This window comes from Leptosomus discolor, chromosome 8, assembly GCF_034619465.1.
Source record: "Leptosomus discolor isolate bLepDis1 chromosome 8, bLepDis1.hap2, whole genome shotgun sequence".
NCBI lineage: Eukaryota > Metazoa > Chordata > Aves > Leptosomiformes > Leptosomidae > Leptosomus > Leptosomus discolor.
The window spans coordinates 54,475,146-54,619,324 of NC_141398.1; the positions used below are offsets into that span (position 1 = coordinate 54,475,146).

The 144,179-nt window shown below is 38.9% G+C and overlaps 1 protein-coding gene across 1 annotated transcript; it reads right to left on the minus strand.

The window, feature by feature from the left end:
• Positions 1-41,644: 41,644 nt before the first annotated feature.
• On the minus strand, positions 41,645-118,483 carry ADAMTS18 (ADAM metallopeptidase with thrombospondin type 1 motif 18). Its single transcript, XM_086469110.1, has 23 exons — positions 118,382-118,483; positions 118,147-118,225; positions 115,943-116,259; positions 88,924-89,206; positions 84,997-85,196; positions 84,052-84,135; positions 83,028-83,187; positions 82,298-82,403; positions 80,210-80,347; positions 78,598-78,751; positions 77,475-77,570; positions 76,387-76,535; positions 70,655-70,827; positions 68,566-68,696; positions 68,304-68,427; positions 66,844-67,088; positions 56,406-56,547; positions 54,854-54,980; positions 50,145-50,349; positions 47,594-47,785; positions 47,013-47,225; positions 45,444-45,591; positions 41,645-41,760 (listed from the first exon to the last, which is right to left on the minus strand). The coding sequence occupies exons 1-23, from the start codon at positions 118,481-118,483 to the stop codon at positions 41,645-41,647; spliced, it is 3,684 nt and encodes a 1,227-aa protein (XP_086325236.1).
• Between the last annotated feature and the right edge of the window lie 25,696 nt (positions 118,484-144,179).

Genomic DNA, 144,179 nt, shown 5'->3' on the forward strand with positions numbered 1-144,179 from the left:
AAATACAATATTATGGCTTGTTTCTTTCAGCAAGACATCAATTATTGTCTTGCTACATGTGTAGAATTTTCCAGTTCAAATACTTGCAGTATCATAACGATTATAACACATTTCTCAAAGCATTTTATTTTTAAGTGGTGACTTTGCATTCTTTAAAGATAATGAAAAGGCATGATCCTCATACAACCTGTAAATGTGAAAAATTTTCTGTGTAAAATTTATCTTGTGGCATTACCTACCTAAGAAAACTTGCATATTTAGCTATTATATATGTTTACATGCAAGCTACTAGGACCATCTTGCTCTGATTGACAGTAAGGAATGACTGTGTTGGCAATTTTCAGACTTTGTCCACCTCCTACAGTGCTCTGGTTTAAATTAAAGGTCTGACATTAGGCAAACGGTGGAAGTATGTATTAATAGGGGCACATGTGTATAGAAGAAAGTCATATTGAGGTGATCAACATGTTCTTTCATGTCCAGAAGACATAAAGAAAAATCTGTGTGAGTATTGAAAATACACAGCTAATATTGACCTCAAACCAAATTGTTTCTCTTGGCCTTTGTTTATTACACTGAGGTGACAGGAAGAGAACAGAGGAAGTCTACCTGAAGGAAGATGACCCCTCAAGCCAGCTTGCCTTCAGGCCCTGTGACAAATGTGCTCTGTAGTGGAGTGCGAGGGTCTTACAAACAGACCAGTGTCTCCTCCTGCTTACTGCAGTACGTCAGCAGTGGTGCCCTGGCTGCTCTGTCCTCTTTGCTCTAGAGGTTCCACTGTGGATCTCCTCATGCAAGAAGACACTTCCATGTTTGCCCAGGCATTCAGTTGCTGAGAACAGCTGGATAGAAGAGATTAAACCAGCTTTCCTAGCTGTACAAACTGTATCTTGATAGCTTCGTATTGCTGAGAGTGATAAGAAAAGGCATACCAGAGCCCTTGTAAAATGGGTAGAGCAGGAGGAGGTGAGAGATGTCTTAAAAGCAAACAATTCTCCCGGCTGCTGTTTAGGAATGGCTGTTAGCTTTCAGCCCAAGTATTCTCTATGAACACTTGCTCCCACAGCTAATTTTTCAGATTACTCAAAAAGCCTCCGGGTCAGCGGAGTTCCTCTGCTAGTCATGCTCTGTACTCTTGAACAAATGCTTGGTTGACCATCCCAGTCGACCATCCTCATTTTAGAATAAAGTCAGTTAATTCGATCTGAAGGTAAAAAATCCACTTGTGTCCTAACTTCCTGCTTCTGTGAATACCCTAAGAATTTGTTTCTTATCCTTCAGAGATAACTGCATTTGAATAAATCACTGAACAGGAATAAAACTTGCTTATGATGCAGTTCCAGGGGATTTTCTTAACCCACTGCTGACTGGGCGTTCTGCTTCCTTGGAAATGTGCAAGTATTATAACAACTGAGAGAAGATCTTCTATTACAAAGAAAGAGAATGTCATCATAATATTTTCAATAGGTGATTGGCATGTCTTGGAAAGTGAAGGTGGTTTTGTTTGTATTAACCCAATGGTGGTGTTACTGAACAGGGTTTTGACTACTGCCCAAGTTCAAAAACTGGTGAAGCTCAGCTGAAAACAAGGCAGAGAGACAGAGACAGCACGAGCTGCGATGCTATCTGTGGCTGGGGCACAGTGAGGAGCTATTGCTACTCCTGAAATAAAATCTAACCAAGAAAATTTGGCTATTCCTGTTTTTAAGAATATGATTTGTTTTCAGGTTTTGTTTTGATCTTGAGATCTCTCCTGTTCTGTTGCATTTATAGTTTTTGTTCTTTTTCTGCAGTTCTAGAATTTGTTCAGAAGTGTTCTGAGGTGGTTAATGGTATATGGACAAAAAGTCAAGTAGCATTTCCAAACCAGGTATCTGCTAATCTGCCATATGACTCAATCACTCCATCCTTCTGCCATTCCATGCTTTTAAACGTACTATTTTTAGCAAATGAACAAATAATTGCAGAGCAGAAATGTTTCGGAGAAGAATGCATCCAGGGCCTTTTCCTTTTCCTCTGTCAGATGCTTCTGGTGGGTTAATAACTCCATCTACAGTTCATCACTGAAATAGTTCCAGAAGTATTGGAAAAATGAGCCTGAACCAGGTCACTGGTAAAACCCAGATTCTGTTCAGATTTTAAACAATGGATTAAGTGAAGAGGATATGGTAGTGTAAGTGTAAAAGCGCAAAATTTTTACGTGTTTTTTCTGTGGAATGGAGTAGAAGGAGCCTTGGAACACAGTTGAAGCTGTTCTGCAGTGGGTGTTGGCCAGTTACTGTTTTGGCATTGGAGACTTCAGGGCCTGTGGGCAAATGTCAGTGGGAAAGGTGCTAATGGGCTTAGTGGTATTGTAAGTCCCTGAGACCACATTCAGAATGGGCATAAATTAGCAGGTCTGATCCCAAAGTCCAAGGGCAAAATTGGAAGGAAGAAAGTGAAAAAAGCTATGATTAGATGCAGACAGATACACATCTGCTTTCTGCATGCTTGGAGCTGGCCAGACAAGCTAGTTCCTTTCTGGTCCGTTTTCAGCTGGCAGTTAGCTGGCCTGGCCACATGGCTCCCGGGCTAGACCTTTGCAGCCAGCCAGCTCAGGGCGTGCAGAAGAGACTTGTCTGAACTTGATGTGCTGATACAGCTCCAGGCGCTGTGGTCTAGAAGATGAACAACAGAGTTTCTGATAAGGGTCAGGTATATTCCCATCTTGCACAGAAATCAATTTTCACTGATTATTCTTCTACTTTTATCAGTTACTTGCGGCAGTAGGCCTGGGTAGCGCTAAACAAACACACAGTCCTTGTACATGAACTACAAAGACAGTCTGTGTTGGGTATTTTTATGTAAGTGTGCTCATCTGTTTGTCACCTGTTTTGCTATGTCCAAAACAGGCACATATTAAAAATTACCATTATGTATTAGTGTAAAATAAAGAGGCAGTGGTAATGAACTCCAAAAAGAATTTTCACTACTAATCAATTATTATGACTGAGGTTATAAAATTTGTGGGCATTGGTTTTCACGTGTATGTCCACGTGTAGGCAGATGTATTGAAACAGCTCTGCTTTCAGAGAAGCTTAATCTTTGCAGCTTTCACCGCCTTCTTTGGAAGCTGCGGGAACTCTGTGCTTCTGAGATCATTATTTTGTAGGAATCTAAATAGGCATTCTGATGTATTAATTACTTCAGGTTCCTACATAATTCTTTTTTTAAAAATTATCAGTCAAACCAGCTGTAAATTTATTAACAACAGACTTACAAAGTAAATGAGCTGCTTAAAAAAAAACCAAAAAACACTGTTAACAAATTAAGGAGGACAGAAATACAGAAATGATTTTCTAAGCTCCAAAAGCAAATAGGAAATAGAGCCAGGATATCATGGTACTCATATGGTATTTTTTAGCATGTTACAAATATAAATACAAATATAAATTCTGCCACAGTAGGATTGAGATATGTACCATATTATATTACCACTGTAAAAACCATAACCCAATGCCTTTCATCTTTGTGGCCAGTGAATTCTCACTGTTGCACCATCTTCTTGTGTAGTCGTCATTCAACACGGTTTGCTGGCAACTTTGGCAAAATCTTATGACAAAATAACTCTGAAAACAGTATTTGAACTAGCCATTTAAGAAAATAATGTAGTTTATTCTCAGTGATCATGATAGCTAAATATTTCCTTGTGAATCAATTTTTTCCTAGTGTTATTTGCTCTTGAAAGCTTTGGGAATTATATTCTAGTGACATCTGTTAACACTGCTGCACTTAACATGTAATTAGGAAGGGGAAGAAAAGAAAACAGAAAACAAAAGCCCATGCCAATCTAAATGTGCTTGAAAGGTGCCAGATTGATAACTCTAGAGAGTTGAGTCCTCTGTTTATCCTCTGAATTAGTTCAGCAAAATCAATGGCAGCATAAACTTGCTCATGTCACCCTGAAATGTCTTGTGCTCACTCAGCTGTGAGGGTAGCCTGGGCTTCGTTTCACTGCAGTCCTTAGGATCCCAGTAGGAATGATATGAAGGAAGCTGTCTGTGGTGGAAGGACTGTACTGAGAACACTAAACTCATTTCAAATAAATTTCTGACCATCCATCTGAGGTCAAACTTTTCGTTGTACTTTGCAGTTCCAGCACAGATTACAAATGGTGATTTTGAATTAAAAGGCTTTATAGTGCATTTCCAATCTCTTAACTATCTAATCCCCTGGTGTGTTTTATTTAATGCATAAACTTCCATTGACATGACAGAGCCAGAGACATTACAATCTATCATGTCAAAACTTCATACATTAACAGTTCTTGTTAGCACGCACTGGCACAATACACTGTAATAGTTCTGAATTATGCTAATGATCCATGGATAATGGGTCGCAAGGAGATTTTTGAACCGTACCTTTAAACCAATGCCACAGTGCTTTTAGGATGTGTCAAAGTGCACAGAGGCTTGGCACTATAACACGCTTTAATGCATCTTCAGAGCACCTTATCTTGTATGCTCTGCTTTAATTGAGATTAAATGGCTTTGAAGGACCTAACGCAATTTCAAGGACAATGCAATATCTCATATTCTCAGTGAAAGGATTTTAATGTATTTCCTTAAAACCAAGATAAATATTCCATACAAACACATTACACAAAACTGATGTTAAAGGTCTATCTCAAACTTAGAGAAGCCAATACAATTTAAATTAAAAGCATGACATAGTATTCCTGAGGCTATGACTAGGATGGGCTGAGAGAATTGCATAGGATCTTGGGTTCACAGAGTAGCAATGGAAGCAACACTTTTTTTAGAGGAAAGTAGAAGTGTCTAGATCTTGTGGAAATTCAGACTGAATTTGTGCCAGGGAATGCTTGTGAGAGTATTCTTCTGGGTGTACTTGTTCCAAATTCTTTGCACGATGTCAAGGCAGGAGCAAAGCCATCCCGAAAGTTCGGTGTAGTTTGTCCTCCGGTCTTTACTACGTTGCTGTAATAATGGTTTAAGAAGTTTAAATAGATGTCATATGAAAAGAGAAATGACAAAAAAGAGACTCAGCCCCCCTCCTCTTCTCTTGTAACTTCAGTTCAATACCTAGCACTTTATTTAGTTGCAAACTTGTCCTTTCCCCCTTGCTTCAGTAATGATAAGTAATGATATAAAGGTGCTGCAGTATCTTGGAAGATGTTGTATTCCAATAATGATGACTGTGTAGTTTCATGACCCTCCTGAGCTTACATTTGAGGACTCATCGGAAAAAATGCCATCATATCACAAGGATGTGAAGTGTAATACTGCCAATTTCTTGAATTATTCATTAGTCGGAAAAAAGAAGCAACAAAGACACAAGCTGTTTCTTTTTATTTATGGTTTTGCTACTTTTCATGTGTTTTAAGTGAAGGGAATACAGTTCTTCCATCTTTTCCACAACAACAACTCAAAAGGAGAAGAAAATGTGTATGCTTGAAAAGTTGGGATTTCTGGGAATACATTTTCCTCTTTTAGCTTGCATTTTAACATAAGGTAAAACATTTTTTTGACAAGGTAAGGAGAGTACACAAAGATCAGTGAGAAAGCAGAAATTATTGAAGTACTGGAAAAACTGCTGCAGGCTACTTTTTCACACTTTGCTGCTCAAGTCAGGATTATGCTATGACAGTTCTAACTCTCCTGCTGACATCCTTATAGACTCTATTACATTATTTACTTCTTGTAAAATAACATTCTATTACAGCTCCTTCATGTCCCGCTGCTATTCTAAGTTCAAGGGGAAGAAATTCTGCTCAGCCATAATTCCTCGCTTCCAGCTCGTTAACACAGCTCCGAGGAGATCATTATTAAAAGGACTGATCTGCAGCCTCTATTTCATGCCCCATTTTCCGTTGCAGTAACAACTGTATTTCTAGGGTGTTGGTCTTCACTTAAATCAACAGCACTGCATAAGATGCATAAGCCTGTGTCTTGAAGCATGCCCCACCCTGCGCTGAAGAGGTAATGTCATTTTTGTGTCCATAAAGGGGAAAGCTTCAGATATTTCTCTTGCTTTTTCATTGCAGGGAAAAGTGAAGCCAGGCATGCAATCTTATCTGATTTCAAAAGAAAAAGAATTTATTCCTAGTAGACTAGACTTGCCAGCAACATCTGTGGATAAAGCAGGGTTAACAGCAGACAGGTTACTTGAACACTCTCTGAAAATTGGCTTAGGTTTCTTTTTCAATGTCAGGAGATAATCAAACACATATCACTAAGTCCCACATAAGGAGTCTGTTGAAACTTGTTTTCTGGGAAGACACCCTCATTAGGACCCAGAAAATGAATTTGCTTGCTGTCTCTGAATTCTCACTGTAAGTCCAGTTAGCAACTAGGTGTACCACTAGCAAAATATTCCCACAGTGTGGTAGAACGTTCCCAAAGCACCAGCCTTTGAAAAGTAGTACTTTCATGAGTGCCTGAAATCACCCTGGCAAGTCAATCATCAGCCCTGCTGCTTGCAGTGTGAATCTTGAAAGCAGCACTTGACACTTGAATAACTGGCATCAAACCAAACAGCAGTGACCACATGCTTTGAGATGGTCAGAGGACAGGGAACCCCTGGCACTACACGCACAGTTCTGAGCAGTGCACTTCATCAGCTTTCAAAACCTATTTGGACCATCCCTAATGATATTTAGGTAGCGTTTCATCAGTAATAATACAGACAACATGATAATTATCTTATTATCCAGTCCTTGGGAAGAGATACTTAAGAAACTTCCCAGCGAAAAGTGAATCATATGTGCTCTTTCTTCAAGGCAAACTGAAACAGCTGGAAAATCAGCAGCGGCTGCAGTAGCATTTCATTATGTATGTGGTGGGTCCTGATAAAGAGCAGTGCAGAGCATTTGGCTGTTGATCTCTGAAGTTTGGCAGGGACCATGTGGGAATTAAGGATGACTTTTGCCACTTGTCTCTACCCGAACCAGGACTTCAGTCACTGTCTCTATCATTTTCACAGTTTGCTGTGCAGCTTAGAGTTATGACACTGACGTTGGGGATATGTTACATATGTGAGTGTGCTCTGTGAAAAGCTGGTGATTTTTAACTCTGTCTTCGTGATAATGGATGTGGCTAATATATCATTCATCATGAGAAGATCCTCTGGTGATCCTTCACAGAGGCAAGAATGAGGGTAGCAGGAGGTCCAGTTTAAACAGTGTGATTACTAATTTTACTTGAATAATCAAACAGAATAGATACTTTCTGTTTCTTTTTGATATGGGGCTATTGGTCATTCTGAAATAATTATTTTGATTCCCTGTACCCTTGGATTTCGAGGGAGTTTGGAACAGATTCCCATTATTGTGCTTCACAACCTTCTTGGTGGGTTAGTCTATGGAGTTCCTGGATGGGTCACACAGGCACGAGTATGTGCTACATATTTATTATGGGCAAAGAAAAAAGCAGGTTGTTCGCTAGTGCTGTAAATTTTCATTTCCCTCAGGGGTGAAAGATGATCCTCTTCTTCACCCCTTTACTTCTCTATCTTCCCAGTCTGACCTGCTTTTTTTGTAAGAAGGGTTGATTCTTCTTTGGGAAACACATTTTGAAAAAATTTCAGTTAAATCACCATGAATATCTGACCAGCTGTTAAAGTCATTTAGTTCAAATGCCTGTGGAATGTTTTTAAGATCCAGTGTCCTAGCTCAGTTTGTGCTGGTAATCCAGTCTGTGAACTGGGGATTCATTATATTTATCTGTTTGGGTTTTATATACCACCAATTACTGTTATCAAAAATATGTTAAATTGACTGTGTTCTAGGAAAGCAGATAATTTCATTCCAGACTGGTAAATATCTGATTATAAATGAAGCTACCTTTTATTTATTGCAAAGGCTAGCACATTCATCAGCATGCCTAATTAAAATTTAACAATTAATAAGCAGTGGCAAACCCTGTACAAAGGTCAGTAGCAACCTAAGCAAACTTATCAAAAATGCAAAGGGGTTTAGAGTTTTTAAAAAGTTCATTCTGTCCTTAATTAACAGATCTAATTACAGCTCTGTCATTGCAAAATGCAAAATGATCTCTTCAAAAGACAAGAAGTCAGAGGTTTAATAGTGCAGATAACCTTCTTCTTCAATACATAACTAACCCAAGTGTAGAAGGGAGTTTTACCAAGCAGTCAACAGAGTGGATTGGATGTCTTTGACAGAAATTAAAGCTAAGCAATACATAGAAATCCCCAAACAACAAAGGAATTGAGAGGGAATAAAAACTCTCTCGTGTCTTGGGATTTGAAATAACACCAAGTCAAGACTTTGGATAATCTCCTTTCTTAGCAAGTTGTCAATGTATTTATTCTGTGACCTTTGCTGGTTAGTTTTGAATAACACTTTCTCTTCTATAGACTGCATGTGTTTAATTATCACCTCATTCAACAAAAACGGACAGTGCAAAACCCAAGGATAATCTGGCATAGTAGACCTAAACACAATAGAGCAAAACACTTAAAATTCCTCCAGTTAATAGTCAGCATTTAAGAGCTGAAGGGCGATTTTCCAAGTTTCACTGAAGAGTTTATTTACGCATTACTTCTTCCAGAAGACTAAGCAAAAACTGAGGGTTATGTTCAAAGTTTTGCAGGAAGAGGCTGGAAATGAACAGAACTGGGTTCATCAGTATGGGAATTAAATCTTCCTGGCTGATTTATGTGGGCAAGGGTCATTACATGTGGGTAATATAAAGCGGCTGAAAGAAAAACTAGACTGCTTAAAATTAATAATATATAGCTGAAATGAATTTTTACTATTCATCTTTACGTTTGGATTAGCAGAAAGAACACCAGTACGAGAGGCAAGATCTCTCCAGGGAAACCTGACCTATGTGAATAACTTTATCGTTCCCTTTCATACCCTGCCAATGACAAGGTGAATATAGACCAATGGAACATAGGTACATAAAGTAGAAACAATTGAATCTCAATAATTATCTTGGAGAGGCTCAAAAACACAGGAGCCATATTCATCTTATACTGGAAATGAAGTGCATCATAACAAATTTTTCAACCAAAAGGCTCATTAAACGCAACATGAAAACAGAGAATCTGTTCTCAGCAATCTTCATGAATTGTCCTCTAGCTTTACAGCTCCACTATCGTGATCTGAATTAATTTCATATGGCATGATAATTTTCTATTGGCTGTGGGAGGAAAAAAAAATGAAGCCTACTCAGACTGATGAACATTTTAAAACTTTTCTTTAATTCCTTTTCTTAAAAAGAACATAATCTTCTGTTTTTAAACTGCCTGGCTTGAACCAATAAGTAGCATCAACCATTAATAGCATGCCATACTCATGCAGCCTCATGCTAGTCCTGTGCTATATATTTGAAAGTAGAAATGGTGAGGCTTTTAAATGTAACAAACATATACTTTTCTACTCAATGGAGCCAGACATTGTGGCTGTGGCCATGGCATGATCCCCACCTCACCTTTAAGGAAATTATAGTGATCTGTCTAAAATGCGGATGCTTAAAACCAGTTTTATCTATTATTTGGTCCTTCTCCACATCCTGCCTTAGCAGAGGAGACAAAACTGGTCCTGCTATGTTGCTTAAAAACACAGATAGTAGAAAACGCATACCACATGATCACATTCCTTTCTTTGATAACACTTGCTTTGAGATAAGGAATGAACATAATTACTTGAGTTCTGCTGATGGGAAGTGAAATATAAGAGGTTGGCATTCTTACTGTTACTGTTGTTATTGAAGTAGCAGGAAGTGCAGTGCTATAAAAACTCTTCTAAGCAGTCACTCCGCCTTACAGACCATTAAAGGTTCACTTCACACTTATATCTCTTTCTTCCAGACTCAATCCTGAATCATTAATTTTGCACTTGACATTCCTAAAAGAAAGCTTTTTTGAAGCAAAACCTTCTCTTGATATCTGAATACACCCTAAAGGTGTTAATCACCAGAGCCATAAATTCAAGACAAAAAGCCATCCAGGTGTCTTGAATTTATTGAGACTTGAAAGCAGTAAGATGCAAAGATTTTTGTTTTCTTTTCCAGCACCGTAAAATGTCCAAGCTTTAGACAATATCCTTTACTAATAGCAATCTAGGTAAGCAAAGCTGTTAAAAATAATATATGGCCCAAGACACTATATGAAAGGGTGATAAATTACATTGAAGAGCAAAGAGAATCAAACCAAACCCTTTCTTCCGTCTCTTGCCAAACTCAGTTTACAGATGAACTAGCTTTAAAGATAAAACTTACAGAGAGACTTGACAGTAAGGGTAAGTATAATCTTTGGGCTGCGCAGGTAAGATACCTCTAATGAAGAGATAACTGGGTTTTTTTTAATTCTACCTACCTCTATAAACTTTTTTCTTGTCTCTTCCCCCTTTCTTTTCCCTTTTTCCTTCTGTTTTTCCTTCTGTTTACTCTTTTCCTGCTTCTCTCCTTTCCAAAAGCTTTTTCTCTTTCAGAGCTTCACCAAAATACAAAATTAATTCAGGGACCTTAAACTGTCCTTTAATATTTTGTTCGGAAGATGCAGATATCTTTCCCAAAAGAGTTTCTCACATTGTTTTAAGAATATTAAAGCAATGTGAAAGAAAGCAAGTGATTTTTTATTTCTAGTCTTCCATGAAGTTTTTTCTTCCTCCTTTCCTACCCCAGCACATGTCCTTTCCAAATTAAAGCAAACACTTGAAGTGAATTATGAATTTTGCTTACCTGTTAACAAATGAAGACCACCCATCTCAAATATTCTCAGGCTCAGAAATTCTGAATATCTCATGCATTATTGCCCTCTAGTGTTACTTCAGAGTGTATGTAGAAGATTCTATTTGTAGAATTGAACAACAAATGCATGTTTCAGAGAGACAGGGCCAGATCTGAACCTGAGAAGAAGTAACCGTACATGTGTGAAAAGAGGCATTTTGCAATCCTTCTATTTCAGCTGGGTCAGTTATCTAAGGTCTTTATTAAGAACCAGTGCTTTGAATATTCATTTCCACACAAAGGGTGTGGGAGGACCACAGAAATATTTACTTTGCTCTCCACATCTCTGTTCGTACTCCAAAGAGTATGCCACTGGTGCCATACGGGCATTTTGATCTAGTCCCAGTTTTCCTGTGGCTGAAAGTTTCTCAGGGAGTTTAAAATGCTTGGTTTAGCAATGGGCTGATATAAATGAATCATAGAATCATAGTACAGTTTCAGTTGGAAGAGACCATCAAGTCCAAATAAACATGGCAGTATAAGCTTGGAACAGCATTGTTATAGAATTGCATGAACAAATTGGAGTGTGACCTGTTATCACAACCTGTTCATGAGACTTAGCTGTGCATCAAAGAATGGTAAAAAAATAAATAATTATAAATATCTATGGCATTATTCCAAGGCTTTCCAATTTCCAGGGAGATTTACAAGTTGAAATGGGAAGAAAATTACTAAGTCCCAGTTCTTTCCTTATATATAAAACAATTTCTTGATGCAAGCAGTCGTAGACAGTGAGGGAGTGTGGACCTAGATCTGCCCTCTCCATGAAAGTAGGGACAAAATAACTACTGTCCCCCTGCCAGAGAAAAATTATGTATTAGTAGACAGGCTACTAGCAGTTTGCTAGAGTGGGTGCTGAAAATTATGACCCTGTATCACTATTTAGGTAACTCATTAAACCTGATGTAATAGTGGCTAATTGCAATTTTAAGTAAAAGTAAGCAACAGGAATATTCAGTTTCTTTGAAAATGAGACCTTTAAAATCGTGTTTTGGTGGGTATGTAAATGGTGTTCAGTGTTATTATCAGACAGGTGTAAAATACGGCATATTTCCTCATTTGATGGAGGTCTGCTGGGAAGTATGTCATGTGGCTTAGTGGATAAAGTTAGCACCTGCGGAATGCTAAGCGTTCAAATTCTGGATTTCCTGCATCATATTGTTTTCATGTGCTTCTTTTTTCCCATCTAGAAAATAGGATGATGAAATAATTCTCTTACGTAAATTCTTTCTGTAGATGAAAATGGTCCCTCAGAGCTGGGGTTTTACTAGGTAATATCCAGACTCCCTCTGAAAGCTCTAAACATAATAAGATAAATTACTACATTTCTTTTTAATTCTCTCCAAACTCTCAACAGTTTTCCAGAAAAGTTCTCTAACCTTTCTGAAAGTTTCAAATGGAGATCAGCAGGTAAGTGCACTTTCCTAAAACCTTGCATCATATTCATTTTGCTGCCATTTAGGGGGTAGTTTGAAGGAAAAATCCAGAGGACTGAAGTCAAGAGTCCCAAAGTGATCCATGGAAAATACATCTTCCAGTTCTCTCACAGGTGCTTTCATCCTGTGCTCGCACAGGAGCTCACTTGCACCACTGGAAAAGATTGTGCTGGGAACATGCTGAAGAACTCCAGCAAAGAACTCTGTTCGTTTCTTATTTGAAATCTTGAAATCCCTAATACAAGATGAATCATGACATCCTAGCTTTTTACAAACAAGAAGTGGTTTTTTTTGTGTTGAGTGTGATTTTTATCTCATACTGATTTTACAGCTGTATACTACAGTCAGCTTCAATGACATAGCATGACCTGCCCTGATAAAAGGAACAGAATCAGAACAATGTTAAATATCATTACATTACATTTACATCTATTTATTTGTTGCTTTAAATGTGTAAGGGACCTGTCCTATATGTTCTTTTGCCGGCCATTTAAAGGCACTGATGGATAGACTTTTAAAGTCATTTGGGCACTTGGCATGCTTAGTACCTCCTGGAATTTTCCAAACAGCTGAGATTCTTTCAGATTTAAAGGATTTTGATGAGGGTGAGATACTAAAAATCTTCAAAACTGTCAATAGGCATTTATCTATGTCTTTAGAAATGAAATGTCTTTCAAAATGTGACCTTAAACCCTTTCTAAGAGTAGACCATGACATCCCAGTACTAGGTGTGTTACATGACACTTATTATAATACACTTAGCCAATATTTTCACGTGTCTCCTTGACCTGCCTGCAAGAAGTTAGCATTCAGACAACTTGGAGAGGATGATTTAAAATCTGATCTTGAACAAGACACTATTTTTCTAAAAGATTGCAAACGTCTCTAACATTTCATGCTCTGAAGCTCATTTGTTTAACGATGCTCATAACTAGATTTTTATGGTGAATCTTTATGATTCAGAGAAATCAAATCTCAGAGTGATTTGTGTCCCTCCTTAGCTATGGTTATGGCTTTATAGTAATCTTAGGATGTGCACTAGTTGGTTTTTTTTATATTCAAGGCCTGTTAAAGGATTTATATCTGAAGCTAAATGGGTAAATGTACTGCAGGCTGCACAGTTTCCTAGTACATCATGAGGCCAATTGCCTTCATGTATGTGGCTGAAGTGAGAAGTTTTCCAGAGAGGAACTGCAGTAGAGTCAGGGAAGACTTCAGAGCAGCAGCAAAAATGTCTGAAGATTTCCTTCATAGCCCATGACAACTGCAGCCATCACAGTTGTAAACACTTGTCTCCATGAAGGAGTCTGTCAGGGTAAGCACAGCATAGAGGCACCTGGCATAGCTCTTCATATGTGTTAAACACAACCCAACAAAATACATAAACTGTGCGGAAATAAGCTCTGGCTATCACTTTCTGTTCTGAGCAGCACAGCTGTACTGGCTGATACTAAGGAAACTGCCAGTTCTGATCTCTGAGCAAAGCAACTGGATGTGGTGCACAAGCTGCCTTCACCCGCTGGCTCTGGGACACAGCTGCCTTTGGGCCATGGCTGAACTTGTTGCTGTCTAGATGTACTACTGAGTAGTAGTATATGTAAGGAAGATCGCACCTTTACCTCTGATTTGAACTGGACACATATGGGATATTTTTCTTGGTCAGAATGGAAGGGTTGTTTAACTTTGGGGGGATGTATTCCTTACTTTTTGCATAAGCAACCTAGACTGGAAGGTGGGCTGCTGAAGAATGTGAGAAAATCTGCTTGAGTTTAGAAAACCTACAGGTCGTTGCTTTCACCTTCCTGTCCCTGTATTCCTTCTCTCCTTCTGGTCAAAAATGGAGCTGTGTATAGTGTTCCCTTCAGACTCATTAGATCTGTTCCCCACGTGCCTTTTTCCTTTCATATGGCAAAAAAAAAAAATTTCCAGGGTCTTTTTATTTTTGTTAGTCCTGTAGAATCAACAGAGTGGTAAGGAAGGATATTTTTTCCCTCTTACATTAACAACAAAGTTTTAACTAAGACACCACTTCAGAAGAGCAGTAATGAAATGCACAAGTCAAGGAGAACACAGCTGTGACTTTCAGTGTTTGTGGGGCTGTCAGCAAGAGAAAATGTATCTCTACCTGTAAAGCAGGGAAATTTATTCTGTAAGATTTGAGAGAAAATAAATTTGGAACTTCACAATGCTATTTATTCAGAGTCACTTTTCTGCATATAACCACTTCTTAGAGTTCTCATAATAGTCAGTAGGAATCTCATAAGCATCTCAATGCACCTTACATTCTTACCTCTGTCAAGAGTCAGCAACCAAGTTGATAACAAGACCTATCTTCTTTTATTTTGCTGGAGAGACTCTTTTAATCAGTTCACAGTTGCCTGGTATGTGTCTAATTTTATGCAGCAAGAAAAAGATGAGCATATCCATACTCACTTAGCAAGTTCAGAGATATTTTGCTTTGAAATTTACAAACAGATAGGATCCATGACTGGAATTACAAACGTAGATAAGCATAACACACTTAGAATTGCATCTCGTTTCTTCTAAATTGTTTCTCTGCAGCTTGTCATTGCTTGTGTAAAATATCAGCAGACTCAGGACAGGCACAGTAACACAAATGTCATTGGGCCACATTCAGAGTAGGATGCAAACAAGTTTCATATATGCAAATATGTATTTTAAGATTGTTCACATTTTAAAAGAAAGCTGAACGTGATATATATGGGAGAATAACAAGAAACAAGAAAAGTTCAGCTTTAAATGCATTCCTACCACTATGTCTGGAAAATCTCCACTGCATTCTGTAGAGTTTAAATCTGCACTGAGAAGAAACTTTGGCCCTGGCAATAGCACAGACTACATTATGCAGGTCTAGCCAGAAGCATGCTGAGCTAGAAGGAGAATTGGGTCTATGTGGTTTAAGACCATAGTATGTGCCTTGAGGCTTATAAAACAGAATGACAGAGAAAAGCCTATTTTAAGAGTTATTCTTTAGCTTAGGAGCTAATGTCTTAAGGATGTTGGTATTTTGTATACCTCCAAACTACTTAGCACCTAATGCATTTTAATGAAAAAAATTGATTCCAGGCTTTAAATGTTGATAGCTCGTACAGGGTTTTGAAGATCCAAGTAGCTTAAACCTTACTGTGTTTGATACCTGGAGTCATGTTTTTCTTCATGCACTTGGAGTCATATTTATTCTTCCTTGCTGTAAGGTCTGAGCACAACTGTGAACCGGTCTCCATGTGCCTGGATTTCTCCTAACTGGAGAGAAGGTTGAACATGTAGGGCTCTACCTCTTATAGTAGAGTTTGGGTTCAGATCCTCTGAGGTACATGGCTTTCAGCTGGCATGAGATGCAATAGATAGTAGGTGCATTAACTTATTTAGGATCTGGACTTCAAATGTTGGCACTAATTAGCTCCTTAAATCACTGCTGAATGGAAGTGCAGAATGAAAAAGCTTTTTGCCCTCAATATAGTCCCTTCCAAATTAGGATGAGATGTTTGCTGAGGATAAAAAATATCTTGAACATACTGTACTTGCAGTATACCTGTTCTGTAGCTACGCACTGAACTCGCACTTCTGGCTTCTCTCCCAGACTCTGCAGTATGTTCACTTTCAGTTTCAACCAGTTTAGTAGTAAAAGATCCTTCCTTGGCAGTGGCTACAAATACCAGAATTCCACTGTGAGGAAAAGTTTGAATATTCGGAAATTCCTCTTCAAAGCATAAGTTGAAAATCACTATATGAAAATATGCTTTTGCCTTTGTCTTTCTATCTTGTGAAGAAAAGCAAAACCATAAAATCTTAAGAAACAAAATCTGTCTTTGACCTTACCCTTGCCTGGATTGGGCATACGAATATATGGAACTAGAATCTTGTTAGTCAGCAACTGAATGTGTTTGCAAGTTTAATGATACAGTGTCCAACCTGTTCAGTTACAATACTAGAGCTTAATAACAAGCTCTTAGAGATCTGGAAACCATATTCTGCTACTTTTCTTTTTACCTGTTACAGTGCACTTGGGCATCTGCTAGTTTTGGCAAATTCAAGTTGACATTGTCTTAGAGAGGCAAGAGAAGACCACAGCTGCATGCCCTAACTGTAATTCCCAGAGAACCTGAACTGGGCCGGCCTTGGAGAATGAAGTAATTCTCTCAGTCCAGTATAGAAAAGATCTGGTAAGTGCTGTTCTGGTTGACTGTTTTTATGATGGAGGGGAGACCTTTAGGGAAAAGCCTTTAGGGAAAAACACTATTAGAAAAAGTTTTTCAGAAATTTTCAAGCTATATGTTGTGATTCTCAATTACATTTCTTTAGGGGTCAGACTGAAGAGGATTGTCCCTTTGCACTTAAGCTCTGAGTTCAGAATATAGGAAATATACTTGTCTTTCTAACAGGTTGTAACTGTAAGCTTTGAAACTGTAATTGACTTGATATGTTCTTGGCTTGCTGACTTTGCTTTATCCTCTTAACAGAATAAATGATCTCATGTAATAACAAACCTGACAGATCTTCGTAATTGATCACTATTCCTGACATATGAAGGGCACAGGATGCAAACAGAATGAAGCAGTATGAGTATTGTGCAATGTAAGTATTGATTCTTTTAATAGCTGTACTGCTTTTCCCTGTAAGTGCCCACCTCAGCAATAAGAAATTATGGGGAAAAATAGAAGTGGGAAGTAAAATTAGACTTAAATGAAAAAAACATGTAACTGATATCTCAATGAGAGCCTGCCAAGTAGTTTCTCATTGCCTAAGGGTTCAGTTTTACATAAAGCCCTTAACTGTATCAATAGATTCCTTTTGGACTACTGAAGGCTAAAAGAAGTATGAGTGGGGGAGGAGTAATAAATCCACTTTGCTTGTACTAGACCCAAGTTAGTAGTGTTCAAAATCCCTTTATACAATTAGAATGAATTACAGATGAGTGATTGGCATAGGCTGAGCGGTGTTGTAGGTAATGGGTAGAGTGGTGTGGGGAGGGCTGCTCACACCTCTTACAGCAAAATTATAAGCTAGCAAATTGTGCTTTCAAAGCCTGATGTCCTTGATAAACAAGGAATGGCAAGACTTATTAAAGTGTAGTCCAATCATTGTTATACCCTGATACTGGAAGAGATAGGTGTCAGGTTCTGTTACTGCTGAAGTTTTCACAGCATCCAAATGATCTCTTTTGAGGTGTGTGAGAAGGCACATTGGCACATAATATGTGCACACCTATTCCCAAACCTGCAAAACCACTGCAGGAACCCTTTAACCTGTTCTTTCATCTTCTCTTATACATCACCGTTGTCTCACAATCTGCTCCCACTGAGCATGCTGCAGTTGTCTAACGAATTTCACATTCAGGTGGTTGACTCACATTGCACTCCACAGGGTCATATAAATGTTCTGAAACTGACAGTTGTGATTACAAGTTAGTTGGGTAAGAAGAGGACCCCTGGGCACAAATCTCTGATGTACCTGAAAATTTTTTTGGCAGCAGTGACTAAATCTATCCCAAGCCTACAAGGTCAATTTGCAGCTCAGTTGCCATCCATATTTATCTGCCTCACACATTGAAATTTTACTGTGACAGTGATAGCATCTCTAGGAAATACCTCAAGTAGATTGTTTCCATGGATAGCCTGTAATCCTCATTCTCTTGAAACAATTTTCCAGGATGTCATTCTCCTGATGATGCCATCTTATGTTGAGGGTTTTTTTTTAAAAAAAATGGTACACAAAACAAAGTATGTTCTTATAGTAATAGAATCCACCTTGATTTCAAATCTCAATGGCTTGTAACTTGTAAGCCTTGGTCGCAGCACTGTCACCAAGTGTGGGCATTGTTCTGCTAAACAATAAATGGAAAGGGTCGGCTGCTACAAAGGACAAAGAATAGTGTAAGGTCATTAAGTAACTTAAATTTCTTGTGTTAGTTGTGACATATTATGGAGGCACTTATAAACAGAAAAAATATGGAAGACAAGGAAAACCCTGTTTACATATACAGCCTTTTTTCTCCTAAGCACTTTGAGTTTCTGATGATTTGTCAGTAGGAGTTCCTGCTGAGAACTAATGTATTTAATCACAGTAATAGTATGACAAAACACCAGCTAACTACAGTTACAAAAAGAATCATTCCTACATGTATCATGCAGATCTTAGAAGCAATAGCAATCTCAGAAGCAAGTGGTGGTGCTGGGAAAATCAGACTGTTGAAACTGTTTTTACAATATTTAGCATTTAGCAAGTTTAAAAGTATTTAGCATGAGGTGATATGAGAGGTTTTCAGCCAAGTGTCTTGAGAGAACCTCTTCTTTTGGTCCTTGATGGCCTTGTGTGATATAGGAACATGCTTGCAATGGAAGAAGGTTTTAACTAGGATTTTGTGATTCACTAAATGAAATGCCTGATTCTTTTCAGCTCTCAACACAATCCACTTCCAAAGTGCTAAATATTAGAAAAAATTAGACAGTCATTATTCTGAAGTACTGTTTAATATTGAGACAATGCAGCTGATATTTTTGTCTGATTTTTTTTTCCAAGAATAAAAGCATGTAAAAGCAAGCAAGGTTGTTCAGTGGCTTGGAGAAACTGATATTTTTTGTGGTATACTGTAAAATGAGCACTGAAAGGGAAGGAAAATAACTTTCTCTAGCTCTGTCTTATATGTGTTCCTTAAGTTCTGAAATATCCATGTAGCATGAGGATCCAAGAACTTCAGCATTCAACCACTGTCACGGCAACTAACTGCACCAAGGGCCTAATATAATGCATGCTGAAGTCAACAGGAGTCTTTCCATCAGTGGAATGGATGTTGGATCAGGTTCAACACAACACAGAAATGCAAACTCTGCAGCCCTTGCTCTCAGAGGAGCTCTCCACTATGTCAGCTGAAGTAAACTCTCCATTAGCTGAGTTGGTATTGTCATCTGCGATACTGAACACACAAGCAATTCTGCAAAATAAGCCGTATGCTAGAACGTAGTGATAGGCCTATATGCAGGTTCGTACATACCTGCTGAAGCGCCATCTCTGTGCTGCATACGTGATATGATGTGCATTATGCAAAGTTTCTGCTCAGCAGAATTAGTCTTTCCCATACTCTGATATTTAACAAAAAGACTATGTTATAGTTACTCCACAAAGAGTGTTCCCTAAGATAGGGAACTAACATGCAGGGAGATGGAAATGCAGAAGGTTTTTCTGAACCTATACACGGATCTCCCTTGTGACCCAAGGCAAAGTTGCTGTAGCTTCCTCCATCATTATTCAATTGCTAAAATAGCAATAACACATAACTAGGGGCCAGAAAATGCTACCAGTGTTCTATTGTGAATGTGCCCTCTTGCCATTCGCTACCTGGAATCCTAGTCCTGCAAAATTTTGCTTTTTATTTACAGCCCTCTAAGTACATTTCTAGAGCTAGAGAATACAGTCTTTGTCAGAGGTACAAGCAATAAACTATTACTATATAGCTGCATCTCTGAAGCTGGAATACAACCCATCAAACTGACACAACTGATAAAATTCAGTGCTGCAACTCCTGCAGAGTTTTTGCAGCACTCTGAAATGCTTGGCTATAGAATGGTCCTGAAATCAGTATGGTTTTGCCATAAAAACAAAAATATTCATGCCAGGGAATAGTGTCCTTTGTTGCACTGATTTAGTGCTCCACGGCAACCCCATTCTCATTTGGAGTTGATCACCAGGGACAATTCAAAAGTGTTGTGCTGCTTTAAGTAAGAAATTGAAATTAGTGGAAGCTTCAAGTGGAGGTGTATGTTTTCTTTTGCTACCAGAAATCCATCTGTCCTCTGAATCAATAAAACCAAGTAACTCTATACTTGCTAATCCTGTTGAAAATGGTTTTATCATACTCTCCCTGAGTCTAGTAAATGGATGTGGACAGTGATAGTTTCAGTAGATGTAGTATGGTGTAGATGGTGAGTAAGAACTCCTAAAGCCCAGCATGTTGAGGTTGTTTTGATTTGTTTGAAGAAGTAATCCAGGGCAACATTATAAATGTACCTTCAGCCCTAAGTACGCTTTGTTTATCACTTACTTCTTGAAGAACTAACTTTATATTAGGTAGCAAATATTTCTTCCTATGGAGAAGAGAAAATTTTGGTCTCATACTATCACTGCACATTGGATGACAGCAGACATTGTTAACAATATATATATATTTGAAGTATCTGTGGTGATATGGTACACAGCATCGCAGGCACCAATCCTCCTATATAAAACCCTTTAAAGAATTTCACTCACTCTTGTGGTTTATTGAGCCTGGAAACTTGTCCTTCTTTCTGCCCCACAGGAGCAATGTAAATTTCAATGAAAGATGATTTACAGTGTTTTGAAATAACATGGTATATGTTAACTTGTAAGTGTCAAATATCATTAGACCTGATGGGAAGGATGGAAAAGACTACTCTGTGCCATGCAGAAGTGTGCTCGTGTTTGTGACACAAGCTTGCAGCAAAACTCCCACCCCAGCATGTTTCCTACTGCTTTTCCATATTGCTGCAGGTGATACTAGAGAACTAGACGAAAAGAAACAGATCTTACTATTTCAAAGCTGCATCTCATTTCTTCTCTGCTTATCTCTCGCTGTTGTTCAGACCCCCCTCTAGGAGGAAGATTAAAGAACAATATGGAAAAACAAAGGAAATAACAAGAATGTTTTATTTAAAGAAACCTTTCTCAAGAGTTTCTGCTCTCAAATGCTTACCTTCAGATTTTAATTTTGTTGTTTGTTTTGTGTGTTTAAACACGTTGCACTCTGTCATAAACAGCCCTTGTGCCTTTTCCAGTGTCAGGAAGGGAAATCTGGGGCTTGAATTGATTGTGTAAAGGTACAGTTACAAGGAGAAGCAGATGGAAGATAAAATGTTGGGTGAAGTTTTCTGTCTGTCTAGCCACCCGTTCATTTATTGTTCGTTTCCATCTGTCTTTGCCTGGCTTCCAAGACTGCATTGTGTATTTCTCTAAGTGCTGTTAAGTGCCAGAGATTTAACGGAGTGCCGCACTCGTGCTACATTAACTTACTTCAAGAAGAAATAGTTTTCAGTTATACTGAACTGGGTTTGTGCTCAGCATTTTTTATAGGATTTTTTTTTTTTTTAAATATAGTTGTTCATGGACCTGCAGAAGGCCTTTATGACAGGTTTATTGTGTAGCCCATCTTAACCGAAGATACATTACCAATGATGTAGGACATGTGGTTCAGTTGTCGTTTTTTTTTTTTTTCTTCAGTGCTCGTATCTTTATTTGCCTTGCAAGTTTTTAATCCTGGTTCTCATTTTTCAGCTGGCTTGTCTCTTGATACTTGATATTACCTTCTTCAAGATTTATTCAGCAAAATACTTTTAGGTTTTGTTAGCATGAGAAAGGAAAGTATTCAGTAAGGTAGGTGGGATTGTATACAATTCTTTTAAGGTGGTTTTCCTGAATTCTAATCCTAATGGTAGGTGTTACTTTAGAAGGGACAGAAGCTTCTTATGTCTCTCTCCCCAGCTGGACCACGGAGGTGCTAATGCTACTCTCTCAACTGCAAATGGCTGGTTGAGAAGGATAGTTAAACACTATTTAACTGTTGACTGTTCTATATACCATGCTGATAGTGTTAAAGTGCTGCAGCCTCAGAAAGACTCACAAAACCTGATGTTTTTAAGCTCGTTTGACATTTTGTTCAGATAAACACCAGTATTTTCCATGTAATGTAAAAATCTCTGTGTGTGTATATGTCAGAATGCAAAGCCTGTTGTTTGGATTACTAGCAGCTTTAGGTTAGAGGACTGAAATGACCCAAAACAAAAGCACTAAAATGTCATAGAATCCTGCTTAGAACAATTATGTAAATGTCCAGTGGACTGAATGATGCCATGCTAACAATTCCTGAGTATGGAAAACGAGATATGGCTACTGTAAAGTTAGACAGCCAGAGCTAATGACCAGGTGCTGATGTCAGGAGCTTTTAGGGAGAGGCTATGAGAAATGACCCAGGTCAGAGCTGCCACTGAGATGGGATGTATGTTTTGAAGAAAAGATCAGGAGATGGAGGTAAGGGTACTTATCTTCAGGTCATCAGAGCAAGATAGTAACTTAAAATACAAATTCTGACATCTTTCAACACCTAGATGTGGTTACTGCTTTGTTCTCAGTGTGATTCTTTTTTAACTTTCATTCATCCTTTCTCTGATTTCTTGTCTTGAAATAACAATTGTGTGAATTGGCTGAAAAAAATTCACAAAGTTACATAAGGTTTTAGCAGATTCTCAGCCTCAGGAGAGAAAAAAAAAAAAAAGAAGTCTTTCTTCCTCTCTATTTCCAGGATCCTTGTCCTCTCTCCTCTTGAGGATAGGTGCACTCATTTACTCTGTTAGCTTGCTTTGTGACATAGTTAAATGCTGCTAGGCATTGAGTATCAGTGCAGAATCAGCTCACCTGTGATCCGCCCCACAACCCTATCAGCAATTGCTATGCTGCTGTGAAAAAAAAATTCATATGCAAGTTATTTCGCAAGTTTGTCTCAAGACAAACATCTCATTTACTGTCTATTTCTTTGTGAAGCTTAAATATGTTACTATTTTTTTCATTATTATTTTTCACTCACTTGAGAATGCTTCTTTATGCAGTGAACTTCAGTGAAAGCCATTTAGGTAAGAATTATAGGATTAAGAAATGTAGGATTAGAAACTTTCTTCATAAAAAAAAAAAATGTTGTTTTCTCTCTAAGCAATTATTTTATTGGAGTAAAACTGGAAGTTCCTCAAAACTTCATGCCTGAATTTCTGAAAATAGTAATCTCATCATGATTATTTCCATATGTTTTGTAAAAAGAAATAGCTGTCTGTACTAAATTTGCTTCAACAATATGCATTAAAATATTTTGTGTTTACTTATAGTGGACAGATACAACATGTATCTTCACGTCTTATAAATAAATGGTTTTCCTGCTTGCTGGCCAATTTCATGCTACAAGCCTATCTGAGATACCATCCCGTTGAAATCTTAGCTGACATGTTTTGCTTCCTCCCTTTTTGTAATATTTCAGTGGTTTGGGACCTGACTTATTACACATTCCTCAATCTGATTTATTTTGTTATATATTTTTTTATTTATTTTGTTATATAAAGTTGCATGGTCACTGCAGTGCTGCTAAGATGTTCAGAGTGAAAAGGAGAAGAACCTACACTTTTTCTCCAACCTGTTTCACAAGCTTGGCAACACCAGCTTGCAAATCGGAGTTGGCATGTGCTGTTCTCCAGATATTCCCAAGGGAATTTCCTGGTGTGAGGAGTCTCCAGTCTGTGTAAAAATACACAGCTCCTTTGCCGTATTTCCTTAGAGAATCTGAGGACATAGGAAAGTTGTGTCTAATGTCTGCTACACTCTGACCAGCTGGGTATGGGAAATGTCATGCTGGAAGCCACCCATTATAGATTAGAGTAGTTGCTCTGTCTTCCCAGACGATTAAAACACTGTAATTGGGTTACTGATTTCCCCAACACAGTCAATCTCATCTGCAGAAAACATTTTCCTATTGTACTCCTTGTACTCTACTGCAAGCTATGCAATAGCCAACTTTATCACCATTTCCCTTGGCACCTCTACGTGCAGATGCAGAGATACGTGCAGATGCAGAGATAACTGCACTATCTAAGATGTTCTTATGAGATCCCTTAGGGTAGGACTAAATCCTTAATGACTACCACAAGTTATTCCAATAGTTCATTGCCACGTAGTGAGACACTGCTCACATTTTCTGTTGCCTTTTTAAGAAAAGAGAATGTTTCTGTTCTGAGAAATGCACTAGATTTTCCTTAAAGTGTCTATGAAAGAGGAAGATACAGCCATTACACTGTCCTGTAGGCTGCTTTTCCAACTCCACAGTTATCTGGCAATAAATACTTGGATAGGAGCAAGATGAAGTTGTGAAATTGAATCATGATATCTCAACAGATGGTCCCAAGCAGCCTAAATATAAGGTGAGTGCATCATATGTTTGACTTGACTCTGAGAAGAAGATTTATACAGTTATGTTCTACCTTAAAAGAAAATACCTAAATACCTTTGCTAATCTAGATCTATACTACATTGACTTTCAAAGATATACAATATCTCCATTGCACTCTAAGGTAGATTATTGGTTCTTCTGAGCCAGGAGGCATGTGAAAAATGACAAAAGGGAATAGGCTCCTATTGAATTTACCAGAACAAGTTGATGAATTTTATGTGAAAAGGAAGACTGGAAGTATAAATATGTTCTACATCCTTTCCATGACAGGCTATGGAATATTTATTATAAATGGAGACATAAAGCAGGAATAATCTTCCCCATGACCTCACTGTGACAAACTGGCTTTCTAATTCTTGCTGAGTGCTGATTATTACTTGGCTAACACTCTGAGCTAAAGATGAAGCATGTGCTAAGTTGCAGGAATTCTTACAAATAGGCTGAGCTATTTTCAGAAGGGCAATTTTAAGGACACATTCATGTTTTCACTTGCAGGAGTATTTTTTCTTAAAGCATATGAGTAGATCCACATATGTGCAAAACCTTCAGGCAGACAATGTGAATGCAATTGCTCATTTATGCATTGTGTTCAGTGAAGCAGGCTTGTGAAGTGGGGGTTAGAGAGCTTGGCTATATGCTATGAAAGGTGCTCTCATTAAACACCTCTCTGGAGGTGTATATTAAAGGAGCAGGTGTAACATTAATAAACTTCCTTCAATTTTTACCAACTCAAATAGAATGCTACTGGCAGAGGTAGCTCAGAAATAGACAGGTATAACATGAAAGAGTAAAGTGGTTCCTTGTTGAGTTTCCTGACTTCCTGGAAACACTTGAACCATATTTATGTACAGACTTCCCTCATAGAAGGAAGCAAGGGTCCTGCTTCTTGTAGCAGTGCAGCTGTTTGGCCATGTACTTCTATACAGTGCTTTCAGAACGCTAGAGAGAAGAGCTACAGTGAAATCACAGAAAGGAAGTCATTAAATTAAGAATTGTGCCATTCTTCATGCAAGGTTTCCCCTATGTACTGTGATCTGAATTAAGCCAAAGCTACTTCTGGTCTGTACTTTGAAGGTGGCAATGCCCATAAGCAAAGACTCACCAGGTCTGTCAGACCATAAGTAGGCCATCTCCTCTCCAGACCTGTAGCTAGCTGTAAGGAGCCAACCCTTCCAGTGTGCTCTGAGCAGCATAACATGGACTTTATACTAAGTTTTAACCACGACACACTTTAATCTAGCCAGCAGATCAAGCCAGTCAGATCTACCTGAACAGTTGTCTTGCTGTTCCATGTCTTTCCTGTGTTGCATGATGTGCTCTTCCAAATCTCACACCGACCTTTGATCAATTCCTCTTATGCTTGCATTGCAACAAGCCATAGTTGAGGGACCTCTACAAGCTCTTTCTTCCTGTATTTTCAGAGCCTGTTAGTGATAGCCCTTTTGCAGGTTCAGTCCACAGCCCTCTTGATGTGTAGATACAGGAACAAGGGAGAAAAGGGTAAAAAGTTTTTAGGTCTTACTGATACTGAACAGCAAGAATAGCACACTTCTGGGGACGGTTGTTACAGCATTTCTTCTAATAATGTCCAAAAAGGGTATAAAGTAAGGATTTATCATTCATTTTTTTAATAATCTAAACACCTGTAACTTGCTTTCAAAGTTTTCCCGTATGACATAAGAGTTTCTCTACAACTTACTTTACCATCTCACCATGCAGTCTGCTTCTATGATACAACACTTCTGTTCTGAAATTAAGACCACTAGGGGAGATCAGTGGAGGGAATTGTCTCACATGAAGAGTGTAAAACATCAAATAGAATGAGCAAACACCTTTTTTGAGTTCTAGATGAGCTGTGGGAAGTTTTTGCTTCTATGAAGTTTCACGGACTGCCTGAATTTAAATCTCCTAAATCTGTGAAAACAGAAAGGGGTGGTTTTTATTTCTTTCAAATCCAAAGTATGAGACTTTGTCCAAAACTAGATAGGCTCAGCATTGAGCAACACTGACAAGAGAAAAGCTATCTCCAAGCTCAGTAGTGTGTTCCTATTGGCTCTGTCATCTGAGCCCTGTGGTATCATCAATGCAAGCATACTGTTAATCCATGTAATGTTATTAAACCGGTAGGTATATCTGAGTTTCTCAGATGGGTCAACACTTCTCCTGTTTTACAAAAAGTGTGACAACTTTGTGTTTCTGAGATTGTTTTCACTAAAATGGAACAAATCAATTTTTGCAAGCAACTCATCCAGCAAATACAGGGTTTTTTCTTGTATTCCTGATATGACTTTGAAACTTTGCTACCTGCAAAGAATCTCAGGCAAGTCATGTCTGCAGAGCAACTTTTGCAAGCACACACTGCATTCATTTGGTTGATAGAAGCTCAGTTGAATTTGCCCAAAAAATGGAGTAAATTTAGATAGTTAAATTTGTGTTCTTGTGTATCTCATGTTCCCAGGATAACACAAACTGGAGATCTAAACATATGATTTCCTAGTACTGTGGGTTACTCTGCCATATCCTGTGTCAGCACGCCAGATTTGAAAAAATTAAAGTGTAGTAAAATAATTTCCAGTACATGTTTAATTTCATATCCTTGAGAGTGTTATATTGAGAGCTTTATGCCAATGTACAATGTTGCTCCTGTAAAATGGCTTTACTCTTGACATCAGAGGTGAATTTTTAGTTGTTCCATACTTCAAGTTCTCACCAGCTTTATCTGTAATTTCATGTTTTTGCCTGCTTTCAAAACTTAAAAAGAAAATCTCCAGTTAGTAAATCAGGGATAGAAACAGCAAAATAATCCAAACTCTGTTTTATGAAAGGTCTACAAAATTTTAAAAGGAATGTTTCTGTAGTTAAAGATCATGGAAATAGTAAAAATCCACCAAACTCTCCTCAGCAAGAGAATTCATGGTTCTAATTTTGCCAGTCTACTTAGAGTATTTTCCAGAGGCTTTGAGGGATACCAAATTTCCATTTACAGGGGTAGTTCACCAGGGAGAATGGTAGCATTTAATTCTAAATTAGAAGACCCTGAAGAGATATTTTTGCTCTGAATCGTTAAAGGTTAAACCCATGATTGCAAAGATACTAAAAGTCAAGCCTTTGCCCTTATTTTCAAACCACAGAAAGATGGATGCAGCTTAATGGTCATTCCTATGAGAAGTCAGGTATTTTTCCAGGGGTCACAGAAAGTTGGTCTGCTTTCAATTCCTTGGATCCTTTCAGTTCCTGCCTAGACTTTTGACTTAATACAGCAGAGCAATGGTGTTGAACAAATTGCCAAATGAACACAAGTCCTAGAACAAAATTTTAGGCTGTGCCTAAACCTATCTGTAGGTTCAGAAATTGTTCACATTATTGTTTCTACAAGCTTAAATTCTGCAGTGTCTTATGGCTGTTAATCAGTACCTCATAGGGTGATTACAAGATTGTGTCAGAACAAAAGGTCATGGGTGAAAAAAAAAATCTGATTCAGGCTTTATAAGAGATATGTTTTCCATAGCAGATGTCTATAAACATGCAATACTCATCCACTTTGGAGAAACAGAGGTTAAATACTCTCAGAAAGGGACCTCTAGACATATGATAGGAAGACACAGTCGAACTACTGCAGGGGAACTCAGATATTCTGAAGGACTGTTTTTAGGGGTCATCACTGAAAAGATTTTAACCACATAATGTAGCAATTAGTGACATACAGGTATTACCTAAAAGAAAAACATATAGTATAACTTTTACATGTCTGATATAAAGGAAATATATTTTATATGTTCTCAAGTGTTGAGAAGCGATACCTGCTGCATAGTCTGATAGGGATGAATTTTGCTCACATTTCAGGTGGGATGCCTAAAAGCAAGAATTATACATGTAGGTAGGAAGCTCAATATAGGCATGGCTTCAGAGCTAAAGGAGCTGCTTCAGGTTAGAGCCCTTCTGTAACTGTAATCACTAGCATAAGACTAAATTAATACAACAGCACTAACCAGCTTTCTCTCTTTTGCCAAATTAAGTTTGACTCTTACTCTAATTTTGTTGCTTCAACCTCTAATAATTAAAGAGAGAGTCTTCTAAATGTTGCTAATAAGATTGGTGCAGATGTCTGTACTAAACTGGAGAAGCACACAGAGGAATCGTGGAGACTGTCTCCTTAAAGAGGCTTGTAAGTGTGGAAGCAGATTTCTTGATAAATTTCCTGGACAAGTTGCAGTACTAGAAGTAAGATAAAAACCAAACGAAAAAACACAGCATGAAGGAACAGAACTCCTAACATCAGAGCTGGAAACCTTAGCAGCTGCAGAAGGGGCTGGCAGAAGTTCAGACCAAAATCCAGCAGCAGGGGAGTGCTGGGAACCAGTGGCCATTTGGGGAACATTTGTAGGTGACCCTAAGTGGAGGAGAAGTATGACACTGCAGTGGAGATGTTTCAGAAGGTTTATGTTCCATGTTGCAATTCTTTCCAACAGTTGGTATTTAATCTTGTAAGTTATAATTTGCCAGATTCCCTGATTTGGCATTTAAAAACAAACAAACAAAAACCATTTGAAAGTCAATGCAGGATCTAGAAGGAGCCCTTGAGATGAGAGATAAAACAGTGTAGTAAGCAAAAGTCATTCAGGGCCAGGATGAGGCTTGTGACACTTAATACTGGGTATGTTTGAACCAATAGCCCACACACACACACATACAAAAATCAAACCAAAGCCCTATGCTTAAAAAAACTCAGTTCCAGGAAAGAAGAAATCACACAAGAATGCACTGCAGGACTTTATTAACTATGACAACAAATATCTGTTACACTGAAGCAGATACAATAATTCAAGTATTTGTAAATATGTACCTAGAGCAAACTGGATATTAGTATCATTCGAATTCTCATGGAGTATAAATTTTAGTACTTAATAAGTATGGCTGGGAAAGGGGAAGGTGGAAGCCTGTGCTTTAGAGATGCCCCAGTTCTTTAATGCCAAACTCTTAAATATATGAGCTGGAACTGGGACACCGAAAAGTGCGTATCTCGCATATCTCAGCACGGTCGCAGAGCACCACAGCATCATGGCACCATTCCTTGCTGCGTACAAAAGAGAGGAAAACTCAGGTTTGTGGAGGGGGATGGCAGAAGTGGGAATTTGCTGGGATCTCTTCTGTTGGTGGTGGTACCCACACTCCCTCTGGTGACACCCTTCAGTGTCTGGTGAGCTGCCATCAGGATTTAACCCCTTTTGCCCTCTAAGGAAGGCATGAGATCTGCATTTGCATTCCAGTTGCTGGGCTGATAGCAGATATTCTTGTGTGTGTGGGACGATAAAGGGGCTGTAACTCTTATCAGTAATAAATAAATACTGTTTCTCCTCCTCCACAGATTTTGTGTGGAACCTTTGTGCATATGTTCAGCTTCTACACAGAAGCATGCCATATGTGCAGGCTAGCTCTTCCTGAGTATTCAAAAATCAGCAAATGGCACCAGCCCCACATGTCTGGGGAGTTTCAAAACTGAAGCTCTGAAGTCTGGATGACAATAAATTCTTAAGGAACAGGGAGAAATTGGGACAGAAAAGCAGCAACCAGTGTGAAAGGGAAAGGAGAGGCCTGGAGCACAGCGTGCAATCTCAGTGTGACTGAACGTTTTGTAGTGAGCTGAGCCGTGTGAGGCTAGGAAGATTTTGAGTGAGACCTAATTAAAATCATCTGGCCCTCATGAGGGAGATTTTCTTTTTTTTTGCAATTATTTTTTGTGTGTCAAGGATATTTAATTAGGCTTGTAGAGCTGATGTTTCTAAGAGGAATTCAAAGCACACTCATAGCTATTTTTAGTATATTACTATATTGTTGGACTTTGGGATTACAAACACTGCAAGTCTGTAAGAACAAAGAAACTACATGTCCAAGGCTGCAGCAATAGTTCAGGATGGACATGATCTGCAGCTACGGCAGTTCTCAGTACCTGATTTTTGGGAGGCAGTCAATATCTAAGTAGAAATTCTACAGCATCCCAGAGTATCATCAGCAGGGTTTAGTTGTTTCTTCTTTGACCTACTCACCGCCCTTCAGCTATTCTGTGGCCTAGTAACATTAGAGAAATCTTCAGAGAACCAAGGTTTTCCACTAGTGTTTTAATTTTTTATTTCAGCTGATCTTTTTTTTGAAATTTCTTTTCAATGATCGCAGTTATAAAAAGAGACCATCTGGGAGCTTTCTTCTCACAAGTGGTCTTCATAGCAAAATGTAATTTAGCAAACAGTGGTTAATAGGCAACCGCTGGACTGATGAGGTGCCATCTCTGGCTGCTTTATTGTAATTCCACACATTCTGCATCTTTCTAACGTGAGGATAAAGTTGCATGTTGTGGCTCTGTGAACATGCAGAGCACTAACACAGGTACGAGACCGTAAGTGTGTAACTCTGTCGTAGGTCTCCCTGGATAACTTCGCACAAGCAAATTCAGAATTCATACCTGCATGTTTTTCTGTGGACCCTTATGGTTGAGGGCTTTTTTTTTTTTCCCCCATTTGTTTCATAGGGCTAGATTTAGCGCACACAACTAGCAAATGCAAGTACAATTTCTGGCATGAACTGGGCTCATAGGTTCTGTTGTCTTAGTCAAAAATCTTCATGTTATTTTCACAACCACATTCAAATTTAGGTTAGCGGAAATGGTAGAATACAAACACACCAGTGAAGCGGGCTGTCTGTGCAAATTCCCATGGGCAGTTCTAAGGATCTCTCCCTCTGGACTTGCCCCTTTTTTATATTGCATGGTGTAAGGGTTTTCAGTCAACAGTGATGTTTTGATTTAGAAACGGGTACATAAGAAAAAGGTGGGGTAAATATATATATAGATATATAAACATACACATATACTTGTTCCTAACCCAAACTTTGAAATTTACTTAACCTTCAGACATCTTTTTTAATACTTGGACTCTTACCTGAACATTCATCTCTAGAACTGTAAAGTGATGAGGAATCTTGTCTCACAGCTCATAGGTAATTCAAGAACCCTTCTGCTCTGCTACTGCATTAACTATGAGGTGAAAAACCTATGAAATGCATTGCTAATTTTGGCACTGTTCCAGCACTGTAATCGTACTGTAACTCCAGTTTCTGTAGGAGTCCACTGAATTTTCTTCCAGCTCTTGATTCCTCACTAAACTCACTAGGTGGCTGTCTAAGAACACGCATATTCTTTTACTTTGTGAAGCACAGCTCTTGGGCTGCTGTGCCGTTCTCTGATCTCACACTGGAGAGCACCCTCTCATCGGCCACAGCAGGTACCAGGTACCAGCCCCACGCATATTGGACACCAGATCCCTTCGATTTTGTTCAATTTTCTTCTCCAAGACAGAATTAAGTATTTATATCAACTAAGTCCAACCGACATTTGAATGACTTCCTCGCAACACTAGCTTTTCAAATTCTTTGCGGTATTTCTAGGAGTTGTTAGGTAAAAACAGTGAATAAGGTAGCCTGTGCATAACTAAGACTAGTTTGTTCCAGTAAGCTAGAGGAGTGAGGCAAAGCAGCTTCCACAATCTGGTATGTGAGGGGACAGATTGAGGAAAAAATATGTGCTGTTCAATTATTGTCCTTCTTGCTGTTAAAGTCCTTATTACCAGATGTGGCTTGAGTTTGGCTTGTACACACTGATTTTGTACGGTTATGAATCCTTTAGCTGAAGGGAAATTATTTCTGATTGAGATGAAAATTGGACCCCAAGGCTCAGGCTGAGCTGAACTTTGGGCATGTATCTCAGTTTTCCAATGCTTTTCATTGGAAACCCTGACTTAGGAAGGAAAGTATGCGTGGATCTATCTCCAGTCCATGTGTCATCCTATTGTCTTCAGTACTGCAGAATATAAAGCAGGGAATAAGACCACACAGGAATGCGTCTCTCTAGAGCACCTCTGAATCTTACTTACACGGTTTGTGTTACTCTGTACTACCCCAGAAAGATGAGGTAGGGAATAGGCTGTATCTTGTCTCTTTGCCTCAATGTGATTGCTGCAGAGCTGAATCGGCACATGGCTGGGAATGATCTTAATTGCTTATGCATGGAGAAACCAGGGGGAGGATGGGAGAATAGTGGGGAATAGAAATGTTATCTGTACTTAAACAGTTTTTTCCCATCAGTGTGTTTTCAACAGGATACTCACATTTCATAGAACAATAATTTTTCTTTTAGTTTAGCCTTGTTGAAAAACCTAGATTTACCTGACACTTTAACAATTTTCAGTTGGAAACACTGAAACAAAATACTTAAGTTTGAGGGCTGGGTCAACTCCATATCTTCTAGAAAATCTCAGACTGTGAAATAGTTTGTTTCCTGTCATCAGGACACAAAATGCTGATGTACAACTCTCCGGTGCCTTCTGGGAGTTGTAATTTGCTTGTTCTCTGCCCAGCTATGGTATTTTTTGGCACCATGCAACTACATGATACCGTTCCACGTGAAGACAAATGCATAGTTTTAAGCCTTCATTTGCCATAGATCTTAATTTGCATATTGCAAGTTTAGCCGAAATAGTAACAAATTGCCAAAATGTTTTTGCCTGACCGTCAGGCGAGTATGAAAGCAAGCATTCTTGGCTCAGAATCTGCAGGATTAATATGAAACGCTAAAACATGATACTGGAGCTGATCAAACCGTGCAACCTACACCTGAGGGGAATTTTTCTCATGGAATTCATAAAAAGTCCTTATTTGCTCTTGATTAGATGTGACTGTTAAGGTTTAAATAGAAAGCAGCAACGTGTACATGGGCAGCAGTGGGAGCTTTACCGTTCCAAAGCCATAACTTTTAATCAGCGTAGTTCCCTGTCAAAGTGGATTACCCCAAGACACTTCACAACCCACTCTGCTCCCCCGCACCAATGGCTTCAGGGGGGAGGTTTGGAACAGGAGGAGAGAAGCAGTGCAAAAGGGGATGCAATTGTCCGAGAGAGACAGAGCTACGTGCCAAAATGTCTGAGGGTTTCAGGACTGTATGATTCTCACATTATTGGTACTTTTTTAATCGACTGCTGTTTTTAAGAAAGCAAATCCACTGTTTGCCTTCCTCTTCTATGTAGTTAGTATGCTACAGTAACACAATTTGGAAACTGAGGTGTAAACTCTCCTTTCAAAGAGTCCTTTGGTAGTTGAAGGATGCTGGCTGGGATCCATTCAGTAGGCATGAGGTTCAGGAAGGTTAATGAGAAGTTCAGGGAAGAGCATTTACAAAAGCCAGCAACATGAATAACCCGGTCCTTGAAGCACTCTGCTCCTGAGCAAAGTGTGATTGTGTAATCTAGGAAGGTGGGGAACTGCTTTACTCTGGCTGTTCCCAAATAAGAAGGCATAGCATGTATTAAATAGTTTGGGTTTTTTTCCACCTTAATTAAGTTCCTTATATGAGAAAAGAGATAGATTAACAGCCTGCAAGAACTGTACAATATATGCTGTATATATGTGAATAAGAAGAGTTTGAGTCGCAGATTCTAAAATTGGCCTTGTTAGGGGAGTCTCTACTCTCACCTAAAAGAAGAATAAGACATTTAATCTCCCTTTAAGTCACAATCTCTCAGCAGTTCAGTGCTGTTATCAGTCAACACGAGGGCTCCATTGCGTGTGCCTTTGTGCAGACATGAGGTGTGAGTTGTGCCTGCCCTAAATAAAATTAACCACTTAACCAAACTAATCAAAGAGGGGATGGCGAATACAATGAGCTAGAGAGAGGTGGTTAAAGGGCTGAAATGGATCACTTGTTTAATCAAATCCAGTCTCTGAACACAACAGACTGCTATGTCATAGGTGTCGAGTCCAGAATGAACTAAAAGAGTATCTGCTCTTCTGTTCCCCTTCCCTTCTTCCAGTGCAAGTATAAGAAGTTGCAAAAATGCTATCTACCACCTTACAGCAGACTTGATACAAAAGATCAAAGACTCAAAACCTGGTAATTCACAGAAGATGGTAGAAGAGGTTAAAATATGTGCAATAATAATAAGAATGTATTTGAAAATGTCCACATGATCTTAAATGGGTGAGAAAAAAATACTCCTTCTTGATCATAGATTTAGCACTGGCTGTAAAAAGAGAGTGAGCATATCCCTCAAGCAACAACAGAATATCAGCAAATCCTGTACAGTATCTGATCTCTGCTTTTTTTGTGCCTTCTATTTTGTGTTTCCAAGTTACCCCTCAAGATGAAAACTCATTCTTGGTCCCTGCTGAAGACCGGCAGAAACACTGAAGATTGGGTGAGATTCAAGGCAATGCAAATACTGTGCAGCAAACACAAGTCAGTCTGGCCTCCCTTCAGCCTCACAGCTGTTGATCACAGCAGGTCAAAGCTCAGAAGCCCTGTAGTCCCAAACTTTAGTTTATAGCTCTGGCATCCACCCTCACCTGTTATACAAACAGTTTTGTGAACTTCTGGCTTCTCAGCTACTTCATCCAGATGAAGTTTTTTCACCAGTGCTCACAACCAGCCTGCAACACTGCATGGCGGCAGGGGGGCTGGGAGGCTTTAGCTCTGCCTTACAGACAGCAGTATGACTGCGCAGAATTCTCAAAAATGTGTCAGCTCTGGGGTAGAATCTCTGTGCTAAGGAATAAATAAAATGGCTGACGAGTGTGCTAGATATGAAATGCGTCTTAGTGAGTTAAGTGTTTTGTATCAGCTACCTGAGAGTTGCATTGGTACGCTCTTCAATCAATGTGGCTGAAGTAACACAGGTCCAGTGTAGGCAGAGATTAGTAGACTGTGTCTGACACTTGAGCAAGCTGTATGCTTATCTGAACGATCAGCTCATGAAAAGTTCATGACTTTCATGACAAGTTCCTTTGCAATTGAGAAACAACAAAAAAAAATTCAGCATTAGATGTTAACTAGCCACAAGACATGATGCCAATTGAAGTTCAGAACATGTGATGTGGTAGATGTGTGTCACAGTAGCCCATGTACTGTCTGACGGTCTCACTCAATAGCTGAATGCTTTTCAAATTATATGTTCCAGTTTGTTTACACACAATTTTGGTTTTGCAACTAGTATTTTAGAAGTGGACACCAAAACCCTCAAAATTAAATTGTGGTAAATGATACAGTTTGAAGATGTATACACTACATTTAATTGCAGAGAGCTGTGTTTACAGCCTGTTATTGTCTGTGTTGGTTGACTTTTTCCCACACATGAGCAAAGACAAGAATGAGTAAGTCATGGTGGTTCTGGGCAACTTGGCATTTGCAGTGTGTTTTTACAAAGTCTGAGCTGATGAGCTTTCTGCTGACAAGCAGTATCTCTAGCTAGAAATGAAATGTTCTGATCCAGTTAAAAAATAATCTATCAATGGAGGGTGCTGTACCATTAAAATAAATTATTTGAAAGTTAAAAATCCTTTAATGGACTTGAAAGTAGAGTATCTATTTTGTGGACAGTGAAACAATGTTTTATGTATTGCATCTTATTCAGCTCCTGTGGATAAATAGTGATATATCATTAATACAATGAATAATCTATAAGCACTTTTGGCAGGGTTTATCTGTTTGTATGATTTGGGGAAAAAAATAAGTGAGAGGATCTGTTTGGATATTAAAAATATACCTAGAAAGCTTATTCTGTCTTTTTCAAGCACAAGTTGTATTTCAGCTATCAAAAGCTACCAAAATGAAAACCAAAAAATGTTTCATTTAGTAGCATATAAAAATCTTTTTTTTTGCTGGTGCATTTTGAGGAAATAGAGACCTCAGTTACTTTACTTGCTCAACAGTTACGTTCAACATACAATGTGGAAATGTGAGTTCTAGGGCTCTGGGGAGCACGTTGCAGCAGAATGGCTTTTCCTGTGAGACGAGCCATAACTGCATCCAGGGAAAATCATTAATGGTGTTTCATCTTTGCTTGTGAAGGAAAATATAGTCTGTGCTGATGTGCCTCGCTCTGCTTGAGCCCTGCGGGAATCCCGAGTATCACTGCAGTGTCCTGCAGTGCCGAGGTGAGGAATCATTACCATGCACTATGGCAGTTGGTCAGAAAGGTCATGGTAGGTTGGATTGAGTATTTTGTACAAGAGCAACTCTTGAATTCTGCAGATACCCTGAATATCTTCAACTGTAATCTAAGTAGAGCTAGTGGAGGGCCATTATTTCCATGGAAGCACAGAAGTGTTGGCAAGACATTCCTGCTGTGGGGAGAATGCCTTTAGTTTCTCCTATTAGACAGACCCAATCCAGGTACAGTGATAGGAGAAGATAAAGATCCCAAGAAGAGAGTTCTTGTGTATGCTTTTCTCTGAAATCTCTTTGCTTTGCATAGGTAAGAACTTAGTGAGTAAACATTTCCATTATAAACCTTTTCGTATTCTTTTTGAATGAGCTTTGGTGACAGCTCTCCTATGTTGTTATGAAATGATTAGTGAACATTATCACAACAGAATATAATAAATTAATGCCTGAGAGCCCAGGTTACCTAAGGGGTACTGAAGGTCTGTCTTAAGTTGCAGTGGTACACAACAATGTTAAGACTGAAGTGCATTGTGACAATAGCTTGACTTAATGCGTAGAAAGTAAGCCTGGAGGTTAGGGCTTAGCTGAAGGTTCCTGCCTCCATTGGCAGAATCCAGAACATGAAACAGATTGTGTCCATGGCTGAATACTAATTACTGAACAGAAAGCACACAAAATATATAGTAGTTTGAAGTGTAGGTGCTATAATAGATCCTTTTCTTCAGGGAGGGTGAGGAAAACTGTTTTTGATGTTACTACCTTGCATCGTGAATTGAGAAATTCAGGTTTTGTCTCTAGTTCAGCCCAGCTGGGACATTCAGGCTGTTTCTGCTCTGGTATCTCTCATGGAAAACATGCACACTCCTTCCCTTAGCCCTGCCTGGAGTGTGTTGGCTGTTAGAAGGCAAGCTCTTCGGGCCAGAGTGTGCTTCTGGTCACTTCTGCCCAGGGCAGAAGCGATGGTTCCCCATGGGACATGCAATACAAATGCTCTAGGTAGCAACCCACATCTGTACCATCTGCAGTGCAGGTCTGAGAGTCAGTACAGCCCCGCTGCTGCCCTGTCACTGTCCGTTCTTGTGGGAAGCACACGTTATTTGTGAGCTGCAAGGTGAAGAACTGTGGGATGCAATATACATCGAAGGACACGTTCCAGCCCAGCCCGGACCTGGATTTGCTCTGAAGAGCAGGGAAAGAAGAATATCTGTGATAGTGGTGCACAGCGTGCAGGAAGTAGACAGGAAGGTCAGCTTGATTTGGCTGATGTTCATACAGTATTGGCTGGGGAGGAATGTAAGCTATTTTCTAGCAGCTGCATCTCCTTATTTCAGAACTTTTTTGGACGGAAAGAAGACTTACTGCCTTGCCGAAAACTCCCATCTCCGTACTCCCCGATAACGACCAGGCTAGCAGTTTGAATGATTCGTATCTATTGCTTTCCTTTTGTGATAGTCATTATCTTGGTTAGGACTCAGCGCTGAACACACCTCATCTTTGATTCATTCCACTGCATCCCCGCTTCTCTACTGCCTTTCCCCTCTACTATCCTCTCAGACCACAGCATCGCTCAGCGTTTGCGTTTGAAACAAGGTCAAGATAAAGTTCCTCAGTATTGCTCTTTCAGATCTTATCTGCATGGAGCTGCCTTTGAAACGTTCTGCAGCATCCAGACAGACTGTGGGCCAGGAGCCACACTTTTTCCCCTAATCACAATGAGCTCACTGTTAACATCTTCTTTTCCTGTTGTTTCTTCTTGTACACTCAGGACTGTAAGCCTTTCGTGACATGTGTGTACAGTGTTGTACACAGTGGGATCCCAGGGACTCAGTAGGGTTGGACTTCTATTACAATAGGAATAATATTGTTAATTTATTTTACTGATGCTTTTGAATAGGATTTGTTGAAAAAGAAAGGAAATATGGGATATGGATCATGTTACCATAAAACCACATGCAGTGAAACGTTCATCTGTCTCCAACATTTCATGTCTTCTGGGCATCCGAGATGGTTGAGTTTGATTTACACAATCAAGCCATTCATTAAATATCTGTTTGAGTTTTAGGCAGATGCATCCTTTACCTGAGTGATGAAATCTGACTACAGGAAACGGAGCTATTCCTTTGTGAAAAGACCCCATTCTGCTTTATAAAGTGAGCCTTGCAGCAATGTGCTTCTACAAAACTGCCAAGCTTTGTATACCAAATATCGTTGTAAGGGCTCAGCCATAAAACCGTTGTGGACTTGGGGTTGATCCAACCACACAATAGCACATCTTTATGCAGTATTTCCTCTTTCAACATCCATCTCCAACACTGTAATTCTCTGACAACTGTCAGTTCACTTTAACTCCAAAATTCTAGCCCAGAACACAAAGGAGTTTAGTCTGAATTCTTGTGTGGGCATATTAATTAGTCAAATCACTAGTCCAGATCATGTTTGAAAGAGCGCTTGCTGGGAATCCTTCAGAGGCAGACTGATCTATTGCTTGTTGTCACCTGCTGGATTATACTGTAAATCAGAAGCACGCTCAGTATTTCCTATCATCAACAATACTCTATAGAGCTTGCTGTTGTCAGAGTACTGAGTGATGGCAAATGAAGGGAAAAGTGCAAATATGTGTTAGAGAACATACATATGAAATGATCCAGTGAATCGATGTAGTCCCTACTAGGGACTGGCTTGGAAACTTCTTAGCTGAGTAGCTTTTATAAATAAAGTATCCCAAGGCAGATGGGAGAGGCTGTCAAACCTAACACTGTGCTGAGTGAAGTTTCTTACCTCACAAACCACCTTGCAGATATAACTACATGCAGGGAAGAATCATGCTGGTTCTGTGATGCACAAGTTTCCACTGTCTCTGATGAGAGAGCAATAGGTCAGTTTTGTCTTGCACATAGTGGGGCAACTGTATTTTTGTGTATTTTAGCTTTTGTGTTGGTACGAAAATAAAACCATTATGTCCATTTTGCCTTTTTGTGCCTGGAATGGGCACAATCCAAGCCAGCTGCTTCAATGGTAGGGCAGTCATTCAAATGAGAAACATCTTCTGCTCTTAAAAGGCAACTACAATATATTCACTCTGTTGAATAACCAGTCGTGCATTCCTCACTTGCCAGTATAATGGGACCTTCAAAAGTAGAGAAGTTTCACATGACCTTAGCACATACGCCTGACTTTGAGTGCCTGAAAGGAATGACCTCCATCCCATTCATCATAATGGCTTGTTAACACTCAAACCCACTGTTTTGAGAGTTCCCCGCCAATATTAACCCATACCAGACCTGAATGGTAGGGGCATGGTTAGGCAGGGAGGTCACACGCAGCTGCGGTGGCTAAATTTCCACTGCCCCAAAGAACAGCTTTTGTCGCTACCCCTCCACAGAGCTGGCGCTGGCTCCGAGTCCCAGATTAGCCAGTGACATAGCAGAAGAAAACAGGATAATGTTTTACTTAACGATACTATGGGGCGGTCAACACAGATGCAGACGAATGAAGACACCACTTATATTACTTGATATTTACTTATAGCCTCCATATTTTATTCATGAATTTTACAATTCCAAATATAATGAAACCATTAGAGTACTTTATTACAAAGCTTATAAAATAATTAAATATTACACTTATATTTTTTGCTTTTTTTACACCATAATTCATACTTTGTGACACTACCATTTTCTTTCCTCAGTTGTCACTTCAGGAAGTGAGCAAAGAAATATAAAGGAAAAGCTATGCATTAATAAATTAATTATTTTACATCAAATAATAAAAAGGACACAATTATAAAAACAAACAAAAAAAAAAAACTTGTAGTTTTCCTAGAAAAAAGGTTATAATTACACAACGTCCAATATCAAGACAGAGCGGTGTAGGCTGAGATATGTTTCCAATCATCCTTTTTTAAAGTATCATAGAATACATGTTTTTAATTTAAATTGTTGCAGAAGGAACTGCTAATTTTAAGTGACCACTGTCTGGCATTAGTGCTGAGCTGGCTAATCTTTTGCTGAAACGATACTTTAAAAAAGCAGTAAAACTGAACTACATTCATCAAACGAAGTTGTGGGGTTGGGTGGAATTAGATAAATACGTCCCTCATAGGCACTCCCCAGAAAATTACAGTAGAACACAGCTCTGTCTCAGAAGGGGTTTGGCAAATGAGTTGTGTATCTTTTCAATGCAGAGACTTTTTCAACTGTACCACTTGATACGTAGTGTCACTGAATGTGTCGATACCGAAGGATTTCAGATATCGTTATGTTTACATTTCTTTTGTTTGCTGGTGGATTCGGAACTAAATAAAAGCATTAGGAGAATGTATAAAAATAGAATTAACTCTTATTTGGTTAGAGTAAATCATCCGCTTATCTTTTTCATTTTTTTCATATAACCTGTGTGAATAAATAACTCTTTAGAGAAGTTTACCATGAATTAACGGACTGTAATATTCTTGAGATTTCCTTTGCGTAACGGATGAATCAAAATTTGCAGAGAGATTTGAGATTAAAAGGAAGACATTCTTCAGTATCTTGGCATTCAAACAACCTCGCCTCTGAAAAAAACTACTTTAAAATATCAAGTTTAAATTTTAAAAGTACATATCTAATGAGCTTAGAAAGTTGAAAATGTAACCATTGAGCTCAATAAGTCTGAGTTCCTTGGGTTAGTTGAAATATGAAATTCTATTTTACTTGTAACACAGCAATATTAAAAGTCCAAATATTCTAATGCTGAATATTTCTAGGAGTACATTTCAAGTTACTAGTTAACCACCTCTGAGTTTCTACACAAAGCAGAAAGTGAATTCTTCAAAACAATAAAAACATTAGCACGACGCAAAACTTGCTTTTCCAGCAGCAAGTCTAACAGAGAAGCACCATATATCTTTGTAGTGCACTATTTACTTCTCGTGGTCACACACGTGACGCTGCGTTCTCAGACAACGGCCATTTGAATGTCCTTCTGTGGAAGTGGCAGTAAACAGCTTCCTTACCCTGGCATGATAGTGTTGTAAAGAGAGGGGAAAGGAAACATTTTTGATAGTGCGATCTGTCAGGCTGCCACACTGTAACCTTCCTCCTCGAGCTCCCAATCTCTTTTGCTTTGCATTCTGGGAAATTAGCCAGAAACGGCTTCCTTGCCTTAATTTCTTCCTCATAACACAGGACAGTGCAAAATGACACTTTTAAAGAAAGAAGAACTGCCCCTGGAGTCTCAGTGTTCAAGTGATCCATAGTACCCTGTACTTCAGTGAGGTCAGGAAAGAAAGAAAAAAACAGAAACATTCCTTTTTCAACATCTATCCAGCAATTACTGTACCTCAGACATTCCCTTAGAAAAGATGTCTCTTCCATCAGTGGTTTCTGCGGCACCATGTCTTGCCTCAAAGCAAAGTTAATTCCAACATCAATTGAAGAGAATCCTGGCACTGAAGGGTTCAGATAACATGCTGCTATCAGTTCTTCTTCGTGCATGATTTACAACATTGCTTGCCATAAAATTTGTGGTTACAGACACCGTGCTGGGGTACCAGATGACACCACGTGAAGAAATCCACACAAGAAGGATCATCTGAAGAAAAAAAATCCAAGCAGTGTGGTAAGACAGTGTTTCAGCAAGTCTACAAATCAGGCAATAGTTCTGCACACTTGTAGGCATTTGGTAATGTTAAAAATACGATGGGTAGCTCCATTCAAAGAAGACGAAACATGAACTAGCTTTCATCTCAAACGTACTAGTTTATTTTTTAATTTGTTAAGAGGTGTTTAATTTGCTAAGAGATCAAATTTAATTTGATAGAGTGGATATAATTGGAGGGTCAGAGGCTAAAGGAATTAAAAAATTTAGAGCAGTTTGGGAAAACAGAAGGAAGTTCCGCTGTAAAGGTTAAAAAAGTCATCTGTGTTTTCATCTCTGATTACAAACGTTATTCTAAAGCCAGGTCCTTGTGAAAATGAGCCTGCTCCATGCCCGATGCCGACTGCTTGTGGCCGTCAGCACCCCATGGAGTTTACCCGCACCCCAGAGCACGTCAGCTGTGAGTGTGTGTGCACCTACACACAAAACGCTGCAAGGCTGAGCGCAGGGACCCTGCTCTGTGCACGTGTGTGCACAAAGTGCTCTGCTATGGGTTTGTGTTCCCACACTTCCTAGAGGGACTTCGTTCTCTCTGTTTGACTATGCAGGGAGCCTAAGAAATCTCTCTTCTTAGACGCCTTGGTTAGGTGGCGTGAATCCAGGGTTTAGGACTTTGACTGTGCCGTGGTGGTGAAATCTTAATGAACTGCAATGGGAAAAAGAGACAGGCTGACGATGTTTAGTTCTGAAAAGCCCAGCTTTTAATTACAAATACAAATAAGCCATATTTTTCAATTAAGGTTTTATTTCACTTAAATTTATGGGCACAGCCCAGTCGCCTTAAAAACATTTCAGAGCTGCTCCTTTCTACGGTTTTGTAGTGGATGCTTTATGTGTCTTTAAAAGAGCGGAGTGATGATTCATACAGATGATTTATAAACAAGTTCACCATGTCTGAGAGAGCAGTAAGACATTTAAATGAGGTTTAGCAAAATTTATAGCTAAACTGCAATCTCCTGTGAGCATGGGAAAAGACTCCATTCAAGTCTCAGAACTACTGTTTACGTGATCAATAAAAGGCATTTACAAGGAGACAGTGAAGAAGAATCTAGCCCCCGTCATCTGCATTCTCAGATCAGCCAAGCTGAGTCACAGAAGAGGAATGCTCCCTCGCATAGCACGGACACCTTCCTCACATTCTGTGGGCCAGGAGTCAGCTCCGTCTTTCTACAGGAACTTCTTTTGATTAGTCACCACTTCGGGTTTTTTGTTACCTTTTATATGATGGTAAAGGTGATTTTGTGTATCTTTGTCACCCTCAAATTTATTTGAATGAATAAGAAAATAATTTAATGATAATTTTTTTAAAAGATGCCATTTTATTCCTCAGTTTTTAAAAGCATGCTCCTGTCTGTAAATGCTAATGTCATGTAGAGCAAATACTGAACAAAGAGTTGTCCAGGAACAAGGAAGCTCAGTACTGAGCTGCAGCCTTCCCACTCCACAGCATTGCCTTTCTAGGCAATTGAGTGTCCGTAGGGACACAACTGGGAGTTCAGCACCAGCTTTCACGTTACTTCACCTGCTGTCCATCACAGAGAATTTGCTGCTGGGAGGATCCACGGCAGACAACAGATGAAAAACATGCACAGCACAAAGTGAGGAAAGTTGTTCTGATTAAGCCAAGAAGCACCTGTCCCGCCATGGAAGGGTAAATTGTTCAAAAATTATGAATATTTTAAAAAAATAAAATATGAGCACTGAGGAGGCACTGGTAATTCATCCTTATGCCCCTTTTGAAGACCTGAGTGCAATGCCAACATCACAGAGGTATGGCCAAAATCTTTACTGTTGGGACCTAATCCAAAGACCATCGGAATGAACACAAAGAATCCCACAACCTTCAGTGGATGTGGATCAGGCTGTCAGTTCCTTATTTCTATTTACTCAAGTATTTATACATTGTTTAATTTTTCATTGATTTTAAGCAGTTGGATTTACTAGGAGTTACGGTGACCGTAACTGCAGGTAACAGCGGGATGGAAATGACCTGGTTTGTATAGGAAAGTGTGTAAACTCTCCCTGAAACATTAATTTCTTGACTGTGATCACTGAGCTGGAGCTGCATGACTGATAATAGAGACTGATTTGCTTCAATGTGATTCCAGCACAGCTGGTTCCCTCTCCATCTGCTGAGTTAGAGAACAGCAAAGAGATAATTGATCTCTAGAGCCTGACGACCCAGTTATAATAAAGGGGAAAGGGCTCCTGCAGATGTGAGGAGACAGAGAAACAGGCCAAGGCCAAAATTAATAACAGACATTACTGCAGACATGAAATACGGCAGAGGAAGGCAGGGGTGAAAGAAAAGTGCTTGCTGTATCATGACAGAAAAGGATGTAATACAGAAACTCCAAAGTACAGCAGAACTTTTTAGGAAGGTTAATTTGAAGCGTTAAGAACATTTACTTATATAAAACAGCAGAACTATTTACTTAGCCCTTTTAGGGCCATTTCATCTATATAACCTTGTTTGGCTTCAAGTCCCCTGATAATTCAGTTTGATACTCTGCACATCTTCAGCTGATGCCGCAGAATGCCTGTTAAGATATCCCTGAGTTTTACAGGGTTTCTGTGCACAGTGAACGCCAGGAATCGAAGCAGATGAGGGGGGTGGTTGGCTAATGTCAGTTTACAAGATGCAGGGCAAGAGCTTGACCTTTACTCCCAACTCTATTACCACCCTTCTCTTGCCATCCGGCCTCGGTTTTATAGAGGTTACTTTCAGCTCCCAGTCTGAAAATTGCAACAAGACAGTTCACGCACAGTACTTTGAAAGCCAACGTTTAAAGTGCTTTAGCGTGCCTCGGTAACACATGTTATAGGGGACAAACCTGGATGCCATGAGCTTTTTTCCCACAGTTAAGAAGGACTCACAAACTGTAACCAACTTGTAAGCAAATATATGGGACGGGGCCCATGCACTGCTCTCTGCGGTGGTTCTGAGAGAGCCCCATCATTCTGACTGACACAAAACCTCTTGCTCCTCCTGCTTCTCTAGAATTGCAAAGCACACCGTGGAAGTAGAGAGGGATACAATAGACCTACAAGTGGGGACAGAACTTAATTTCATGTTCCCTGACTGCACGTCACACGCTGATCAGAAGCAGTAAGAAGAGAAGCACATTCTAGACAAGGCGTGTTTGGACTCCTAGGATATGGGTGCAATCTGAAGCTTGGGCTGACTTAGAAAGACTAAATATAAATGGCAAATTCTTATTGCTTAGTTCAAAATTTGCTGGTTTTACTCATAAACCAGTATCAGCATAGGACGATTCTGTTTGTGTAATAGTAACTAAATAACAAGATAGTATAATGATGCAGCTCAGAATCAAATGGCATAACTTTTTGACGTGCTTTTTTTTTTTTTTAACATATCCCTGTTTCTAGAGTCTGTGTCAGTTTTACTCAAGTCTGCTTTAAGAGGGTTCACTTTGAGAAGAGATGCTGTGGTATCAGAGAGCAACTGTAAAGCTGGAAAGTCTGAGAAAAAATCATTTGTGAAGGAACATGCCAAATGATAATCTTCAGTGGGTGTAACTGGAAAAGGTGATTTTTTGCTGAATATAGAGTTCTAAGCAACCAACCCTGCAGCAGCATGGAGAGCTGGGCTTTACCTCTTTTCACAGGGACTGGGCAGAAGTTAGTATTGCAGGCTCTCAGGACTGCTGGTTTCTGATGGGGCAAGCACCCAGAAGCTGGTCTTCCTTGGCGCAGGCACTGTACGCTCCGGGTTTGCACTCCTCCTCCGCACGTTACTGTGCACTGCAGAGAGGAAGAAAGAAAAAGCCGTCTTTTCGTCACAGAGACTCTCTGGGAGCCCATGAAAGCCAAAGGAGTCACTTTCAAGGACTTTGGATGAGACTTTCAAAGTGAGAGAGGTCAGGATTGGATGTGTTGCTGTTCAGCAAGCCCCATCAAGACCAACTTTTCAAAGATGTGTGCATCTGTTCTCCCTTCCAAAAGTTTGGTTATTTAAGGACTCAGCTGAAAATTTGGTTCCTTACTTAGGCATCAAGACAGAAACTGAACATTTCAGAAAACCTGTTCCTGATTGTCTGCACTGATTTCTTTTGAACTCTGAGCCTCTGGGCCCAATCCTGCTGTATGAACAGAGATAAAACTCCCATTGGACCCATAATCATGGCAGTATCTGGGGAAAAACACTAAGTATTTGCAGAAAGATCTATGAAGTATTTTAAATGAATAAGCCTTTTACTTGTATGTGTTTCATGAAAAGTTGTCTTTGAGATAAATGTGATCATTTTCATCTTACTACAATTGCCAGCCATACACTGTTTCATGTAAATGTTATTAAATGAGTGTGTGTCTCACTGATATGCGACTCATAAAGTAGATAAGTTCCAGAAATACAGAAGCTTGTTTGCAAGAATGTAGAAACAAATACAGACTTATCCCGTAATTAATCATAGTATTTAGGGAATTCCAGGCAATCTGTGCAGATGCTCACATACATTGTGCATATAGATATGTAATAGTTCAACCACAGTGCATTTTGAAGAAGACTGAGAAGAAAGTGTTAGAAAAAGCGTGGAATGTAGTGCCTGTTGAGCATGAATAACATTTTTCGGTGACGTTCTTCAGTTTCAGGACGGAGAAATAAGCTGCACCAAAGTGGTGATGGATGTGGACCAGCTGCATCATGTTTCAGTGGCTGAGTGGTGCAACCTGCTTTAAGGAATGGCTAAATGCAGGAGAAACCAGTGGACTGTTAGTACTGGAGATATCTCCTCCATACGATCAGACATTTGACTATGGCACAATGTAAGACTGGAGCTACTTTAATCTAGGTAGCTTGGACTCACATTGCCATAGTCACAGCGGCATGGTCTTCAGCATTTACACCCAGCAGGTTTCTGTCCCACTCCAGCTCGCGTTCGTTCTGGGGCGTATGATACCGCGGCTTTTCCAGGTTTGGTACTCTCTAAGGCCAGCGCTGCAACATCACCTTCTCATTACGGTGGATGCACTGTCCAACAGTCAGCAGTCACATTGCAGTTGTGTTGTTCTTTGATGCTGTGTAGTGAAAAGCACTAAGGAATGCTACTGGAGCTACTGTGTAGAGAAACTTGCTCCTTTTGTAAAAGCCAAGACATGAAATGGTGCTGGAGAAAGAGAGCTGGCTGGGACAAGGACAGAGAGGCCAGAAAGTTTCCCGTTCCTACCTGCTGCCAGGGTGAGGAATACCAGCCAGACACCATGTTATACAACGTTTGCGATGGACAGGCTCCCTTGTTACAGGCTTCTTCCAGGTTGGTGTTTGGTTTCTTGATGTTTCTACATCTTCTCTGAGGAAAGGTGATCAATTTCCCATGGATGCTTTTCTCACCGCATTTTAATTCTCGCCTTTGCACACCTGGGCCACAGGAGGCTGAGCACTGAAGAAGCAAAGTACACCTTTCAAATGTATAGCAAGATTTAGCTAAAGGAAAGTGTGCTGTGTGCAAGAGACACCAAATTACGTGAAACAACAGTAGTATTATAAAACAAAAACCACAAAGACCATGTTCTGTAAACTGAAATATGAATTCAAGTCAGTGAAAGTCCTGAAAAACAAAGACGTCAGGGTACACCTAACTACAGCTGGATGTAAAGGACTCCGTTTTCAGAGCAGCTTTTTTAGAACACCTGATTTTCAAATGACAGCTTAGCCTTCTTTCCCCCACATCGTTTGTGTGTGTCCCTGAGTCAATGTTTCCAAGAGCAGCAAAGGAAGGCAGTGAGCCATGTAACCGCACCACTTTACCTCACTCCAGGAAGAAATCACCCACTGGAGTCGGTCGTTTTTGGGGCAGCGTCCTAGCACACAGGTCTGCTGGGATTCAGGTTTATGGTCTCTGCTGCACATACTTTCAGGCAATATCTTAACCTTGGGAGAACCGGTACTTTTGCAGTAGACATCCCGTTTCTTAACACCTCTCCCACAAGTCTTGGAGCACTGTGATGGGAAGAAATAGTCATTTGAACTAGAGGAAACGAAAATTGGCATTATTTGTATTTTACAGCAGAGCATAGAAGCCATGGCTATTGCACTCTGTAGCTGCCATTATAATATAAGTCAACTTGAAATTCTATTGGAACATAAGTAACAGTAACATCTGCGTGTCACTTCTAAAACATCGTTCTAAGTGCTTACTTAATGTAAGCTATGAACTCTTACAGCCCCCATGTAGAACAGATAAGTAATATCTCTCTTCCGTAGATGAGGTAAGTTGGGCTTGTGAGCAAAATTCTTTTTTCCCTTGACAGCATAGTTGAAAGCTGGTCCTAACCTCCCATCGCGGCATCTCCCACAGCAAGATGTTCTAAGTTATTTGTTATTTTGTCCTCACCTTGGCCTAGAGGGATGAGATGGAGGCAGAGACAACTACCCAGGGAATCTATACATAACTCCTTCACCAAATGAATCTCACTACAAAACAGAATCTGATACAGACAATGGTTAAGAAGTTTGACTAAAGATATTTTAACTGCGACGATTACAACTGAAGCCTAGGAGAAGTCACCGGTGAATAAATATGCATTGCTGAACTGTGATTCTGTTGAAGGAACAATCTGCAGCTTTCAATGCCTTAGCATACAACAAAATGCATGAATGAGCTATTTCTGATGAAATGAAGAAATAAATGGCCCTGAAATAATGCTACCAGCTTTCTGCCTTGTTGCATCCTCTTCTAATTGTTCTTCTTTTCACTAATAATTAAGGGGCACATTCCAAGGCAGAATGCTGCTCTACCACTACCTGTATTACATCACAACTGTCTTTAAAAGATTTCATGAAAAGAGTTGTACTGAGGATGCAACAGAAATATCTGCATGCTGAAATTCTGTGGTTTCAATCTTTCCCCCAAAGAAACAAAAAACTCCTTTCATTTAAAATTACTCTGATTTGTGTAGAGAGGCTGGGTATTTTGCATTTTTTCCATCTTAATCACTTTGAGCCTGTGATATAATAGCTTTCAGTTGAATCTTAAAGTCTTCACTGACTTGTTCAATAGGCCTGTTCACTACATTTCAGCAGGACTTGTGAACTTGATTTTCATAGGCTTATTTGAAAATGCCAACTTGAATTGTAAGCCTCCTAAAAAGGAGGAAAATATATATTTTTTTTTTATTTTTTTTTTTTTTAAATTTAGAGGAAGGAATGTTTGAAAGTGTGAATGTGTTTGAAGACTTTGTTCTTCCTTTTTAAGTATCTAATCATCATACCTGATTTTTATAACCTCCTGCCATGTTAAGGTTTCCTTCATGTACACTGGAAAAGAAAGTTTCTTTTTGAGTGTTAAAACTCCGTTACGATGGACTATTGAGTAGTTACTTGTCTGTCATAGTACACTACAGGGCACTCCCCTGGAGAGGCAGTCTGTGCTTCTCAGCTGGGAATGCCTAGGTCAAGATGTTCTTGAACACCTAAAGAGCAACAGCTGCAAGAAGTGTACACAGAAGTAATAGATTTTTCAGTAAATTTATATCCACCTTGAACACCACACTTTAATCCACCTCACTAAATTAAGCTGGAAAAATAAAAATCACATAGCTCCTTTTGATACAAGTGTACTGTCAGCTCTCTCTTAAATCCCAGATTTCCCAGTACTTCTTTTATTCTTACATTAACAGTTCATACCAGCATCAGTAGTAGTGAAAGGGCAGAAATGAGTTTTGTGTAAGGGTGTGTGTGTTCTCTAACTCCGGCTGGTTTAATGTCAGGCAGTTCGCAAGTTTGTAAGGCAGGGTGTGTACACACAGGAATCTGCCCAGGGGCCTTATGCCCCTCATGGCAGTTAACTGCAGCAGTACTCTACTTGCAGTAGAATAGTTACTCGAACAAAGGCAAAAGTACAGAAGTGATTTGTGGACATGTAAATCGCAAATTTAACAACCCACAATTCACACATGTGTGTGCATTACTATGCAACTCTAACCCCAAATATTTCTTCATTCCTTGACTGCGTGTTGTCTCTCAGAAAAGTTAATATTGCTGTGGGAAGTAATCTCAGAGGGGCGTTAATGGCTTTCAAGTATTCATAGAGCCTTAAGTTATGAAACCAGAAAAAATTATCCATCCATTTATATGTACCAAAAAGGACACCACGTGTCCACTTCTGGCAAGCCCTCCTGTGTGAGCACTTAGGAAGGCCAGTTAAAATATATACATAGTTTACATATTATCTTCATGAATAGAGTCACTTGCAAAATACTGATCTTCACAAAGTTTGCACTGTTCTTTTTCAGCAGAGTTTTTGGCAATATTTTCATTGTGCCAGCAGACAAAAATGTAATTTTTTTCTCCAAATTACCTGAGACCATAGGCCAGGGCTCCATTCAGGTGGGCAGTCCTGACTATTGCACATCTGCATCTGTGTTGGGGTGCTGACAGGACACAGAGAATGGGCCACTACCTCCTCTCTTTGGAAAGCCCTTTTCTGGACACACTGAACGAGACGGCTTTGTTCCCCTCCTCCACAAGATTTGCTGCATGTGCTCCATTCGCCTGTTGACCAGCTTGAAGGAGGAAATGTACGTTAGAAACACAGGAGTCCAATTTCCTTTATAAAATCAATACACATGAGCCACCTATCAAATGCAAATTATTCAGGGGTTCTGCTTAGTCTACTCTCATGACGTACTGGTATCTGCTCAAGCAATCAAAAGGCCATCGTTGCATAATCTTGTCTTCAAAGCATGGAACATTTTGCTGGAGATGAAACATCAGTCACACGACTGGAAAAACTAGTATTACTTATTTACAGTGCTCATCTACCAGAACCAGCTTGCCTAGGAATCCAACCTGGAATCTGCAGTTCCACCAGGACTGAGAGAGATGCTGCCATTGAGGCTGCTGGAGCATCTAGGAGATCTAAGGGTCTGGCTAACAAATCACGTCTATGCTTTGAATTGAAAAAAATCTCTTTAAAACAGGAGAAGAAAAATCTTTCCTAAAGAAATGGTAGGTTGGTCACTTTTGTCACTTTGGCTGCTGAAGAGACCTCCAAACAGACTAACAGACCCAAGGCCAAAACCAGAAGCCAGACAGATGGAGAGAGTTCTGTGAACTAATAAGATTTGATTATTGGAAAGTTCTGCCCTTTGTTGTTACATGTTTTCCCTTTTATATCTCTCTTGGAAGACAGGGCAGAGGAGGAAGCTTCACCTAAGCTGATATAAGGGAAAAGCTGTCATGGCCGGGAAAGAATGGGCCCAGTTTAGCTGAGCGTGTACGTCCCAATGCACTCCCACAGGGCGACAAATGTTGGCATGGTGCTGTCCCGCGGTGTTTATGTCAAACATTACTGGCCTCTATTCACAAAATAGAACTTGCTTGCTAAAATCGGCAGTCCTGTCATTAGTGTCTTGAGGATTTAAATGTCCTCAGACTAATAAATTTGGCAAACAGATGATGCAGAATCTAAATAAAACAGAGGGAATTTAACCAGCAAAAGCTGTTGGGCAAATCTATACTCCAGTCACAGGCACGCTTCTGTTACACATTATGTCACTGAAGTTACACAGTCTGAAGAACTATTGCCAATTGCTTAGGAAAAGTCCAGTTTTGAAATGTCCATAGCTGCTCAGTATTTCTATTGTTGGAGCACTGAGAGGGTCCCCAGGCTCTGTGGAACACTTTGCAAACATACAACCAAGTGTCTTTGTCCTCGAAGGCTTACACCGTAACACCAGAGGTTTCAACTGGATAGGAAAACAGAAGTGAAGAAACAAAGGAAATCATGAATGACTAAATGATTACTCGATTGAGAACTCTTAATCAAAGACACAGCACTGAAATTAGACTGGAGTTTTAAAACAGCAGTTTTACAAACTTTTAGTAATCTGTGCCACAGAAAAGGTTCTCATCTCAAATCCGACTGCCTGGCCTGTCCTACTTCCATGGTTTCTCACAGCATCAGGCCTGTGACCACTGGAATAGCTGCCTACATAACAACAAGAAAGCTTTTTTTTTTTTTTTTCTTTCCTTTCTTACTGTGTGACAGATGAACAGCATCCCATTTGCCTGTCTGTTCACATCTGCCTAAAAACAAAGCTCATTTTAATTTGTAAAAAATGTATAAAAAAAGCCTATTTTTGAAAAAGCCCTTTGGGAACAGAAGAAATCCCAAGTCTCAGTCTAGTAACCTCAGTAACTGCCAAAAGTAGTGGGAAATACAAAAAGCACTAATTTAAGGACAAAGAAATATTAATGTGAAAAGCCAGTATTTATGTAATTCCAGAACATGTCAGAAGTTTCCTTTTTGTCTGATTTATAAATATTCGGACCATTGCAATACAAACTTCTGGAAACAAGTTACAGTTTTAATCCATTTTACAACTTTTAAATACTTTGCCTTGATGTTTCTGACAACGGTGATTGGTAGGGCAACCAAAAGTGTTCATTTTAAGAGTTTATTCACCATAACTGCCCAGAAAGTTCCCCTCTTCACAGAGGAGAGGGCAATAAACCTACTTTAATGTCCTCTAGTAAAGCGCCATTTTCCAAGATTATCTGGGCTGTGATCCAAGAGTATCTTTCATTAGCTCAAATAACTAAATAATTATGACCAGATTTGGTGGCTCTGAAATCCAACAACAACAGTGTGCGGTACTGATGCCTTTCTGCGTTCTCACTGTTGGGACAGTAGTTTGTTCCTACTCAGACTAATAAGTCTTTGTTCTTATGCAGTAATTATTCCTCGCTGACCTTTGTAAGTCTGGAGTCTCTTTTATGTCACCAAACTGACACGTTTGTATCTCATCTATTATTCACCTCCTTCCCTTGCCTATTATACCTACCATATTTGGGTTTGCTTTATTTGCTGGCTATTAAGCATTCTTCGTTTCCTCCATGGTATTTATTAATACTACATTTTTTGATGCTGGCAGCCTAGGTTTTACGAGAAATATTACATGCCATGACTTTCTGAGCAGATTCCTCAGCAGAGATATTCTGGCGTAGTTTCACTCAGCTGAATGGTAATCTGTTAGATTTAGACATGGTCCTACATGTAGATCCTCCATACATTAATATATCCTAAGGATTTTTGAAATAATTAATTAGTGAGTTGAATTGTTTTCCCCTAGAGGTGGCTTGGGGCTTTTATGGCTTTTTTTTTTTTGTACTCTTTTTAGGGTTCAAGTCATTAATTGTGTTTTAAAGTAGTAAATCTAAGAAAACCAGAGAAATTTCAGTACAAGAACGTTGCACTGCGTGTCAAAATGGATAATCAACATTTTCAGTGATAGGTATATCAGTGGGTGTTCAAAATACATCGGGATCTCTGGTTAACAGAAATAGAAGTTTCGTGTGTGGTCAATAGAAATGAACATGATTTTGGTGAAGCTTTATAGCATAACAATGACACATCAAAAAGAAGGTAAGCATAAACAGCTTAAAAAGACTTCTGGGAACATCATAAACAATATATTTCTGTGTACATGATACTCAGTTCACTGATAAAAGTAGTTCTAGCAGAAGATAGGTCATATATGAAATGATTGTGGTTGCCTACAAAGATTACTTAAAATTGGTATTGAGAAAATCATGTGGCTACACGCAACCTACAGAAACTGCTGAAGCAGGAACATGGGGCTCTCATGTCACATCTTACCACTATTTAAACCTTATCTTTATCATTTTGTGGTCATAGTGTGTAATTTGCTGTTTGGAATTTGTGTACTCTGCTGTAATGTTTAAATTTTGCAGGAAATTCCAGACTACTACTGGACTATTTTTTACTGTGTTCAACATACTGCAAACTATGGATTTTTAAATAAAAACAAAGCCACTGCAGAACATACACATTTTTTTGCTTTGCCCCATCAGCCTCTTCTGGACTGGGGGAGATGAGGAATGCTTCTGATGAAACTTCATTAGATGTGTTATTTCATGAAGTATGGGAGTGGGCTTAGCCAATTGCTTTTACCACGGCAGAGTAAAACGAGCAGATGACACCAGGTCTAGAGCTTTCCTCCATTTCCTCTGCCTTCTGCTGCCTGTGCGCTTCAATGCATCCTCCACTGTCTGCCTTTCCCACTGAAACACTCTGAATTTGTTCAACATATTGCTTTAGAAAATCTCCTGTTCTGGAAGTCAAAATGTCTTGTCCAACATAGTACAGCTTTTCTGATCATTAGGATAAAATTAAAGTAAAGCCAAGGTTGCAAAGTCAGGAATTCAAAAGTGAAACCAGCAGCAGGAAGATGGCCAATGTGTCCTTAAATCTACCCATTTATATTCTAAGCCACATAAAACTGTGTTTAATTATATGAGCACACATATTTTTTTTCCAAAGGACCCCTACTACGGCTACTATAAATCAGTGTAACTAGCTCCCTTGTTTTTAAAGGAGCTCTATTGATTTAGACCAGCTGGATTCTAAATGCTTATCTATATGTCAATGTCTTGCTTTGCATCTTGTCTTTCTTATGTCTGTCAGAAAATATTATTCACATAGGCAATGTCTTCGTATTTATTTTTGTGGGCACCAGGAGTATTGCTGACCATTTATTTGGTTTAGATAGTCCTCTTCTTGGTATCATAATACTTTGTGGGACATTTTGCCCCCAAAAAATCACTAATTACACTTCACAAGATTCTTTTAACCTAATCTAATATGTGGAATCTGAGTCATGGGGCCAAGCTTCCACATGGGGAGTAGCACTTTACTCAGGAAATGGTCTTATTGATTCAAGGTGAGTAAAGGTGGCAGAATGGGCCTCTAAGTAACTTAGATTTACTCAGTGTCACATAGCTAACCCCAGCATGGTGACAGAGCTGCAAGCAATCCTCAGGAGGTCTCGCTTAGCAACATCAGAAATACTGCCTCTATTATTATCATTGGGCAGAAGCCTACACAACTAACATTTTTAAACAATGACTGGTTTAAGTTACAGAATAAAAGTGGGTTCATCTAGCAGGCTACAGAATTCTGTGTGTCTATTGGGGGAGGACTTCTTTCATGGCAAACTCAGTCATAAAGCGCAGCGAAAATGTACAGAAATAAAGAGAACTTACTATGCTGGGCAGGGATTAGTATTGCATAGTTTTGTTTCAGATGAAGGCTTTGTCCTTGGGCCACAAAAGGAGGAATTAACTCGTATACGATGATGTTCTAAACAGATTGCTTTTGCTGTAAGGTGTCCTATGGAAATAGTAGAAAAAAATACAGTAAAATAAACATTTACTCAATATATAAGAGAAAAAGTAGTAGGGAATAATTTTAACTAAACAAGTCCAAGCTCATCCTTGGTACAATTCCATTGACTTGAACTAAATAAAATAGGATTTAATTTGGCACCATGTTTTTAACATTAATTTCCTTCTCTGTAACACAGATGCTATTGAAGTCAGATGAAACATTTTAATTATAAACAGTGTATTTGCAGAACCTTCCCCCAGCAAAAGTTAGCAATTCTTCAAATCCTAATTCCCTGCAGAAACAAGCAGTGCTTGCTTAGAGCTCTCCTCATGCACTTGCAAACTGCAACAAATCATTCCACAGCTTTTGACAGTATATCTTTACAGACTTGAGAATTATGCAGGTTCCTGTACCTAAACTCTACCTGGTCATCAGGACAGATTACAGAAAAGACTACAAGTGCCTTAAGAGAGGGAGTGATTTTATAGATTTATCTTTTAATTGAGACATATCATTTACCTCACACATAGTTCATTGGGCACAGCAGGTCAAATTTGGAAACACAGCTGTTTCCATCAGCTTTATATCCATGCTGTAACCTTCATTTGTTTTAAAGGGAAGCAAGAAAAATACAGTTGTCATATTTTATGTCTGTAGTGCTCCTGGTGGGCCTTTCCCAGTTTATTGAGTTGCTGTGGAGTCTGACAACACACTGGCAAGACATTCCTGAATTTCACCTGGACTTTTTTGCCGGTACAGGAGCATAACATGGCATTTCCTTCATTACCTAGTCCTATTCTTTTGTATTAAAGACCAGTTTTCTGCATTCATTACATCCCAGAATTACTTTCACTGACGAAACATCCGGGATTTAGAAAAATAGATAGTCTGTGCAGAGCAAATACCTGAACAAATATGGTAATAAGAAATCCTTAGCTTATAGAGAATTTCAGACTTTGACCTAGCAGAACTCAAATATTTATAATTAAACAGTGAGAAGATCAGGGTGCAACTGTCAGTAAAGGTCTTGATAATATTTTAGTCTTCAATTACAGATGAGACAAATTTTATTCATTATTTGGTATCTTTCTATGTTCCCAAATCACAGCACATCAAAGCACATATTTAATTCCCATATTACTTCCACAGCAGGATATCATATGCACACGGACTGACCTAAAGAAAAAAGACTGACTCACTGTAAGTGGCATGAACTGAGACTGCCATGACTTTTTTTTAGCTATAAAGGCAGTATGAAGTTCCTTCATCTATGTTATACACTGTCAGATAGAAAAATAAGGACCAGGTGTTCAGTGTAAACCCTGTATATATTGATACACACGTTTGCAAAATTAAAGGCAGCTGAAATGTTTCAGATGCTTTAAAAAAGTGGAAAAGAAGAGGACTGGCAATTGGAAAGTTACCTACCACCACCACAAGTAGCTGAGCACTCTGACTGCACCGTCACCCAGGAGTAGCTATGGGTTTTCACAGATGTCTTGTTTTCATTGTTGGTTTTGGAAAATGTGTATTCCCAAGCAATACCAGGATTTTTGCCTTGTAACAGGATCTACAGAGGGGGGATTGGGTTTTTTTTTTTTTAAAAAAGGGGGAGGGGTTAAAAAAAAAGATAGGGATTCTGTCATTCTGAAGGAAGATGAACTAAACATGATACGCACATAATATATTTATACACACCATGTTTGTGAAAGAATTTTCAGGAGACCTAATGTTTTGATAAACTAAAAACCATCAAAGTAATTCCTAAACAGCAAAACTTTTGGTCAGACTAAGACCTGCAGGGCATATAACAGAAGAGTGCAGAAATACATTGTTCAGCACAACGCTCCTTTAAATCAGAAGGGATTTGACTGGATTGGTGAAGCAGAAATGCCTTCAGTAGATGTGAAATATTATCCAAAGACTTTTGGCAATGCAGTATTAGTCACTGCCCCTGCCCCAGCTCTCAGTGCTCTGCCTCTGCAACTGGCCCTTAACAAATGGGTCCCTGAGTTCACTGGGGGCTCACTGGTAGGTACTGGAGTTTGCCTGTGGCGGTGCAGTGGACGGAATAAGGATTTGGCAGTGGGAGACATTTCCTCCCTTTTAGTAAGCAAAGTCCTTCCACAGTGCCTTCTACAAATGAAGAGCGGCCTTTGCCCGTTAAGTAAGCAGGACATAAATACTTCAATGCTTCGCTGAAAGAAGCTTGAGCAAAGCAGTAGTATAGCTGTGTGGGAATAGAGGTGGTTAGAGGTGGCTTCCTCAGTTCTTGAGGCTGAGGGTGTAAAATAGATATTTTTTTCTTGTAAAAAAAAATGTTTCTTTATGTAGTCTGGTGATAAATTTTGTTTGGAAGACCCTCAGCTGATAAAGCTTCAGTCCAGGAGAGGACCTATCCCTGGGTGTCTACAAGGGAAAAGAGGTTGGAAAAATCTTTTATTCATTATTTTAGCATAATGTGTTAGAAAATTCATAGAAAGTGTGATTGCTGACTATAATAACAGTCTTTAGTGCATTTATATTCATGCTTAATAGAAAAAGTGCAAGAGTTTACAGTTACTGAGCTCTACTAAGTTTTAATTCTTCACCAATACAGATCTGGCCATACAAAGAGCAGGTGCAGTTAACCTCACTTTTCGGTTAGCACTAGCATTTCAAGTAAAATTTCAATCTATAGTAATTATTACCGTTCAAAATATTAATAAAACAGCAGTTAAGTTCACACAATGTCTATCCTGAGTGCTTAGGCAATCCTTGTAGGGAGAACTGATCTCTGTATAGACTGGTTCCATAAATTAGCAACAAGCTTGCATTTATGTCGTTTAAGACCAAGAAACATAATAGCATTTTGAAACGTAGCCAAGGGTTTTAAAGTATTCTGAAAATGTACCTATTGGAAAACAGAAATTACCCGTGAGAGTGAAAATTCAGAGCAAATTTACATGACCTCCAGCTCAATAATGTTGAACACATGAAGGATCTGGACTGCATACCGTTTACTTTTCTAGAAGAAAGAAAAACGGATGCTATGTTTTCCATTCGTAGTAGCCAAAGATTTTAATTCAGTCAGTGAACCTTAATAATGATCCAAACTGAAAATATAGCAATTAGGTGCAAAAGGCAAAATACTTCCAAAAGAATTGGCAAGTATGTGCCTTCTCATTGGAGGATTCAGATTAGAAGATCCTCCAAGCACAGGTAAATTAAAGTACTTCATGTGAAAGTTTTCATCTCACCCATCCAAGCTTAATTCATGAGCACCTTAGAATACCTGTGAGATTACGGAAGAAATAGATCTGAGAGTGACTACAGACCTCTCTATTTTTACTGAATAGTCTTGATAGAAATAATGTTACTGTATCTGCTTTAGGGATGGGTCGTATATATATGTATATATCACAACTATTTTACAAGAACAGGATTAAAATCAATTAGGAAATTAGGAAACATTAGAATTGAGACCGCTGGGCAACTTCATGCTGCCCTGAACAGATGCACTCTGAATGCCTGGATCTCGTACTGGTTTCCAGAAAGCCTCTACCACGTTCAGTGTTCACAGCACATGGTGCTGACTAACGAGCCTATTACAGAGTGTCCATACTTTTCTTTATGCTCATTCAGCGGTGTGTCGTTCTGTGCCCTATTTACTATGCTCTATTCAAACTGTTACCAGTGCAACTTTTTTCAGGACCTTTCTTTTTTCCTTGGCTATTCGTCATTATCTGATGTAAATGGCTTATAAGATTTAACAGCCCCTTCAGATGAAGCAAAATATCTCTTCTATATAAATGTCCGACTGCTGGTAGCAAAAACTCCAACAGCTGTTCTACAGTCACTTTGAATCTTGAACCCCAAGCCCATGGGCATTAGCGTTTCTAGAAAAAGCAGGTTGCAATAATAACAGTTCACTCTACTGTCCTTTTCTTAAGGACAAATTGAGACAAGTATCTAATGGGTAAAGTTTCCAAACATGTGCTTCAGAAAAAAATAGGGTGTATTAACTCTAATAAGAATTGAGCCCTGGAAAACTATTCTTTAATTACACCGATTCCTCTCTTGGTTCTTCTTACAGACCAGACCTCAAAATTATTTAATTCGCTTTTACTCATTGGAAGGTCCTACGAGTCAAAGGTATTAGCGCAGATCTCAGCATATTGGGCAGCCAGAAATACTTTCAGAGAATAGCTTTATTTTCTTCTTGTGTTAGAAAAGATCTGGCTAATGTATGAACAGTCAAAGTCAGATTTCCTCTTTCATGGTCCTATGAGGACGCACTTTCTCCCATTTCAGTAGGTGTTCTGTGTTCCTTCAAGTGCAGAGGCTGAAATTCTATCTGGCCTTTTAGTAAGTCATGTGTCAAAAGAGGAGGAGGTCTTGTCCTTGTGTAAGGGTTAGCCCTCATCTAATTTGATTCTGACAACTGTCATAAAACCGTGCTATGTCAGGGGCCAAAAAACGAGTAAAGCTTAAAACTTTTCTAATAAAAATATCTTAAAGTATTAGACTGAACACTTGTCTTCTGAAAGTGGTCTTTGCTTTGTGATAGTAGAGGCAAGAAACAGAATGACTGCACCCTGAACAACAGAACTCAGAACACGGAAGAGGGAGGGTAAGATAAAAGTGGCAACCAGTTTTACTCCTGTTACAGCAATATTCTCCTGGTGCTTCAACAGAGTGAAGGGAACGAAGAGCAAATAATCTCGGACGAGTTACAACAAGACATGTTAGTATCTATCACTTCAGAGAACAACCACACAGTGATGCAAGAAACTTGCAACTGCCAGCTCAGTGAGTGCCTGCGGGGTAAATCCTGCTCCCCAGGCAAGGTGGGCTACACCTTTAAGACCTTGGACTACACCCCTTTCTTGTGTGCTGGAAAGAGGACACAACTGCAGCAGGCAGGTGGAGTGAACGTCCTCTGTTCCCTGGCCGGCAGCCAAAGCTAGAGCCCCTTCCCACCCAGCAGACTGGGTATGCGTGCAAAGCAAGAGCTGCATCACAGTCAGGTCTCTTTCCTCCTCTGTTATCCCAGCTACATAGAAAACAGGCAAAAAAAAAAAATCTGGAAAAGTACTGGAGACAAAATATTGCAAGGCACTAAACTATATACTTTAAAGTCCCTGGCACTCACTGAAAAATAGCATACACTGTGTAATGTTCAACCAAGTCTTCATCAGGAATGCAATACTATTGCAAAGTTGCAATTTTGACAAAGTAATGAGCACATAAAAAGTTTTCTATCATATTTTCAAACATTCATTATAAAGCCCTTCCTTAACAACCCAATAACTGAAGTCTGTATATACAGCCAAGTTATCAGACCTACAAATTTGGAAAGACCTCCAGTGCTAGTCTACTTAACTGGATGCATTCCAGCATCTTTTCAGCCAACTGGCATTTGCTCCCAAATTTACAGCTGGCAAACAACCTCCTTAAACATTTCCAGTTCCTCAATAGAACTGTTTAATGTCTACCTTTAACACACCAACCACCTGACTTCAGACACAACACTCAGCAGCTCTGACCGCAGGGCGCAGAGTTATAAAATTTACAGCTTCTTGAGTTTGAAAACCACAGACTCTACGGCTGGAATCTGCCAGATCTGTTCTGAAGAAAAAGAACTGTGGCTTTTGCTTAGGGCACAAAATGTTAAAACAATGGATAAATTGAATTCTCCTGAGTAAAGAACCTTTTCCTTTTGCTGCTAATTTTGATTTCAAAGCTCAACCAATACATTTTCTAAACTAGCTGTGCATCTGCTCCTTTGTTTGAGATTATTGTATTTCTCATGGCTACCCTGAGTTTCCAATACAATACTCCATTTTGCAGGTCAAATTGTTAGAGTCTATCAGCTTGCTTTGTCATGATTGACTCGGTGCTTTTCAGGTGTTTTTTTTAATTTTAAGATGCGTGTGTGAAGTTACTTGCAACACACTGAATTAAAAGAGATTAATTTACACAAGTTAAACTCCCTTTCTCCCATAATAGTCTGTCCAATGTATAAGAAAGTGTAATAATGCCTGGCATGTAATAAGCTGAAAGAATGACTCTTTATCTCTGTGAAGGACTTATGGACATTTACAGATCACTTACAGAGTGAAACTGAGCATAGAGAAAAAGCCGGGTAAAGGAATAGCTACTGTTTATCCATATGTGCTTCATGTATTTCCATCTTTACTCATTCTGCGCATGCATAATTTACCAAATGGGCATGAGCTCAGGCTTTGAATCCCAGCAGCATACATGGTAGCTCTGATTCGAGCCTTCAAATTGCATCTACACTTCCTGGTTCACTCCCATGCTTTGTCAATCGTGGATAATTTCTTTAGGTGGATGTAACAGAGTCAAGCTGCGTGCAGTGAGCCATCAATTACACCAGTAAGGGCAGACAGAGAAGGTTGTCTGTGTGCTGTGTGGAAGACTAGTGCCTGACCATGTTATGCTTGCAAGGCCTGCAGTTTTCATCCACTGCGAATCTACACGCTGTTTAATAAATACTGTAACATCCAACATCCTAAGCCACATTCTGATTTCTCTGTTCAATCAAGATCAATTCTATCAGCTTTTACAGATTTACTTTGTTTTCAGTACGATAAATCTAAGCAAGCAACTTATGATGCTGATGGAAAACCATTTAAAACAAGTTTTAAAGAGGACCATTGTCTTGAATGGGCAGTTATTGGATGGGATCCTTGACAGTGGCTAACACCATTAGCTTCAAATGAAAGTGAGAGAACACCTGTTTGGAAAGCACCAGTAAAGGAAGAATTACCCATTGGTTACTTAAGCCAAACCTTTAAACAAAAGGGGTTTTATCCCATCAATATTTCTAAAGCCACTTTAAACACAATCTTAACTAAAAGCTTATGACAAACTATTGTTTTTCAAGAAAGTCCACTAAGGTCATTAAAAGGGAAAAAAAAAGAAAAAAGTATCCTTGAAAGGTCCTGTATGATCTCATTTCTCCTTCAGCTGTTTCAAATTTATCTTCTGTTGTTATTGTGTCTCCATTTTTTTACTGTTCACATGCTAAATGTACAACCTTGAGAGATACTGTCCAGCTAATCTCTCCTCACTAAAGGAGAACCCTTTTATCTGTTGTATTGAATCAACATCTGTATCTTATAAGCACAACTTAGTTCTCTTTAGCTTACTTTCTCTTTAGGGGAAATCAGTACAAATTTATCATCTAGTAGCTAATAATAAATGTAGTGCTTTATAACTGCAACTTGGCTTTCTCCCAGTGGCAGCTAGATCATTGGTAAAGTCATTCCACCTGGCCTCCTTTCTCTTTTTTCCCCCTATTGATAAAGAGGAAGCGAGTTACTGGTTTTGATTAGACATGTTCCTGCCTTGAAGCTCCATTCACTTTCTCTTCCCGTGAATGTCTGCCTCTTTGCAAACCATCCTTTCCATCTGTTACTTATTGCTGTCAAAATAAACTATCTTTTTGTCACAAAGATTTCACAATTTTTTCATTCAATATTTCACCAAGTTTGAGGTAAACTTTAGTGAGGATACTGATACTGCCTCATCCTGAAAAACTTTACACTGCTTTCTCAAATCATATTTGACTTCTCAAATCAGTCAATTCTTCATCCATTTATTGACAGAATGGAAAACCAAATTATTAAACTCTCTGGTTTTAAGCTAATTTATCAATCCCTGGTCATGCAATATTTTTCATGCCCACGTAACAGTTCAGTTTCTTTTGGCCTTTCAGAATCTTTCCCATTATTAAAGCAAGTCATGAAGGGTGACAATATTTCAGCAAACGGGTGTCATGAGTGAACCTCATACGAGTTCTGATTGATAGAGCCTGGTGACGGCCATGTCCCTTGTGCTCTGCTAGTCTCTTCTGGAAAGTATTTTCAGCTGTTAGTGGTGCCCGCTGGCAGCCCTTATTTGCAAAGCTAGACAAATGAATGATGAATTTACTGTTTGTTTCTCCTCAGGTTAAATATTTTTCGGTTAACAGCAAAACAGTGACAAGGTCTTTAAATTGAAAGTCCTGACCTTAGATTACCTATGACCAAATGACAGATAAATGAGCTGAATATATTCAACTACATTTAAAAAAAAAAAAAAATCCAGCATGTTTCCATTTAAGATGAGACAATTATGCTACAGAAAGCATATTTTAAAAACCTGGTATTAATTTCTAATCCTAGATTATCATTTAACTATCATATTTATACTCCTCTGTTTGTTATTTCATCTAACCTGAATCTGACAATTTCGGGAACTGCCTTCTGAATTCATTAATATTTTTAATTTCAGCTTTTATTGTTTTTACAAACCCACAGTCACCAAACTATCACTCACACTAACTTCAGAAGGATACAGATACACAAATTCTGAAGGGCATCGGCTTACTGGTTTTTGCCTTCCTTCCATCTGTGAAATAAATTCTTGAACAACTCAGAAAGGGTTCTGATGAATTCTAAAATCTCATCATGCATTTACATTTCCAGTAGCTGTGCTCAGGAAAATACTAGTCCTACACATTTAATGACACATTCATCTCACAATGTTCTCCTCCTCCTCAGAAAATATTTGGCCACTATATTGGTATTTTTTTCTCCCACAACTTAGTTAAATTACAGATTCACTGCCGTCTTTGGTATGACTTGTTCCAACAATTGCATACATATAATATATGTAAATTTATATATGTGTGTTTATTTTTTTGTGAAATTCCAGGATAAATAAGAAAAGCACTTTATCAGTCTTTTTCTTGTCTCTTACCCATTTTTCAATAGTGTTTCTGCTTAAATTATACACGACCTATTGAAAACCCTGATAGAAAAATAGATGCGTAGGAACATACTGTACAATAAGACACAAATACAAAACATTTTTTAGAACTGCAAGGCTGAATTTGTGATATTCAAGACAATGGGGAATTTTAAGATTATTTTTCTATTTTGGATTTCATTCTTCTCTCTTAAGCCATGCTTCAGATGTCTCTTTCAAGAAAATATTTTGGAGCATGACTGCGTTTCAAAGGAAGTGATTGCCTTGAGCACAGACGTGCCAGACCTGTCTGGACCCATACCTGGAGAGCACTGGTCCCATCCTCTCCTGTGAATGTTGCTCAGAGGACGTGCATAACCTGAACTTTCTGGATACGTGAAGGCTGATTTGCATTCAGAAACACAGTTGGAGACCTGGACTGTTTGAGTCACCGCACAAATGTCTAGCAAAACTATGACTACAAAATTAAACAGGTACAAGCTGTGTTAATCTGCCTTTCAGATCATAGGGGAAGGGCAATAAATAGGCCTACAAAACCTATTTTCTGCCCACCTGAATAATCGAAGTTCCTGTGTTTATGCGTGCAGTTTATTCAATTTCTCAATACCTGCAGAGTGCAGTTTTACAACGGCTCGCACTAAATTCTTCTGGAAACAAAACCTAGTCTAGAAAATAAGTATTAAATTTCTTTTGAATACAACCTAATAAAAAATGAAAAAAAAAAAAGTGACAATTACAGGAAGAAGTTGAGGTCTGAAACCTGGAAAGCCTTATCTTACAAAAAACCAACTTATTTGGATAAAAAAAATGTTGGGTTTGTGTATGCTGCTTTGAAAATTACAGATGAGATAAAAATGAAGTGAAAGCTACAATGTGATATGCTTAAACACTCCTTTTTTCAGCCTTCTATCAGTGGCTGGTATTTATAGTTGAAGTAGGATTTGTTTCATTATTACTGCTGCAAACAGAACTTCGGCAATATGTGTGTTTTCTCATAAAAGCATATTTCTTTAGTTTTCACTGGCATTTTTGCTGCTTAGAGTTACTGGTAAATCATCAATAAAGCAGATCTCTTTATCTCTTTTTGGAATTTGGCTTGTTGAATGTTGCTTAAATTATTGAAAGGAAAAAAAATCTTAACTACAACTCATAGATACATGTAATTGAGGAATATGTAACTGTAACATTTTCAGTCGTTAGAATCTTACCAGTGCCAGTGGTGTAGGTATTTCAATAAAAATACAAGGGAAGTTTAAATAAGCTCCCAGAGGAGCAATAGCCTCCAGTTAAATGCTAAATCTTAATAAAACTGTTTAGCATAATTTGATAGGATGAAAATAGAAGTGTTACTTGGCATTAAATTTTTTTCTTTAATCTTTATTCTGCAAAGTATATGCACGATATGCAGCCAAGTAAGTCATCTTGCAGGCAGTTTATTATTCATACTTTAGCTCTGTGATAATACAGTTCAATCTACTTTGTATTACGACAAATAATATTCCTGAGAGTTCAGCTTAACATTTTGTAGTATTTATAAGTGTGCTTGTTTCTTCGGTGTAAGGCTATTTTGGAGACAATTTGCAGACAGGGAAGCATGTCTGTAACTTGTACATCGAACTCTTCCTTGGACTAAAGCATCCCTATTAACATACAAACCCAAACGAAAATTCTTCAACTGAGAAGAAATGTTTTAAAAAGGCATTGCAAATTGTGACAGTAATTTGTGAAAATACACGCCTTTAGCCCATGTCAAACTGTCTGTTCTAAAACATGTGTTCATCCTGAAGTACTTTAACATGTGTTCATGGTCCATGAACTTCAGCAGCTCTTAAAGATACGTTTAAGTACATTACTCAATCAGTACGATTAGCAGTGAGGCTCTTCAGTATTCCAAATATACACTTTGCTGAATAGTTGAGAAAGTTTAAATAATCCTTGAAGAATATATTTCATGTCACAGACCATACTTACAGTGTTTCTTAGCTTAACAGAACAAACCTGCATAAGGGAGGCAGAATGCAGAGTCCTCAACTAACTGCTCCTGCTAAACTTCTGCAGGAGCAGTTTTCAGTTACGGTGTTATACGATGGGACGAAGAACTGCAGATTGCTGCCTCAGAGAACGGGTGCAGCACTCGCTCTCGTGCTCCCCATGGGCACACCAGAGAAAGCTGTGTCTGATAGTGAGCTGACCAGAGTATTGCTGGAAGGTGTGGGAAGGAATGGAATCCTTTCTGGGGAGGGCCTCTTCCTTCTCTCAGGGAAGCGTTCATCAAAACAGACATAACAGATGAGTTACAAAGCCAAAGATTTGTTAGAGCTGCCTAACAAAGCAGGCAAACTAATGGAGCTAACAGGGAGCAAAGACTTCGGCAATGCAGCCAGAAATGGACCCTCAAATGTTCTGATGCTTTTTAAAAGAAAAGTTAGTAAAGTAACCTAATGCAGAAAGAGATTTTTCTTAGAACAGGATTATTAGTGGCCAATTTCAAAATTGCGACACCAAATTTACTTCCTACTAAATATAGTTTCAATACAGGAACACTGGCAGACACAGTGGGTGATACAAATTTGACTGAGAGGTAAACATATATAAAATCCATTATTTTAGATGCTATCACCAATAGAACTGAATCAACAGAAATCACACAGGAGCCTACGTGTGTTACTTTGACCATTTGTGGCCCAAGGTAGATATAAAAATGGCTACATGTGCCTACAGTTTCAGAAGCATTATTTGAAACTGTTGCCACTAAGCCTTGCCATAATGTTAGATTTAATTTTTACATCACTGAATTTTATTTCATACTATTTATGGGATGCATTTATAATCTCTATTACCATTGTGCAGCAACTGAGAAATAATGCTATATGGTGCGTTTTATGCACCTTCCTTTTCACTGAATTTGTGACAGTTTAATAAACTTCAGACCTTGATAAACTGGTGAAAGGACTTTCAATCTAGCATGACCACACAATTAAGTCCGAATACTATCATGACTCAACGCTATTCTTTAATCTTGCTCAGAGCTACAGTGCAGAGCTAAAGCTGTCGTTACCAATTCTGTAATAGACATCAAGGGAAGAATAAACAGAAGAAAGCTTACTTCAAAGACCAGCGTCTCATTAGTCGGTCCTGCTGCATATAGACTCTCCGGATGGTTAAAAGAGCGTTGATAATCAAAAACTGTTCCAGCGAAAGAGAACTTTCCTGGCCAGTCAATTGTCCAGTCTCCTGTCAGATAATACTTTTTACTGAGGTTGCGCACTGCAAGGTAGCTGGTGGAGATTTGCATTTCGTGGAGCTGTATACTGCGTGCTCCTGCTGGAACAGTGACCACAGCATAGTAGTCTGCAATGAAAGAAGTAAGCAACATTTTTGCAGTTAATATACAGATAGAGATGGCTTATCATTTTTGAGCCAAATTGAAATTTTTGCAGTTTAAAAGATATTGAAGACAGCTGTTCTGATGCACCAAAGTTACTCTGTTTTCACAAGGAGAAACCAGTTCTGATTTTAACCCCCCTATGCAGCCTGTAATCAGAGTAACTCTGAGGTATTTCAATGCCTGGAATTTTTCTTTGTGATTAAAGACAAGAAAAAGCAAGTTCACCTTAGAAAAATGCAGAACAGACTAATGGTGGTTTCACTGTAATTGTTTTACCATGTTTTCCCTGTAGTTTCCCACAGTAGTTGGAAGGTACTACTTCCATCACGGACAAGGTTTTTGAGGGGAGGTACAGTAGGATGCAGATCACAAAGCCCTGAATACCACTGGAACTCCCTGCTGTGAGCCTTTGCACTCTGAGCATGTAGAAATCTCACTCATTCTACAGTCAGATGAGACACCACTGGCAATCTCCACACGCACAGCACACAGCTAATTTCTCAGAGCATTCAGTTTAGATTATTTTTCTAGTGTTGGATCTCTGTATTACTATATTCTAAACAATTACCTGGCCTATATGACTGTAGTATTGACATATCTTATGATTAGCAGTAAATGGATCCTCAAAATACTCCCTCTGGATAAAGAAATACTATCTGCATCTTATGCCTGAGAAACTGTGGCATAGTGAGATTATTTCACAAGAATCCTGTGACACTCCACTAAAGTAAAGTCCACCTCCCAGTGACTGGATCATCCACTGAATCAGCTGGACAGCTTCCAGTCAACTTAATTTGAAAATGGACATGGAAATACTGTCATGTTTGGCATTATGCTGTGTATTGCTTTTTATATCTTCTACAGTCCCATTCCAGTCAGAGCTGTTGACAGCTATTTTTTCACTTAAAATCTCTTTCAAGAGGAAATTCACACGTAAAGGGAAAATGTGGCTTAAGAAACAAGAGAAATGATTGCAAATTAACTAACCAAGACTTATGCTCATAGCTTTCTTGTTACCAAGAAACAGGAGAAACGTGAACTCTACTCTCACTCTCCCTGTGATATTCAGTTCACATCTGGACTTTTAGCCACTGCCCTAATGAGCAAGGAGTCATATACATTACATGGGGATACAGCAAAGCAATGAGTTGATGATCATGTGGAACAGCTTTCCTTACCATTAGCTTTGTGTTGGATCAAATATTGGCCTTTAAAGAACTTGCACGTTGAATTATCTCCTTTACAAACTCCGCAAGCATCCAATACAGCTTTGGAACCAAGTCCACGATCACACCCTACTTGCTGCAACCGAAAAGGCACAAGTGAAGGACACAGACACCAGGGAATTTGAAGAACCAGCTGCATTTTCCATAAAGGAGTAAATTGCCCACTTAAAAACCCCCAGACATTTGGATTGTAAGAAACTTCATTTTATCTTACTTCACATATTCCATCAATGCAAACATCATATTTATTGGGAGAACACAGAGTTCCATCCTTCACTTTGCTAGACATCGCAAAGAAAAAGTCAAAGTCTTCAGCTGTGCAATACAGTTTACATCTATCTTCCTCTGGGAAAAAAACAGACAAACAAGTAACTATTAGCAGACCTGCAGCACAGTTAAAAAAAAAACCCACCCTGTCATTTTTTCTTCCTGCATCCTAGACGACAAGGATTAATTGTATGTGGTGAAGTATCAGGACCCCACAGTGGGCAGAAATACAGCCAAATACAGTAGCTTGTATTATGCTATTCTAAAAGAACACGTGGTTTTGTCTATAAACAGAATTAAGAATTCAAAACCAGCACGTAAACATACGCATTGCATTAGCTCTGCTGATGTGGCCCTGATTTCAGTTCCACTGGTTCAGTTTCAAATTTCATTTTTTATTGAAAGACATGGGAGATTGTAATAATTTTATCTATTTTTTTTAGTTAAAATTTGAAAAAGATATGAGATGATACAAACAATGTTCAGCTGAAAGCTAGGACTGGGGCCAGATTTTCTCCTAACAGAAGTGCTTTTCCTTGAAAAAATCCCAACCATTGTCAATCAGATTTCTTCTTATAAATGGATGGTATGTTATGCATGTAAAGGGCTGATAAATTCTACTTAGACAAAACAAGTCATGCAATTGTAAATATTGTCCCAATTGCTGAAATGCACAATTCTAATATAAATAGTAAGTGTAACAAATAAAACAGTGTAACAAAATGTCAAAGAGCATGAAATTGTATTCAAAATAGTATCCTTTTAATCTTAAATAAGCAGCCAGATTTTCAATAGTGCTTTCTACAGAGACAAGGTATCTGTAGCAATTTTGAAAACCAGATGATATTTTCAGACTATAAATGTAGATCTTGGGGGAGATTTTGAAAAGCAGATAAGAGATTAAGGACAGGCATTTTTAATTCAGCATCACTTGAGGACATCTCGCTTTTGAAAATTATGCCCTTTGTCCCTAATTTTAAGCTCCTATTACTTTTACTAAACACAGCCTCAAGCTTTAAAACCGATGTTGGCTACCCTAATTTCTATTAAACAAGATGCATTGTTGTCCCTATGACACAACATCCATTGTTACATGCTGTGAAACCATATTTCCTCTTTCCTCTGTTCGCATTGGCTGTTTGCACGTAGGTTTCTAAATATCCACAAAAATGCCTGCAAAGACTTTTGAAGAAAATAGAGTCAGGCTATGAATGAAAGTTACGTGTATGTGTGTATATATATCTATATATAATTGTACTCTTAGTGTCGTACATTACACACAAAAGCAAATTTGTACAGGTGCTAAACGAAGCAGCTACAATGTGACATAGTCCAGTCACTTTTATTCAAGTAGTAGCAATTGCAGCTACAAACTGTGCTTTCAAACTGCAGAAAATATTTGCTGTATCTGATAAAAATGAATACTGATTCAAAATATTTGCAAAATTAAGAAATGTATAGTAAAACTAAACTTTGCTTGTAAAAAAGACAAGAAATAGTTATTGAGACCTGAACTTTATAAAGATCTCTTAGTAAAAGATGACTTTAAAAAATATATGCCAGTACATTGTTTGTTTTTCCAGTTCTCATGGGACTATAGCAGCAGAAAAGTCAAAAGGTTGATTTATTGTTACTTTTTGAAATCTGAGAACATTCCAAAGGAAGGAAGATTCTGGTAGTGTTATTGTGGGAGCTCACATTTTCCGTGCTCAGAAATCCATGGAAATTGTTTTGGTTTGGTTTTACACTAACTGATACGTAATAGAAAATGAGAGAGGGGTAGCAACAGCCGGGGAGTCATGCTAAGGACAAAGATGTAAATTCACAACCAAAATCCATTCTGCATGTTCACACAGGCAGTATCACACAGGAACCTGGATTCAACTGTGCCAGAAAGTAAACACATCTCAAATAAGCAAACTGAATTTCTATTGGCTTACATCAGGGTGATATTTGCCCAAAGAATATGGATGAATTACGGCTTATAGCTCGCTTCCTGTAATTGCCTTTGTCCATCAGAGCTGTGGCATAATTACCTTCCACTTTAGTATACGGCTTCCACTTGTAGTACCATCCCCGGAAAGGTTTGCTGTTGTATTCTGCACACTGCTGGGCACGGAAGTCCAAGCTATTTGCTGGACACGGCTGATTATTACAAAGTTGATAAATACGACTGGAACCTTGGCAGAATTTGCCGCCATACTGTGGCCTAAAAAAAAAGAAAAAAAAATTCTTTTGCAAAACCTACTTTGTGCATGATTGGCAAGTTACATGTGTATGAGAACACAGAGAAAATGAGAGAATGTATTGTATTAGATCAGTATTTCTTATACGGGCCATTAATTTTCATGGTTCCTAAAACCAAGCAAAGCAGTTACCATGAATTATCTACTTGGATTGCTGCAAACTCAGCAAAGATGCAAACATCTAGAGGCGAGTCATGTTTTCACTAATCTAAATTTATAGGGCTATTTTGTATTGGTTGGTTTCAGTCTTATTATATAGCTGGTTTTACTCTGCTGTGACCCAGGAATGAACATGTGCAAAGCATTACCTATCACAATGAGAGTTAATAAAGGATAACATAACACTGATCAAACATAAACAGGATGAATAATTACATGTGGTTCTTCATTTGTTTTGTAAATCATTTTGAAAAAATGGGCTTTTAAACAGTTGAAGGAAAAAAGGACTGTGCATAGTTGTCCTGCTTTAGGAAAATGTTGGGATTCATGGATAGCTTTAAACATGCACATCCACTTCAGCAAACCTTACCTGGGCATTTCCCTTAATTTTGGCCAGAATGAAAAGAGCATATTCTATTACTTTGCTAGTATCTCATGTTATCAGAATAAAAGTTTTTTAACTATTTGGTCTATGCACACGACTGTAAAACAATGTGAAATGTAAGACTTGCTCATTTTAAAGTGACTGAGAGGTCCCACAAGCTGATGAGAAATGTATTCACTCACTTTTGTTTTCCTTATGGATCTACATAAGAATTCACTGACGCTATTTTTGCAGTTTCACATGCTCAGATACACATCTGTACTAAGCCAAATCTTCAAAACACCAAATTCTAAGAATCGCTTGTCATATTATGCAATTTCGTGCATCAAGTGAAAAGAAACATAACAATGCTTCACTTGCACACACTTGTATAATGGCTTCTAAAAGTCAGGAAATGTATGTACTTGGAAGACAAGCTATAATCTTTCAGTGGTCAGCTTGCCCATGTAACACACATTTTAGGAAAAAAAGTAGAATAATATGAAAATACCGAATAATAATAATATATTAACTAACTAATAATTAATAGTGAATAATAATAGTATAAAATACACTTGCAACGTATTGTTTGTTTAAATCCCTAAACACTATAACTATTCCTCATAGCAACTATCCCATGCAACCTCTCTTGATGTGCATTTGACTGGAGTAATATGGAGACAGCTTGGTGCAACCTGGCTGAGAAAATCCAGGAGCTTTTTCTGTTTGCTTTATTATAAATTTTAACCCTCATATGTCTAACCCACTAAGCAAGCTGGGGCTTGGGTTTTTTGAATGTATACAGTGTCTGCCTTTTCCAGAACTCTGGGCTACAAAACAGTCTTTCAAAGGAAGAGGTGGAAACCCACCAGCTACTCTATTTAAAACTGGGTTAAAGCATCAGCAAAATGTATTGTGGAAAAATCCAACTACTTCCAGTGACTTTTCTTGAGGTCACCTACTAGCTATGCTGAAACTGGGTATAATGGCAAAGGTCTTAAAAGAAAGAGAGATTTTCTGTCCTACGTGATGGCAATTCAGTCTGTGAAGTGCAGGGAGGATGTGTAACATCAGTGAAGTCAGGGAGTATTTATGTTGACTTTGTGCAATTGGTGAGAGCTTTGCATTAAGGCAGCCAAACCGTTGGGTCCTTAATTCTCTACAGACTCTCCTTACAGATTCAGCACATGTATAATTTTTGACCTCCTTCAGCCCCAGAGAACAAATCTGTTTTAGTGTAAGAAAAAGAAGCAACCTCCTTCCAAGTAAATGCCACCAAACAAGCGATATAATAGAACTATTTATGGCTAGATCATGACTTCTAGCCACAGTCTTGCATTTGAGGATGGTATAAAATTCCACCAAACTAAGGCAGCACTGAAAGAGGCGTTCTGTTTCCCAGCTCTGTTACAGCATTTTAATATTACAGTACACTCCCATTACTGAAACTGTTGGCCAGAGAGTTATGGAAACATCCCCACCTTCTTTTTTACCAACAAGATGTCAGTAAGAGTTAAGTAATTGACAGGAAACTAGATGTAGATCTACAAAACCAAATTTCTGAGAAAAGACTATTATCTACACTGACAAAATCATGCTTTTATTGGTGACATTTTTACCATCAGTAGATTTTGGTTTGATTGCCTATAGAAGCTTTGGCAGTGTAACTGCGCTTACAACGGAAAGCTTTGCACAGAGGGGATTCCAGTGTTTCCATAGTGGTACAGTGCTCCTAATATAGATAGAGCCTAAACTTTTCATTCATCTGTGTACCTCCGCAGTGTTGGCACCCACAGATAACTGCATGAATAGGTGCTGTTAGGCCTTGTTGAGGATAGTTGGAAAAGGGAGAAATTTGGTGAGAAAGGCCAGCAAAAGAACAGTCTCCAAAGAATGATTTGTAAAACGAGTGTAAGTGCAAAGATGTAAATACTGCACTTCACATAAGACTCAAATATTAAAACGCTACAAGAGTAGCTTAAATTAATTCTGCAGTACCCTTTAAAAATGCACTTCATGAACAACAAAAGTAAAATGGATATTCACTGCAGTGCAACAAGGAGAGCAAGAAATCCTGAAATTAATCTGATCAAGGAAAGTATTTTATGCATTACATTTATGCTGAAATTCTGGACTCCTCTGGTTTTTTGTGTTTTTTAGTAATGTAAATTCAAGCGAGAACATTTATGCTCATATTATGGCCAAACTATGATACTATCACAAAGCTAGACTATTTTATTCTGCGTGAATTTGAAAGATCTACAAGGTCTTTCACAGTCTTAATTTTTAATTAGTATTTTAAATGGCATCATTACTTCGCATCAGTGTACGTCTGCATTGTCTGTAATCACTGTTACAGATACTGTACACAAGATATTAAAAAGATGCATTCAAGCAATTTTGATTTAGTCTTTTGATTGCAGACGTGCCTAAAACTCCGTTCTACTCTTACTGAACAATGCACTATTGTGAAGTGGGTAGCATGCAGTCCCACAAATACAATTTAGGTATTAATTTAAATCTCTCAGGCACTCTTCAGGTTCTTTCCAAGCTAAACTATTAAATTTGTAATCTATTTGTATCCTGGAAAAGTACCTCAACTGCAAAATGTTGTGATGTATGAAAACCAGATCCATGAAATTACACTGACAATTTACAGAAACATAATGATTTTAGCAAATCTGCATAGTTCTGTGTTCTACAGATGACCTCTATAGGTGTTGGATAGTATGAATTCGAACATAACTCTGGTGGTAATTCAGAAGCCATACCCAGAGCTGTTTGGGTGTGGTCACAAGATCTGTCTTAAAACTGTCAAGAGAAAGGGAATTGAATTGGTTGGATATTATTTGCAGGAGGAGAATTTCACATACAAACACAGGTAATGAGACCTTCATAAGCAGCAGCCTGAATTGGTGTTCTTCACCTGTCTTTGGGCTGTGATAAGATATGTCACCTTTAAAATCACTGGAAACCTAGAAATCTCCCTCAGTGTTCATAAGAAGTCAGTTACTTTGAAAATCCACCACTTCTTTAAAGACCTAATTCTAGAGTCCAGTCAGTTCTTCAGAGATCCACACGCCTTGTTCTAGTCTCTTACAGAAATATATTTTATTCACTGCCATTCTCAAAATTTTGCTATCCAAAATTGTCTATCAAGCTTTTGAACAAAATAAATGTTAGCTCCTACACAAATCTGGATTAGGAAAAGTGAAATAAATATATTACATATGAAATAATACATATATATGTACTAAAATATATAAACATCTGAAATATATTGCGGAAGTTCAAAAAGAAAGAAATCATCATTCTTTGTTTATCTGTAGAGGTGAACAATGAAGAGTGACTACGTTATAAATCGTTCCACGTGGTGTAACATTGACAATGCTTAGTGTCATTTTTCTAATGATTCCACATCTATACAAAAGTGCTGTGATGGGAAATACAGCTACCTGGATATCTGTACACTGTTATGTGGATGGCTTACTTATAGTCCTGTCATTTCATCACTCTAACTCTGAGAGGGATTTATAGTATCTTCTCTTTGCTCTAACTGAATTATCACTCATATAATAAAATTAGATTTAGTATAAACATGATCAAGTTCTGGTATCAAGTCTTGCATCAAGTCTTATTGTAATCAAAAGAGACATATCACTCTGAATGCAAGTTTTAAATACATAATGCTACAGTAACAGACACCCTTCATGTTAAAGAGCTTCTGTTTGAAGACCACTGGAAATCATTATCCGTTATAATAGCGCACCAAACAGAAACATTGCAACTACTGGACATTCTTCTGTCACACTGGGAGAGCAAGGGAAGGCTTATGAATAAATGCAAAGAACAATGTGCATACATACAGATTTAGCAGGGAAAATCAAACCAGGGACCAAAGCAGGAAGACCAAAGTGTATGAATGACATGTAACTGAGACCCTGCATTCTCTTGCTAAATAGTTTAATAAAGGAAACTATGCAAGTAATTTTATTTATCTAACTACACTGAGAAACAACAGAAAAGGTTGAGAAAATGCTCTTCTATGGATCTGCAAAAATTGGCTTGACTGAGTGAGGGTAATAAAGACTATTTTAACTAACTCACATTTTCCTATAACATAGTATATGAAGCGTGGATATTATTACTGCAGCACTGTATAGTAGGTGTGAGGCTTCTTTACAGCCTCATATAAACTGTGTCATATTTTCTCTGTTTTTTATTACTGCAGTTTAAATGCTGCTTTTATTGTGTGCAATGAAGAATACATGTGTCTATGCCTGTTAAAGTTGTGTATGAAATAAAACAGTGAAATCCTTTTTTTTTTCTTTTAAGTTGAAGTGAATTGTGTACTTGGGAAAGATGCTGGTCAGATAGCACTTTACCTCGACTTTGAAATCGTATTGGAAGGAATAGTAGTATTTACAGTGATTAGGCATTCACTAGAGGCAAATACCAGAAATGTTTCATGAGTTAGCATAAAATTCTAGGGTTCAGCGACTTTATTCTGACCTGTGAAACATAAAAGAATGCCAAGAACGTGACAGACATAGAAAGACATCTATCTACAACCATTTTGATACTGACTTTAAACATTTTTGGTTTATTATCCTGGATAATACGATCTCATCAGAAGTCTTAATAGCTTTTAAGTCCTTTTTCCTTTGTTCTTAAATTATTAGGTGTGAATAAGTCTGTGGTGTTTCACTGCTTCTGCAAGTATTTGATAAACTGTGCTGTCACAAAATAAATTGAGAAAGTTGGGCTGTAGATATTCTAGTACTCTAACAGTCTTCAGACAGCCACTAGTTTCTAGCATCAGGACATATTTCTGTCTTTCAGCTGCTGACTGGTCATATCGGACATGAAAGAAAGGTCTTAGAAACATTTTCACATGTACTATTGCCCTACAGAAATGGACTCTGTTTTGTTTGTTTGTTTTTTCTAATAAAATAAATAGTTAGTATAAAAATAATACCTTTTCATAGCTATGTCTTACTTTGGATTATCGCAGTGTCTTTCCTGGTATGTGACCCCACCTCCACAAGTGCGAGTACACTCTGACCACTCGGACCAGGCAGACCATTGGCCATTTACAGGCTTGGGTCCATGATCACCATATTTGACACACTGTCCTCTTCGACACCACTGCCAAAAGAATGCAAAAAATATCCCATCAGGGTTAGCGGTACCTAATAGATGCAAAAAAAGAAAAAAATATATATTTAAAAGCTCCATTGCTTAACCCTAATAAACATGAGGTTACCTATTGAACTCAATGAGATAGTTCACAGTAGAACAAGGACTCTGAAGCAGGACATTGATCCACACTGGTATAGATGAGTACTGTCCTAAAATTTGTCCAAGTTCTGAGTTGAAGATCTCTGAGGTACTGTTGGAGAGTGGCTTTTTGGCTTAATCTTCCCCCAAAAATCCATGCTAATTTGGTCCTGTGCTGTCAGAACCTCAAAGTTTCCCATGTAATTTAAAAATAGCCTGATAAAATTCTGCTAACATTTCTCCCTTTTATCAATCAATTATGAAATACTGCATTAGGAGCAAAAGTGAAACAGAACATTTGTCTGTAACTTGAAAATCAAAACAGTATTCTACTGGAAGAAACTTTACAGCAAAAGAAAATATTTTGGGTAACCATAAATGAGTCTAAATTAGAAGGTTCAACTAAAACAAATAATCGTGCTCGTTTAGTAGTGATCACTGATGATAATACGCTTGATGGCCTTAGTCTGCATGGCTTAAGGAATGTTTTTATCGGAGTGGAATTTGAAGCCTTGATCTAACTTCTGTTACAATTAATGGATTTTCTTACTGATTTAGATTTGCCAGATATATCTTGTCTACAGCTCGATGGGAGAGGCATCGCTCCCTAGCATCAGATTGGTGCCACTGTGAGGAGCAGTCTTGACTATGTATCACAATGCAATCTTTTACAGAGCAATCCAGAAGTCCACGATAGCAAACCTGGAGGGATCTGGATAAAATTGGTTTTGACAGGAGCTGGTATTTGATCCAATACAGTCTAAAAACAAGTCAGAATGACATTGTCCTGTTTATAAAACAACTTACCATACTTATACCACAAGAGGTTCCTTCTGCTGCTGGCATGAACTTTGTCTCGCACCTATGGCCCACTTTGTGACACCAGAGAGATTTGCATATATCCTGAAAAGAAAAGGATACTCATTACAACATTCATAATTCCCATTATTTCCCGGTATTTAGAAAGAGTATCAAATGATACATGCCTTTGCTACTTTAAAATCCATATAAATAAAATCTTTTCAGAATTTAGAAAATCCAGTTTAATATTCATAGCACAGCCATATCCTGTATATTGCCTTCTTGTTTATGCATCATTTCATTATATTTTTTTTAAACTATTTTGAGTATAAGACTATAATAGAACAAAAAGTGTTAAAAAGTTCAAGGCTAAAATTTCATCAAGTCTACAGGGACTGTAATACTGTGAAGAGACTAGATTTTCTGAAAAACAGGAGACATCTGGAAACACAGTCTCTTCACAGTGCTGTTCTCTCTCTCTTCTTTGTTTATTAGCTGTAGAAGAAACACAGCTGCCATCACCTGATAAATGTGGTTAGTATAAAATAAATCAAAATACTCCAGGATAATAACAGGAGCAAAAGAAACAACAATACTTCTTTTCAGAATGAGCACTCCAGATTATTTAATAAAATGTCTTCTCTGAAGAGATCGGTCAGGAGTGTGGCAGTCACTAAAATAATGGGTTAATCTAAATTAATCCTTCAGCACAAAGTCGAGTGTAAGTTATGTTTTTATTGTTCTAAAATAACCCTACAGATATTTTCCAGACTTTGCTGTCAATGTGTAAGAGTAAAACAAACCACAAGAAATTTAGTCCTTCTTACCCCACACCCCATGCAAGTTTTGATCCAAACTCTACTGCCTGCTAATAGTAGGCAAGGGCTCATGGGTCTTACGTACTCAACTGCACTCTTATGACTCCTGAAAAGAACACATTTCCTTCTGAAACTCCACTGGGATTGTGATATTCCTCAAAAGAAGCCAGTGCCTTCAAAGCAAATTGCCAAGCAAGATAAGGTAGAGAAATAGCCCAGGCCTCTGAAGAACACTGTATTACTTGTACTTGTTTAGCGTAGTGCAGTTCTCTAATGTAATTTTAACTTTTTAAAAGTATATCAATAAGTACCTTTACAAAGCTGAGGTTGCACAGTTTTGCTTTCATTCCAAATTGCCATTTGCACTGGGTATCAGCATCATAGATCTGCCCTGGCAGTTTGTCAGGGTATTTATACTGTCCTGTTTGCTTAGGTTCATCAATCAGGCAGGCAGCTTGAGCTGTACTATAATGAGAATGTATATTAATCATGACTATGATCTTTATATCAAAATATTTTAATTTGCTACAGACCAGCAAAAACACATAATATGGTATACAATACCTTTAACTAGCTTTAGAGGTATGCACTGAAATGAGAATATCTGCTTGCAGGACCCAAAAGATCTTGACATCTTGTTGGTAGCCTGACCTGCAAAGTTTTAAGGAAGCAGGATTTTCCAGGCTTTGGGACTGTTGTGACAACAAGAAAGAATGACGTCAAATACTTTTCCTCCCTTTATTCCAGCGTAACCAAGAGCAAGGTGATCTAGTCTGCTTCTTTCCCTTAAATGGATTCCCAAAATCAGGAATCAACAGGCACACTGTCTCACGTCAGCATTCGCTTTGCATGGACTGACAGAAGGCTGCTGCAGCTTGTGTGCTTTGGGTTGGCTTCGTCCAGCATAAGACCAAAGGTACCCTATGGTCTACTTTTTTCCTTTGTACGTGCCTGAGAACCCACGAATACAGAAGGTCACTCTCTATGCTGGATTTATCTTCCAAGGGTAAGTCTCTTGGACCATACTGCGCGCCGGAGGGCTCATGTGACTTTCCAGGTTGCAATTTGCTTGCGTATTCAGAATATGTTGCACCATTGCAGCAGAAAAAAATCACCAGAATTCTGTCACCTGTCCTGACCACTACTCTAAGACACTAACTTGGAATTCAAGGATCAGATCCACCGAACTATCTAAGTGCTTGATTCTAACTCTAAGGAGTCAATATCTAAAATACCTGTATTGGATCTGGGTCTTAGTACAACCTGCACATTTTTTAGTAATCATGTATAGTCTACCCATGTACGACAAACAAAATAAAAGGAAAGTTGTACAGGAAAGGACTGCAATTCTGATGACATTAAACATAGACCAAAAACCAGCCCTTTAAAAGCATCACTGAGTAATGCCAACATGCTGGAGAAATAATTGGAATCTTTCTCTTTTTCCTTTTTTCCCCCCAAGAAACGGTATATGAAAAATGTAAAATGTTCTTACTCATGACATGAGCTAGATCAAGAGAGAAACTCCAGTGAGAAAGGCCACTAATGTTAATTTACATTTTGTAATGACTTTGGTACCACTGTGTCTGCCCTCTTTTGTGTTCACTTCCTACTAATTCTCTAATAAACCTAGCTGCTGACAGGAATGCCTGGGAAAGAACGGTACGCCAGTCATTACTGCAGCATATTCATGGAGGGTGAAATTCATTCTTTTGAAACAAGGCAGGACAAAAATGCTTATACGCCATACCACCTACACGCTTCATAGGTCCAAGTGTGTGGGCTCAAATAGTACATTGGTTTGAGCACATTTCAAAAGAGGTGGATTTCACACTTAAGTAATTTTTATGCCTGTTCAGGAATTCAAGCCCAGTTACTAAAGATACGTTTCCTGGCACCGGCCCAGATTTACATCTGACCTACCTGAGAAATTTGTTGAGATACTGCCTGCTGCATACAGACCAAGAAAACACTCCATTGTTTCCTGTGAGTGTAGGAGACATAATATTACCCTCAGCTTTTCTACAAGGATTTCCTTCTCCATCATGAATCATACCAAAGCTGAAAAGAGAACCGTTCATAAGAGTGAAAATCTAGAATAATCAGAAGCAAGACAAAATTTGGGGCAGAATAAACACTTTCTGGGTAACAGCTCTATGCTTGAACTCCACAGGGAATGTGGAATTCATCCCTTTCATTCTAAAGGGATGAAAACATATGCACCATACAAATAACATCAGTATGAAACAAGCTCCAATTAATGACATTCAAATTTTATTGTCATCATACACTTGTCTGATCAGAAAAAGATAGTCAAGTTTCAAGAAAGCCCCACACTGTTGATGCACAGGAGCTCTGCAATGCGAGCTAATGACAAGACGCCGGCACGTAAGTACCAGAGCTGCAGGCTGTCAGAAGTTTTACAGTGCAACCATCTCTCTTCCCTGGAGGAGGAAAGTTTTGTGGTGAGATGGATGGCAGTAGTGGATCTTATGTTCAGTCACACTTGTACTTGCCTATAAATCTATCAGCTGAAAACATGCATACAATTGGAGCCTTTCTTTGCTTAGTGACAATGTCTGTTACCAGGAACGGTGTGGAGATCAGAATCCAGGGAAATACCAGTGTTACACAGCTGTAAGAATATAACATAACTGTCCTCCTAACAGGAGGGAAGAACTATATAGCTGCATTCAATCTGTAGCAAAAAAAGTGGGATTGAATGAATAGAATGCAAGGCATGAATACAAAAATATGATTCCTTTTCTAATTTTGGCCAGTAACTTGCTATATTATCCCAGGCAAATCACTTTCTTTTCCTTGCCTTTGTTATACTGTCACTTTGTCCAGATTGTGACCTCTTTAGTGGGAATACCGCCTCTTACTGGGTGCTTTGCTCAGCCTACAGCGTCACGAGGCCCTGCTTTCACTAGGAGACATGTTAGGATAATATAAAGCAATAATAAAAGTCACATTAAAAATGATAAATTACGTGGAACTTATGTATATAATAAAGCAAATTTTCAAGTTTTTTCCTTTACTGTTTTACATTTACTTACTGTATGGGACATCTGTGAATTTCAATGTGTTTTGAATAGGAATTTCATAATCTGTTACTTCAACATCATAGTACATTGGTGACTTTATGAATATAATCTGTGTACATGCAGGGAATATCTAATTTAATGGACTTGATCCTTTACTGTTACAAATCATTGCAGGCTCATCAGTGTTAATGCATGTGTTGCCACCAGCTGAGGCTCCAAACCTGCTAAGATATATGGCTCCTTCTATAAATGGACAAAAAAAGTCCCAACTGAGCTAGTATTTTAGAATCCTTCATAAAATACTAACTTGGTTTACATGCATTGCAGCTGAAGAATCCACAGTTTATATACCCACTGACACAATGGGCTCTGAATTCCTGAAGGGACTGTTCAGCTTTTAGGTAAAAACACAAACTACTTAAAGAAAACCATTGAAATGCTTAAGACCTGAAGCTACTCAGTGGATCACAAAGTGTGATCTATACAGTATATAATATTCTCCTACTATGAAATCCTCAGGTTAATATATTCACAGTGGACCTCAGCACCTCCAAGGCTGTCACAAGTCTTTTTTTCTTCCAGGAATCTCTGTATCACAGAGACGAAATTCTGTTGTCTTACATCACATACTTGGTAGTCTCAGGAATATGAATAGAAACAAATGATAATAAAGACTTTTTTTATATGGCACAGACTTTTTTTCAGCAGATAAGACACATTCTACTAGACAGGAATATGGAAGCATACAAAACAAAGGCTGAATAATATGAGAATCAAAGGAAGTGGTGAAAAAGAACAAAACATTAAAAGATTTCCAAGCATACTTTCTCCAAGCAAGTAAGAAAATAAATAGGAAGGAAGGACATTAGGAGACTAAAGGGGATAATTATTGAAAAATAAGATATGTTTCCATTCACTTACATATTTATTTATAGAAGGAGAATGTAAGACTCATGAAACTTACTTGTGTCCAGATTCATGAGCAATTGTAAAAGCCAGTCCAAGGCCCGTATCTTCATTAATGGTGCAACTACGGTATTTACTGCACATGCCACTGATAGGTGCAAATCCTGAAGGAAGGAAGCAGTAGAACAGCTTGTTCCTCTACAAAATTCCAAAAATATATATCATCTGCACTGGTCCTAAAAACCCAGTCTATTGTGATGCATGAAGATGGTTGTCTACTTCATCAGGTTTATCATGGAGGAGTTACAGCAGACTTTTATTTGACAACAAAGCGAGTCCTGTATAAGAAGTATAAATAAAATCTAACCTCCCAAAGTACACTTTACTTGTAAAGATTATTTCCCTTCCTCATGCCTTTACTGCTTCCAAATTAGGGAGGAATCCCATTCAAAATCTCAAGTAGTCACAAAAAAAAAAAAATAAAAAAAATCCAAGTGGTCAGAAATAGTCTCAAAATCAAAAATATTCCTTGAAGAGATGACAACCCAAAAGGACGTCTTCAGATAGCTTATTTTGCCACTTTTTCTGGGGCAATGATACCATTAATTCTCTTTTCTTCTAGGTACATCAAAGACAAATATGTTAAAATAATACTATTCTTTCCTCTATAGGCAGGCTAACATTATGTGCAAAACTGGACTTTTTTATTTTAAAACATTTTGGTTTCCATGAGTCAAGATGCTGCTGTTGATACCTACTAGATTATCAGAAGTGTTTTCATATCATACCTAAAGTATCACAGGGCTCATTTTTCCAGGAGCAGATATCAAAACCCGTAAGCAAGATGGCATGGTCATGGCGCTTTCCATTCTTCCCAACCAGAGCAGATTGCCATTGACAAAAGCTGTTCAGTGACTGGTCTGCATGGTGGTTAATCAGTAATCCACCCTGTAGTAGATATTTCACAGACACAGAAATAATGTGCTTCCATCAGTACTTGAGAAAGGTGATTGGAAGAATAAGAGATCATTAGGGAAAAGGAAATTACTTTTTCATACGTGTTCTACATAAACTCATGCATTACTGTGTTAACTGATGACAAATTCAGTTGATGAATAAATCTATTACAATTGTAAAATAAAACTGCACCTCTCCCCAGACACAGATATTGTCAAAGCCAGTGGTTGGCATCACAGTGTACAAATATATTTGATTCCTGATAAAGCTGAACACTAAACAATTTTTAATCTTGTGATTAAAATGTTTGGAGATTTCTGTGAAGGAAAAGTTTTATCCAAGTGGATCAACCTATCAGAAATTTCTTTTCATCAAAAGAGATTTTGTCTTCTTTTGTCTCAGCACCCTTGCCAAAAGAATTGGCTCCACTCCCACCTTTGTTACATACTATATTCAGTTTGGGAGTTTTGACTCCTTCCCCCTTCTGAACATCAGATCTTGGAAAGCCAAGTTCAAAGCCTTTTTATTTATTTAAATACTCCTTAAGTAGATTTCTCATTCCAGCCATTTCTCTTCAAGAAAGTGCTGGAAATTGTTAAGTTTTATCTTACTGGAAGCATTTCAATGTTTCTAAAGAACATTTACATGAAATGAAGATTTTTAGTATCAAAAACCAAGAAGCTGTGAAATGCAGAAAGTGTCATTTTGGAGATTTTGTGATTTTAATCTTTTTCTCATGCTTTACGTCTTATGAAACCTCTAATGAAAGTTTATGTACATAATGTGGGAATACCCAACTCTCCCTGTGAATAGCAGCAAATGAAGTATACCACACAAAATTCTAGCACAACTTACAGGCTCTTGTTCCAAAAGAAGAAGGCTCACAATAATAATGTTTATATCACTTCCAATTGTTCCATCTTTAAACAGACTAGAGACCTGCAATGATTATTGAGGAGGAAATATCATCTACATGTACAACATTTTTTTTGATAGACTAAACATATGTATTGAGTTATTGCATTAGGCTTCAATTTCAAATTGTCCAGTACAAATTCATGGAGTTATATACCTTGTAGGATTAATCCAAAGGGGCTTAATCCAGAAGAATTATGCCCCAAACTACTACATTCAAAGCCCGTCTGAACGCATTCCTGTGTGACCTATTCTAGGTGGTCCTGCTCTGGCAGGGGGGTTGGACTAGATGATCTTTTGAGGTCACTTCCAACCCCTAACACCCCATGATTCTGTGATTTATTCAAAAAACTTGAAAACCTTCTATTGGCTTCAGTGGGCTTTATTCTGTCTTTGGTCTCCTGGATCAAGTGTAATCAAGTTCAAAGTTCAAATTTTGTAGCCACAAAGGAAAACTTATTTCTAGTTAAATTATATTATTTTTCTCACAATAAATTTGTGTTTTCTCAAATAAATATTTTTTTCAAGGAGAGACATCAGACAAAATATAGCAAGCTTCATGATACTAAATGAAATGAAAGTTTTAGTTTCGTAGAATCATAGTTTCAGTGTCTGCCTTTTTTGTACTACACAAGAAGTATTTTAAAATTTTAAGTATTTTCCAATTATTTTTTTTTACCCTACAGTACTGCTGCCAGAGCTGTGATAATCTAAGGATGTACTTTTAAAGAGCTTTTAGATGTAAGTAACACATTAGATGAGGCTTGAAGAAAGTCTTGTGTGAGGTGCCTTTGCTTTTTTTTGTATCATTGTCTAATGAAAGATTCTACTCTGACATAACAATATTCTACATAGAAAAAATACTTCAGTTACACCACATCTTACCATATTCATAACTGTTAAAATGTATGTTGTTACATTTTCCTTGCCATGTTTCTCCAACATTTTTTTATCTGCCACAACAAGGGTTTCAACATTTAGACTTCCATTTTTTTGAATTTTAGCAGACGATCTTTTGAACCTTGCAGAAGTCCCATATTCATCTGAGCGAATGTATGTCTCTTCTGTGGGTGGCTTAGGTGCATCTAAAAGGAAATAAAACTCAGTTTTGGAAAGGGTTCAGATCACCCATGAACAGTTTCATCAGAAAATGAAGCATCACAGGTTTAAAGCCTTAGATTATTTTTACAGCGTGTGATTTAATACTTATGGCTAAGTTCTTGTATATTTATTAAAAAAGACCTGATTCATTCCTGAGGGAAGGATGGCTACAGGGAGAGAAGGAAATGGGAGAACCACATTCGTATGCAATAAGCAGTTTAAAATAAGGGATTAATCTAATAAAATGGTAGCATCTGTGGCAAAAATTACACACAGAATTTTTAACACAGTATCTACATTTTTCCTGTCCTTTTGATAACTTCCTGAGGTGTTTGGCATGTGCTACTTACATAGCAGTTGGTAAAAAAGTCCTTTCCACAACAGATGTCCACCGTCAGCACAGAAAGCAGACACACACTGCAAGTAAGATTCCTGCCAGCCTGCTATTGTGATTGACATTAGACTTCTAGGCGAATTTGCCACTGAGATTGTTCCTGCTGGGAACATATTTATTTAATATAGGGAAAAGTCAGGCAATAGCAAGGAGGGCTTGACAACAGGATACGCACATCCAGCCCACACACCCCAATGCCAGGGTGCACTTTTTCCTCTGTGCTTGTGTAGCACGGTCAATGGCACGGTTAGAGAATGGTCTCTACTCCATTTCTTCAAGGAGCCAGGAAAAGGGAAAAGAAATCTATGTCCTATATCCTATAACGCTCCTGTTATTCATAGCTTCTTTTGCATAAACCTGCGCTGCCTTTGCATCAAGAATTAAATCAAAGGCCACTTTAACATACTATTTGTATAACAATGGGATTTTGTTTGACACAGAATGTAGCATGACACAAATGAGGGAGTCTCAGGTAATTAAAAAAATCCTGCCTGTGCTTCATCAGAAAGTTATTCCAATGACAGAGCTAAAACAGGCGCTACTTCCTTCCATGCCAAACTGGGAAATCAAGAGTACAATAGAATGCACAAGAGTGGTCTGCTTTCAAGAACTAAGTCACTCTGGACTACATTTAACATTGCAAGTGACTGTGTTAGTAAGATTTTAAAATGTATCGCTCATAAACAATTGCCCTTTAGAATCTCAAAGAACTTTTCTCTTCTGGAACCACGTCAAGACATGAAGACAAGCCTCACCCAAGAGTGAAGTGTTCAGTTCAAGGCATACCAGTTTTCATGTATTATTTTGAAGGCAATACAACTTCAAGGCATTTGACTCATAAACCCATGAGCAGTGGACTTTTGGTCCTAAATTAGCTTCACTGCTACTAATAAAACCTAAGCAGCAGCAGTGTTTCAAGCATGATTTACTAACTACAGTCTGGTTAATTCTCATGATCTAAAATCATTTAGATTGTGAAGAAGAGTTTGAAAGATGATTAACTGGCTTCTCTAGTGCTTACCAACTGCCAGCATATGAAATTTTAAAAGATGGTGGGTGGGACAAGTGACTTTCATGACACTAAAAGTGGCAGTGTGCTCTTCCCTCTTAATGTTCAGCAAGTTTGGATTCATTCTTAGATTAGGACAAATTAACCTTGACTAGGCAGTGTTAATAGCAGAAGAGTGCCTTCTGTAAGACTGCATTCTCAATGCCTTTGTTCGTTCAAGCTGAAATTTTCTATTTCAGTGGCCAGATTGGATATTTCTGAAAATTTCAAACGGATATGACTCCAAATCTCAGAACAAGACAGGAAAACAATGTAAGAACTAAAAAGAAAAAAAGAAAATAAAAAGGAAGAAGAAGAAAAAAGTCCCAAATACTCATAGAAGGGGTGTTGCCTTTACTGGACTGATATCTTTTCTTCTACATCCTATATTTGCCCCTACTCAATTAAACAATCACATGTGATTTTATTTGCAGGACTGCATTAATTCAGTGAACATGAGATCATCATGTTTTGTAGATTAACCAACACTGGGCATGGAAATAGGTTGTTATTTTTTAGAACTCCTCCTTTCTTTCTCTCAGAAGGTTACAGGTATGTACTGCATGAAGTGAAAGACTGCAGGATGTGAAAAGAAAGAGTTTTATGGTTAAGGTAATTAAATGCTATCTTGCTTAACCAGATCCTAACAGTGTGTCTGACACTGATTTCCTAAGCAATGATGGGTAAATCACTTATACTAAACTCATCAGAGTTGGGTGCTAATTGCATGTTCTTCATTTCACGTAAACCCAGCTTGAATATGCAGCTAAGATCTCGTAGTTGTAACAGAAATTATTGAATATAGAGATACACATATACAATTACAGGACATATTCTGGTAAGTATTTTTAAAGAAAAACTCAGTTTATCGATTTGGTACCCAGAAGCAATGGTTATTTTTGACCTCTCCTGTGTCTGTGAGTCCCATTTATAAGACAGGAATAATGATAATATCTTCTCACATCCCAGAAGGATATGAAAACACAGTGTTCAAAATGCACTCATTTATTATAGGGATAAGCACCGTGTTAGTGACTCAAGAGGACATGAATAGTTCTAAATTTGAGCAAGCAGTCACAGAGAGTACAGTAAATAAGGCACAAGACCACAGTGGACAATGTAGATAAAATAAAACACTGTAGAGTAGATGAGCTAACTTATCATCATTACCCTCTGCTCTGAAGCAGGCAGCAGGATGACCAGACAGGAGGGAAAAGGAGTATGTAATGAGGTGGTTTTGAACGGCATCAGTGTGCAAATGTTTATAGGTTGAATCAGAGGCTTGTGCATCTGGCGTTTGAGGTCTAGCTTTCAAATCTAGGGAGAAGGATCTTTGAAGAAGCAGTCAATTTTTATTAAGCAGTTATCAGGCCTCAGCCAGGCCCCAGTCTCAGCTAGCCACCTTTTCCAATACCTCCTTTCTCATTCCTTCCCTTTTTTTCTTCCTTACATGTCTTTTCTCTTTCCTCCTTACATGCCTTTTGGAAAAGGAACCTGCTCATTTTCTCAGAACTCAAGCAGGAAGTTGGAAGAATATAACTGGACTGAGACAATGTTTTCAATGCTGTGTGCAGTCCTGGAGACCCTCATTAAGAAACTCAGCTCAGAAGCAGATCAGCTTTCAAAAAGAATCAACTGAATGCTGTAAGCACAGATATAGGGTCCAAGGGGGCTCTAAAATGTTCTGCAATTCGAGGACCTAATGAAGAACTCAGAATAGACCTTGGCAGGATGATATATTCCAATATGTTTTTTAAGAGGTGGCTCCAAAATCTTATTTAAACAATTTACATGGAAGATTCTTTTTGAAGATCTCAGTTGCTGAAAATTTCATTAGCAAATGGTGAGTTCTGAAAGACTAATTCTCTATCCTCTCAGAAATTAACGATTTGGAAGACTTTTTCTCCATCTTCAAACCTAATTAATTATATATTCCCAAAGTAACAGAGAGCAATTCAGGGACTTGGCAGCCATCACTGCAGAATTGCTTATTGAAAACGATGTCAATGTCAAGAAAATTGGGCAAGGGATCTTTTAATCTATGTAGAGAATAAAGAAACTAACAGTGATTCTGATGGCTTAGTAAAACAGATGATGACATCAATTTAAAGGAATAATCAAGTTTCTCATATCTATTTCACTTTCAAAATGTATAATTTAAAATTATTACGTCTCCATCACAAAGGTGTCTGTGCACCCCACCTCAGAATCACCGTACACTCCCTAAGAGCCACTACCTCAAACAAGGAGAGAAAGTTTCCTTACATACATTTCTTGCGACGTCCACAAAAATGTTGCTTTTGAAACCTTCCACGGTGGTAACCATTCGCTTGAGCATGATACTTGTGGGAAGTGTGAATTCTGTGATGACCAAAAGAAAAGTATTTGGGATTGGACTCTACTGTGTACCGGTGCACCTTCTCTTCTGCAGTTCGTTTATATAACACATGAGGATGGTGTCCAGCAGGTGATGTGTAGTTGTGCTCCTGTGCTAGCTGCTGAGGTAATGGAGATATAAGGAACTCGATCTTCTGTGTCCTTATCAAACCTGACTAAAAAAAGAAACAGGCATCACAAATTAGAGAAAATATTGTCAAGGTTCACAGCGGGAACATGCTAGCTCTTAAAGTGATCTCCCTTCAGAGCCTAGACAGATTGAAAGGTACTCCTCTAAATTAGATTTACTCAAGATATAATCTAGATAGTCTTCTCAATTAAAGTATGCATTGTTTCACTCTGGAGGTGACCAGGTTTCACATTTGGTCACAGACGAAACAAGAATGTTGTGGGACTGTCAGCATAGCAGCTTCACACAGTACCATGAATCATTTCACATGAAATATTAATCCATTCTTCACAGTATAGATTCGTTTGTATGTGTGTTTGTGTACAGGATATATAGTCTCACATAAAAAAAGAAAATGTTTTTCGAAAATGCAACTTCTAATAAATACATACATTAGTAAAAAAAAAAAAAATTAATTAAGATTCAGGCTTTTTTTGGAAGAAGATATTACCAGACAGGAATCCCAGACTTAAAGTTACACTGAGTAGAAACATAAGCACAGTACAGTATAGCAGCACAAAGTGGAAGCATCTGAACATTTTAGTACTATCATTCAGTAATCAACTCCCTGCAATTTAATCATCATAAACGCAGCTTAAAATTTATGCGCTCCTACAAAAGAAAACTGATCAGTGCAAGCAAGTATCTGATTGTTTTCCTTCTTGGATCCCTGAAAGACAGAAGTAAGTATGGGAAAACTACACTGCAGTTTTCACATAGTATCTGTGCATAAAACTACACATGTGATGAAGTGTTTCCAGGATCAGGGCCAGGGAAATGTGGGTGGCACTGAGGAAGTATTTCCATGCAGCTCATTAATCAGTTATGATTTTATTTCATTTCTTGGTTTTGTAAAGCATGTTGTAATAAACACTCCTTTTTACCAAGTCAAAAACCAAGAATAAGTTTCATCAGGTAATTCTATTACATTATATACGTAATATTAGATACAGATTTTTGTTTTGGATCAGTGAGGCTTCACCATGTGCCAACACCCTCCTGCCAAAACTGACATCCCACAAGGACTACATATCTCTTGTGCTTCAGAAAAATATGTGCAGACAAACAAATGTCAATTGCAAACCATCTTGCCTGACATCTTAAGTCCTCCCAGATCATGATTCCACCTCCTTCCTCAAAAAGTATTCTTTGAAAATGCACATATTAGACATGTATCACCTATCCCCTTCTGAAATGGATGCTTTTCTTTAGCCTAACCTCCTAGGACCAGAACGCCAAGGGTATCAGAAGGAAAGCAGTTTGAATCCCTAATGTAAGCATTGTATTTCTTAAGGATTTGTGGAATTTTCTGCACTTTAAGGACTGTTTCCCAAGAGGAAAACTCAACAGAAAATGAAAAGAAAGTGAAAATAGAAAGATACATATGAAATCTTCACAGCTTTAACTGTTTACTAAGCTAATGCTAAAATTGACTTTAAGTCTATTCCAGCTGAAAAGATTTATCAGAGATATAGAGGTCCTCCGCAGTCTCTAGTAATACACTACGCCCTTTTCATGGAAATTCACTTCTCTTCCCAAATCGAAGGTAGCTTCGCAGTACTCCCCAGTATAAACATTTTTGACCCTAATAATAGCGCTCATAAAATCATACTGTGATCTTAATCTTTGACAACGGAAGAGAGTCTATATTATGAACTTGGAGGATCTAATTCCCTTCTGAAAAATAATGTGAAAACAAACATAGATAATATTCTGATGAACAATTTACCCCCTCTCTTTTCTTCAACATGACTTCATAATTACCTATCTCAGCCTATATCTACTTAACATTCTAAATGAAGGTTAAAATTGCCTCTGTCAATAAGAGAGAAGCTTTAAATAATTGACAAGAATTTAACTTGCCTGCTCACTGCAATAAGTTGGCATATTTCAAATGTCAGATCACATTTGGTCATGACAAAGTACTTTTCTGTAGGGAAGAAGACTAATATTTTAATCCTTATGATGTGTGTCATCACACAATTTAAAAGTGGTTCTGAGAGGCAATCTTTATCTACTAGAGTGCACTAATAATTGGGCACTGCTAAATGATTTTTTTTTTGTTCAGCTGGAAAACAGAAATGTAGTGAATCTGGTTTTTATTTCCCCATTTTAAAGGTTTCCACATCTGAAATTATTCCTCTAGGATTCATTTTGTAAATGATTCATACCATATGGAACAAAGGGTTTTCTGGATTTTCCTGTAAGAAATTGTCCCTGATGTACACCAAGTTTCAGCCCCAAATGTAATTTCTATATTTAACGTTATAAGAGTGGATTGAGAATTCTGGAAGGGGGAAAAAAAAAAAAAAAGGGAAAAGTGAACTGGATTCTGGGTCCTGCACTGCATGTATATTGCTGCACCTTTACATAGGCTATAGCTGACTGAGTGCCTTACAAATGGACTCACATTTTTCCAGCAGAAATGACCTTAAATCTCCAGTAAGACTTCTTTTCTTTGGATTTTACAACAGACACATCCTCCAAAATGAAAAATGTTGTGTGAATGAAAGATCCCTTCTTTTTGATAACATCTAGTTTTATGAAGTTGTCAAGAAGAAAGGGGAAGCGCCACAGAGCAGTCTGGACACTCATTCAATCACAGACCATTTTCCATTTCTCCCAGACATGGGATGGTTTCAAGGATTCATATTAAAATAATCTGAATTCCAAAGTAATGCTGAGAATGCTGACCTGGCTTCTGACAAAGATGGAGTCCTCTGGGTCGCTGCAAAGGGGGCAATTGGGCAATAACTGCCAGATGCTTTTCTAGTAGGTTCTTGAATTTTAGCCTTAGATAAAGCGAAGTGGCCTGTAACTATGGTCATGTTGGCTGGAAAACATGCCAGCTGAGAAATGCCAGAGCGTAGACGCAGGATACTAGCACAGAATCATCTTTTCTGACTTTACACTGCCAAGAAATTCCAGTCTTCCTGGACGGTGTAAGTGTTAAAAAAAAAAGTGTTTCTGGGAATTTTTTCTACAGCTACATGAAACATCTCTCTAATTGCAAGTTAGATGCAATAGGTTTATTCAGCTCAAGTACTTCAGTAGGTGAACAAATACTGTCAAAACTCACGAAAACTTATGCACTAGGTTTCCTATTGCCAGCACAGCTTTAAGATTACATGTGATTTTCCTTGAATCAGAGCTCATGTTTTCCCATTAACTTTGATGGGTATGGGACCCAACAAGAACAGAGTTGGATAGGTCAAAACTCCGTTTTTATTTCAGATCCTCTGCAATCATAACACCATGAGAAGAAGCAGGATGACAAAATCTAACATTCTTACTAAGTCTAGACAACACAGCATGAAAAAGACCAGGGACTCCTGTCTATTCCCTCTCTCTCCCACTGCGGCTCTCACTAATAATAACAGTAATTGTGAGAATATGGTGGGAAGGAAAACCCAAGAGATTGCTCGGTTGGAATTTGCTGTTCTCTTGTTCTTTCCTCACAACACATATTTGCTATCCTTCTGTAAGGGATATTCCATGCCATTGGAAAGTAAATGGAAAGACATACGTTGACCTGTGTGCTTAGCAAATAATTCGGAATAAATAAATTAGAGGAACTTGCAGTTTGCTTGCAGAAAAGTTGAGATGAGAAGGCAGCATTCCTCCCTCTTGTTATTTGTTATGAAATGTTTGCTTAGCTCTGGGCTAAAGGAATTTTCAGATCCAATACGTCTTTGTGAAATTCCTCAGTATCAGGCTGTTATCACCAAGGTAAGGCCCTCGTTCTGTTTTCTTGATGCGTTTCAGAAGGAGGAAGAATCTCAAAATGAAATTTGGACAAGTGAAATGATAATAAAACATCTGCTTCAAGATTTTTTGGTAATTGAAGTTAGATTATAAACTGAACAATAAGAAGAATTTTTAAACTACTGAAAGTTCATCTTAGCTGTACAAAACCAGGTAAATCTTCCACTGATTTTAGACCCACATGGAATGGTTTTGAGAGCCACATGCTAACGTATCTGTTTCTAACTGGTCTCATCGGCTTCTTACTGGAAGAGCACAAAGGCTGCTCCCACTTGTCTCCCTCTGTGTTCTTAGACTCTGAGCAAAGCCTTTGGCAGCTTACCAGCCTGTAAACCTAATTCATTGTGAGGTTTCAGCATCTCCAAAAAACAGACCCTCCATAAAAAACACAGCAGTGACAGTGAGTGAAGGATTTTCAGAACTTATATTTCTTGCCTATAATTTAACAAAGATAAGTTCTGAGTTAGTAGACAAACCCTTGCTCTAAGCTAGAGAAGCCTCATGGCTCTGGGTTCTCTGTTTGCATATAAGGCATTTTCATTACATGCTAATTAATTTAAAGGCAACAGCTAGGCCATATGCATATTGAAGTTATAGGAGTTTCATAAACCAGATGCAAATAATGAGGTAGAGAAGCATAATGAAATTAAACTGAGAATTAAAACATATGAATAAATGAACTGCAATGTCTCTGCTAAATGTAACTACTTAATACTTTGCATCAGCAAAGTTAAATTACAGTTTGTACAAAGACAGGAATTTCTCAACTAAATAAAGTGCTAAAAAGTTTACATGTATTGTCTAAGGAATACTACTTATTTCCAGAATGCTTTATTGAGTATTATGAGCATATACATAAAATTAGGTGTTATAAAACCACTGTGTCTTAACTGAGAGCAGCTAAAAAAATGGCCAAAGAAATCAATGAAGTCTATACCATTAGATGCACTCAAGATGAAAAATCTCTCAAAAGGAAGAGTTAAATGTCGTTTCACACCCATTAAAATAGTTCCAAATATTCATGCAAAGCTTTAAAAGAGTTGACAAAAGGCCAACTGAAATTGGCATAAAGCTCTCCACAGACTTCAGTGGACATTGATCCAAGACTTCTGTTGTGTTATTTCCCAACTGTCCAGCTCCTAAAAAACACAAATCATTGATTCAAACACATCTTAACAAGAGTTACAGCACGTACAGAGACACAAAGTTCAGTTTTTAGTTCTACTTAAATAAAAATGTAAACTAAGAACTTCTTTGAAATATAGCGAATAATAAGAACAGATGACCCAAGAACTATGGTTGCTGGCTATTTAAAATTATCTGAGGTCAAAGATGCCTATATATCTAGTATTCACAACACAATATTGCTGAGATCATCTCATGTCACAGCATACTGGAGTCTTTTCTCATTCACTTTGCAACAAAATATCATGAAATTACCTTAGCTACAGTTCATTTTAATCAAAGTCAAACTCTTATTTTGTACCCTGATGCTCTGCTAAGTCTCTGGTACTTTGGCACCACAAAGGACCTATCTCTACCACCAAAGAATTCCCTTGCTGGAGGAGAGACTTCCCTAGCTCAGATGTCCCACCTGTGGGTTTTGTCTGCCAGACCATTTCTCATACTGGAATACTGAGCGTCTTAAAAGCAGAAAGAGGGTATGATGGAGTTTCAGAGAACATGAAGCTATTCATACAACTCAGAGTACCTGACAACAGCCAGAAGTTGCCTTTTGGCCCAGACTGGCCTCTAGAATTGGGCAGCTGTCAGCTTTCAAATACCAATACATTGTATTGTGTGTTAGAAGAAGGGAAAGGTCTCCTCCCCACTCCTGTACCTCTGCTCCGATTCCACCACAGACTGATGAGATGAGTCCCTTGCCTCAGGTTTTATAAGCGGATAATGGTAATTCCTTCACGAAGTATAGACATCATCTTCACGTTTGCAATCAGCCCTCCATTAATTCTGCACATGCTCCAAGGCCGCTGACGGCAAGCCAGCTCAAACTAGAAGCAATGTAGCTGTTAAGAGACTGGGTTATTAGCTCAAGCACAGCATAACATTTATGTGTCTACACGGTATTTTGTAACATCTAGTTCATGGCCAGCAGCTTGGAGAACAGTAGCAGTGCTTTCAGATCCATTTCAAATGCATACTCGGAGAAACCCGTGTGGAGATGGCAGTCCCCTGTGCTTATATCTGAGACAAAATCCTGTCAAGACAGCATAAAAAGTGCCAGATGTTTAGAACGAGTTTTGTGTCAAGCCTTGAAAATGGGGTAAGGATATAGTTTTCTCACAGATGCCAACGAATCCCAGGAATTAAAAAGTCCTGTTAAGTGTGCCAGCATTCATCTTACGGATTCTTCCTTCCTCCAAAGCAAGGATAGTCAACCAATACTAGTACAAGGCTGTTCAAAACAATCCTGCATCATGTGAGCAGTCTAAATAAATTACTGTGTCTTTAGAGAATGTCTAATGAAGTAGACTCACGTCTTGGGATGGGTTAAGTTGGTAGTCTGAAAAATACCCGAGACTATAACCTGACTACAGTCATAAGAAAAACTACTTTCAAGAATTACAGACAGCAGTATAGTACAGCCTGACTTAGAACTGTAGATACCCGATATCACTAACTGGCCTTTTGTGAGATGGGTTATTGAGCACCTCTCAGGTTAGGGTCAAAATGTCAATGCCCTGGAAAATATAATCAGAACGAGCAAATTAAGATGTGAAATTAGGTAGGAAAAATGACAAGCAACATATTTGGCAAAGGAGAAAGGAGCCGAATTGCAGAAAGTGTTGCTGAGGTGAAAGGTATCTTTACCCTCAGGAAGCATCATGAGCAAAGAGCCAAACTGATGGCAGTAAATCATGGTAATTAAAGAAGTTCATTCTCTTGGCTATGACCTACAGCCCCTTTTCTGGGTGGTAACTGCAAAGGGGACAGCAGCAGCTTAACAGAGCTGAGGCGTATTTTGCCTCCATATGGTGTTTCTGAACCCCTCAGAAGGGCACTTCACACAGATGCATCCATGTTAATGAAGTACTGGATAAATTAAACAAGCTTCCAAGACACAATGACAGGGACACGATCCACGATTTTCCAACAAAAAGTGAAAACTCTGGACCCTAAAGCCATACACGGGTTGTTAAATAAATCACTGACTTTTAAAGAGTGTTAAGCACCCAGGAGCTCCCATTGAGCTGAACATTGTCTCTGCAAGCATTTCCAGAGTGAGTTTATACCAATTTGGGAAAGAAAATGTTCTGGGAAACTAGTGAGAATGGACTCTCATGAGGTTTCCAATAATACACATGTATTACTGAAGTCAGAAATCCCACGAGTAGAACTGAGAGCATGTTCATTTTTGATCCTATCCCAAACCAGGCAACACAAAGGCATGCAAACACGCAGAATGAAAGAGAGAATTTAAGTTAACTAAACTTTTGCCTAGCTTTTATGTTTGCCAAATATATTCACCCATCTTTCAGAAAAGTACCAAGTCTGCACATGGGCAGTTACTGACGACTACCACACAGTCAGGGAAGTACAAATGTGGTGTTTTATTGGACTGGGTCCTTGGCTGATGAGAATAACCTCAGCAGACCTTTACTGATTTTCAACAGATTGGAATATCTGGCTCTGTACCACAGCAAATGTTTAGGTTAAGTTAATGGCCTTTATACAAACTAAAATATTTTTGTCATGAAAGAAGCATTAGAATCACTGGTTGCCTATTCTGACTTGAGAATTGTACAGCAGATCACATTTTTCTTAGATTATAAGTGACTCACAAAATAACTCAATTTATTATGTTTTCTAACGTAATACAGATTTCTTGCAAATGTAAAATGTTAAGAGTTTTTAACAATATAACGTTTTATTATCTGAGGATCTGACAGAAGGAGAGTATGATGTTTAAATTGCCAGTCTGAGTCAGTCATGAAAGACTACTCTGTTTGGTTTCTCAAAAGAAGTGCTATGCAGAACATTCAGCAATTATTAAAACAAGGTAACAAAATTGCATGTCTTTAATTATTCCTATATGAACAAAGACTGCGTTATCTCTGAATAGTGCCTTTGTATTTCTGCAGTTGACTGAACTTGTTTAAAACATCTTTATGCAACCCTCTGTCAGCATACGGCAAATAAGGAAATATTCTTATTTGTTCCTCCACTTAAGGTAATTAAACCAGTCACATTGGTATTTAAATGTATTAAATTGGCATTTATTGCAGGGTAATGAGATATTCTAGAACTAACACAAATTTGATTGCTTTGCCACAGATTAAGTACTTGCTTGTCAGTACGTGAACTCCCTCATTTCTCATGTTTTGTTGGTTTTGTTTTTTTTTTTAAAAAACAGAAGTAGGCATGATGAATGACCAGAAGAAAACTACCGATGTAAACTACAGCATTATGACACTAACTATACACTAATAATATTTAAGTGAAGCGCCAAAGGTTTACCAAGTTGCACTCAAGATCACTTCTTCAATGATTCCATCAGTATGGCTCTTTGGCTGGCTATAAAGGTTCTGGAAAGCAATTAGGTAAAACCCACAGCTCGAGTATAGGCTTGGTAGCTGTACAAGCACTTGGGTATGGCCTGTTTAAGCAAATGCCTGCAACTGTAAGATAAAATCTAGATATTTTATTAGTTATGACAGTTCTGAAATCCATCACAAAGCAAACAGGAAACAGCAGGATTGCTTTATGAATGCAGTTATGCTTCACTTTTCCTAAAAAAGAGGCAGCCCGCTACTTGTCATGTGCTGTCTTACAGTTGATTAGTTACTTACAGTACATCAAGGATAACAGAGCAACTGCCTTCAGAAGGTAGCTTAGTTAGTCCCCTAATCTAGCAACCCATGTAAGCGAGTGCACAGCTTCAAAGAATCCTTAAAGTGTGAGAGGAGGTGTACCTTTTGGAAATTCTGAAGTGTAGAAAATGCAGCCCTCTCTGTCCTCCCATTCTGTATAATAAAAAACAAAATAAAAGCACTGTTTATGTTCCTCTTAAATCTCTGAAATATGACTTCAGGGTGCTTAGATCTTTAACAGACCCTTGGACAGGGCAGAATTTCACCCTAACGTTCATTTGCAATGAATTATTGATGCTGATCGAAGGATTAGGTGCAATGAAAATATTCTGGCAAGATTCTCATCCTCCTTTGTGTACAGCTAATGGATTTATGTGGATGAAACTTGGTTGTACTAATATTTTAGGGGAAGTGCATGCCTTCTTAATGAATCTTCGGCTCCTATAGTTGTGATAAAGGCAAAACCAATGAGATTACGGCATAGTGACACAGAAAAGGAACAGCTTATAAAAAAGAACTGATGATAGATAACTAAAATCAGTATTTGGAAATTCTTTTCCATAGGTACTTAGCATTAACAGATGCTTGCTTGAGTGTTTCTGATCAGGAACATTCCTCCCCATCAGACATGCAACTTCAACATTGAAAGTCATGAATCAGGCCTTGCAGGAAACAACACTATAAATTATGAGATTTTTAAAAATAATGCCAAAGGGCTTTGGTGTTTCATTTTCTTTCTGATTTCTTGAACCATTTTAAACTGAGTTTTCAAGAGGGCTTTTTATCCTTTATGATCACGTGTACTAGAATCAAACTCAGGGTTTTTTTAGTGAAAACACAGCTTTTGCTGTGATGATGGGACTTTGGCAGCTGGACATTTCAGAAGAACATTTCATATCATGAGTGAGAGTGGCAGACAAGCCTGCAAGACTCCCTTTCCCTTACAAGATACCCTGTTAAAGTTGCAGTCAATAGAGAGACACTTACCCAATGCACTTGGACACCACGTAGGCCATCACTCTGTTCAGAGGTCTTAGTTTCAGAGTGACTTACATCAAAGCCCCAAAGCAAATGCCCTAGACAGTGGCAGTTCACTACCCATACCCACTTTTCCCCAGCAAAGATCCTCCAGATAAAAGCTTCAGCCTGGCAGAGCTGATGCAAATGAATTTGAGGGGGCAGAAGATCTGAGCCTGCATGACCTGGGATAATTTGCATTCAAACAAAATAAATCCAGCTCAATTCCCATAGCAATTTTACTTTGCTATGAATAGCTCAGGCAGCTCCAATAACGAGGAGCTCGGGTTACATCTGATTGCCAGCTGTATTGCTTACTAAGAAGTTAGGTCAGTGGTTCCCAACCTTTTAATTTTCCTTGTTGGAGTATACATCGCTATGGATTAGTTACATGAGAGAGTGGTCACAAGGAACTCTGTAGGGAGCAAAGTATCTGCTTTGCTGATATTCCACATACACAGACATACACATATGTTGAAATATCTATGTGGGAAGGAGAAAGGGAAGGGAACAAAAGAGCTTAGGGCATGAAGAGAATGGAAAACAAGAAGCAAAGATGGCCCATGAGTGAGAATGTCAGGCTGGCGCCTGGGTTATCTGGATTAAACTCCCAGTTCTTCAGCAATTCAGCTTCTCTGTTCCTTTTTTCTCAGTTTTATAGACAGGATTTTGTAATCAATTCAATAAATGCTCAAGAGACTTGTGAAGGCTCACATTTGACCCCAGTTGGGTTGTTCTATTAAAATGCCTCCATTTTCCTCACTATAAGCTGCAGCCCCAGCCTTCAGGATGTCACTCAGTAGCTTGAGCTGTGATCCAGTGACCAGTTGCACTAAGCACAGAAGGTCACAGCATAGCTAGGTATGTGCCACCCAGCAGGGCTGCATGCTGGCAAGCGCCCTGCTCAAAGACACATCCTGCAAACATGGTTCTGCCCATGATCTGGCCCTCGGCACAGCACTGGATGGGCTTCTGCCATATGACCCCCCCTCACAGGAACAACCATGCTCCATTTAACGTGACACAGAAATATGCAGTCACATTCATTGGAGTCTGAGAAGGCTGATATGTTTGCTTATAACTAGGAATTCCCTTGTTATAATGCTTTCTATTTTTCACATGCCTATAGAGATAGTGTGATTATTTAGCATCACAGTGAAAGGAGAAGCAGGAAAGAATAAGTATCATCTTCTCCTTTGCTGTAATCACCTCTTTGAAACATGACAGCAGCCTAGGTGTATCCAAATCACATTTTTTTCCAAGAAATGGCAAATCAGTAAAACCTTGAATGCAATTCATACTATTAAATCTGAAATACAGGGCAGCAGCATCCCAAAGATCCACTGAGTTAAAATAAGACCTCACCCTTTTCTCAGTTTTTCATAACGTTAAGAAACCTGTACAATGGCAACTCCGTGTAACATTAGATAACCATACAAACCATACAAACATCCTTAGCATCCAGATCTTAGTTTACAATGGACATTTGAATAAGTGAGTTATTTGCTAAGATAAATGTAATAACTTACATCTATATTCCATATCATTAAAAAGCCTCATATTTGTAGGCACTATTTGCAGCCCTAAAACTTGCCTTCACAATATTATATTGCCAAGTATACCACAGGTCCAAAGATTTTTTGTTTTCCTACTTGTAGCCAAATGCTACCAATCAGCAGTGCTCAGACATACTGCACTAATCCTTGTCCTGCTTTAAAACTGTGCACACTCATTCACACTCCTGTCTCCCACAAATGAGCCTATGCTTCTGTTTTAAGGGAATGATGCACAAAGGTGAGCATGTTACAGCGCTCTGCTGGCACAACTGTACTGAAATGAAAAGCAGGAAACCTGGGTGGATTTGTTCTAGACTAGAAAAGTTTTTAATACTAATATAAATGAAAGTTCATTGAGAAATAATTTTCAGTACAATTTTCTAACTACAGAGAAATCTCTATAGTAGAAATAACTGTGATGACATGCAAAAACTGACACAAAGAGGTCCTGGTTTGGTATGAAATAAAACATCATGCCATAAATGTCTTAAAATGGAAACAGTAACACTACCTTACTATTGGTACCATGAAGTGAGGTAAATCCATTCTTCAACCCAATACATGAATTCACATCTCATGACATCCTGTCTACTGACAAGGTCAGGGTACGACATACAAGTCTAAACCAGTATTTAGAGCGCTAACACAACAGTTTCCAGGTATTCAGATCTGTGTTTGACTTGCACTTACTGACTAGGCCTGCATAACTAAACTGCTCATGAAAGGTTACACTGATTTTACCATAAGCAGACTTTAGCATAAGACTGTGAATTATGTGACTGTTTAGCAGGGACGAGTCTTAAGAAAAGTATTGAAGACGGTGTGGGAGCATTTACTTATGTCTTTTCATGGAAGAAATCAGTTCTATTATGCACCTCTGAGAAACAGAAATGAGAGCAGAGGACTAAGAAGGTGAGGAGAGGACACCTATAAAGGTTCCTATTTCTACAAAGTCCCACAGAAGCTGATCCAAGAAGGGAGGGCTTGGATTGCTGTGTCAGCAAGCACTATTTACTATGATTTTCAAGGACCTGAAGAGCATTTCTTCATGAAAGCATTTGTACAGTAAAGTGTTTTCAGCACAATACCTTACATATTAGGCTCTGAAAATATGGTCTGTGGAGTATCAAAGGTCTAAGTAACCCTGTTATGATCTCTGAGATCTCAGGAAATAGGAAAGATAAAGTGACAAAGGAAACATTGCCTGAAAGCAACTTTTTCTCCTTTGAGATATTCTTTATATTAAATTGGTCCAGGAAATCTATTGCCACAGATGCTGCCACTATGTTAGACACTGTGGGCCTCCTTATTGAAATAAAAATGCAGTAAAGTCAAGGGAGATACAATTATATGGAATTTGTTGACAGCTCAGCATGTTGCAAAGTTATGAAAGGATGGTAAAAAAAGTCAGCAGAAGATTTAGGGGGCAAAATTTCCTAAGCAGCCTGACCTTCTTTCTGCAATGAATCTACTGAACAGTAGGTTAAGCAAAGGTCAGGTTAAGCATAGGTTAAGAAAAAAGCTTCAACAAGAGGAATGTGCTGTCAGGGTCACAGAGGCTCTGGGACATCAGGGAAGTGTGTGAGCGTTACGGACACTCCAATCTCATACGTAAATCCTAGTCCCAGGGCCTAGGACTAAGTGTGCTCTCTACTCCGTTCTGACACCACGGAACACAAGACCTGAGTTTGCTCCATGCCACAGCACAGCCAGCAGCTGCTCTCTGTGGACAATGTGCCCTCGTGGCCAAGAAGGCCAATGGCATCCTGGGGTGCATTAGAAAGCGTGTGGTCAGTAGGTCGAGAGAGGTTCTCCTCCCCCTTTCCTCTGCTCTGGTGAGACCCCATCTGGAATAGTGTGTCCAGTTCTGGGCCCCTCAGTTCCAGAAGGACAGGGAGCTGCTTGAAAGAGTCCAGCGCAGAGTCACAAAGGTGATGAAGGAGGTGGAACATCTCCCTTATGATGAAAGGCTGAGGGAGCTGGGTCTCTTGAGCTTGAAGAGGACACTGAGGGGTGACCTCATCAATGTTCACAAACACGTAAAGGGCGAGTGTCAGGAGGATGGAGCCAGGCTCTTCTCGGTGATGTCCAGTGACAGGACAAGGGGCAATAGGTGCAAGCTGGAGCACAGGAGGTTCCACATTAAAACAAGGAAAAACTTTTTCACTGTGAGTGCGACAGAGCACTGGAACAGGCTGCCCAGGGAGGTTGTGGAGTCTCCTTCTCTGGAGACATTCAAAACCCGCCTGGATGTGTTCCTGTGTGACCCACTCTAGGTGGTTCTGCTTGGGGGGGGCAGGGGTGGTGTTGGACTAGATGATCTTTCAAGTCCCTTCCAACCCCTAATGTTCTGTGATTCTGTGACTTCTGGCATAGTTTGAGAGAACTGCTGCACAGCTTAGCTGTTGTTGTATCTTGAGCCCTCAGAAATCTGGATACACCTGGTGTGCTGAGAAGTGCTGCATGAGTCAAGTAAATAGTGCGTCAAAGCACACCAACTCCCATAAACAAGAGATAATTTGTCTACTTTCATAGGCAAGCATTAGAAAAGTGAATGCAGAAAGTGAAAAATGTGGTTCTCCCATTCTGAGTCTCTCTCCATGTCTCTTGCACAGCAACTGATTTGTCATTCTCGGATTCTAAATTCTCTAGAGCCTGTCCTCAAGTCCCTGTCCCTCACATTAAGGTATCCCTGACTTTCCCCCAAAATAATCTGTCTGCTCATTGGCCAATAAAGGGGCACTGCCTGCCAAAAGACTACTGGCAGGAAGGCAGTCAAGCCCTATTTGTGCCTACACATTTTCCTACATAAGATTATGGGTGCTTCCAGGAGCTAATGTGCAATCCTGCCACTTCTCTGTGTGAATTTGCCCGGCTTAATGTGTCATGACTAAAGATGTGACTGTTCATGCAACCCATCTGGATCATCAGTCATTTACTCCACCTTTTCTTCTTTCCAGGTGGTAATGTAAACAGAGGAAAAGCCAGAAGGACCTCTTGTTGTGAAACATTTCCTCTCTCCACAGCATGTTACACTATGCACTCCTCCCACAGCCTAAAACCAGCAGTGTTAGTGTGCTATGGAAGTAAATTAGTCACATAGGGAACTTAAATATTTTGAATGTATACCATATAATCAGGAAATGCCCACCCTCTTTATCTGTCAGGAACAAGGAAATTGAAAGCTTTGTAATTTTAAACTGCCCATCAGTTGCTATGAATCAATCAAACATCTTGCTGTGGAGAGCTAGTGTGCACAAGAATCCTGGCAAGATAAGAGAGGGTTTAAACTACACTCCTCATCCTGTTGGAATAGTTTCAGCCCAAGATTCCACATTTGATCACGCCTGACCAGGGCTTCTCTTTATACACCTCCACTAAACTCCTCAAAAGTACTAGAATAGGACACTGAACTTTCACAGTTTTTAAAATTATTTATACTATTACTAATTTTCACAAATTTCATCATAAATTTGACTTCTTTCTTTCAAGAGTAAATAAATTTTATAAGATAATTTACAAACTTATAGTGACTTATTCCTTTAACATATATTAACATATAATGACAGAATTCATGCAAGGCTGATATACATCCTCTACTCTATAATTTTTTGCAATAACCCTACATCCATCCACTTACTAGAAAAAGCAGAAACAAATCGCATCAACCTTCTCTTTAAAAATGAAGTCCCTTCCTGGAAGAAACAGGAAGGTGTTGATTTAAATGATAATTACTATTTTGCTAGCACATAATATAGTTATTGAATGGCAGAAGAGACAACAGCTGTAAAGAGCATCATCTTGTGCAACTCCATGGAAATACAAATGTATTAGTATTTCACAGACAAAGGACAGTGAAATACACTGTCATTTGTAAAATCAAGATTAAAGGATCGGCACCAATTCAGTGCATTGCTATAGATATGCATGTATGTATATACATAACTTTCTCTTCCTTTTATTGGCAAGTAAAATGCAGTACGTCAGGTCCAGAGGCTAAGCTGTCATTAAGGGCACGTGGCATATACATGGAGGTGTTCTGGAGCACACGGGCACCATTCAGAGCAGGCTGATGGTAAGCAGGAAACATCACCCCATGTGAAAAAGCTCCACACCTTCTTCTGTTAAACCTAACACAGAGGTAGGGCTGTGGAGGTAGAGTGACCTTTGCTGTGCACAAATGTTAGTTTGCAGAAGACAGACTTTCATTCTGGGTGAGTAACATTTCCTTCTGTTTTGTTTCTCACATTAGAGCATGTTCCTGACTTTCCCAAACTGTAATCTTTAAAATTGTTGAATAAATCATGTGAACAGCCACAACAAAAAAAATATACTATTCCCTCAGCCCTCAAGCTATTTCCAACTAATTGAGTGTTGTGTTGTTATTCTGTGCACCAGAAAGCTAGTTTTCAAGAAATGCTTGGAAAATTACAACAAAAATAAACTTCTCATGGCACTACAACCCAAAAGCTGAAAAGCTGTAAATAGAACTGGTGAAATATTCATAGGCCAAGACCAAAGTCTGGCACATTTTTGTTTCCAGCTTCAACTGTCTATGGTAATCTATCAGCCTCTCTTTCCGATTCAGCTTCTGGACCCAATCATCCTTTCATTGATATTTCATCTGTCACACAGGCTGATGGAGAAGCAAGCCTTTGTCACCATACTATTAGTCTGATGTTCAACGACACATGGTGCCAACTGTATGCTGTTCCACCATGGCTCCCACCCTGTATTTCGGTTCATGCATGGTCTTCATTAAGTGAGACCCACAGGACTTTCCGTGTCTCACGCAGTTAAAATGACCACCCAGGTAAGCAGAGGAATCACAGGAATCAGAGGGATCAGAGGAATCAATTAATTATTTCTGTAACAGACTACATGTTCTCCTCTCTGCAATTATTTGGCTCTTCTACCGAGAGCAGAAGATGAATGAGGTCTTGCCTCCTACAGGTGTTCCCAGGATGGCAAGTGATAATATCCTACCACATTTTTGTAGATCAAAAACTGTGAAGTCCAGCTCCTGTCTAACAAGGGAAACAAACCTCAAAAGCTACTTTCCCTTGTTACTCCCAATGCCAGATTTGACTTTATTAGGACTTGATTGGGATTAGGCCAAGTGACTTCTTTACATTTACTCTTGACTTTGTATTTTTTGGTGGCCATGGTGCTTCCTTTACTCCTCCATTTTCATAATAATCTGACAGCATAGAAGAATGAAAACAGTTGGCATTAGTACACCGAAACCTATCTGGCGGCTGCAGGGACCAGATGCCAAGCACTTTGGTGAATTTTCTAGCAGAAGTAGCAGCAGCAGCAGCTGGGTCTCTGGGAAATGGCCTGAACTCCTGCCTCATTTCACTCCTGGCTGGTCCATAAGAACAGGATAAGGTCAGTCGGTAGATGGGCTTCTTTGCCCTTCAAGTAGGCCTTTTTCCTCCATCTCACTTCAGATTCAGTGAAATCTGATTATAGAGCACCACCATGGATTGTTAACAAGGTGCATTTTGGGGTCTGCCAGTAGAAACAGACACGCTTCACTTTTTTGATGAGCCAGGGGTACCTTCCATTTCAAAAATGTCTTTCTAAACCAAATAGTAATTGTAGTCATGTTTCCCAAAGAAATAGTGTGCCTCTTGACTCAAGGGCCACTATGATGTAGGGAGGAGAAAACTCTCTTGAGGCCAGGCTCTGATCCAAAGCAGTCACCATAAATCTTTTTTACTCACCACAAGCTTTAGCCTGGAAATTGTCCCTTTTCCGCCCCTTTGCTCAAGCTTTTGCTGCTAGAGGCAGGATAAGAATCTGTTCATCAGTACGTGAAGTTTGGAGTGCAAAAAATATCCATATGGCCTTCAACATGGCTTCTAGCATGAAGAGAAGCCAGCAAACAGAGAAAACCTTGGAGGCTGGAGATACTGTTTGGGTAGGCTGGTCTCTACAGTGATTTCCCAGACATCTGTTACAAACAATGTAACATAGAACAGACTATAAGGAATAATCTTTGTCAGAAAAAGTAGCAAAAAAGTGCAAATGTGATGGAAGCATTTTTCTTGTCCATACTGTAATCATCCACAGTGGGCTGCAAAAAATTCATCTTGGCCCTAGCCCAAGATTGGTATTTTAATCTTTAATTTATATTTACATCTAACAAAACAAAGAGCATAACTTTCTGTCAAGTGTTAACAAGAAATTACACCTGGTAGCCACATTCTTAGAAAAGTTTAAACTTTCTTCTCTGACACTGTGTTACAGCATTTATACCTATCCCTTACCATGACCAGCTTATACGTCTACATAATGATGACATGAACTCGAAATACTTCTTGAGGTTTAGTCTAGCCTAATTTTAAGGCACTGTTGTGATGACTTCTTCCTAAAAAGGGAATGAGTGTGTGGCATAAGACAAGCCTGCTCAAGATAGAATTACTTTTAAACGCTCACTCTTTTCACTGAGGCGCAATAATCCGCATGAAGAAAATGCAAATCTGTTTTTTTTAATTGAATGATTAAAAAAACCTCTAATTACATTCTGGTGTTATATAATTCTGTATCTCATGGCAAAGAAATTGCAGATCTGAAGAGTAATCCATGTTTCATTAGTTTGTGTATTCTGCCACAGAATATAGTATTACGTTCTTAAATTAGTTGGAAGCCACACTGTGCTGCAGAGTATAAAAACAAAAGTGAGGGCTCAAGCTAGGTCAAGCATATTTTGTATAGGTCCATTAAAAATCTCATTCCATTAATATTAATAAAGATGTTGAGACACAAAAGTCCTTCAATTAACATATATTAGGCAGGCAGGCACAAGCATTCAAGTGATCCCACTGTGAACAGCAAGAATCCAGTCCTCAAAGAATAAAGCCATGAGTGTGCTGTGTACATAGTGGGGCAGCTAGAAATGCTAATGCCACAGAAGAGTGAAAAGGCAACGCCCTATTGTCTGTGCAAGTAAATATCACTTTATTGCCTCAGCTTCCTCTTCTATTAAGCAGGTTTGTGCTGGGCCTTGTTATTCCAGTAAGAATAACTTCAAGACCTATTATCTCTGTCATTAAACTTTTTTCATTTACTATTTTTTGGCAGGAACTAGCTGGGAAGCCACATAAAAGATTCAGCAAAAGGATTTTCATCTGACTGTACAACTTGTTTGTAGATTTCCCTAGCTTATGAACTAACGTTGTAAAAAAGAAATTAACTTGCATGTTTCAGAAATTACTCTGGACAATAACAGTTCCCACGATACTGAGCTTCAACCATCAAGACTCATTCACTTGCATATGACCTGATTATTTGACATTTCTTCACCCTCATTCTTAGTGACTTCCGAGCATGATAAACAATAAAAGGTTACTGATGTCAACCTATTATGAGCCAGGATGCTGTTCTCCTCTAACACACAGTAAAGCCAGTACTCAAGCTTAATTAATACATGTTTGTAAATTGTGCTGAGCTGCAAGGCTTTATGATTTCAGGTTTCTTCCGTAAATGTTTACCTCGAAGCTTTAGTCAATGCTCTACTGTCTGAACCAAAGATAAGTTCTGCTTCCATCAGCTATTCACATAGCTGGTCAAATCACTGTCAGAGCAAATCAATAGGAAATTCCTTTAGCATAGTGTAATTTATGGTAGACCTGCAGCAACAGAATTGGGATTAAAACAGGATAAGAAAAGGCAAGAAAGAACCAACATTTCTGCTCCCAGTGACATGATCAAAAAGACAGAGGAAAACCTTGTTTGTAATGTAATTATCCATTAAAGTTCAATTCAGATACCATTTAAGGGCTAGTCAGAGCCTTCCTAATACAAAATGAGTGGGGTTTAGAAAAAAAGAGACTCAATTCTGAGTTTCAGCAGATAAAACTCACTGGAGGTCCACTGCTAGCTCTCACTGCAGAGATAACTAAGTTTAACTCCTCTCCTGCCAGCTCACTGAGAGAAGATCATTACAAAGTGAGGTACACAGAGCTAACAGCTTCTGTATGTGGTCAGGAGTCAAGTCAGAGGGAACACCTCCGGTGAATAAAAAGGTTGTTGACATTAGTGGGGCTGCTGTCAGGTTATCACTGGACACTGCAACTTTCAAAAAGAGAAAGCAGGTATTTTCTAGAAAATCCCTAGAGAGCTATGTATCTGTAAGTTAACAACATTACTCATGTTCAGGAGAGAATGAAATCGAACACAAATAGCTCTGAAATTGTCTTAAAGAATTGACTGACAAATTATTAGCATCACAGCCTCTGTCTAGCATGGCCTCAGCTTTTATCTTGCCTCCATCCATGGACTGAAAATTTCAAAACCACAGACATTGAAAACAGTCTTTAGACCTCCATCCTTCTCTCGCTGCTTGCAGTACTGGACAGCAGTCCCCGTGATCAATCTACCATCTCTTTCAAAGAGTATGTGACATGCTGTGCATCAGAAACACAAACCCTTCCTTAAAAAGTTGCAAATTAGAAAACATTATCTTAAATATCTTGCAGACTTAAACGCAACCATGAAAAACAAAAACTATAGGTGCCAAAATGATGGAGGGACTTATGGAGCTGGTAACAAACTCCAGTGACCATCCAGATTGGTTATGACTGGGCAACCTATTCTGAATCAAAGTCAAGCTCCCAACTGAGTACAAGTGCGCAAATCACAAAACTGTCATCATAATCAGGGCACTGATTTTGCAGAGAGGCTAAGGAGGGAGTAAACTTGGGGGAAAAAAAATGTTTAAGAACAGTTTTGATACCACTAATTTGCTAAAATTAAATGAACTCTGTGGCAGGGCCAGGGCACTACCAAGATACTACTGTGCTTTCCACTCTACTGCTATGTGTAAGGTACAGAGCTCTGGGAGTGAGTTGCTTGAGTTGGACTTGAACTACAGTTTCACAGACTGTCATTGTGTTTTGGGTAAACAAAAGCCTTTACACTCCAGGTCTGCAAACCTGGTATCTTCCTCAAACAGTTCTGAAGTGGAGGAAAAAATGGAAAAAGACAGAAATAAAACCTTGCTTAGGTTAATTATTAGTGACTGAAAGCTGCTATTGGTTATTAGAATCTGCCTCTAAAAAGAGAAATATTTTAGATCTTGAGCAGTTCACAGCTGTTCAGAAGAGAATATGTTGCATCTCGGCAGCAGAGATGGTATGGTCCAAATGAAAATAGTGGCGCTTAAAATAAAAATCCTCGTTTACATCAAAGACATCCTGTTATGAAGAGGTCAAGTCTGTGCAGACAGGTCATCCTCTCCTGACCCTTATGAGGGCATTTGACTATAAGCTTCTCTCTAATGGACTAGGGAAAGTGTGGGAACTAAGCTTTGTGGAAAGACTTTACTACAACAAGAAAAACGCTGATGTTTCACGTAACGAGTCTTCTAATTCCTTTAGAAGTTATAAAACGGCTGCTTAACAAGAAAGGCCAGGATGAATTGCCTATCTGTGCCTGTTTCTGGAACTGTTTTAAGGGTGCAAGTAGCAGCGCTCGCAACAGCCTAAAGTTTGGTCTGAAACACAATGTTGAGAATTTCCAAGCTCTTACTGCCTGCTGGGCAATAATGGAGCAGGCAAAAATGACTGAGAGGACCAGCTCTTGTGGGCAACTCTTGTGAGCTGCTCCGCATCCACAGCCCGCTGTGTTCAGGCTGATGGAGCCAAAGTGCTCCCAGTGATGCAGTATTTCCTCTATGTATGTTCCAGGTTTCCAGTTTTTTTAATACAGAACCTGGAAGAACTGCAACTGCTTTTATCTTTCCTGTCCAGCAGAAGCAGATTATTTCTCCATCATTAATCCTCTTCAATTCCATTTCTTACCCATCAGGAATCTGCAGGGTCAAAATACCTGTGATAACAGTGTTTTTGTCATGCAGAGCTAAAGCCAGAGTTAAACAGAAAGCTTATCAGACAGCTATGGAGAAGGGTAATCAATAATCTAATCATACAATTCATTCCCCATCAGCAGTCAATTCAAGACTGAGACCAGAAACAGTGTCTCATATTTATCTAGCGTAATTCAAAACATGTTCAAGAGTATATATCTTTTTCCCATTGTCACCTCATTTTCCTGTAAAGATTTGTCTTATTTTAATCTTCACCATATTATGGAGTGAATAACGGCAAAATGTCCACCAAAACAGTGGACAAAATGATGCTCCTGTAAAACACAGTTTGTGTTTTATGAAAGACAAAGGTGTGATGGTGTGTGAATATAAAGAAAGTCAAAGAACTCATATACCAGATGTTGTTCCTGTTGTGGTGGTATAATGGCAGAAAATGTAGGATTTGTATATTGGCTGGTGGATGGACTAAAAATAGTTTTGAGAATGAGTCAAATCACCAGTTCTGTATTTAGTTTTTCTTCAAGGTCCCACTGGGCCAAATTTTGTCCTATTTTTACAGCTGTAGGTTTCTAAAGGAACCTCATTGCGAACAGCAATTATTTTGTACATTTACCAGCAGTCTGGCTCACTGATTTTGATGGGAGTTTGTCTGCCTAAGAACCTTGGGATTTGTCTCAGCATATTTAACTGGACTTAAAAGTGTGAGCTCTAGGAATAAGAGGCTGTTGTTAGCATGAACTTAAATAATGCTAATACAGGGTGCGATTAAATGACTACAAAGAATGGGTACATGAGTTGCATTGCCTGCCTGCCTCTTAGGTGGCCAGACTGCATTAAGAAGCTTTAATTTTGTGGCTTCTTTGATACTTTGAGCAAAGTCCTGCCCTCAGACATGCACACACAACTTCCATTGAATTAATACACCTCCTGTTTATCTATCAGTGCTACATCTAACCCTTTCTCCAGTCGTAGGCTCCTCTGACAGCTCAGTGAGTGTAACATGATTCATCCTTCCCTCTCCTTCTCTTCCCTTGACTAGACACTAACAAACATAACAGAACTTGAGACAAGAGAAAGAGGCCCCTTATAATGAAAGATTCAATCACATCTTACCAAAAACAAAGGAGGGCACTAGCTAGTGCATGAAGCTGACTCCACTCTTCTAATTAAGGTACATAAATAAAAGGGAGAGAATGGCCCACATTCACCTCTAGTGTAAGCAGGTGCAGCCTCTCAGGCCTCCAGGCTAGTGTGTTTGCTCAAGGCTGAATTTAGCCTGAAAAATAAAACTGTGTATCAAACAGTTTTAAAGCACCTGAACTGTACTGCTTTTCGCTCTGACCCAAAATACACATGCATCTCTCCTCTGTGATGTAATGGTAGGAGAGTTCCTTTATGTTGTACGTACGTTTCTTTCCTCTGGGCGCACATGTTTTGTACTTGCTGTAAACCCTCACCTGTCTCCTCCACCAAATAGCAGCAACATCCCCACAAATGCTATATAATAAACCAGTCGTTCATTATGCTTGCTGTTGTCTATGTTGTGTATTGGACTGCAGTGTAAACTTGTTTGACTTTGTAAGAGAGAGCTCTAGTTGACAAGGGGAATGCGACTTCTGCTCTTAAGTGCACAGTTATAAATTACTTTTAAGAACGTCTCTAGAACTCAACTGGACTATTGACAACTCTGGGGTTCTCTTGTATTCTGCCCTGATTTACTGTGTGACTGCAAACAACCCACTTTACACATGAGATTACATATACATAGACCTAACATAAGGATAGTAAAACTAGCATATAAAGAGACAAACACCATGCAGTTTATTCACAGACTAGGAAGACCATAGTAAGGCTTTTATAGACAGTCATCAAAAAAGTGGAGTTAAAGGTGGTGAACACACAATAGATATCTGGTTTTAATGCAGATGAGATATAGCGCAACATGTGGATGAGAATGGGCAAGGGCACAAGAGGAATGAGGTAGGAATACAAATATAGCAATACTGAGTAAGTCCTACAAACAACTTCTTATTATAACAGTGGCCGGAACTACTTCCTTCAGAAAAAACTGAAAACCCCCTGCGTTCTGTGGATTTGGCATAGTCTGCCTCCCAATTAGATAGCTAAAGGCAATTTAATACAATATATTAATAATATATTACTAAATAACAGTAGTAATAAAACATATAATTATAATAAGTAAGAATTAGTTCAAGTCGGCAGTCTGGGGGAAAAAAAAACCTGAATTTGGGAAGAATGAACACTTTGAATTGGAGAATGTAAACAGAGGATGAAGCAGCAAGACAAACCAGTGGCCTGGATTTCTCAATTGGGAGAACCAAGGGATTGAAGGAAACTCCAAGAAGTCACACTGGAGCAACAGAAGAGTTTTATTAAAAGTAATAATGAATATCAGTGGAGAAAGGAGCTGAAAATTTTGCATAAATTTCTATTGAGGCCACATTAAGATGATGCCAAAGACAGAAACTAGTTTTGTATTTACTAATATAAATGAACTCATTGACCCAAAGTTGTAAGAGTTAAAAAACAAAAAAAAAAAACAAAAAAAAAACAAAAAAAACCCACCCCTGAGACTGAGAATGTATTAATAAAATATATGAAAAAAAAAAATTAGCGCAACTTCTTTGGAGAGAATGAATCACATTCTCCACAGGTAGTCCAGAACAGATCCTTCTGAAGGTGTGCACAGTACATCTGTCTTTTGAGCATTTTTATAAAAAGACAGAGCAAATCTGTGTGATGTACAACATAAGCCTGAATTTTAATAAATCTCTCATACTCTTTTATCACTAAGTAAGTACGATGTTGATACTCAATGCCTGATGGTGAAACAGAGAGGAAGATCTAAACAAGATTTCTTGCATATAAGATAATTTCATATTAAAAAAATAAAATCATAGCTTTCTTGCTGCATAAGATACTCCAGCAAGGAAAGGATGCCAACCAAAGGAGGAAAGGGCAGAAGACCGAACAAAGCAAGTTTCCTGTCAAAAATCAAAGCACCTCAACACTTCGATGATGAAAAGGCAAGAGACAGTACTCATAGTAAACTTGTACCCATTCTCCTAAAATGCTAACTTAATGTATTAGAGTACTTATTCAGACAAAGAGCATAGATCAAGTTTTGCCTTCTGACACATCAAGAAAATTGTGTTGACTGATGGAAACATTTGGTCTCAAATCAACAAATCAGCATAAAAGTGTGGGGCCTTACTGTCAACTCAGCTGTTAAAACGTGAGTAAGATACACACATCTCTTAACAGATCTATACCAAAGCAACAAATTCTTGCTCCTTTCCAGTGTTAAGTTAAGGTCATCTTGCCTAACAAACCATTTCATATAGAGTCTCTCAAAAGTCTACTCTGCAGGCAATGGCAGATAACAGACAGCTGAATGACTGAATACTCTAGGTCATCCAAAAAATTAGATCAAAGAGTCCCTGTAGTCTATTGAAATGCAATTGCTTCCAAATCACATTGTGGTGTTCCAGGCTTGAAAGAATGGGTCACTGCAGTTTTATTGTAGAGAAGCTATTGCTAATGAAAGGAACAATGGAAAGATTAGTGCTACCAACCATATAGAAGAAACACCACTTTCGGTTTAATTGCAGTGAACAAAGCAAATAGGAAAGAAGGGCAACCAAGTGACAAAAGTAGTTGGTGCAAAGAGGATATAGAAGCTATTCAAAAGGTTCTCTTGATCAGAGCACAGTGTCCAGACTTAACATATGATTACCGAATTTGGATCACAGTAAAAAATGACGTGGTTGTCATTACAGACAGCTGACGACACTATTTTAAGAAGGCAGCCTTGCAAACTGAAAGACTAAGAATACTGTTGATAATTTGCCTAGGATTCATTAGAGGCTCTGAAATTAACAAATGGATAGGGAGAAAGGAACAGTTATACTTTGTGATACCTGCTCTGCAGGAGATTATTATAAGTAAAGGTTTACTTCATTTACCAGTTTAAAAATAACAATTTGAGGCGAAATACATGGAACCTTGGAACTGATTAAAGAAAGTGAGAGATTCTAGTTGGTGATAATCTAGGTACTGAGAAAGGTTCTGCCACAGTAAATTTGTTCATGCCACAATATTTATTCTCTTTTGATCAGTTGCTGGATCTTTTCTAAGTGAAGCTTACCAGTCATAACAATCTCAATGTCGAGACAGTGGTAAGAGATCCATTTCAGTCTCAGTTAAGATCACCACATTCTGTTTCTCTGTGACCTGAGGCAGACTTGAACCTTCCTTCTCGAGACAAGACTTGACAAGCCCAGCTCCACTTAGCTCACAAAGCATGTTAAAAAACAATACATGACCAAACAGGGGAGATCACTCAAACTGTAACTGTTGTGTGTAGGTAGAGTACTTCTCTTCGAGGAAAGACAAATACTGCAACAGGTTTTTTTCTGAATAAACATGGTAAAAGCTAGCAGTTGTAAAACGAAGCTTCCACAGAAACAACCAAGCACATCCGATGTTAACAGCTCAGCACTATAAACACAACTTAAAAAAAAAAAACAAAACAAAAGAAAGCTTCATTCCAGTTACTGGCACCTGCTCCAAAGTCACATTTGCAACTGTTCAAATGAACTATAAGACTCAATTCCTCTCACTTGCTGAGGAAAAAAAGTAGTGCATTCAAACCATAATCCAGACTACTTCAACCAGTTATCAGTATTCAACAGCCCTTCCTAATAAGCCGCCCTCTTCTCAAGTCACTGACTACTGTTTCAAAGGAAACACTGGGCGTCTCAAGTGCTCCTTTTTTTGGTCCCGTCACACAGTTTAATAGCTCTTACGGACAAGTACCTTTGCAAAACAGATTTCTAGAGGGTGACCCAACATATCCTCTGGACCTTAGTCAACCACAAAGCACAGATAGCTTCATATACCTAACACTTAAATGTCTCTGCTTTAATCTCATTCATAGGAGATTGCTTTGCAAGTGCAAGGGCTTAAACCTAAAAAAGATCAATGGCTATTAATTCTGTAGATGATTCTTCTGAATTACAAGACCAAAGACTTCTCTGCAGGCAATGAGCACTGTCAAATGTATTTTGAAAGAAATCATTTGCGAGTAATAATTTTTCATGGACTTGGATGACAGCCATAAATGGGAAATATGCAATGATAATATTTAACACATTCATAAGAGATCAACTAATCAAGACTTCTAAACCTGGAATTGTAAAAGGAAATGAAGCAAAATTGGTTCATAACTCCTGCTGAGCTAGGAAATTCACCCCTCCTTAAAGTAGTCGACAAACCTAGGTGTAATATTTTTTTCTAACAAGCTCATGGATTGATTTTTTTTTTTTCCTTTATTCATGTTAGTTCACAAAGGCAGGAAAAGCAAGTACTTAAGTTCATACATTTTCCTTGCTCTATCACAAACTATAACAAATGAAGTTTACTATGGGATAATTACTAAGACTACCAGCCAGTCTTCTGGTTTGGTTTTGTTTTGTTTTTTTTTTTTCCTGAAAGCCTGTGATGAAAACATACAAAGAGTGTGATGCAGTTCATTGGCTATAACTAAACTTCTGTTAAGTGCAATAGCAACTAGTGGTATTAGGAAAATCATCAAATGGTGTATGGTATCCTGAATATTATATGAATTACATACCTTCAGCTGCTATTCCATGTATGAAAATACTTTTAATGCTGATTTATTTTAAATAAACACTTACCAAGCCTACACATGTAGATATTGCTACCGAAGAGGTGCTATCATTCCTTATAAATCCCTGGTAGAAACACTGCTCAATTTCATGTTCCTGAGAATTTGAGACTCCATCTTTCCCGAGTACCTGGACAATAAAACTGTTGCTTAAAATGGTCGAAGGTTTAAGTTCTAAGTGAAGTTCCTGTCCAAATGCTGAAAATTTGTAGTGCAAGGAACTCTTTGAACTCTGAGTTGATCTCTTTCTCCTAGTACTGTGCAAAACATCATGTGAAATGTACGATCCACTGGAATCCACTCTGACAGGTGTCACAAATACATAATCTGTAACGACAGAAAGTTAGCCATCAGCTTTTGTATCCAACAAATAAGGTAAGTGTCATTCTAACATGGTAAACATCAGGCTTTCACTATGGCATGAAGCATTCCATCATTTAGGGAATGGCCTGAAGGCTCTGCAGGCTGTATGTGTATAGTCTTGACTGCATAAATTCACCCCTGTAAGTCACACAGGCTCTCAAACTGTGTTTGTTTCCTTTCTGCCCCACTGAGAGTACAGACTAACTAGCATAGCTGTGAACATTCCCACAATCGCTCTTCTGAAGACATTTGTCATCACCAGCAGATCTGTAGATTTTCCCCTCCCCCTGTATTAATTGCTGTCAAATGTGAAGGCCGCTCTGGTTTGAGAGCTTTTTTCCTCCCCTAAGCATGCAGCAAATATTATATCACTGTAGGGGTAACCATGACTGAGACTTTGTAGAACTGTACCACTTGTTCAAATGGATTAAAGGATTAATTTATTAATGCCCTAACTGAGTGAGACCTCATCTCTTTGTAGTGACTTGATTAGACTGGGTTTCAAATTGTAACTGACCTTCAGCAGAAAGAGATTACATCCTACCTAATAACCTTTAGTCAGCCATTGCTAATTGCATGTCAAAGAAGTTTATTGTTTTGGATACAATATGTGAAAAATTACAAAACTATTTGTGAGAAGAAGACCAAGACCTACTCACAACCATGTAAGAAAGGAAAAACTAGAGGCCACGATTCAGCTAGCTGTATAAGCAGGTGCCTAGCTTGAAGTACATTACCATTGCTGTTGATCTAGCCATGCAGGGATTACTTGTATCCTGGAAGCTGGGTCTGAATTTTAAGTGTTTGCTGAACTAGGACCTTTGTACCTATTGCTGGTTGTATGAGTAATTATGCTGAATAAACTCTTCCCAACCCCATTTCATTTTTGAGCTGTATTTCTCTGTGAATATGCCCAGGCATTTGACAGTATAACAATTGATTTCTCTTCCTGAATTGAAACAACACTGTCAAAAAAGAAGAAAAGCCCCTCCTTCCTGTGTTGTAACAGATGTTGCAAAAACTATCAATCTCTTTGCTTGAATAAACTTTATTGGACACACATTAGGCTGAAAACATAACCAGTGGTAGGTTGTTTTTCCTTAGACAGTGGAAACAATACATCAAGAACTTTCACTTTCCTCGAGTGGTGTTAATCAATGGCAGAACTTGAGGACGCTAAGCAGGCTGGTGGCCAAAAAATGCAAGCAGCTGCTGGAGAGAGGGAATCCCCCAGTGAGGAGATGATATGGTGCAAGAGGGTTATTCCTTTCTGCACCCTGGTGTGGTTCTCTATTGTACTTTGTTTCCACTCGCACCCAATAAAAAGCATACACTGCACTTCAAACTTCCCAGAGTCATCAGCATCTACGTGTTAGACTCTGCAACTTGGGAACAAACAGCTCCTAAGCTCTCACTCACACGAGTCCTTTCTCTCCAGGTTTGTTTTCCCTTAGCCTGCACTGCACAGCTTCTTCCGCTCTCCCACCCAAATCTTTTCATTACTTTTGTCTCATTGCTTCCACCACAAACACATGAGGTTCTGTTGTTGTGGCTGCACACACACATTCATCTTCCTAATCGCACATGTAAACGTGGATATATTTACCATCTCATTCATTTGCTTTGCTGTTACATATTGTTCCTCTTAGCTTTTGCGCACAGGGTTTAACAAGTTAATCTCTGCCCATGGTTAGCTATTTTACAGCAGCCAACTGGCTTTCACTTTATGTTCCCCAAACACTGTGGCTTCTTCCCTTTAAATGCTCAATCCACTAAAAAAAAAAAAAAAAAAAAAAAAAAAGCATCCATGCAAATGTTCATATACACAGACACAGAAAGAGCTATACAAACCATGATTCAATTCACTGATGCTGTCACTGGTTAAAGTTGCTGCATGAGACATGCAACAGAGGCAGCACAGCTGAAGGGTCTGCAAGAGAAAAAAATAAAAAAGAGAGAGAGAAAAGGAGTATTGGGCGAGATTTACTTGACAAGGGAAGGCAGAAAGACAAGGCACCAGAAACTGTGCAGTAACCTGGTATGAAAGTACACTAGGCGACTGCAAAAGAAAGTGCTCTCGACCTGCCTTTATAGTGCTTCCAAGCCACGGGAGAGCCGGGAATTGCATGGAGCTGCCGCCGAGAACCGCAACAGGTAAAGTCCAGACGACCAGCAGGAGACAGTCCATGTTCCGCCGCGCACCTGGCGTGCTACCTGCTCCCCGAAGCGTGCGGCGGGCGCGCCCGGATCCCCCGCATGGTCACCTGGGCTCTGCCCCGCAGCGGCTCCGCCGGCCGCCTCGCCGCGCCGCGCCCCCGCCGTGCGCGGCGGCGGAGCCCATGGAGCGGCGCCCAGGTGAGCGCGCCCTCGCCGCCGCCGGCGCGCACGCTTTAAGCCGCCGCCGCCGCCGCCGCCGCGGGGCAGCGCTGCCTCCGGCGCCGCGTCTCGGCGCGGCCGCCGCCCGGGGGGCGACGCGGAGCGGAGCGGGCGGGACCAATGGGGAGGCGGCGGGGCCGGGCCGGGGCCGGGCCCGGGGCCGGCGGGGGCAGCGGGGAGGCACCTGGGAAAGGGGGTGGCTGGCGGCCCCCCGCCCCCCCCCCCCGGACCGCGGGGGAGGCGAGGGAGCGGCGGGGCTGAGCGAGGGCAGCGCCAGTGCGGGCCCACCTGCGGAGAGAGCGGGGACCTGCCCGGGGGCAGGAGGGGTGCAAACACGGGGGGCCGAGCCCAGGGCTTAACCGAAAGGACCGGAGTGTTCGTGGTGGTGCTGGGAGAAGGAGCAGAGCCCGGTGTCAGCCACCCAGCTCCCAAAGCACCATTCACTCGGAGAGAATGTGCTGTTACTTTCTATTATTTTTGAAGGTGGTTTCACGGGAAAACAATCGAACAAACAAATGGGAACAAAATCAGTCGCAGATTCGGTTGCCTGGGACTGAAGCCCAGCTATGATAGCCAAGGCCACTTACTGAACATGAACATGGATGTCCGTAAAGGAGCTGACTTTCACACAGTGGCTTACATGTATTGAGCGCCCGGTTCTGGTTGCGACTAGCCTATGCTATTAGGTTACACTTTTTCATCTACAGAAAACTTCAGTAAAAGATCAAAGGTCTAAAAAATCTGAAGGGAAACTGAAGTAGTGAAGTGAATGGGACTGGTCGAGGTTGGAAATCAACACAGAACTTGTTTCTGACGTTTTTGGCTGCACTTGGAGAAGTGTCCCTCACCTCATGATCTCCCTTTTGTGCTAGAGAGTTTTCAGTATGTGTCTCAGTCCAATCTCTTTCAAAATCTCCCTTGTCCCAGGGTCACACCATGAAAATAAACGGTAGCTGTGTCAATTTAAGGTGCCTTGCTGCTCCAGTTGGCACACAATCTGGAGAGCACAATGGAAGCTGAGGTGAGCTGGAGGTCATCTCCTCTATCAACCTCCTTCACCAGGGGTTTCGTGGTAACTAGTTTGGGGCAGTGGATCAGACAGATCAGAGATATTTTCCCTTCTAAAGCTTTTCATGTCTTTAAACATTAAATAAGTTCCCAGGTGTGGAATTTCTCCTTCACCTCTCTGTTTCCCAGTGGGGTTTACATTATCACCTTGCTGAATATATTATGATAAAGTTTCAAGATCTGTTTGTAATAGTGCACCTGTCACCTCCCATTGAGCGTATACCAACGAAATAGCTGGCTACAGGTTTACGATGGTCCCAGTGGAGCAGAACACACAAAACATGCTGTGCATTGCAGATAATAGGAGAAAAATATAAAATTATCAGGCTGTAACTTTATTATCGGCCCTCAACACCCTGAACAGACAGACTTGACTGTTTTCAGTAGACGACATGAGTGTGAAGGCTGACATTTTATTTGCTGTGAGGGAAGGGAAATAAATACAGTTCTCCAGCAATTACATGAATTGTTCAAGAACGAAAAAGACAACTTTCACCATAGCACCACTGAAGGGAGTTTTGCTCTTGATTTCTGTGGAGTTAAGATTTCACCCTGGGGATTTATAGTTTCTGAGTATGATCAAAGAAGAAGAAAAAATGTGACACTGCTTTGCATGACTATAAATGACATGCGTCCAAATTTAACTTGGCATTAGGCAGGGGACCCCAACCTTTCTTGGCCTGTAGGCAGCAACGTTGATCAGTTAACGTGCTCAGACAACATCATACTTTGCTCCCCGAGTCAATCAAGATCCCAGCAGTGATGGTCATAAACATCAGAGAATCCTGCAGGTAGCTCGTGACCATGTGCAAACATAGTTACTATGCAAAACATTACAGAAATAAAGCTCCACAGTCAGCAGCATAGTAAACAATACAGTCAGAGGGGGTTTTTCCTCCCCCCACTCCCTAGCAATTCCCACCTCAGATGACCAGCAAGCATATATTCCTTCAGAGATCATCATTACCATACTACAATCTGTTCCTGGACCCACAGTGCTGTGTCCAGCTCTGGGGCCCCCAGCACAAGACAGACATGGACCTGCTGGAGTGGGTCCAGAGGAGGCCACGAAGGTGCTCAGGGGGCTGGAGCTCCTCCCCTGTGGGGACAGGCTGAGAGAGTTGGGGTTGTTCAGCCTGGAGAAGAGAAGGCTCCGGGGAGACCTTACAGCAGCCTTGCAGTGCTGAAAGGGGGCTACAGGAAAGGTGGGGAGGGACTCTGGATCAGGGAGGGCAGTGACAGGACGAGGGGTAATGGTTTCAAATGGAAAGGGGGGAGATTTAGATGAGATATCAAGAAGAAATTCTTCCCTGTGAGGGTTGTGAGACACTGGAACTGATTGCCCAGAGAAGCTGTGGCTGCCCCCTCCCTGGCAGTGCTCAGGGCCAGGCTGGATGGGGCTGGGAGCAACCTGGTCTGGTGGAAGGTGTCCCTGCCCATGGCAAGGGGGTTGAAACGAGATGATCTTTAAGGCCCCTTCCAACCCAAACCGTTCTGTGATTCTGTGACTATTCTCTCTTCTTCCTAAGCTGTCAGGTTGGATGCTGCTATCACTTCCTTATGCTGAGCAGTTTTGTCATTTTTCAGTAGGTCTTTTTCTTTCCCCTTGTTTGTATCCACCTGTTGTAATTGTGTCCCACCCACATGAGAAACTCCTGTTACTCGTTGACACAACGAAGTGTGGAGACCCAGTAGAAGCTTGTCACCCTTCAGCAGCATTGGATTACAGAGAATACCCTTCTTGGGGAGGGATCTCCAGTGTAAAGAGTTCATCTATGTACCATGGCTCAGGAAACCAGGCTTTCTTTTGTGTCTGCAAGGGAAAGCAGGGGGTTTGCTACTCTGTACCAGCAGTGAGTTACTGCTTCTCTTTCATCACCACACTGAGGCTCACAAGAGCATAGCCCAAGTTTCACCAGGGCTTCTCATCCACTCACTCTAAACAGATCACACCTGCATGCAAACAGTCCATTGTCTTGATGTCTAGATGCAAAGATCTTGGATGTTCTTGTTTCCATTTGCTAGGTTATCACAGAAAATGGATTATTGTTTTTAATAACTCTATTCTTTCTAATTCTGAATCCCTCTTTTCTCATGAATTTCTATAGACTTTTTTCCCCAAGAACTATGCTGCCATGGCCATTGTGATAGTCTAGCCCACACAGAACTCACATCATCAGTAACACGACTGACAGGCATGCAGAAGAAATAAGCCCTGAATTAAAATGCCATCATGTTTGTTTTGCCATCTTTGTTAGAGCAAATTCTTTATCATGTGAGACATTTGTGACCACTAAGATGAGTGAACAATTCACAGAAGTCTGTTGTCTGATAGCTGTCACCTCCTCCTCTGTCAAACTAGATTATTTTTCCAGATATATTTGTATTAAAAATTAATTTGGATTTGGATCATTTATACCATATTTAAATCATACACATATGGATGACGGGAAGCAGGGTACTTCCAATGGGAAAATGGTGCAGTGAGGGCATGTTTTAATCAGGTAGTCACGTTGTATTGAGTTAATGCGTATAGCAGAATCGGAGCAGATATGAGTTTTGCTAACTCAGCATTCAGTTTCTGCAGCTCTCCATTTCTACTTGAGCATTTCTGTGACTATTTCTTACTGAATGATATACTTGTTGGGTTATTCAGGATGCATGTAAGCACTCCATGGGATTCTTCCAGCTCAATCTTTATCCTCTCTTTGTGTTTATCCTCATGAAGATGTTTCACTCTTGTGAAGAACAGAAGCCCTTTGCCTTCATTTGTAGTGAGTGGCGATTAACCGCATGCTGAGTGAAACTCTTTGAGGAGAAGTCTTCATAGAAACCCCTTTACAAATGAAAATTACCCCCTTTAGAATGAACTGGTAGTTTTCAGAACCTATCAAGTTCATCTTTGTCCGAAGCTGAAGAGGCTCCAAAATGAAGTCATGCTCCAAAGTTGGTTATGCTCCATTCATACTACAACTGCTAAGGAGGCTTTTCTTTCCTATTGTATTATTCATTCAATAATCTCAAGGCATTTTGTGAATTTATGCAATTTGTCTAACGAGTTCAGCAACTGTTACTCAGATGTAGCAGGACAAAACCTTTAGCTGTTCAAAATAAGAGTAACTCAAAGAAGAACTTGTGGAAGGGCTCACAATGGTGAAGCGTAGATGCAGGAATATAGTCATGCCAAATTACATTTGCATGGCTGCTTGTACAGTATCTAAATCCACTCAATACCATACAGTTTAGGAAGAGGCCAAATCCTTTCAGCTGGCATCAATGATCATAGCTCCTCTATCTGGCTGAGTACAGAACCTGAGAAGATAGTCTACTGTACCCTTCCTGCCAGAAAGATCCCTTGTGCAGAAAGGAGGTAGTAAATAAAGAGAGTTCATGGGCCACCTCTCTGCCATAGGGAGCACCTCAGGTATGGTACGAGGGCACAGCTGGGAGATAACATGTCCTAACAGACTGACAATCCGAGGACACTGGTCACCTTCCCCTGCAGCTGGAATGGCATTAACACTTGCTCTTACTTACACAGAGTAGGTTTTACTAGACAGTGTTGTAATGCCTGCTAACAGCAGATCCGCTCCTACACCATATCCTCTCCCCCCTCCCCAAATTTTAAAAGACTACTCTCATAAAAAGAAATTATGAGGACTTCTTTGTTTACTTCCATGAAATCTAAAGCTGACTACAGTATTCTCAGGAATGGAAAATGCCAGTCTAGTGTGTTCTCAAAAGCATATTTCTGCATTTCTAACCAGTGTTCAGTTTAGGAGCTACTGTAATAAAGTTGCTTTTGCATGATGGCTAATTGCATTCTTCAGTGACAGATGGCATGGGCTATACCATGTCACACTGGTTATTCTGTTCATGGGTAACTATATTTCAGCTGACATGCAAACTGTGTAAGTAACAAAAACATCTACTAGTTGACTTAATGTGCTTCCTCCATTAATTCCTCTTCCTTAAGGGCTTGAAAGTTCACTGAATAAAATTCCACCATCTCACCAGTTTCTGTATTAAATTCTGCTTTCCGCAGAAGCCTCAAAACGTGGTGTTAGACTGAAGTTAAATCCTCAAATGGTCTCTAAACCCACAGTTTTCAGTTTGCATCCTATAAATTCTGGCAAACTCCATGCAATAAAGAGTAATCTCTGTGGAATAGGTTTTCACCACCTTTTACCGTAATATTTTCTGTCAATAAGCCCCTAAATTCATTTCACGTAGCTTTTTAATCACAGCCACTGGAAAAGGAGCTTGATCCAGCATTCCTGCTGTACCCTAACTCCCAACAAAATCAAAGAAACAATGTTTACATTTTTTCTTCACCCAATTTGCACGTAGCACTGGGCTGTTATAGTCCCAAATAAATGCTTTTGATTACAAATATTAAACACAATTTTCTGCTTACATGCATTTCTCTGTATTGCACAGCATGTCCATCCTAATTTGATTAGTTCTACACATTTATTTGTGCTAGCTGGACATCCTACTTTCTGGCATGGAGTATGAAGTTCCAGCTATCCTGCTGACTTGTTACCATTGTACTTGCTCTGTCCTGCGACACAAGAGATTTGGGCTCGGGAGCGGAACTAAAACCACCTCCATGCTGGGTGCTTACGACTGACATATAGAAACTTCACAGAGCAATGTTCTGCATTTCTCTTGCAGTCAGTGCTATAGGCTAACACTCAAATTTTAGAAGAGATTAACTGACTTGCATTTCTAGTGTCACCAGGAATTTTTACAAGGGAGAGAGGAGACCAAGGAAGCAAGAAAGACAACTCCAAAACTCCGCAAACAGCATTCATTTGGCTTGGATCCAAATGTCACAAGTTGCTGCCACAGTGTCCCGACACTCTGTGGCTGAAAAGTGAACAGGGGGAAGCTGCAGCTCAGTACGTGGGGGCTCTGTCACACACCCAAACCAAAATTAAATGAAAATGTCCATCACTAATAGAAGAAAAATAAAAGCTGTCATTGTGGGTGGCCCGACTAAGGCTTTGCAAGCACTATATTTTAGAAGAGTTTTCCTGGATACTTGCCAAGTGTAATTAAAGCACAGGTACCTCCAAACTCACAGAACTCTAATAAAAACAATTATGCAGTTTATACTGTTGTGCACGTGCCAAAATTTGTATTTATACAATGGATCAAAAATGGCACAGGAGAAATTGTGCAGTCCAGCAGGTTCAAAGATCCACTTTGAAAACGCTTTTTATAAATACTGATTTGCACTACACCCGGAAGGCTGCGTAACCTACGCAGTCACAAAGACATATTTAAAACCCCTGCAAATTACTTCTAAGACACTAGTATTGGTTTCAAACATACTTTGGCATCACATGCAGGAAGGAAGGCCCAGTCTCTGTTACAGTCAGCCAGCATCTGCACCCCAGAAAAGGATAAACCAGGCCAAGAAAGAAAATCCATATGGAAGTTTCAACCTCTGTCTTCCATGGTAGGAATGTATGAGGTTACTCCACCCCCAAAACAAATGGCATTGGGATGAAATGGTACCTTATTAATTTCTTATTAGTTCTTCTTTTCATCTATATAAACAAAACATACTTGTTTCATCCAATAGAGGCTAAAAGTTGTTTTTTTCTCCTCTGCTCCTAGTAGTGCTGCTTCATCTCACCCAAGTGTGACGTACTCTTTTGCTTATTCATTTTATTGCCAAACTAGAAAGGTAACCTCTGCTGATGTGACTTGTTCCCACAAGTGCTAGCATCAGTTTGCATTGCTTTGTCAGATCTCTGACGACAATTTTCCTGTTTGTATCCAGTTGGTTTCACGGTGGGAGTCTGAGTTCTGGGATGAAAATTTCAAGTGCACTTCAGAGACTGAATTTTCCAAAGTACTAAGAATTCACAGCTCCAGTTGAGACCAAGAGGAACTGAACCTGCTCAGCATTTCTGGACATGAACCCCTGTACTCTTTTGAACAATGTACCCTGAGAACAATGTTGCTGAGAAGATTTAGTCTCCAGTCCTTTTTTACGTGTATTTCTTCTTCTATTTGCTACTAATTTCATGGGCCAAGCAAAGAAGAAAATTGGCTTCTCTCTCCTCTGAATTTCATTATTTGCAGATTTTTTTAATACAAGATAATGCTTCTTTGGCTGGCTCCTGGGATTCCTCTATTAAAAACTTCCCCCCCTTTTCACATCAATGAGCCTTTGTTACTTCAGCCTTCTTGCTGGGAACATAGACTGCAAAGAAGTTCAGGAGCCTTTTCAGTCCTTTCTGTGTAACAGTTGCAGTATACCCACAAATACTTCGTTTTACAATCTTCAATTAAGTATCAGCCCATTTCCTATGAAAATTAGGTGCTTTTACTTCTGGTTCAGTGTGTATTCATCTTCCCTTTGTAGTTGTCTGCCCAGACCCACCACCTTCATCTCTTTCTTACTCAAAATAGACTTCTTGGTGGGAATTTTAACTACAGCTTGGCAATCAAACAGGAAAATGTCTCCCAACAGAATTATGGAGCTGTTCCATATTTGCTTCTATAAGAAAGGGCTTACAGCACCATGCAAGGCTATACAAAGAAGGCGTTGTCTAATAAATCTGCATAGATATTCTATTTGCTGTGTACTGAAAGAATTCAAACTCTGGTACCATAACAAGAGTGGGGTTTGTGTTAGACATTGGAAAGCTGTATTTTTTTGAGGACCAGATTCTCATCTCTTGTAGGCTATTTTGCACTACAATGGCAGTGAGCAATGAGTTCACTGCTTTGTATAAGGGTATTAACTCTAAATGTTTAACTTGCTTAATGCTCTTTCACCAGGAAAACAAGGCCTCCATGACTTACCTTTTATTTTCTGCAAAGAAGGATATTTTTGCCACGATTTTTCTTGCCAAAAGATGATGATAACAGATGAAGAACATGGTAGCAGTAGTTGTACAGGACCCTTTGAGCTAGGTGCTGAACACACACAGAAAAGAAAATTGGTCCCTATCCCAAGAGCTCAGCTTACAGTTTTTAATTAACCACAGCCTTCTTTGCATTCCTAATTTGCAAACAAAACTATTCCCTGACTGTGGTGTTGATTTCCAAAGTGATTTCAGCATGTTGAGGAGTCAAACAGTTGTTTTACAAACTCAGTGTTGCACTGGTTGCTGTGACAACATTTAATAATATCTTACAGTGTGTGTGTACTGAGTGGAAAGTGCTTGATTTTTCCCTATTTTCAATAGAGCTGGATGTTGGGAAGAAAAAGGAATGAAATCATTTTAGGCTGTACGCCTGTAACATTGAAATTAACAGCTCCTCTTCAGCTGAATTCAATAAGGGTAGCGTTGGACCTTATGGCGGCAGTTCTGAACTTGCACATTAAGACAAGCGTTCTAGTGGGGCAAGAATGTAAAGGTAGCTGGGGCAGTTAAAGAAGAAGTGATTTTTAGGCATATTACAGCAAGAGAAATGTAGAATAGACTATTCATGGAAATCAGAATCATGCAGGTTGAAGCTTTACTCAACAAAGCCTTAACGTATGAGTCTAATGCTAGGTATGTTCATGTTTGTTGGGAGGTGCCTTATAATCAAAATCCTTCCCTTCCTCTCCTTTAAGAAATACCAAATACTGTGAAAGTGCTGTTGTTTTGCTCCACGGATGAACTCTTTAAGAGTGTAACATTAATAAAAGTGATTTCATGGCCTTTTCAATCATTTTACTATTAATGAGAGCAGGGCTTTTTTTAGCTTGAATTTAAATGAGATTTAAACCTTCTTGGCAACACAGACACTGCAACATTGTGCTAGAGCTTCATAACCAGAAACTGAAACCGATTAGTCTGTTTGAGGGTAACCTGACTATTTTTTATCCATGCTTCCAGGATAATTTTACTGAGTTGCATCTAGCAGGAAGAAATGCGCTGACTCCAGCTCTGCCAGGCCAGCTAGCACTGCCTGCTGCCCTCACGGTATGAAACTGGAGTCGCACACTGCATGATGTGTACTGCGATATGCACAGGACATTTCAGAGGACTGTGGAAGGCATTGCATAACTAGGTCTTAGCCAGGGTCAAGCAAAAATTATTTGCAGTCAGATGTCTACACACTGAAGTCTACAACTTGAATTACCTTGGCCTATTTTCATGATCCAGAATAAAATGGAATTAAAAGTAAACAAAAAAATGTCACAGGTAAAATAGGAATTAGATTGACGAAGTACTTTTATTTTTTATGACCTATAATAGTCTAAGATGCCAGATTATTTTTTTTCAGGATCTACCTTTTGTGTCCCTTTAATTATACATATACACTTGTGTCTTGCTCATTTGCAATCACACACTAAGGGTGTCAAGAGCAGCAAGACATAAATGCTGTTCTCATGAGTAAAATTTTCTCATTGCAAACTGAAGAAAATGGGCAGTTTATTAAGTCTCTGTTTTCCATATACACTTTTTCTGAAACCTGCCTCATCAGAGTGTAGAGACAATGCGATCTGAAAGTATATTGTTTTGGATGAGGGCCAGCCATCTGGGAATCCTTCACAAGTACCTGAAATAGAAGTAAGGTAGGGCATATTGAGGTGAGCAGCTTCCAGATTTTACCTGAAAGCTCTGTAGGTGGCCTAAGGCCACTTGAATCTAATCCAAAACAGGCACCTGGCTCTGGCCTGGATGCCTGCCAGTTTCATAGCATATTCTGTCCCTGAATTATGGTGTCTGGACTTATTTCATGGCTTATTGTTGTATGTCTTTTAAAACTAATTCCTCACTGAAAGATGTTTGAAATTCAAAGCTTTCTTCAGTTTCCCCCTTTATTCTGGAGCTGCAGACACTTGCCTTATTAGGTCCAGGAAAAACCTGCTCTAACAATTCACTGAATAGGGCTTAATGCTTGGGTAGTGTGCAGGTTGTTGTTCTTGGGAAGAGGAAGAAAAGGGAGAATGGAGGCTTGTGTTATGGCTTTACCTTGTTGATAAACATGACGAGGTATAACCTTTGTAATGTCAGAGTTTTCACTAAGTGCCTGTGCTGCTTAACTTTCAAAGCACTTTTTTATAGGTGTAAAGGGAGCAATCTACTTGCAGTGATTAAAGCTTGGTTGTTTATTAACTACAAATATGGCTTGTATATGCTAGCCCCTGAATTATCACAGTGCTTTTCTTATAGCTTAGTCTTTCATATTTCAGCAAGATTATTCTAACTTCTTCCTTATGGTCTGCCCAGAAGCAACTCTACTAAGGAGCGTCATGACTATTGGATTTTTCTGGGATACCAGGTCAGACTTACTCACACTCCAAAACTCCGAATGGAGAAAAAAGTTCTCCAAAAATCCAAACGTGAGCAGTATAGCTGATATTTCCTCTACAGAAGGATAAAATACTTAAAATACTTAAGGGAGAATTTAGCAATGGGTGATACATTTAAATATGAGAACTTTTCCCTGAGAGCCAAATGTTTAGCTTTTGATGTTGAAATATTTTAAGTGGAAAGCACTACAGGATTTCACAGTGCTACAAGAGCAGCTTAAATGTTAATGTACTCATCTTTCTTCTCCCTATCAGGGCTGTCAAAATGGTTTGTATCTTCATGATTTTGTATAACCAGCAAATCTAATCCTTACCAGATGCCTGGACTTTGTATTGCGGTGTTGCATATTCTTAATTATGCTGCTATCTGCCCATCTTAATACTTGATTATCATTATCACACTAAGCAGCCTACTTAGCTAAACTTTTAAAGAAACTGAAAGGCAGACTTCTGCAAACTCCTTTCCTAAGTTGGGTAGCCTCACTCTTCCAGAAAACATTGCTGTTTAAACAGCCCAGAAAGGAATTACCTGACCAGAATAAATAACAACTGCCTTAGGGCATGTTCCCTCTCAAATGTTGATTTGAAATTGCTGATCAAGTGCTAGATTAACTGAATTACTTACAAGTCTCAATTAATAAACACCAAAGCACCTTGGCTAAGAAAACAACAGGGAACGTTAAACAAAGAGAACAATGGCCACGTCTGCAAAAATCACTTGGAGTGGTTTGTCAGACATCAGGGCATTGCACAGAAAAGATATTTCTACCGCATCATCCTCAGAGCTAAATCAAGGGTCGTCTGTTATTTCCCACCTAAAAGTCTAATAAGTGACTCGGAAGGATTTAAAGACTGATGGGCCTATAGGAAAATCACAAATAACTGCAAAGTCAGGAGATCACTTAACCCAAGATTTATGTGTTGTATCAACAATAATGGAAAGCCCAAGAGAGACGAAGGGTTCAAGACATGAACCTATTACGTGTGTGCGTGGAGTGTGGAATGTGGGAAGCTTAGGGCTACCATATTTCTGTCCAGGTTTTCCCAGACAAAATGAAATGCACTGAGACTAATGTGTCTGGGATGCATCCTTGATTTATACACATACAGTAAGTTCAGAGTGAATTGGATTTACTGTGCTCACACAGATCACCTATTCAGTGCGCACACATTAGATCCCATGCATCCCGAATGCATGAGATCCATTGTTCATATACTGCAGAACAGATCTGACCATATACAATAGATACATCTGCAAATGGCCTTGATCAGCTCATCAGAGTCCTAAACAGGCATCACATTACCTCAGTTTTTCCTGGACGAAATATCTAATAGGTAGAAAAAAAGAACACACCTGGAAAAAGTCAGACACAGTCCTAGGTAAACTGCATAAGTACAAGTTTCATTTGGTATGCTTAACGGCATCATTATAAAAGCGTCTGAAGGTATCGTTTGTATCAGGTCAAAAAAAAAAAAAAAAAAAAGAGGGACTGAATCCACAGATACTTGAAATGGAAAATTCCATTTTATTGCCCTGAGGGCTCAGTGGAGAGAGATTAGAAAAATATGTCATTGTCCACTCGTACCTAAAAAGGGACAGAAACGTGCTGGTGTTCAAGAAGGAGAGATAATCCTTGAAACATAAAAAAATCCAATAAGCCATTTTCTTTCCAGCCTAATAGATGTGTTTAATTAATATACACTAAAAATCTTAATCTTAATCATAGATTTTAAGGATTTTAAGCACTTTTGGAAATGCACTTCCATGTATTTGTATTTTAAACAGGTTCTACAGTGCTTAGATGGGGAAAGATAGTCCTTCATATTCAGAGTGACTGAAATGTTTGGAGCTCCAGAATGTACACGCACTGTACATCCACACATTCCCCATCTTGGACTATAAAACTGGAAAGTCAAATGATAAAGCAATTGTACCCTCAGCAATGTACCATTAATATTTTAGTATACTGAAGGAAATAAGTGGATTTGTAATGGTTAGTGCAACATGGTACTCTAGTGTGGCTGAACGACTGCACCTCAAAAAGCTATGCTGTCTGTATGCCTACTTCTCTGAACCCTGTCTAATGTCATTGTACCATGACCCAAGTTCTGCATAAACTTACTGACTGGCAGTTATAGAAACTCTTTAAGACAAAATCTGATTTTATTTGGCAATGTATACTGATCGCTATCAAGCTATGATATCTTACCTGACTCCTATTTCTTTGGGTAAAAAGAAAATAGGGCTATTTTTTTCCTAAAATCTGTCCCATTACAGGATAAAATGCCAGAGGGACACTTCATGTTCAACTCCAAGCTTATCTAAATAACCTAACTTAAAGCACACCCACAAATATTTTCTAAAACATAAGAAAATAATGCTAAGTGGTTTTTCTAGATTCAAAGAGTATGATTCAGGAAATCACAACCCCAGAAGCACTTATCCTGTGACATTTCCATCCAGTCCCTCTGCATGCTCTAACCTGAAAAGCAGTCACTGCGGAAATGGTGGAACTTGCTATGCACATTCGACGGATATGCCTGACCTAGTATGTGCATAAAGGAATTCTTCTGTTCTACACCACCGTAACATTTTATATCCTGACTCCACTGCAGCCAAGCAGCAAGTCAAGACAAAATTCCCTTTGCCAGTAAACCTGAAATTCCATCCAGCAGATGTCAGGAGCGAGCCTTGCGCACCCGTCTTCAGATTACAACTCTTCTGTGTTTCCTTCCAGGGCATTTACTGAACTCAGTTTATACAAAAAGTAGAAGACAAAGCCATCGACATATAAATCAAGAAGGAAACAGATATATTAAAATCAGTGAATATTTCCATTGCAAGGGTGATTATGTGGGAGGCCTTTTGTCTTTATAAGAATCTCTGGCTTCCACCTTTGACTCTCAGTCCAAAAGATGCTATTTAAAACTACTGTTTCAGCATATAACTTCTATTTCTTTTTGCCTTGTTTCCTTAGATCTGCTGCTATCTTTTGTAGCTAAGCTTTTTAGATTTTCCATGCTGCTATACAACTCTGAAACACGGAAATTCTGTAATGGCAAGTGTTATATCACTGAATGGAAGTGTGGCATTATATAGTCCCGTCATTACCAAGTCACCATGGACTCAGTTTTGTACATGCTCCAGATCCTTCACTCTACTGAAACTGAAGTGAAAGTCTATAAATGACAAAAAATTCCTGCACTACCTTTCTCATTCAGAAGAGCATCTTCCTGACTCATATTCTGTTAATCCACATAACTGACAACTCTTATAGAGTCCTCTGAATTTCACACCACTTCACAGCAAAGTGTTTGCAGTAAAGCTCGGTATCAGTTTACTAAAAAGCATCAGTGAGACTTCACAGTCTCCTTGCTGCGAACAGGGGTCAGATTCTCGTGAAAGTCTCTGCTAGTGTGAACTGGTATGGAATCATAGAATCATAGCTTGGCTGAAGTCATGTTTTGCTGAAATCTATTGCTGTACAGAATTTCAGGCCAGCTCAGATTGTAATGAATCAACAGAACTGGAGCAAGTGCATCAATAGCAAATTTTGTCTAGGCAATATAAAGGAATACAAGAGGCTTTTTAATCCAATCTGGATGTCTCATATTATCTATACCCATAAACATACAGTAATACCCCGTGAATCCTACAGCCAGAACTTCTTAAGGGAAAGAGCTTGCTCCCTTTCTGTTGAAAAGGAGAGGAGAGTGCTCTCACAGAAAGCTTTGTACAGCCTACATACACAGAATTATTCCAATGGTTCCTGGTGAGTCACCATGTAAGTACATCGATAGTTTTGGGCACAGCTTCCAGAAAGGCTCGTAAGTAGAAATGAAGGCAATTACTCTTAGTGCGTAAGAGTATTCAAGTAGCTAACAGGTTTGCTATGGCAGTCTAAACACACTTTTCTGTCTTCATAGGAAGACTTTCATGAAAAAATATGTTACTGAGGATTTTGTTGTGGAAGACAGCACAAGATTGAAGACTACTCTAGAATGCCTCCTAAGATTGAAGACTACTCTAGAATGCCACCTATCACAGCCTAAAAAGCTCATCCCAGTAGCCTGTCTATATATAGTTCCTGCAGAGGAGGATGATCCTCCAAAGGATGATTCAGGGAAGGGCTAACCTGGATGGCATTCCAGAATACCCTCCACCAATGGCAAATTGTTTTTCTACCTCAGTAAATATATAACACACAAGTTTAGGATTAGCAGTAGCCTTAAAATCAGCTACACAAGGTCTGTTGAGACATTTAAATAGCACCAATCCACATGCTCGATCCTCTGAGAACCCTGCTTGAATACAGGGGTTGGAGATATTCATTATACAAAAGGGTGAGAATTTATTCAGTGCCCTTAACTTCAAAGAATTCTGGTAGTTCATTTTGTTTTAAAAAAATTCTCATTCCAAATTTTAATCTGTAATTAGCTGTTGTAACTTTTCAGGTTAAACTTATAATTTAAATTCAAGTGACTTTAAAACTGTCTGGACAAATTAGATATGTACTTAGAGTACTGGCACTTCTCCAAGACAAACAGTGTCTGTTATTATCAACAGTGCTAATGTTACCAGAATAACTACGAAGCTTTACAAATCAGCATGAGAAATTAAAAAGAGGAAAAACAAAAATCTCAGAAGGCAAGGAGTTTTTAGCACTCATTTAAATTTAATCTTCATGGCTAGATTTGTTTCTATAAACATACGTTTGTTGTAATTAGCTACTGAGACTGGAGCTTAATGAGTTTAATAAATATTTCAGGCTGTTAAGAGATGGAAGTGGCACTGTGATGACTGGAGATCTTCTGCAGGTCAATGAAATATAAATGAAGAGTAGAAATTAATAATTAAAAGAGAATTGGGATGACTGAATCACACATTTCCTAAGGGCACCATCCAACTCTCTGTGGAGTGGAAAAGTTATTAGGAACTGGGCATGGACCATAAGCTTCTAAACAATTGTGCAGCACAAGAACAGAAGATCAGTCCACTGGAGGTATCCATTAAGGAAACCTGAACAATTACACACAATGCAGACAGAATATTTTCCCTGAACAGGAGTTTGAAGAGTGCAATGGAGGTATTGTTGTTTGCTTCAAAACTATTTTCACTGCAACCCCTGTGAAAATCACAGAGTTTGATGATGCCCTATGAGGAAACAAGTAACATGAGCCACTCACAGAATTACAGGGTTCAGAAATCTTCCGAGAACATCTCTCTTTATTTAGCCTTCTGGCTGATAAAGTATCTTCCCATTTTTTTTTGTTCCTTTATAGGAACGTTATAGGAAACACTAATTTTCACACTGTTTGAATTTTGTAGTCTTGAGCATGGACGCAAGTATGTTTCACTTGTATGTAATCCTGGGGCTACTTATTAACAGAGTTAGACCATCCCCCACTATCCAGATATCCATGTTATCAGAACGCAGAGAACGCCGAGGCACCATTCCCATCCTCACTCTAGCATTTCACATCAAATCAGATGTATGAAAGCCGTCTTAAAAATCATGAGATAAATGTACAAATCCTTAAATCATGATGTACTCATGTTTGCATGAGGGTTTATGCAGCAGAAGTCAGTTGTGTACACGTTATTTGCTTTAGTTTTTCATAGATTTTAGCCTTTCTTTTACAACTAGAAGATGGAAATGTCTTTTTTTTTTTTTAGATGAAAGGTAATATCCTTTAATGACCACATGATTTCAAGGACATTACCTCCTCCTTACTACCATCACTAAAGTTGATCAAGAGCATCAAATATTTGACCTAAAAAGTAAAATTCTGGAATTTGGAACTTCCTGTAGTACTGATTGACTATTCTTAGAGCAGGGAAAATTTTTACTTTTAGATGATGAAATTACTCTTCAGAGAACACAAATTACATTCTGCTTGTTGTGAAGATTCTAGCTCATATGCTGCCTTCAGGCGCCTGTGGCTAGAGACACTTCTTAAAACCAGCCAAGGAAAATTCTCTTCAATAATCTTGGAGCAAGTACTAAACCAGACTTCGCAGCTTGATGTAGAGTGTTTGCCCAGGCTCTTGAGAATCTCATGATTTGTATTGCATGGAAGATCATCTATGGATAATCTGGTCCATACTGTATAATAATTCACTACTTCAAAGGAAACAGAACTGTGCATTTATCAGATAACTGTAATGTCATGAAAGGCTGAAGGATATAAGAATTAGATTAAACTACAGAGATAGAAAGTTAAGTATTTAAATGTTAATGTGGAAACACTTGCTGCATACCATAAAATACATAAAAAATCTTAAAATAGAAGAACAGGCTAACAACAGAGAGCTGAATTCAGGTCCATTCTTAACTGTTATTTCAGTTTTTGATCATAGGTTATCATTCAATAATAAGGTGTAATCTAGCCAGCAGGTACTTGAAAGCTTTGGAGAACTACACTTTACTTTGACTACCAACAAATACTAAAGCTGGTGCTGTAATATGGAGTGCAAATGTCATGTTAAAGGACGCTGGTGAAGCTTTTCCTTTTCTTCCTCTCTGGCTCTTTAATACGGTGTTAAATTAGCTTGACTCACAGATCAGACAAAACAGGTAAACAACCTAAATTTTTGTTTGCAGCTGGATTTTTTTTTTCCTTATTGCACTCCATCTTTCTCCTTTTTATTCAGTGGGCCCACAAATGGAGCATTGTCAAACTTGTTTTCCTGGTTTGACTCATGGCTCATTCCTTATGCAGATGAGGGGGAACGGGGATTTCTACATGGGTTCAGTATGTCCTAAATTATCATTATTTTATTTAGTTCAGACAGGCGCTTCCACTGGTTAAAATACTTTTGCAGAATACATATGTCTCAAGAAATATAGCAACATGTTAACTATGAATATACCAACCACAAAAATCAGCTTATCTCAAGCTGTTCATAAAGACAAGAAATATAATGAACGACAAATTTAGGAATCAGCTGTCATCACTTTGTAATACTCTCACCCCATATATTTTCATAATTTCACATGGTTATGTCACAGAACTCTTTAATGATTGTACAAGTTGTGTGTCATGAGGTGGAAAAATTTAAAATTGCTGAAAAAAATTTGGTATGTTTTTTCTTTCTTTTTTTCTCAAGAATTTGACAAGTTTCTCATTGTCCTATTAACAGAGGGCTCAGCAGTTGAAAGATGCTAAACAGTATATTCCAAAGAATATGAACATGGTTCAAATATTATAGATTAATAACAAAGAAATCATAACTGCAGATAAAGAAAGCCAAACAGAAACATGTTTGATATTTTGCAAATAAATCTTCAAAAATCAAGCCCCATGAAAGTATATTCTCATGCACTCAAGTGGAAAAATGTGATCTCAAACCAAATGTTTATTTTTCAAACAAAGGAAGAAGTAACCAGTCCATTTTATTCCAATGTCTTCATTGTGGTCTAATTAATCAAATCAAAACGGAGGGGAAAAAAAAAAGGTAACAATTTGCCAAACACATAAAAGAAATGTCTGATGTTGATGATTAAACATACAACTCCCCCAAACAGTCTGAATTGTTTCTAGAGGAAAGAATTTTAGGTGCTTTTGAGCATTCTGAACTTTTTGTCACAAGTTGTTTTCAAAAGATCAAATAGAAATTTACCATTTGTCAATCATATTACACACAAGAATTGGGGGCATCTTGGAAATTCTCCTCACTTGAATTTCTGCATCTACTTTTAAAAAAGAAAGAAAATCTCTGTGGAACTTTTTTCTTTCAGAAAAGACCCCATTTATGAATAGCTCCACTAAAATATATATGACTACAAAAACAAGCACAGATGCAGGTGCTTGGTACATCATTTATAACATGCATTCCTGATGAATTCAAGCAAGTAATTTCTATTCATCTCCCAAATAAAAAGCAAATACCAATACTTTTATGAAGTACCTTCATTATAAGAATTCGGAGTTTGAAAGACGCTTATTTCTTGCCATGTTTCCAGCAGCTTGCCAGAGGCAGCCTTAGTGCCTGATGGCAATTTACTTACATCATTTTACACCTACAATAACAGTTGTTGTCAGTGAAATTCTCTATTTTTATATTCATGCCATGTTTACGCTCCTACATCACAGACATGTGGCTCAGAGACATCACTGAACATCTTTCCTAGAGCTGAAAACTAAATCCAACAGTTACCAAATGTAAAACATCCCTGAGGCAGAAGTGAATGTCAATAAATAATGAAGAGAACATAAATCACATTTTGCTAAATGGCAAAGGGTTTTAGCTTATTCTGTCCAACCAGAGATACAGAGGGAAATCATATCAAGCATAAGCAAACTGGAGATTGTACATCAGAAGAATAAAAAGAATGCAGGCAAAGCTTCATGAACACTACGGCCACATGTTCCCACTCAGAGACACGATGTGAAACACCACACTAGGAATTTTAACCACAGCCTCTTTGAGCCCCATACACAATATTTTAAGGCAAATTAATCTGTGTGTCTACATACCCTATGTGTGGCCTCCTCTCTGGTCCAACCACATCATTGATTGCTGGTGCCATGAACACCTTTTCTCTGGTGGGCCAAAATAATGCACTGACCCTCTTGCAAGGCTGTTACAACGATGCTTTCCACACAGAACCAGTTCATGCGGAGAAATGGGAGTTTCATTGCCTGCTGCACCAGAGTGGACCTCACCTGTTTCGAAAACTGGTAATACCAAATGTCAGAGAAAATAATTTCAACCTGCTGTGGCTGCTGCTCTGTAACTATAGCTACCCGTCCTGCTTTGGCTGGGGCAGACTCCCAGCCCAGCCACACTGGTCAGGCCGTTAGCAGTTTGGAGTCAGCCAGGGCAGCTGACCTGAGTCAGCTACAGGGGTAGCCCACACCAGAATGTCATGGTCAGTATGAAGGGGGAAGGTTTGCTGAGGGAGGGGAGCTCCTGTGGGGTTCCTCCTAAACCTCCTCTGGTTTCTCCCTGCTCCTGAGGACTGCTTTCCTGTCAATTATAGCTGCTGAATATAACTTTGTATGCCTTTGTTAGTATTGGTGCTGTTTCATTAAATCTGTTTTCGTTTCAACCCGTGGGTTTGCTCTCCTCTTCCTGATTGCCCTCCCTGGGGCAAGTGACTGTCATAGATTAGCCTTGGGTACAGGCTAAATGGAGACACTACTGTGTTTCAATCAGAGAAGAGTGTAAAATGTTTTTCTATTGCTTTGTTTGATTTCAACCTCTATAGAAAAAAAGGTTAGAGCTCTAAACCATCTTTGTTCTTTTTAATAACCAAAATCAATTGGAAATTTGCATGCTCAGACAGATGCCAATCCCAATGTCAAAAGAAATTTTCGGCAAGAACTGACAGTCAACTTAAAGGACTAATACATGAAGAGGATATAGAGGTGTATCTGGGAGCATGTGCAGATAGCTATTATAAACTGTTGCTTTTACAGAAGGTTTTAAAGGTCATTGATCCTTTAGGAAATTACCAGAGACCCCTGAAACCAGTAGGGGCCTTTTCTGTTCACTCGCACACTTGTTAGATTAGGCTTATACATATTCCCTTGCTGTAACATGGTACCCTGATAATATCCACAGAATCAACTCCCCCTCTTTCCATCTGTGGCACCAAGACAAGCCTGTTGACCTATCTATCAGAGAACCCACTCCGTGTTAGCAACAGCAGGAACACTCAGAACATACTCCCTAGTGTTTCTCTGACTCACCTTGCAGCTGGATGTCATGGCATGCTGACTGTGGTTTGGGATCCGTGCCCTGCATCACCCCGAAGAAAGAACAAACATTTTACTGGTTTTGCAGTCACAGCTATGAAGCTTTACCAAGGAATAAATTTTCATCTCTCTAAGGTTCTTCAGTTCTATTATTATTATTGCTTTTGAACTAAAAATGTCCGCTTTAATCAATATGATTATAGTTTTCTTTCTGCCATCCACTGAAGTCAGTTAAGTATCTCCATTACAGCCCAACCAAAAGGACATTTCCTTTCAAAAGAAAAGAGCAGCATGTTTCATGAAACAATTTATTTAAAGAACATCTGCTTGAGTTTTCAGAATGTTGCTCTAGGATATAGTTACACTGAACTGTAAGACAAAAATGTCTGGTTTTACTGTGTTCCGTATCTCAGTTATTAAGTCAATTTTATAGGACCACTTATGTAGGCTGAAAGTTTTCCTAATAAATCGTTAGAGGATATTTAGGCCTCTGTCTCAGTTTGTGGTCTGTCTTTGTTTTCCAGTAACCATAAAACATCTGAATTAAATTATCTAGCAAATTTGATTACATGTATTCCAGAAGTTGTACATCTTCAAGATATGCAAATGTCATTGCTACATCAGCAACCTCATGTTCTGACTGCATTTAAATCACTTAGTTACTCTTTCACTGCATTGCTATCACATAGGTATTACATCATATACAAATGCTTCAACTTTTTCCAAAGTTGAGTACATAATTTAAAAAAATACTTATGCTTCGATCACATCACGTGTGTGATGTGACCTATTTGAACTTTTCTTAGCCACGACACACTGCTCCTGCAGCTGATGAAGAAAAAATAAGCTGTCATCTTGCATAATGGTGTAAGCTATGTGGTTTTAGGACTAAGAGTACTGAAAGAGGGTTTGTGACAATACCTGGGTGACTATTTTTTCCGTTCCAAGAAATTTGGTAATTAAATAGAAACAATCAAGTTTGAAAGTGTCTGAATGTTACATTTGGATATGCCTCAACTTAGAAAGATTTGATTGTATTTAAAATTTTGAAACAACTTTTGGAGAAAACTCAATGTATTTCTCAATGTAGTTTCTTCAAAATAATTAGCAGACTATGTTTCCATCTTGATCCAAACTTTCTTTTCTACACAGTCTCAGTATTTGTTACAAGATAAGACGTTTATGTTCCAATCAGCTGTGTGTGTGTTTGTTTTGTTGCAGCCATGGTGTAAATGAACTTAGCACAGAAGAGATGGCAGAGGCCCCAGTATGGGAGTGCATACAGTAAAAACTAGTCCCCCTTTATTTACTAGAATTATGATGTCTTCATTTAGACAACACATATTTTTTGACAAATGAAAGAAAAAATAAAAAAAAAAATCCCAAAGATGATACAGTAACTCTTAATTTTCTTTAACAACGAGACACCACTATTTTTTAATTTGCTTTTGCTGCTTAAAAGTGAGTTCTAATTGTATGTAAAAACTCTTAAATCCAAACATAAAATAATAATTTAAAAACAGCTTAAGCCACTGGAGAGCAAATGTAACCCGTGAAATGCATTGGCTGTAACCTGGGAGGTGTCTTTCCACATTAGCATTCTTCAGCACTGGGAATACAAAAGTTAATTAAATTAGATATTAAATTAAGCATAGTTTTGACACAATACAGTTAATTGGAATTTTATACAATAAGCTCCCAGAATTACTCAGGGTCAATAAAGAATTACCTCAGCAACCCCCCAAGGCACAGATATTGTCACATCAGGCAAGACAAGAATGTACCACACATTCCACTATTCAAACTGGGCTTTTAAATGTTTAGATTTTTTGGGTGGGCAATGGAGAGAAAGAAAAGGAAAATGAACAGTCTTTCAGCAAACAGTCTGATATAATATAATAGGAGCAAAGAGTCTTTCTACTCTGTGTTGCTCCCCTGGCCTGCACAAGCAGACAAGGAGGCTTTCAGGCGCTCCATTTGTGTTGCACTCCAAGCTACATTCCACATTTCCTTGCTTTGGGCACCATCTGTAGTTTGCATATTCCTTTAGGACTCCAAACATCCCTGGGAAAACAACAGCAAAAAACCAAACATACACAATACGCAGCCCATTCTCACACAGCAGAAGCCTCAGCTGGAAAACCTAGACAATAAAAGTTTTAAATAAAAAATATTATCTCTAGGCAGAATTGCATTTTCCTGGTCCCCTAGAGAATTTTTCTCTTGTTTCTGGCTTTGTTTTTTGCCAGTGGGTACCCTGCTTCCCTGTTGTTTGAGGTAAAGACATCTATAATGATGTCTCTTTCTCCATTAATATGTCCCTGCAAATGACTAAAGATAAATTCACAGGATTTTTAAAAGCCTCAGTGGATGCAAAGTTGGAAAACTGAAGTGGTTTACTGCCACACTAAAAATATTACACCATGTCAGTAAACCTAGTGAATCTTGGTACAAAGCATCCAGGTTGCTTCACTGCAACACAGCTTGCCTGCAAGCAAAAACTTTATCTTTACTGATCTCCTGCCTATGCCAGACAGAGGTGCAGGGGAAGGTTTACTTCCCACATCTCCAGTGTTTGCAGAAGCTTCAGTAGCAGTGTGTTACTTTTCCACATGCATTTGCCAGTCGTTTTATCTTACAGATCGCTCAGGGCTTTCAGGATAAGAGAATGTTCCTACAGAGGAAGCTGGAGAAAGAAAGCAGTGCAACACCCTTAGCGTACCTCCATTTTCAAGCTGTTCCAGAGCTGAATGGCTGAGCCTTAAATACATTATTCACCATGTCCACATCCAGGGGTTTGGTATTACCAAGCCTCAAGCAATGCTGTTTGAAGTGAAATTCCTGCATTTTACATGCATTCAGTTTTGTTATTATTTAATGTTCACGGCATACAAAAAGTCTAACCTGTGCCTTGTCTGTGCCTTGTCTAACCTGTGCCTTGGCAAGTCTGTTGCAGGCCTGAGCTTTCAGGCGTTGCCATGAGATGCTATTATGGCCAAACAGGACTTTTCTTCAGAATGGCATCAGACTGTGGGACTGCTTAAAAGCAGAGTTTTGAGAGTGGCAGGAGAATATTGCACGAGGCCTCAGTTATTCTGTGCTATCAGGCAAGCAGCAGCAAAGCATGTGGATCTCATCTAGCAGATCCATGAGAATCTGGAGATATTCAGCCTGCCCCCTCCCAAGTCATACTCTTTAAGTATGTCTCTCTTGTTAAGGATCTTCATTAAGGCTCCATCTCCTTAGTTGTTTTGTAGAAGAACATGACCAGGATCTTAGTTCCTTCATTTGCTCCTCTGAGTTATCGTTTATATCAGCTCTTTCCATGCAAAGATATCTCACAAAACAGTACAGACCTCATCAAGGGAGTATGTATCTGACACAAAAGGAATGCACAGTTTACAGATCAGTATATTTTTAACATCCAGGATCTGTGTGGTTTTGCTCTTCTCATTTTATGGGTGCACATTCTAAAACCTGCTTTAAAAGAATGACTTTTTGCTGAAGAGACATAAATCTGGGGTGAGAAGGATTAGGGGAAAGGGAGTAATAAAAATCTTTATTAATTTTTACTTCTGTTGCTAACAAAGGTGAGTATGCATGAGAAAGCAGCCTGTAGTTCTATCCATCCCCTCCCTGAAGCTGAGCTTCATGTTGCACTTAATTCTGAAAGAAGTAAGGCCAAGGAAAGACAAAGATGTTTTACTTTGTTGTGCATGTGGTCTGGCTAAAGCAGTAACAGCCCCACAGAAGAAACCCAGTCCAATTGCTGCAGACATGGCTCTCTGTTTACATGAACGTTAGGGGGTTGCTTTGTCAGATTTTCATGGAGTTCACAATAGTCCAGTTCTGAAGCCCACCAACATTGGAATTTTTGTTTTTCAACTTGCACCAGGTTTTCCTGCAGCTCTTTGACTTGTACGGACTTGTACTTTGTTGTTTTGGTTGGTCAGGAAAAGCACGACAGGATTTCATATGGAAACTTAAGAAGGTCTCAAGAATCTTTAGTTTCAAAGCTATTAGTAAGACAGTTCTATTGAATTTTTGGGTGGCTCCAGGCTTAGAGCCCTCCTGTAGTAGGCACCCTATGGTACATTACTGCCTGCTTCCAGTGAACTAGTAGGAGGTGATTTGTTTTTTTTTAATATGATACAAATAGTTTTTATTAAAGAAAATATGATTGTAGAAAGGGATGCTGTCGTGATGATTAAAGGATCTTTAACTTGTTCAGTGTCAGTACAAAACTGGGGCTGAACAACACGAACATCATCTACCACTATTAATTAATTGATGCATTTTAGGTTTGATATGGGACAGGAGAGATCACTATAATATATCTCAGAGACACATTTTTCTTTCAGCACCTCTCACATGCTTTTTACATCCACCTATCAAGCACTTTGTTATATTTAAATTATAAACTCTTTGGTCTGGGACCATGCCTTTTTGTAGGTTTGCACAGTGCCTAATGCAACAAGCTCCTACCTTCAGGGAGTTCTGCAGAGCACAATAATGATGTCAAGTCTCCCAAAACCTATGTACAAAAGGACATTAAATTTGTGAAGTAAAGATTCAACAGCTAGGAGGTACCAGAATTAAGGTTACCTCTGAAATTGCCTATGCAGTCTTAATTTGGCATGCACGTGAATATGCATTATGGTACAGACTCTCATTATACGGCCATGTGCCTTGTGCAGGAACAGGCAGTGCTCACTACTGCTATTGAGTATTTTATTTTCCTCCCCTCCTTCACTGCATAACCTCCTGCATTCCCTGCTGCACCTCATCAGACTCATGAGTCTTCCATAATTGCCAAATGTGCTATCTTGGTTTGGTTGCCTGGTTTAAGAAGCGTAGGGCTTGCCTTTTTACAGCAATTACAATGTATAGCACATTTCCACTCAGAACAGATGTCAATGCAACAGAGACCTCACTACATCTGCAAACCAGAAACATTAGCTTAGATGTCACAAGCTGGAACCCCAGAAAATGAGGAACACAGCATTACCACCTGCAGACCCTTGGTTCAAATCGCTCACTTTTACTAACTACATAGAAATGTTTGCCAAACACATAGTTCACCAGACATATATTTTACTACACAAGCACTGATTTGTCTTAATACCTGAATCCTCTGCCCCTTTTACTGTAGCCATGACATGGCTCCTCAGAGATCTCTTTGAGCTGTCAGTTTAGCAACTTCTTCTCAGGGCTAAAAGCTTATTTTACTCTGTGTAAACTAAGCACCTGAAGATAGGTACAGTTCTCATTAGATTTCTATCTGGCACACATTTACTGCCTTGCCAAGGTATTCAAAGGGAGTCCCTGTGTGATCCTGCCAGGTTCCTAATCCAAATAGTTTGGAAAAACGTGGCCTTAGAGCATGCTATGTCACATACCTGTGGCAAGCTACAGCCTCAGTAATAAAATTCACCCAAGGAGATTAATTTCTCATAAACAT

Bases quoted from the DNA above. Each gene is read 5' to 3' on its own strand.
- ADAMTS18 (XM_086469110.1), bottom strand. From the start codon at position 118,483: ATGGACTGTCTCCTGCTGGTCGTCTGGACTTTACCTGTTGCGGTTCTC. The intron at 68,697-70,654 runs GTAATTATGCCA...TTTTTTTCCCAG, and splicing joins GCCGTATACTAAAGTGGAAG to AGGAAGATAGATGTAAACTG. The intron at 67,089-68,303 runs GTAAGGAAAGCT...CTTTCATTGCAG, and splicing joins GATCCAACACAAAGCTAATG to ACTACTATGCTGTGGTCACT.